Source organism: Pieris napi, chromosome 5 (genome assembly GCF_905475465.1).
Source record: "Pieris napi chromosome 5, ilPieNapi1.2, whole genome shotgun sequence".
NCBI classification, from domain to species: domain Eukaryota; kingdom Metazoa; phylum Arthropoda; class Insecta; order Lepidoptera; family Pieridae; genus Pieris; species Pieris napi.
The window spans coordinates 5300574-5423358 of NC_062238.1; the positions used below are offsets into that span (position 1 = coordinate 5300574).

The 122785-nt window shown below is 32.6% G+C and overlaps 6 protein-coding genes across 16 annotated transcripts; 2 read left to right on the plus strand and 4 right to left on the minus strand.

Annotated features, from left to right (window-relative positions):
• Positions 1-54132: 54132 nt before the first annotated feature.
• LOC125049435 (serine/threonine-protein kinase ATR-like) lies at positions 54133-85129 on the minus strand. The gene is made up of 26 exons (XM_047648730.1): positions 84798-85129; positions 84595-84720; positions 83124-84519; positions 82477-83019; positions 80613-82074; positions 80017-80219; positions 78998-79534; positions 78607-78710; positions 78347-78537; positions 77487-77626; positions 76913-77071; positions 76216-76442; positions 75224-75377; positions 74337-74447; positions 73982-74148; positions 66690-66819; positions 65620-65783; positions 65161-65317; positions 59468-59707; positions 58449-58686; positions 57844-58089; positions 57069-57225; positions 56557-56621; positions 55589-55772; positions 54742-54925; positions 54133-54303 (listed from the first exon to the last, which is right to left on the minus strand). The coding sequence occupies exons 1-26, from the start codon at positions 84932-84934 to the stop codon at positions 54175-54177; spliced, it is 7551 nt and encodes a 2516-aa protein (XP_047504686.1). The 5' UTR covers positions 84935-85129; the 3' UTR covers positions 54133-54174.
• Positions 85130-87932: 2803 nt separating this feature from the next.
• Positions 87933-101313, minus strand: LOC125049927 (hepatocyte growth factor-regulated tyrosine kinase substrate-like). 4 transcript variants are annotated; one of them, XM_047649459.1, is made up of 14 exons: positions 101153-101313; positions 100853-100937; positions 100667-100770; positions 100297-100457; positions 99642-99757; positions 99002-99122; positions 98639-98746; positions 94127-94283; positions 93376-93536; positions 92159-92289; positions 91351-91477; positions 90467-90664; positions 88683-89967; positions 87933-88604 (listed from the first exon to the last, which is right to left on the minus strand). In XM_047649459.1, exons 1-14 carry the CDS (start codon positions 101184-101186, stop codon positions 88258-88260), a joined length of 3135 nt encoding a protein of 1044 aa, XP_047505415.1. In that variant the 5' UTR covers positions 101187-101313; the 3' UTR covers positions 87933-88257. The 4 variants fall into 4 exon arrangements, with proteins under 4 accessions (XP_047505415.1, XP_047505414.1, XP_047505413.1 ...); XM_047649458.1 differs by having other exon boundaries at positions 87933-88576; positions 88634-89967; XM_047649457.1 differs by having other exon boundaries at positions 87933-88567; positions 88604-89967.
• Positions 95846-97480, minus strand: LOC125049929 (targeting protein for Xklp2 homolog). The gene has a single exon (XM_047649469.1). The coding sequence runs from the start codon at positions 97404-97406 to the stop codon at positions 95976-95978; it is 1431 nt and encodes a 476-aa protein (XP_047505425.1). The 5' UTR covers positions 97407-97480; the 3' UTR covers positions 95846-95975.
• On the plus strand, positions 97732-98208 carry LOC125049931 (U6 snRNA-associated Sm-like protein LSm5). The gene has a single exon (XM_047649471.1). It carries the CDS (start codon positions 97855-97857, stop codon positions 98140-98142), a length of 288 nt encoding a protein of 95 aa, XP_047505427.1. The 5' UTR covers positions 97732-97854; the 3' UTR covers positions 98143-98208.
• Positions 101314-104365: 3052 nt separating the features above from the next.
• On the minus strand, positions 104366-106050 carry LOC125049930 (inward rectifier potassium channel 2-like). Its single transcript, XM_047649470.1, has 2 exons — positions 105900-106050; positions 104366-105612 (listed from the first exon to the last, which is right to left on the minus strand). Exons 1-2 carry the CDS (start codon positions 105965-105967, stop codon positions 104565-104567), a joined length of 1116 nt encoding a protein of 371 aa, XP_047505426.1. The 5' UTR covers positions 105968-106050; the 3' UTR covers positions 104366-104564.
• Positions 106051-107299: 1249 nt separating this feature from the next.
• On the plus strand, positions 107300-121381 carry LOC125049928 (G protein-activated inward rectifier potassium channel 3-like). 8 transcript variants are annotated; one of them, XM_047649460.1, is made up of 4 exons: positions 107300-107576; positions 110578-110963; positions 115448-116505; positions 120821-121381. In XM_047649460.1, the coding sequence occupies exons 2-4, from the start codon at positions 110671-110673 to the stop codon at positions 121039-121041; spliced, it is 1572 nt and encodes a 523-aa protein (XP_047505416.1). In that variant the 5' UTR covers positions 107300-107576; positions 110578-110670; the 3' UTR covers positions 121042-121381. The 8 variants fall into 8 exon arrangements, with proteins under 8 accessions (XP_047505416.1, XP_047505421.1, XP_047505417.1 ...); XM_047649465.1 differs by lacking the exon at positions 120821-121381 and adding an exon at positions 118923-120056 and having other exon boundaries at positions 107305-107576; XM_047649461.1 differs by lacking the exon at positions 107300-107576 and adding an exon at positions 109603-109621.
• The last annotated feature ends 1404 nt before the right edge of the window (positions 121382-122785 follow it).

Here is a 122785-nt window from a genome sequence, read left to right on the forward strand (position 1 = left end):
TATAACACATTTTACATATCAATAAATAAATAAAAAACATGTGTTTGCAAGGCCTCGACGTATATATTACTTATTTCTGCCGAGGAGTTTCTAAGAGTGCTATGCCACTTAATACCTATCTAATACAACTTGAAATACTACTTCACAGTAATAAATGATAATTGGCTCGTTCTGACATTCATACTAATATATACAGACGATGTAACACATTTGCAAAGATAATAACCAGAATAACGATTTATTGAAGGGAGTAAAGCAATCGACGCTGTTACCCACGACAAATTCGATTTAAACATTGAGTTATTCTAATTGCTTTAGCGATTTAATTATTATTTACTGATGAAACGTTATGGTAAATTTAATTAAATGTTTACAATACATTATAACATCTTCAAATACTTTATTATTTTTATTTTTATTAGGTATACTACATTTATACATCTATATAAAATTTACAAATTTTGTCCCAGGTTAATATTGTTCTAATGTAAAACGGTGATCTAAAGAACTTAAAATAAAGGTTTTTAGGCTATTAAATGATCACTAAGCTAGATTTATAGAAATAGAATGATTAGATAAGCTGTAAGTACTTATACATATTTTGTTGCTTCTAGACTCATTCTATAAAATATGATGAATCCTATAGAACAAACTGTTATTTTTCTTGTAATATTTTGCTCTTAAGATGTATGCTTTAAGCTGTTATTAATTTTTGTGCCTTAAGTGAGGAAAATAAAGAAAGACTAAGAAAAGCGAGCCTGAGAGGTTATCTTGTCGTTAATCGTGAAATTGTTTTCCTCGCTTCGCCTTTGAGATTCTTCAGCCACATTGTAAGCTTAATGGGCGATTCAAGACTTTTAACATTACACTCTGCTTTTTATAATTATAATATTTCCCGTAAAGTAGGATCTGGAAATTCTACTTTTTTCTACGATGGAAGCTACTATGTCTAAATTGGTCGAAAAGTAGACTAATACTTTCTTTACTTAGCCTTAATTAAACCTTTAACTTAACAAGTAGTTTAGTTAAATAATATTTTAAAAATTTTTGATACCGTGTCTAGGTTATACTCCCCAATCCGAAGAACTGCCCTGCGATTCTGTAACTCACTTCACGAACTCGGTCGCTCTCAAATCAGTCGTGAAGCAGTCATTTTATGATTTGGCATTCTGATAAACAATAAACTACAAGCTCCCACCTTTTCAGAATGCCAAATCATAAAATGACTGCTTCACGACTGATTTGAGAGCGACCGCCGATGCGAAAACCGCTGTGTGAGTTCGTGAAGTGAGTTACAGAATCGCGGGGCAGGACTATAATAAAGATAAAAAAGGCGCTCCACGTCACAATAATTATAATTATGCACTTTCAAGGTAAGATCATCAAAACAAGACAATTAGATCTGAAAAATCAGGGGAAAAAAGAAAGAGAACTGACTACTAGACCGCTAAAAAAACTAACTTAATTTTTTACAACTTATACTAACACAACTAATACTCATATTAAGAAATGTTAACTAACTAATTTTTGTAAGAAGTCAATATAAATAAATCAGGTCTAGGAGGCTGCACCTTCTTTCAATAATAGATCTTTCTTCTTCCTTTAAGTGCGTATAAAACCAGAAACTGAGATCTGAGGTCAAGAACATAGGTTCTAGTGCTACTTGTTTATTATTAAAGTTTGATTTTTAGAAAGAATCTGTTCTGTTTGAAAGAATTTTATAGTTAAATTTCAAACATTATAGGAGTTCTTGATAAATCCAGGCTTGCACAGCAGTAATCATTATGCACTTTGCCACCTATCGCATGACTATCGTGCGCTGTGCTGATGAAAACATGGAGGTCTGACGTAATTGAACACTGTAAATGAATTTCGTGAAATGTTTGCGATTCGATTACCCTTTGATCGGTGAATGGCCTACACTATAAAGGATGTTAAAAATACGCTGCCTAGGGCTGAAAAGGGTTAAAAGCTTTTTAAGCTTTTTATCTCAACAGAAATATTCGTATGATAGCAACCATATATATACTAATGTGTATCAGATACCATGGAACTGGAAGTTATCTAGATTCAATTCGATAGATTCAAAAATATGTTTTCTTAAGTTTTGGAGAGCAGCCATATGTTTCTAAGAATATAGTTATATATTCCCACGAGAATGTGAGTGCTCCGATTTCACTATGTCTGCTGCTGATACAAGACAAGTCTTTGTTTTTAATTTATGTTATTATTATTACTACTTAAGATGTCATGTGGAACATGGTGTAATGGTTGCAGCTCCTTACAAACGTTGTTTAAAAAAAAACATGGCAATTAAAAAGAGTGGCGGAGTGTTTACTGCCAGTTCTTCTCTTCCGTTCTACGCCCTTGATTTGAGAACTGGCACTAAATGTTAAGTTAGAAACATTTCATATACATTTCTTTTTTTGACGTTTATAAGTGTACATTGTGTTATCTATATGATTAAATGATTTTTGACTTTTGATATATATGCCTATCGTCTAACTATAACTTTCTGAACTATACATATTCATGTTACGTAATGTAGTTTGAAGCCGCAAATAAATTTGCCGCTTTTAACTGAATTTATTGATCACTCTTACATCACGATCGAAATAATTAGGCGATTATAAATCTTATAGTTTAAAAATATGATGTTTGTATATATATTTAGGTAAAATCAGCAAATAGATTATCGATTAAGATAGCGTCGATTCTTCGCATTTTAAAAACTCTGTCGGCGCAAAACAGTTACTTTAATTGTGATAAATGAACATGAGCAATAAAATCTGTTTATTGTAACAAAATATTGTGGTCAGACAAATAAATAAATTTTATTTAAAGTTTATATTTAATTCGAAGTCGTTATTTCAACCTCAATGCGTTTGTAAACGATCAATTCCCGTTCCTGATCAATTTTAATTACAAATGAAATAGTAATATCTCACTCGATTTTCATGCAATATAATTTGAATGTAATATATTAAACCACAATTATTTTATTGGAAAACTGTAATTAAGCAATTTAAATTTTTAAGGTAATTTATGTTACATGAAACAATGCCTTCGTGTGATAGGGACGCTGCAGTGTATATGTAATATATATTTAGAAAAAGAGAAGAGGGAATTAACCCCGGAAAAAAGTGTTAGGTTAGGACGCTCAGAAGGCCTTATTGCTTATTTTAAAAAATATCATCAGTAAAACAGTAATAAATAAATAAATGTAAAGGCCTTTTGGAGGAAGACATGAGATCTCATAAACTCCATGACTAATTATTCTTTGCTAGTGTTATGTTACGACTAATTCGTATTAGAATACATAAAATATAAATGCAATCTTTCAACCTTAACATAAATCAGGTAATCTTACCAAAGCTGCCGCGGATGCTAAAACAATCCCATCTGAAAGCGCCTTCCATCTAAGAATTTATGTCTAGAAAATAAATACAGCAAGGTAGAACGTGCACTCGGAACAAATTGCTGAGCAGACGCGAAGATCTCTGGCGGAGTGATAAAGGACCACAGCAGAGTGCTTATGTATTCCTCAAATGGTCTACAATCCAGCTCGAGATATAACAGAAATAATTTTCAGTGAATAGTGTCTAAATAACATGTTATTCTTAGTGTTTCGTGCAGAAGAGAGCGGAATTCAAGGAATGTTGGAAGGACACGAAAAGTTTATTCAATTGTTTAAAAAATAGGCAATTATTAACAGGCGTAGCTGTAACTTATGGCTGCATATTACTTTTCACTGCAAGTAATACCAAGCTTTTGTATGGGGTAAGAAGTTATAATTTTTTTTCAATTAGTTATTAATGGTTGCAGGCTTACAAACAGTTTGTAAAACGACCGTGGAAATTTATAAAAGTTTTACGCCCTTGATTAAGGAACTGGCAGTAAATGTAAATTTGGAACCATATTTCTGACATTCATAAACATATCTAGATAAATGATATTTTGATTTTGAATTTAATATATTCTTTCTTCTACATTTGTATTTTTCTTTCTCCACGGAATAACGAGTTTAGTTCTTCACCATTATTTCGAATAATGAATAAAAATCTCCTAGAGAATATTGAAATAAAGTTTTTATAACGATAACAGTGGGAGCACAAAACATGTACCAATTATTTTACCCCACATTATATTCAACAAAAGGTGCGCTGGATTATTATCGCGATACAACGTGCTTTCTCGATCTATAGAAAACATCGCTTTCATAATGCGATTGAAACCCACGTACGTGTTCGGGTCTTAGAGTCGTACCAACTTAGTAGCCAAAAAATTAAATGTATTTTCAGATAAATATACTTACAAATACAGCCTCCAAAGCTAAGCTTTGGTCGCAATTTATTAAGTTCATTCGTCTGGAACGTGAATGATTCTCAATAACAATTAAAACTAATTCGGACCTAATGCGTTGGCTACGTAACGCGTAATCTTTATGTATATAATTCTTCTGTGAGTGTGTATGTCACTGAACTTCTCTCAAACGACTGGACCGATTTTGATGAAATTTTTTGTGTGTGTTCAAGGGGATCTGGTAGTAGTTTAGATTCACAAATCAGCCCGGTAGGTGGCGCTGCAGTCGGTACTTTCATACTTTAATATCCTAATAGCTTGAAATATCATGTAGGACAACGTATGTGGGGTCCACTAGTTAGTGTATATTATGGTGGCATACCGGGTGACTGTATTCAATATAACCGAGGCGTTGAAGCTTGCTGAAGACAGGGGAAAATGAAAGAAATCATACGGTGACACTAACACGACCTTTTAGAAATGAGTGTACGTAAATAAGAATGTGAAATACTGCTTATTCCCCGAGGGAACTAATCGGACCCATGCTAAGGTCAACAGGAATCTTTATAGAAAACAAACTACAAGTAATATATATTTCCAACTGGATGCCAGTTCCTCTCAAGAATTAATAAAGTTCGTATCGTGTTCAACGAACTAGTAAATAGGTCATTGACGAGTTTATAATAATTTATAAATTGCTTTTCCAAGATGTCTTAGGAACATTCGAGCGTGAATAATTATTATTCAAGGAGTTATCCGTGTTTAACATATTTTAAAATTAGAATTGGGAATCATTGTGTAGTCCATTGAAATGTTACAATTTGAGGGCCAAATTGAACATTTGTTAGAGAGACTTTTTTACTTATAACTTTTAGAATTTTGAATTTATGATAAAAAGTTACATAGACATAATTGTAGGCACAGCGATTTGCTACAAAACGTGTGTTTACAAATTTTATGTATGATGGATAGTTTAGGAGATATAGCCAAAAACGTGTTTTTTGCACCCCTTTATCCAAGATGGAGGCCAGGGGACAAACACGCCAACCCCACAAACTTGAGGTTAAGCTTGTATTGACCCCCCCCCCCCCCCCCACATGTTCCATAAATAAAATTGCGTCCTGTAACAAATGTTCAGCAAATGTAACATTTCAATGGACTAGTAAGATTATAATAGAAAATTATTTTAAAAGTGTTTTGATGAGTTTTCAAAATTCGAAGAATCATTACAAAATATAATTATGGTACAAAGTCATGTACGATTTATGTATTATTAGTATGTGAATCGATCTCATCATATTATTACATTGCTCTGATGTAAAATTTTCTATACCGCCATAGCGAACCGACATCCCAAAATCAGTTTTTAATCAAATCGACACGTTTTGTATTTTATTAAGGCATTCATATTAGAAGTATTCAAATGAAAAATGTATATTTCCCTTTTGAACTATTTCAAAATTTGATAGTCATTTATTAATTTGTTAACTAGTAACTGTGGCACTCGCAATTTTTTCTTTGATTTCTAATTGATTTGAAGTATTTTGTGACGTTTGTTTTATTGCGATGTCTATTTGAGACTAGTATCGCAAATCAAGTACAGAAAATCAAATGTAAATTATATCATAAACCTAATAATATCCGACAATTTATGCAAACTCAAGGAAAATTCTTTCAGTGAAAACCGGAAAAGTACTAGTAGTAGTACTATAGTACTATAAAACCGTAATGGCGCTGGCGTCCTTTCGTTGTACGTTGTCCGGCAGTAATCACCGAGGAAAGAAATTTCACATTACTACCAACGTTCCGTAAATAGCTAAAAGAAAATGTAAAACTCTGCAACGTTTTGGACATTCTGTTTTATTTCAGCAAAATCTCCAAAAGAAAAATATTGTATACTATTTTTACGTCTGGACCTTTTAAAACAAATTCGCTTCAAGCCAGTGTGCATTCAAAAAATTTCTGTTGGAATTACGTTTAAAAATCTATGTAATCATTCGAAAAATATAGCATATAAAAATTTGATAACAATTGTCCCTTCTATATTTACTATTTAAGCCCACAGCAATAAGTGTAAAATTGCATAATGTTTAGCGATAATTAACATCAAAACTCAAACATCTTACTTATATAAAACGTGTCCATACATTTTAATAATAATATATAATTGTAAATAATAGTTAAATTCCTTGCTTCACAGTTATACTGTTTTCTTACCTAACTTAATCTACATTACTTATTTATGACACCTACTTAATAGTTTGTGAAATAAACTGTTTATAGTTTCGTCATCACCAAATCATTGTTGAGAAACGCAGCTAAGTGATCGCCAACTTTCGAAAGGACGGCAACATAAGTAATGTACATATTAGAAGTCCTTAAAGGTTTCAAGAAAAATTACTGGTCCAATCAACAACTTAGTAGATTGTATCAGTACACTTAGCTCCCGTGGGAAACAGCTGTAGATTAGCTGAGCTAGCAAGATTGTCTACGACAAGCGCTCGGTAACGCTACGTGTAATGCGATAAACTCAATTTTGCCTTTGTAGCACCTTTATTAAATCCATGTCCTCGTGACATGCAAAGCGATGCAAGAGCGCCCGTAAAACTGAGACACGCAACGTCTGATATTCCAGGAAGACGAATTTCATAATATACCTTATCAATTTATTTTCTATATACAAAAAAGGTAAAAAGATTGCCACCTGTTGTATAGAAAAAAGGAAAAAGAAAAATTATTTAAAATGACAACAGCGACACCAAGCTACACAGAGGATTAGGATACTGACAGGGAGTGCTTATATAGGACAGTTTTGAAGGACGCATAAAAACAACGAGTATACTTTAATGTGATGAAAGTTTAATATGTTTAAGGATTAAACGGGAGGTTAACCCCATGAAAATAAAAATTAATTAATTAAAATCAATAATTTATGTCCACCTGGCTCCTTTATTGCTCGTTGGTTATATTTTTTTTGGAAGAACAGTGTTGGCCTAGTGGCTTCAGTGTAGTCTCATCCGTAAGATCGTATATTCGATCCCCGGTTGTGCACCATTGGACTTTGTGCGCTTTTAATACTTCATACGGCGAAGAAAAGCATCGTGAAAAAGCCACCATACCTTAGATCCAAAAAAATGGCGGCGAGAGAAAAACCAAATAATCACCTCAAAGATAGGTTTTTTAGCCTTCTATTTTATTTAGAAATATAGTAAAATAATACCGTATTTTAGAAATAGACAAAACTTTATCCTATAAATAAAACAGACCAGAATCAAATGTCGTATCTCAAATGTTTATGTATGAAGTTGTCCTCCATAAAGTACCAGCAGCGAGTTACCATACAACGTCGCATCCGGATTCCTTCGGGAAATCTCACTCTTGAATCTGCAACGACCTTTATCCTATGGAGAGCGGATGAAAATTTCCCTTTCACTTTATTTTAATTAGAGAGACTGAAAGATTTAGAATGCTCGGGAGTGTTAATTTTAAAAATTTATGAAATTAAAACGTTTTTGTAATTGGTACAACCATCGTTTATTATTATCCAAATATGGATTATGATTAATTGACAGCGGCAAACAGAAGCTTATGATATTCTATATTTCTTGGCCGATATGTCACTTAATATGTAATATTAGTATAAACCTTTATGTGCACATAAGAGCTCGAGAGCGCGAATAGCGTGACTGTCATCCCTAAGGTCGTATATTCGATCCTCGGCTGTGAACGGACTTACTTTCTGTCCATGAGCGCATTTATAACTCTCTGGTACGGTAAAGGAAAACATCGTGAGGGATCCGGCATGCTTTAGAGCCAAAAAGACGCCGACTTATGTCAGATACAGAAACCTGATTACCTCCTGACCTATTAGAAAAAACAAATGATCACGACACAGGGACAGTTGTAGCTCCACTGGTTTTTATAGCAAATTAAGAAATAAACTATAAACATAACAACTTTATTGACAATCTAAAAGATCAATAACATACAATACAATGTATAAAATTGTCCGCTATCATACGAAAAATAACCAATTTAATGGTTTTTTTTTTTTTTTTTTTTTTTTTTTTATAAAACAGGGGGCAAACGGGCAGGAGGCTCACCTGATGTTAAGTGATACCGCCGCCCATGGACACTCTCAATGCCAGAGGGCTCGCGAGTGCGTTGCCGGCCTTTCAGGAATCGGTACGCTCTTTTCTTGAAGGACCCTAAGTCGAATTGGTTCGGAAATACCTCAGTGGGCAGCTGGTTCCACATAGTGGTGGTGCGCGGCAAAAACTGCCTTGAAAAACGCTCAGTTGTGGAACGGCGGACGTCGAGGTGATACGGGTGGAATTTCGTATTCTGTCTCGACGTCCGATGATGAAATTCAGCTGCAGGTATTAATCCGAACAACTCCTCTGAACACTCTCCATGGTAAATGCGGTAGAAGATGCAGAGTGACCCCACATCTCTACGCAACGCCAAAGGATCAAGCCGCTCGGAGAGGGATTGGTCGTCGACGATTCGAACCGCTCTGCGTTGTATACGGTCAAGTGGAAGGAGCTGGTACTGGGGAGCCCCCGCCCAGAGGTGAGAGCAGTACTCCATGTGGGGCCGAATTTGCGCTTTATATAGTTGCATGCGGTGGCCCGGAGTGAAGTACCGCCTCGCCTTGCTGAGCACACCAAGCTTTTTGGAGGCTAATTTAGCCTTTCCCTCCAAGTGACCGCGAAACTGAACGTCGTTCGATATGTCAACGCCAAGTATTCCAATGCTGGCTGTGGCTTTAAGAAGAGTGTTTTCGAAAAGAGGAGTGGCGACAAAGGGTGTTTTTTTAGCGGAAAACGCGCAAACTTGTGTCTTCTTGGGGTTAAATTGGACTAGGTTTAGTCTGCCCCAGTCTGAGACTCCACGTAGTAGAGTTTCGACTTCAGACACAAGTTTGTTCCGGTACTCATCGACAACTGCCCGAGAAATACCTGCCCGGCCAGTGTAAAAAGTATCCCCAGTGCTGTCATCCGCATAGCAATGAATGTTGCTAAGTTGCAACATATCATTGATATGCAGAAGAAACAGGGTCGGGGATAGAACACAGCCTTGTGGGACCCCAGCGTTCACGGGTTTAAGGTCGGAACATGCTCCGTCGATGACGACCTTGATGCTCCGATCGGCCAGAAAGCTGGAGATCCAATCGCATAATTTCTCGGGTAGCCCATAGGCTGGAAGCTTCGAGAGCAGTGCTCTGTGCCACACCCGATCGAAGGCTTTCGCTATGTCCAAACTTACCGCCAGCGCCTCCCCCTTGGACTCAATTGCCTCTGCCCACCTATGTGTAAGGTATACAAGGAGGTCACCAGCTGAGCGACCACGACGAAAGCCGTACTGAGAATCGCTAATCAACTTTTCTTTTTACATCTCTTCAAAAAGGTTCCTGAACTAAATGCCCTGCAGGCATTGGGATCGCAACAGATATCATATATATATTTTTCTTACTGACTTAATTTGATTGTACAATCAAGATAGTGTACACAAAATTAAGTGTGTTAGTATTAAATTAATAACATAGCTCAAGTAAAATTTACAATATAATAGTAACAATGAAAAAGAAAATTGCAGTTTTTCGTTGCATTGGCACCTAAGAACAGCCAATTTCTCTCAAATGCTTGGCATTCTGCCGAAGCGAGAACATAGTTTGCATATCGATGAACAAAAGCGAAAAATATAGGTATTCGTTTAATAATCGCTTTTCTTTTATAGTCTGTATAACTTTGTAGACTATAGGTTTGTACCAGTGTACCTTTAAGTTGACCGTAAAAGTTTAGACCATATAGTAAGTAAACTATTAAATAAAATATTATTATAAAGTATAATTACTGCGTAAAACTATAATTTTAACTCAACTTAATTACCTATCTACGGGTAATGTAAGATCTCTAACGCCTTTGATACCACTTACAAAAAAAAATATTTTCAAAATATAATTATAAAATTGTGCAGATTTTTATCATTTAATAGTAACAACTGACAGACAATAATACCTTCAAAATATTACTTTTAACAGACTGAATATGAATACATTACGACAGACCAGAAATCCCGTATTGAATTAAAGTCTGAATACATTTTTCATCGCAAATAACACATACATCACAATGAAATTCTTGTCGATCGAACAGTCGCTTTGTCTTCCTTATTTTCTTTCATTTTTCCAGCTTGATTTGTGTTCTACGAGTGTTCTGCTGCACTTGTTCCCCGTCGCGACATGAACGCTCCCTTCAGAATATTTAATACGAGCATACAGAAATTTCGTTTTGGATGTATTATTAAAATAACTCTCAATAACAAAGAGTTAAAAAAGCTTTTCGGTTATTTATATCATGCATATATCATGCATATTGTTTTAATTCTTTCAATTGTTAAGGGAATTAAAAATGTGTTAAAACAAAAACTGAAGTTAGAATTAGAAAAACACCTTTTTAACGGATTAGAAGTTATGTTTTATTATAAATTTACAATTATTTTACATAATTTTAAATTTAGTCGATACCTAGTCTATAGGGAAATAAATACAGATAATACAACTTTTTCTACAGCTGTGATACTTTTTGAAATTGAACACCTTTTGTCTTCAGTCACACGCAAGCTGTAAAGCACGCGAAACGTCGGTTAAATTTAAAATTATGTGAAATAATTGTAAATTTATAATAAAACATAACTTCAAATCCGTTAAAAAGGTGTTTTTCTATGTCTAAAAGTTATGTTAATAAAAGACAATACTATGAAGTTAGAATTGTCTGTTGTAAATGTGATAGTTATGATTGTCTTAAAATAACAGAAATAAATTACGATAAATTTCTCCAAGTTTATTCCTAAGGTATGTTGTTATACTAAACAAAGTTGGGATACAACTTGCTTCACAGAAATTCCCCGTACGGTTCAATAATATTTGTTGGGGAATAATATTTGTGTGAGCAAGCGGGTAAATCTAATTAGTCGACAATGCCGAACAGTGTGCACTTCGTAGCTTTCAGTTTGCTCTCTAATTGTCCCCTCACTTCACTGCCCCGTGAACATACGTTCGCATTGCTTTATGGTCAGTACTCTAGAGAGTAGACACAATCAAATAATTCAGGAAATCACAATATGTAATTTTATAAAGAAATACGTGTTTTTATAAGATATATCACACTAATGGTTTAATAACGTTAATAACCTTTACGTAAGTCAGTAATAAAATTGGTAAAACTCGAAATATTTTGTTTGGTTTATGAGTGCGTTGCCGGCTTATTAAAAAGAGTACAGTACGCTCTTTACTTGATTATCTTAAATATTTAAGATGAATAGTCACAAAGTGGTGGTGTGCTGTAAAAAATCCCCAAACGATTGGTTGATATACCAAATTTAATGAATGAAAACCTTAACTCATATTTTCTTTTTACAAAGCATTTTAACAGTCATTAGGTAATGCTAAATTAAGTGCTTTGTGAGCGCCGTGGTCCACACCGCTACAGAGACCGCCTTGCGTTACACTTTTTGCTTTTTATTTCCTCTTAAAGCTTTTATACTTTGAGTTCAACTATAATTTCGTCGTCATTTCCGCTGATTTTCATTAAAAAGGGTAAACTCGTGGAGAGTTTTAATATTAAAATTGTTGACTTTCCTTTATCTCGATTGCAACTACTGACGAAAGGACCCTTGTCATAATTTTTTTTTAAATTAATCTGTCTTAAAAGGAATAATAACTTTATAAATAAACTTTCAATACATTTACAGACTTTAAAATACAATACAACAAGACTTAAAAATAATTTTTTGTCTGTTCTGTGTCATAACACTTTGTTTCATACAGCCTTCTGTCCCTTCAAACCCGGACAGTTATTGTTTCACTGAAGCTTTTGTATTCGACTGTTTGAATTCAACAATTGACCACGGATGCAGTACTAAACTATATAATTACAATACACGCGGAAGTTAATCCATATGAAATATGAATAAAACTACTGTTTACATAACTAGAATCTAGTTATTTAACTACCAGAATGTTTTAAAATAAATTTGAATGAAGCTTACAATACAAGCAAATACAATACAATAAAATAGCAAATAAAAAATATATATTAAACACAATTATATAACAATGCTTATGTAGTAAATATTATGTGAATCACAAATTCTTTAATAAGAAAAAGGACGAGTTTATCTCTGACCCCAAACAAAAAAATTCATATGACTTTCGCCTGAATTCCTTGGGAGCACAAACTTCCCCAATATTTGCTTTGTACTCAATTACGCCGAGGTCAACTGAAGGTTTTAGCGGAAAACCATTATCTTAAGGAGCGGCTTTAGAAAGTCTCATATTATTAAGATTCTAAATCAAGTGGGTCTTGGAACATTACCAAGCTATTGGTCAAATAAAGTGAGAGTGAAGTACTCGATATTCGGGTAGATACATTTTACGAGTAGCCCTCTTTCATAGACTAATAGATTCATAGACCAACAATGGTTTCCTTGGATACAAAACAGACTATTTAGCATATGTAATAATATTAATGATGCAGTAGCGTAATTACCCTTTGTTTTAAGTCGCAGATCCGCTTCTTTAATTATTGTTATTTATAGACATCTAGAAGAACAGCCTTTTGTGCCTGACATAATATGTCGTCGAGTTTTAGTTAAAAAGAAATGCCGGTTTCCTCATCATGTTTTCCTTCACCGTAAGAAAGTGTTAATTGCGCACATATATAAAAATCCAATGATACGCAGGCTCAATACTTAAATTTAGAAATTCATCCATTCATTTCATAAATTTTAACATTTAGAAATATAAAAACTTGTACTTTATAAAAAATGTTTCTTACCGAGAGTTGGAATTTAGTTTTTCTGTAAAATTCAAAGTTAAGTTTATGCGAAAATCGTAAGACTACTACTACTCGTACATGTTAAGCCATTGAAACTAAACGAAGCTGTCTGATAGCTAAAATATATGGAAGATACAAAACGACTATAATTGCTTTACTAATGAACCGTATCGTAGGAAAATTCTTTTTGGCTATGCTAACACTCCGCAATAAGTGCACTTTTATTGACCTTAGTCATTACTTTAATCGAAAAATACAAAGTAACGTAATTAATAATAACTCGCAAGTATATAATAATTGCCACGCTTGGAAATATACAGAAAAGAAAAAAAAATCAGAACTGGTCAAAGGGGTCTAGAACGGAGCATACTTAACATTAGAAAAATGAATAAAATAAGACACTCAAGATAAGAAGCGTTACTAAAGCTACTGATGCCCTAAACTATGCTCTAAAGCTTAAATGGAGATGGGCAGGGCATGTAGCAAGACTAACTGACGACAGATGGACCATACGTGTGATCCGGGAGGCCCTATTGGGAAACGAAACAGAGGAAGACCGCTCACGAGATGGGCGGATGACATTGCTAAAACGGCTGTCACCAGCTGGATGCAACTCAACCAAACCCGAGATACCTGGAGATGCTTGGCCCTGCGGAAGGTTTCTTGCAAAATAATTGGGAAATAGAAAAAAGAAGTTATTGTAATTTATTTTCTTACAAACATGTATATACATAGTATTAAGTTTACTTTGTTCTTTAGCAAGAAATAAAAAGTCTTTTCATTTCATTTTATTTATTTATTATGTATAATAACAATTTTATTGTATTATCAAACAAGCTAGCTAACAAATCAATTACTTTAGATTTTATTTATTAACCGACAATAAAACATAAAAAACAAAGGCGTTTGCTTAATCGTGTCCTTAGATCTTGTAGCTATTTTCTGAATAAATCACCCTCATAAACCTGACGAACACCATAAATATTTGGTTCCTTCATGTGCTGGTTTGCTCACGATGTTTTCCGTAATTGGATGAGCAAATATTAATTACACAAAACATTTAATTGCGTGCAGTCTGGGTTCCAACTGTTTTTCTGCAACAAATACACTTCATTTAATTTGGGGCGTATCTTATAAGTTCACATTCAGATTCCTTAAAAACGTTTTATTTAAATCTACTCTCACTAACTCACTAACTACCAAATGTAGTTTAAGTTATTTGTTTCATATTATAAATATATTTTTATGATTACGATTTATTATATAATGCTATATAAAGTATAATTTACTAACAAAGAATTGTTCGTTTGCACTAAAAAATCATTTAAAACAACTCACCGTTTAGTGGAATTCTTAACACTGCATGTGTGAAATTCCGAAAGTTCTTGGCATATATGATGCACAACCTGCAGCGTGTGAGCTCAGAATACCAACGAAGCTCAACTATAAAGAAACACGAGAGAATTTAAATGAGAAAACCAATACAGATAATATTTTAAAACATTTTTTTACCATGCAAGCGTTAAGCATAGACGAACAGTGCTTTGACTTAGGAGTATAATTCAGTTTTTGGAGGGATGTTCATATAAACGAAACACTATTTATTGAAGCTAAGTGTCAAATGTCTTTTATAGTTCAGGACATGAGCTTATAACTAAATTGAAATACGGGGTAGTGGGGTTGCTGAAATAACATAAATCTGTAACTGAGATATTTTTATTAAACATTTTAATTCCTGATAATGGGAATGTTATCTTATAATTTATGGAAGTATTAAAGACTATATACTTATTTATTACATCCAAAACTGACATTTTAGAATTAATTGGATACAAGTGAAAGTTAAGCTAATCGTTAATATTTGGTATGACTAGCTTTTCGAAGTCGGTTACATAACTCAGGTAAAGACGTTTTTATTGTTGAGACGGAAATGCCCGGACCAATTACAATAGCTCACTACTGTCTAGTGACGTTTGACATTCTGACGCGTTTAATTTAATCCGTCATTTGCAATATTGACAATTAACATTTTAAAATAAGGAAATCGAGCAACGACTAGAATACGTTTTCTTTGTTGATTACCAATTAAAAAGGTATATATTATAATTACCACCTGTCAAATATTGAGTAAGCACAATGCGCGCCCACAATGAGAGAACTATTGCAAGATCTTTGCTGATTTTCGCTTAACCCTAAAAAGCATAAATTTTTTATTCTATAAAGTGAAATTACTTTTAGCAAAAGGGGACTTTAGAAAAAATATCTTCTTGGCTCCTAACTTTATGCAAAGTCGTGAACTAGCAATATTACGTGTAAAAATGTTACAAGATCTTAAAAATTCATAAACATCGTTGTAGGGCCGTAACAAAGTTTTATAATAAAAACTTTAACCCGTTGAGCTATTATTTCGAAGTTTATTTTCACGAGCAAGATTTACTAGGCCAAACTTAAAGAACATATTTTTGCTAAATAAATATTTTTAACTGTTTTATTACTCGCTGCAAATAAAGTTACATACTTTATTAACGAAGTTTTATATTCAAAAAAATACTGAAAATATGAGCATAAAGAATTGAGGCGATGGAACATAAATAATGGAGCAAATTGTTATGATGGCCATCACAACTTCCACAATGCTTTCACAAAGAGCACTTGCCACATACGCTATGCGACATTAAGCCCACTCACGCCGAATAAAGAATAAAAAACATTCATATCAAAAGTAAGAGCATTATAAAGGCTTATACACAAGAGCCAGTTTCATTGAGCGCTATTACTGCAGTTTACGCAAGCACATATTTCGCTCTATCAAAAGTCGTAGTAGTTATTCGTAGCGTAGAACTATAAAAAGCACGCGTTATACGAATGACTTTAATTATTACTCTTTGAGTTCCAATGGTGTTTACGTTTATTTTATACATGGAAGCTGGTACCACAAGCACTATGGGTTTGATTTACTCATATGCTATCGTGTATATTTTGTGCACACATTGAATACTTCGTTAATCTTTAAGTAAAAGTTTTAAACATCACTATTATTTTTACTGATAGTTAATAGTGACGAATAACCGCAGACGTCATGATAATAATCAATCATTAAAAGTAATACGTTACCACTAACAAAGATGCTGGGTGCATTACATGTTTTTTTCTAAGATTATTTCGATATACTTATAGTAGGACATAAACATCCCTCAGTCCATATTGTCACTGCCAACATAAGCATGTTGTGCTATAAAGATATTGGGATAACAATATATAACTCGTTCCGCCTGTAACAAGCATATGCCCGGGAAAAAACAATGTGACACACGATGTTTATTAATTTTCAATTTCAATGCCTTGTATGTTTACACCCTTAAGAGTTAAAAAGTTGTAGAGAACTTCGCAATATACTTACGAACGAGACTAATACAACTTCTCAATGTTTGACCTCCCTTACCCCCGTCGAATGACGCGGTGTGTGACAAACCATTTCCCCTCATACTAAAGTTTCTACGTAGCTTTAAAGTTAATTAACGGTTGCGTTACTTTGTTTGTATTTTGTATGTTTAGCTAAACTAATAAGAAGGTATTTTCCAAGATTCCATTATTTTATTTGCTTGTTAACACATAAGAATTACATATGAAATATAGGCCTGTACTCTAGAACGCCAATCAAACTTAGATCTAGGTTCAAGAGTTGTCAAAATATTTTTTCAGGGTAATGTTTGACATATTTGACAACACCCCAGACGAGATTGTAACTAATGATACGAATTAGAGGACCATAGAAATGTACATCATTTATACTATTAAGTAAAAATATTTAGTTAACATACACTGATTACTACTGAACACAAAAACCAGCACACAAACATACCATTGGAAATAAAGATGATGATTCAGGAGAAACGCAGATTGCGCAGAGTTTGGCAACTGAGTCGTCATCCACAAGACAAGACAGCCCTTAATAAAGCCATTGTAGAATTGAAGGAAGCTATAAAGAATGTTAATGACTTAACAATGCAAGCAAAGTTGGAGTCTCTAACCGCTACTAAGGCCAGCAACTATTCGCTCTGGAAAATCACCCGTTCTTGTAGCCAACCTAACAAATCAAAAGCCCCAATTAAAAAGGAAAACGGCTGGGCCAGAACGAGCCAGGACAAAGCGGACTTGTTTGCGAACTATCTAACAAGCTCCTTTAAACCTAATGTAACACTGGACAACTCATCAGATGAATATGTTGACCAAGTTCTAAATCAAGACCTTCAAATGGATCATCCCCCTAGACCTGTGTCGCCTGCAGAAGTCATAAAAACTATCAAATGCCTGGACAGTAAAAAGGCACCAGGTTACGACCTGATAACTAAAGAAGTATTGATGGAACTACCGAGAAAGGCTATGATCTTCATCACTATACTCTTCAATGCTATGTTACGAATAGGCTACTTCCCAGTTGCGTGGAAAATCTCAGAAATCATCATGATTTATAAGGCTGGCAAACTGATGACCGAAAAAACATCCTACCGACCAATCAGTCTGTTGCCTACTCTTTCCAAGGTATTGGAAAAGACAATACTTCGTAGAATTGTGCCAAGCCTTGTGGAGCGCAAAGTAATACCAGATCATCAATTCGGCTTCAGACAATACCATGGCACAGTGGAACAAGCTCACAGAGTATGTGACGCCATAAGAAAGTCCTTAGAACAAAGGGAGTACTGCTCATCAGCATTTCTGGATATCCAATAAGCATTTCACAAGGTCTGGCACAAAGGCCTGCTATGTAAGATCAAGCAGAATATTTCCCACTCTTACTTTCCAATATTCAAATCTTACCTAGAGGATCGCATATTTTATGTAAAAGAAGGTGACGCCACTTCGGAATTTCAAAACATTGATGCCGGGGTACCACAAGGATCTGTTCTCGGCCCCATGCTCTACACGTTGTACACTGCTGACCTGCCGCTATTGCCAGGAATAACCACAGCAACATTTGCAGACGACACCGCTATATTAGCAAGCAATAAAGACCCAGGACTTGCATCAGAGGACTTGCAGAAAGGCCTTGACAAAGTTAACGAATAGCTGCAAAAATGGAAAATAAAAGCTAGTGCCGAGAAGTCAGTACACGTGACCTTCACCCTTAGAAGAGGTGACTGCCCACCTGTAAAGTTGGACCAATGTATTCTGCCCCACAGCGACCATGTAAGATATCTTGGCTTACACATTGATCGTGGATTAACGTGGAGGCACCACATCAATTGTAAAAAGCAGGAGCTACAGCTAAAGTACAACAGCCTTTACTGGATGCTAGGTAGAAACTCAAGAATTTCTCTAGATAACAAACTTCTTATATATAAAGTCATCCTTAAGCCCATTTGGACATATGGCCTCCAACTATGGGGCAGCGCAAGTGATACCAACATAAACATACTCCAGCGACAACAGAACAAGATCCTAAGAGCAGTTGCAAAAGTACCCTGGTACATTACAAACAACGAAGTTCACGAGCACCTCAACATAAGAACAATCAAAGAAGAAATCCGGAGACTGGCAGCTAAGTACAAAGAGCGGCTAAGCTGTCACCCGAATACACTTGCTCGCCAACTCACCATTAGAGCTACTACGCACTGTCGACTTGTCGCCGGCGACTCGGTCGCTGGCGACTGTGAGTTTCTACAGTTTAAATAGATGTCTACGCACTTGGTCGTCGGTCGCCCAAGCGACTGGGCGACTCGCCGCGTCGTGGCGACACACAAGCGACTGTCGGTATCTGGCGACCAATAGGAGCACGGCTTCAAATGGAAGCATTCGCACTGCGAGCAACTGTCGTAACGACTGGACGTATATATACGAATGTACTTGGAATACTGTCGCTCAGCTTGGTCTCCTGCCTAGTTGCCTATGTTTTGGTCGCCGAGGCGACCGAGTCGACGGCGACAAGTCGACAGTGCGTAATAGCTCTTAGACAGTATGTTAGTCGACTAAAACGTCACCATATTCTAGAGCTAGAAGACCGGCAGTAGCTCTAGACAGAAGATGAGTAGATGCTTCCAATGGGAAGTCACTCCACATGACAGCACCACAGAAAAAATTTGCTCATAGCCTTGGGGCTGATTGCAAATAACCGCAGAAAAAAAAAAAAGTTAACATACACGATATCTAAAGTCATAATATAGAAAAAATTAAATTTAAATTAATTTAAAAAGCAGTTTGGATATAGACAATAGAATAATAAAAATAATACTCAAATAGTACTAGAATAAATAAAACCTACACGGAATGTTAGTTTTAGGTAGAAGGCGTTGCAAAAGTCTTTACATTAAAATTAATTTTAAAATAAATCATTTTATACATAATTAAAATACGTATCTTGTATTATGTTATTCAGATATCAGTTCATACCCTTTTTTCTCACCCCGAATCAACATCGCATTACATCGAGGAAAAAATGCCAGCAGAAACTATTTACTTATTCGTGTGTAAGGCAATTTTTATTGAAAATACCAAATCATTTTATGAGGAAAATGAGATTTGGGCTTCTGTAACTGGTTTAAGTCGTCAACAAAAATAAATAATATCTAATACTACAATCTTTATTTTCTAATGCATATATAAACGAATACGTTTTGTAGGGCCATTAAGGTTTACCAAAAGAATTTAAGGATCTTCCGACTAGAGTCGTGTATTACTTTTGAAAAAAAATGATTATTTGCGTGAGATACTGTAGTTGATATAAATTTAATAACGTATGACGTATTATATGTACGATACAAATAATATAAGAACTAACAAATTTATATGACTAATAATGTAAAATGTAAAATTCCTTTAAATTTGCGCGCCATTGTGTGTAGCAGAATATGCGAACTTACGATTGTTGTGTTACGACCACCTTACACATTTTTGTACCATATTCTTGCGATAAATTATTATTATTATTACGACGTTATTCAATACCTCTAACAACAAATCAACCATATAAAACTTTTACATACCGAAGTGATTGTTAATTTCTTCTGGGCTGTAAACACTATCTGCGAAAACCGAGTCAGGGATTTATGCGGCAATAACTGGAGTCGGCGTTGCCAGACACCAAATCTATTTGCTAACATAAAGAGAACTAGCCTAGACTCGACGATTGGTAGCTAAACTTTCATATTCTGTCTTAGAAAACCAATTTAGTCCTCTATTTACAAAAAGTATATTTTTTAAATAAAGGAAATTAGCATTATTCCAATTTCGTAAAAGTTTTTAGTTCAATACATATTATAATACAATTTACCGAGCTGCCTTGCGATTCTGTAACTCACTTTTCGAATTCACACAGCGTTTTTCACAGCGGCGGTCGCGCTCAAATCAGTCGTAAAGCAGTCTTTTTACGATTTGGAAAAGTGAGTTACAGAATCGCAAGGCTGTTGAGTAAAGTAAAACACAGAAATATGTCTGCGTTATATTTATACTGTTATTTACATAACATAGTGAACATTTCAAAACTTAAGCTTAGGTTTCCTAGAAAAGCGGACGTTGTCTATAAATAACATCGGAGTAGGTTTCCTAGAGAACGTTGAGTGTCACCGTAACGTCAAATAGCGATGCTCTCATTTGCATGACGGCAGTCATAGCGGTGATAAACATTAGTTCAACGTTTTTCGAAAATGTTGTTTTTTTGTATTATGATAAAAAGTAAAAACGGCCGTTAGTTAACGGCACCTCTTTTCTAGGAAACCTAAGCTTTACGCCCGGGGGATACGCCCAGCAGGGATAATGCATACTCCTTTATCGCAGATTAAATAAAAAATCTAAGTGCTAAATTGGAAAACACTTATTATATTATTTATATTAATATAAAAGCACAAACAACTTATTTTGTGAATAACAAATATTGTTAGTTTCATTGGGTAGAGACATATTAATAGATAAATATTTGTAACGAAAATAACGGCTATCAAATAGGTATGCTCTCACAAAAAACAAGGACTTTTAACACTTAAACAATGAACGTAAGAACAAAGATATTAAAAACCTCATTTCTTAATGACTATTCATAATGTACCTATACCGTTTTCATCATTTAATATTTAACGGAAACATTATTCCGTAATTTTAAGAGCCATTAATAAGTTCAATGTAATATTTAAATGTAAAATGGTTGTTTAGATGAGGCAATGTTGAAACGATCTTCCATAATTCTTGTTCACGACTGCAGGTAATGGAGACAACGATTAAGCTAACGACCCACTGTTCTGAAGTTTATTTATTCAAATATTCATACCATAGCATTATAATGCTTATAAATAACAACGGGCCTAATAATTGTACATACTTGTACCAAGTCACAGATATTAAAATCATAGATGCGACCTGCGCTTACGCAAACTCATTGAGGCAGGGGCTAATTAATCCATTGGTATAATAAGCCAAAAATGGGGTAAGATATGTCGAGTCGAAGTCGAGATGTAGCGTTAAGTATAACTCCCGTATCTCCCTAGAGCTATAGTTCGCGCTCAGTCTCGACTCCGAATTATATACTCCTTTTATTACTACGTAATCCTCTAATACCCTAAATATTTTATACCCTGGTACATAATTATAAAAAATCATAATACAATAATGATTCCTGTTTCAATATTAAGTTTTCGTTTACTTCGACTACAAGTTTGCGACATCAGCGTGTCGGAATCACAGAATCAGCGACAAAATGCCTGGTTATAAGTTTATTTTTTGTTTAGTTTTATAGATAATATTCGTTATTAGGATACTTGAAACCATATGTTCCTATTAATGATCCTATAACCTGTGGTACATAAGCTCTTTGTTCTCTCATTAATCAATGTATTCACACAATATTTTTATACATATTAATACACTTATTGACATTCGTTAGATTGTTTAATAAATATTAATAATACGATATAAAATGCTGTATGGAATGTTGAAATATTGGCTCAATTAAGGGTACATGTTTTATCCATTTACCGTTAAAAAATGTGAACGCATGAAACCGTGAAAATGAAATTCATGACAGGAACAAAAGTGAAATAATTTTGAATAAATATGATGCATTGCTTTTGTAACAAAGTGACTTTATAATTTGAATAAACACAGCTTTTGAGGGACTGGTTGTTCAAACGGAGTTGGTTAAAAGGAACCACGAAATAGCTTAAACTTGAATAAGTAACATGCGATTGTGTAAGAAGCATTTATCTCAGAGGTTCGATTCCACGCGAAATAAACGTTGTTTTGGATTCGATGACATAAAATTTTCCATTCATTCCGATAAAGAACTCTCACGCAGAAATGTTTTTCCACAACTGAACGTTATTTAAGGCACTTTTTGCCGTTCACCACCAATACGTGAACCAGCTGCCTACTCAAGTATTTCCGGACCAATTCAACTTAGAGTCCTTCAAGAAACGTGTGTACCAATTCTTAAAAGGCCTACACTCGCGAGTTCTCTGGCATTGAGAGTGACCATGGATGGCCGCGGCGGTACTTAACGGCTCTCCTGAGTTTCCAAAAGGTCCTTTTTTAATTACGCAACTAGTAAAAGTATGAACAAAGGACATACCAAAATACATGATAAATATAACATAAACTAAAACCACGTCATAATTGAATATTAAGCCTAGTTCAAAGTAAAGGAAATCTTAAATAGGTGATTAACAACATTACAAAATTCCGCGGCGCACGCTACGGCATTGTCGTATACCGGTGTTGCCTGTAATTCAGTTTAAGTGTCACATTATCGTTAGCATAATAAGGGAACAGCTGTCTTACTTTTATGAATTCTTTAAACTTTTCTATGTATTTTACACTTTTGCCCTCGTTTGCGTGAAAATATACAAAATTAACTATATCCTATATACGTGTGTATATGTAATACGTGCAACAGGATTAAGATATAGACTTCAGTATTACATGGCCAAAGAAAAGCACAGTTTATAAAGTGATAAAACACGTTACTTTACATAATTAATTACGAATATATTCAATTATTTAAATTTTATCTGCTCCTTATATGGTATATGTAAAATAATTATTTAATCTATGATTTTATACTTCAATTATTAACGCAAAACTTGTTTATTTTAAGTTGATAAGCGCGGTATTTTTTAATCTGTATTCTAATATGTCAATCACGATAACAAAATCTTTACATTACATATATTATTATTTATACATATTACATATTCTATTTTATTATATTTAACTTATGGAATCAAAACAAAAAGTGAAAAGTAATTCCGTTGAATTAGAAAATATAAGTTAGAAAGTTAAAAGAAAAAGTTGTTTCTAGTTGATCAAGAAACCGCTAATTTAACTGAAAGAGAACGAAGAGCATCTCAATTAAGCTTGTAAAGACTGCGAGATTGAAGCGTTATTAACTGAATTTAAATTGGTATGGAAGAAATTATTTACCACAACGAGAAGTAATTATATTATTTTAAAATTTATCATAATAATAGGGTTGTATTCTTAAACTTTATTTCCATATTTTTGGGTTAGGGCTAGCGATTTTTAACAATTACTTATTTTACAGAACAATAGAAGTCATAAAATATTACATTTGAAAACCACTGTAGTTTGTAGTAATATAACAATAGCAGCCATCTTGTCAAAGAATATGGCGTATAAATAGGAGGTTATTAGTTCGAATCCGGAGAAAAATAATTGCTTCGGGTAGATAGATTGGAAGAAGGCCTAAAAGAAGTAAGAGACGTGTCGATTATATTTTTTCAAAAGGCCTATTCTTAATATTCCTTCTAAGCTAAAATATGCCTATGGATTTTGGATGATAGGAATTCACACTGCATATAGTAACTTAAAACAAAAGAATGCACGATTCTTGCCAATTGTGTTTTCAGCACTCAATCACACGTCACTTGTCTAACCAATTTCAGCTTGCAGCGGATTTTATGCAGCCAAGTCCAATTTTCGAGCACAGAAAATTCAGAACTATTTTTGTGCAATCAATACCGATCAGTTTCTGCGCGAAAACTAGCTGTTTACAAGCTATTTGCTGACGAGGAACAAAGGCATATTTCAGTATATTTTTTACTTAATATTTTTCTGGAAATGTGATTTTTAAATATGAGTTTCTTTTGAGAAATCTGTTGTACAGCTGTAGTTATGATATATGGCCAAGACTCCAAATTAAGGATTTTTATGAATATATTATTGCGTAGTATTCCTGGACATATGCGCTATCGAATGTAAACTATGATTTTTGGGGCGCATGCATAGTTTTTCTTTAATATTTTTTGCTAATTTTCTAAATTTTTTCCGACTACACATAAATAACTTTAAAACTTTAAGTTCTAGTGGAATGGAAATTACGGAATGTTAGATGCACTGTCTATCCTATTTTTGTGTACTCGTACATATTGGGGAAAGTCACCACGAGATCCGTAGTACGGTCCGATCCAATTGTAAAAAGGTAACTTATACTGGTTTATATATAATAATTTAAGAAATAAGCAGTCATCATATCAATGAAGTATAAAAATGCATGGTTAATCAGTATTCAGGTAGCCTTCATTGCCAAAAACTAGGGAGTGGCTGGACTCCGTCATAGAAGTGGCGTTATAGGCCAATATTTATGTTTCGTTTTAAAATTATTCAAAAAAGGTAGATAGACAGAAATCAGGTTTTAAAGTAGAATTATTATTAGCCTGCGCAACTGTCTAAACCTACGATCTCCTGTGACATAGAGTAAAGAGTTTTATGTACTCTTTGGTTAGCATCAACTTACAGTATTTTATAAGTTATATAATAACAAGAAATGGCCAATCTATAGTTTATTCACAGTTACTTCAAAAATGTAGTTTTATTTCGTTAGTACATGTCAATCCTAACCAATTCACCATCAAAATAAAATTCAGTGTAACAATAAAAAATATTTATGTATAATGGCTCTCCTGTTAGTATATAGTGGTTTAATCGCATTTTTTAACAAAGCATCCACATTATAAAATAATGCCGTAACGACAAAGAACTAAAGCAGATAGAATTTTCCGGCTCGACCAAAACTAGCTATTGTCTATAAAATGTTATTTGTGAAACGTTTTGTAAACATGAAACAAAGAGATTTCCTCAATAGCGAGGAAATTTGACGTTAAATTATTTTCTTTGAAATGAAAATATTATTAAACGTTTATTACTTAAGGTTAACCGATAGTTTGTCAAGAACATCTTATTAATATAAAATATGCATTAATTGCTTGTTATCAACCTTTGCAAGATAACAATGACACTTTTTTATTAAGATATTTGTTTGATGATTTGATATTTTAAAAGAGTACCGAGAGTTTTTTACGCCGGCTTTTTCTCTCGGCCTACACCCTCTGTCTTCTTTGCCGATGAGTAGGGATGCCTACAAATTCAAATTTAATGACGTGGAATAAGTGATACATGTATCTTATGTTCCATAATAAACATATTTCAATGTATCTTGAGTGGTCTTGAGACCCCGAAGAAAAAAGGTACCAATGTCCCTATCCTTTTTAAGCTATTGCATAGATTTTATCGCGGGTTTTGAGCTCGGTGACCAAATCAAGAAATTCCGTAACGAATATAACCTAACATACAATGACGTAATATTGGTGCGGCCAATACGCGTTAGAGCGGGGCAGAAAGCATACTGCGTATTCACATCTCTCTGACGAGATCGATATCGTAGCGGAAAGAAAAAAAATACTGCATAAATAAATAATTATAATTGCATAAGTTGATAAAAATGCTATACAATAGCTTTTTTGTTTAATACTTTGTAGTAGTCATAATACTTATTATTTCATTCTCTTATAAATATATTTATTTTTATATGAAGTGAGCAGTGTATAAAGTTGAGCAGAGTCGGCCTAGTAGCTTCAGCGTGCGACTCTCATCCCTGAGTTCGAAGATTCGATCCCCGGCTGTGCACCAATGAACTTTCTTTTTATGTGCGAATTTAACATTCGCTCGAACGGTGAACCGGCTTGCCTTACACCCAAAAAGTCGGCGTCGTGCGTCAGGCACAGGAGGCTGATCACTTAATTGCCTATTAGATTAACAAATGATCATGACTATTTCATTACAGAAATATGAGGCCCAGACCTAAAAAGGTTGTAGCGCCACAGATTTATTTGTTTATTATATGAAGTTAAAACTATTTTAGTTTTAGGATTCTCTTGTAATGAGTTCCAAAAACCTTTCATCAATGTTTCATTTCTACAGGTTTTGTTTGTACATGTTTTTGTTAGAATGAACTGAACTAAACTACAGCCTACAAAAATTTCAGATTGGTTACAATAGTTTTGGAATAAGCATCCTTGTCAAACAGTTTCAATAGTTCGAACGACATGTACGTAAATGCAGCCGCATCTCGTCCCGATCAAACTCACGTACTTACTGCACTGCTGGAATTAGTCATAAAGTACGTGGACGGAAATCTCAGAATAAAAAATACTTCGGCAGCTACTTTACCACCAACATTACCAAAATAATATTTCTTTTTTACAATTTTGAATACAAATTATATGCCATGACAGACTTCATCATTTTTTATAGAACTATTAGACCATTAAAAATTGAATAGCAGTGATACATTAAAAAAAACCCCCCATTTAAACGTACCTTCTTCAAATGTCCCTCCATTTTACCCTTCTGAAGAGACATAAAAATAACAAAGGCATTCCCACTACGTCGAATCCGCGAAAATCGCTGCACAAATTGAATTACATAATCTGAACTTCAGCCTTGTTTCACTAAAATGAAACAACAGAGCGAATAAACGTTTCTCTTGTCTTGTAAAACCGACCAATAAAATAAACAAAATTACTTGGCCAGTTGGCTACGAAAGCGGATAGTGTTGAGGAAATTATATCTATTGTCTGATACACGACTGCGCTTCACAAAAAGAATTTGCACAGTATTTTGTACATCGTAAAACTAGCATTTCCACGAATTTAACTTTAAAGAAATTTATTCTCATTTAAAACTGTTTTATTTTTTATTTGGACTACAAAATTAGGACAAACCCATGATTCAATTTGACGTACATACGAAAATATGAAAAGCGGTGGTGTCCCTATTACATGCGGACAAGACCAGCGAAATCAAGTAGATAAGAGAGAGAAACAAAAATTATATTAAAAAAGTAAAATATATCACACCACCATCGTACGCAGTTATTGCATTAGAGTCCATCTATAAATAGAATATAGTATAAATAGTTAAATTCGCATAGGATAAAGAGAAAAGATTGCCCTACGTTGTAATCAGTTATTACCGTTAGTTGCTTAATGGCTTTTAATGCATATGGCTGACCCGGACATTATATGCCGGCAAAACAATAATTGCTTTGCATTGGTAGGTATAGAACGTACGTACATAGACACGTACTTGCTTTAAATTAATGAAGAAGACTCATATATGTTAGTTACATATCATGTTTGCTCAATGTTGTCATTAAAAATTGTAGGTTTATTAATATCCGGAATTCTATTTCGAAGAAATTTGGAGATTGAAGAAATTGTATTAAAATTTTCGTGATTGATGTACAATTGGTTTTATGGTCTAACCTAAAGTGCAGTGTTGTTAGCTTGTGCGTGCGCCTCTCAAATCAGAGATCATCCGTTCTAATCACGACAATGCCAATGGAGTTTTCTTTCTTAATGCGCAATCAACACTCGATCGTCCGGTGCAGGAAAATATAGTGAGGTAATAGTCATGCCTTAGGGCTTATTAGAGCTACCTATATGTACGCTTAAAAAAATTATTTTAACGAAACATACAGAAATCTGAAGCCCTTGCTTGTATACTGTTTTTTTTGTCTTTAATCTTTCCTTAAAAATATAGATAATGTCATGTCGTCTTTTAAAGTGCATTGTACTTCAATCCAAATAAATGACAACTATATTTAGGTACCCTTATTAATTAATATCTGGAAGTTTGCTTATAACCGCAAAACAACGTTAATAAGTTTAAAGGTTTACAACGAGAAAAGGTAAATAACACAGAAATTTTCATCTTATAAATTTAAAGTAATAACAAGAAAACTGCAAATTTATGCAGATTTCATTGCGAATCTGCATGTTCTCAGCATTTTTAAGCGCCTGTTCTCCGATAACTGAGGCGTTAACTATCTGCTCTTTTCTTTAAGTGGTATAATAACTACACAAAGGCACGTGCGCTGTGTTGTTACTGATAATGAAATCAATTTATAACTGAAGAGGGGTTATGATGCACAGCGTCGGCCCGTTTTGTAAAATTACTAAAATTTCGTTAGAGAATATATAAAATTACAAAATGTTCTTTATAGGCTGTCTAACTTTTAAATGGTATGGATAAATAAGGTTTTAAGAGCCTTTGATAACATTCCTTACCGTTTCGACTTCCAATTAATAAATTTTAGATAAAACTAATTAGTTATTTTACATAAAATTCATTAAATACTATAATAATCATTCGTGGCGCTTGCGCTTCCTACATCATAATTTTTTGTGCGATAAACATTCGTTGTTAACCGTCACTCAGGAGCTGAATTTATTATGTTCTAAACGCTCTGCTAACTGAGCTGAATTCCATTTATTTCCTTACAAATTCATAACGTTTTTGGCATACTGGAGTCACTGAAGAGTGAACACACTCGGTCTTCGATCAGCGCATCAGCGTTCAACGAGTAAACGACCTTTTGTGATTTACAAGTAATTTATTACTGTGGGTTTCTCCGAAAACGGAACCTAAGATATCTGTATACATTTATATTAATAATTTGTTAATGCGTAACTAACTTACCTACATGTGCAATTAGGAATATTACAGGCAACTTTATACTTTATTACAGTTCATGATTTACTATTTTAAATAACTTAATTTCTAGCCTCTTTATATAGCATTAAAACTTAAACTATCTCATGAATTACACCATCTTGCTTTTCAGGAAAATGTTATACATTTTACAAGCTTTTGCAGGAGCTTATAAATAAACTGCTAGTCGTTGATGTATTAAAAATCAAATGTTTAAAAATATTTACTTTAGTCTTGGAATTCTCACAATTTCTCTCAAAAACTTACAATCCGTGTCATGAATGAAATTCGTTGTGTTCTCATAAGCCTAATATAGATTCTCTTTGTACGAGGTGGATGAAAACTCCACGGATCATATTGTAGTGAGACACAATCTACGGCTACAATCTACGGCTGCAATCACTGCGATGACGTCATATCCTGAATAGAAGTTATCTCGAATGCTAAACTTATACATATTTCCATGGCCACTGGGGCCTTCAGACCAGTTATAGTTAGATTAATCTACTAAACTAGGTTAGCAAAATCCTCCCTTCAGGTTGGAGAAAGCAGCACCTTCTTCCACAATATTTTAATATATTTAAATAATACCTTTGCATTTATGTTGCGTGTGTATATAACTTGTATGAATTACATAAATTTTATTTTACCTACTCCGCTGGCGTGTGTGAAAATGAGCGTTGGCATCCGAAAGAAAGAAAATGAAACAAAAGAAGAACCTAAGCGAGCTCCAAGTACTCAATTGGAAAGGTAGCGCGCGATCGGCAAAAGTGGCGTTTTCTAGTTTCGAAAATTTTATTTTAGTGTGAATTTTTGTATAAGTTTACAAATAAAACACACATGCACACAAGTACAGTAGACACATTCGTAAGAAGCATCTACGTATCTGGCTAACTAATAAAAATATCTCTGACAGCACGTTTAACCAATTTCTGGTATCAGCAAACTGCCTATGAAAATACTAACGAATTAAATACTGTTTAAACGGTGAAGATGACAATGACAATCCTCGTTCAAATTTGCATAACATTGTAAAGCAGATGTTCTACAACAATATTATTCAGGGAAACTCTGAAGCGGATATAAATTTAAAAGGAATTATACGAGTAATATCTGATAGTGAGTCAAATATGAGAAATGGTCGGATGTGCCGCCAAAAGCAAGATTGTAGAACACATTGCTGAATCATTGCAATGCTTAGTTTGCGGTTTTAACGTCCGACTTAGCGCTAGTTTAGATTGTGAATATGGCTATTTAAATAGCTCGATTTAACCTTTTCGTGTAATAATAGAGTTTATTTCGTAACATTATTAATACAAACCAACAACGCAATATTAAATTATCATAGTCCGATAAGAAATTGACGCTGGTGGGATGAATGCAAAAATAATCATATTTCAGTGTCAACGAACCGTTTGTCATTGGCGAGAAACTAAATTAAGTCTGTTATAAAGTTTTACCCCGATTTAGATCTAATAATGGTATCCATTGAATACATAAGGGCAAACATAACACAATGTATGGAAATAATGAATGAACAGTATAGATTAAAAGACGATTTTAATTGTCCGTTGGGTGAACTTACAAAAGGTAGTTTTTGTAAATATTTTTCTATGACTTGTTTATTTATTGTTTTGTATGTGATTTAAATGAAAATAGTTGCCGTATTGGAGTAATCTGTAATGGTAGCTTATTTTGTAAAAAAAAAAATATTGTTTTGGAAAATTCACCTTTAAGAGCGTACCAAAGTCGTAATACGCGCGGATCTACCCCAATTTGGACGAACGTGATCTATGTTGCGCCATATATGTATTGTAATTTGAAAATATTTACTTTTAAAATTTACTTAGCAACAGATCCCTTCTCATTATTTATTGAAATTAAGCCGTACCTATTATTATTTCTTTCTCGAAAAATTCATGCTATTTTGAATTGTATAACTTCTATCAAAACATTCAATATATTGAATTATTCACAACACCCTTTTAAATAACTTTTCTTATATTTAAACGTGTAGAAGTTAACAAAGTAGGTCATAGTCATGATTTAATGCATTACGAGATAAAAAATAATAAATTATACAATTATGACTTATTTATTAATAAGTCAACTTTATTGAATGCAACTAAATTAAATGAACATTTCGCTAGTTTCTAATAAACATATGTATTTGATTTTTTTAAATCGATGAATATATTATATCTAGGAGATTTTAAGGCATAGGCTAGTTAGAAATGGGCTATTTACTATTTTGACGTCTATCTCGATAATTTAAAGGGTTATTAAAATATTAATTGTGTTCGTTACATTTACAATTATATATAAAGTAATAATATAGTTAATTTATAATTATAAATATATTAGAAAGTTATAATACTTTCTACAAAACGCGGTAAAAAATTAAAAAAATTCTATAATAATTTCCATCAATAGGTGAGAATTTTTCAGAGCGACTGAAGCGTTGCTCTTCATGGATATTGCAGCATTGCAGTTCAATTTCAGCATTGCTTGTGATTTTGACGTAGGCTATTGCAGTGGTAGGAAATATTTTTTGCAATTAATATTTTACCTCAAAAAAATTAAAAGTACTTTCTTTCATATACTTTTTGTATGTTTATCTTCAAATTATAGCGAATGCTTTATTTATATATCATCCTCATGGTCCGTAGAGCGTCAAACAACGTTTCGAGAACTGTGCTGACATCCTCTAGAAACCTAATTCAAAAAACAAACAAAACATCCTCAACAACATCCTCGAGAAATATCTAATTAAGTGTTATTATTAGACGATATTTGTGCCGTATTTAATAATAATAAGTCTCGAATCAGCCTCTGCGTGTTCGAACCGTATGTGTTAGTCTTCTAAAAGGAACTGTCAGATCACGAGAATTATTATACATAGTAATAATAAACATGGGTAACAAAAATTGTTCGTTAAGCTTAGGTTTCGCGTCGTCGAAGTCACGTTTCCACTCATTGTATTTATGAAATATGGGCACCGCTACACGCGAAAAACGTTGAACTAATGTTTATCGCCGCTATGACGGTCGCCATGCAAATGACAGCACCGCTATTTGACGTTACGGTGACACTCGACGTTCTCTAGAAAACCTACTCTGATGTTATTTATAGACAACGTATGGGTGACGTCACCCAACGTTACATTACGGCCGTTAGTTAACGTCACCGCTTTTCTAGGAAACCTAAGCTTTAGGTGTTGTTATCAATCTGATCTTCATTAAAATTTACACAATTTAGTTACTTGTTCAAAGTAAACAATTGTTGGTATTCGCTATAAGCTATATTTTTACTTAATCAAGGTTCTAGTGGAAAACAAGGAAAAAACCTGTTCGTCTCGTTAGCACTCGTGTTTAACTTTAGCGGACGCCTGTGTTTATATTCACTCTGTTAGCGGTATAAAAATTAGCTTCTGAAACGAGAAAGGTATTCGAAAAACATGCTTTAGAAATATTAAAACCTGAATTTAAAATATGAAATATATAGATGTTGCGTTTTCGTTAAAACTTTGTCGCGATTTTGGGCAGGTTTTACATAAAAAATTACGTCAGAAGTCTCTATTCAAATATTTTGATTCCCAGGTGAAAATTCTGACCTTCTTCGTCCTCTGAAAATCGTGAAAATAAACAGTTTTAATGTTTAAAATAAAATCGTTCCGTCGGATAATCCTCCTTAATGTAATACTGAGTATTTTTAGACAGGACTTAACACACAATGTCTGTTGTACCATCTAAGCTAATCCTAAGAGCTACCATCTAAGATCTATCTGTACTTTTGTAAAAATATTGTACATATTCTTATTTTGGTTTCTCTACTTTAGCGAATCTCTTTTACACGAAATTACATATTTTTTATTTTAATATTTACAGAGCAATTAATATTGTATATATAATTTAAAAAAAAATATTTCAAATAATTAACAAAATGTACACTTATGAATATATATTATTAATATTATAGCCTCTATTCGGACATGCCAGTATTTTTCTTTATTTTTCGTATATTGTACTTTTCTTCCACTTTTGCTTGTCCGTTTGCCAGATGGCAAAGGCCTCCTCCAACCTTCTCCATTCTGGCCTTTCTATGGCCACTCTACCCCATGTTGTTCCCGCGACTTGTATTATGTCGTCGTCCCACCTTTTTTGTGGTCTACCTCTCTTTCTCTTACCATCTCTTGGGTACCATTGTGTGATTATTTTACTCCATTTGTCCTTTCCCCTGATCATGTGGCCTGCCCATTTCCACTTTTGTCTTCTTATTTTCAAAGTTATGTCCTGTACCTTAGTCTTTCCTCTGATGTTGCTACTCCTTACTTTGTCTTTTCTTTTGATCCCAGTCATGCTCCTTTCCATGGCATGTTGACATACGGAGAGGTTATTTGTTACGTTTTTTGTTAAAGCCCATGTTTCGCTCCCGTAAGCCAGCACTGGCAGGATGCATGTGTTAAATAATTTGCTAGTGTGAGTGTTAACACACTTATGAACAGTTCTCAAATCAAGGGTGTAGAACGGAAATGAAAAACTGACAATAAATTTAATATAATTCTTTGAGTAATAAAGTACGTTTGAACCGAATTGTTTTTTTTTCAAATTTGATGGGTATTATTTTTATTGTATAGTATGTAATATGTAAACATATTGTGAAAATTAAAGCGGCGAAAAATTTGGTACTGTGGTTTATCAGTAGTGATTCATATATCACAATATTATGGTCAGCTGTGTCAATGAATGACGCTTATCGCAACTTCCATAAAACCAGATGCAAATAAGTAGAACGAGTGACTCATATAGACAATAGACTCCACAGCAGCTCCATTGTCACGGTAGATTTACTGTAATTTTTATTGGGATAACACGTTCTTTTATATTAGATTATACAAATCAAAGACAATAAAACTTGAAAACCTACTGAATTACAGTGTAATCTACTGTAATTATTAGCTGCCAACGTTGTATAGTATTTTTACGGTCACTACTCAGTCAAAACAGTTGCGTGATGCGTCATTTCACATTTGTGCTTAGTGGCTAGTGCTAGTCGAGACAACGATGGCGAGTGGAGCGGCCGCTAAACCACATTACAACTTGGAAGATGCTCCGGCACTCTTTGAAAAGTTTATAAAGGACCACGATAAAGTGTACAAAGATGACGAGGACAGGGCTGTCCATTATGAGGCATTTAAGAGGAGATTGGAACAAATAAACAAGGCCAATGCGCAGAATGCCTCAGCGACGTATGACATAAACAAGTTCGCAGATTACACGGCACAAGATAGTAAACATCTCACTGGTGTCCTTCGTCCAAGTTAGTTTCTTTTATTTATTAACCATATTTATATACACGTTTTTTTACAAGAATTAAATAATAATATTAACTTAATAATAAGAGATTAAAACATGATTATTTAGAGTGTATTATAATTATTGCCCAATTATTTCTATAACTATACAATCCTTTAAATATCGTAGGTCTCTTCTAGCTCTCTCCACTAATTTCAAATCTAGTCTACAAAGAAAGGCTTTAATAATTCCCATTTCAAATTTATAATATTAAATCAAAATGTTATTTTAAGCTGATGATGCAATATATATATTACTTATGTATGTAAATAAGTGAATTTAAAATTTTTTAATACAATATAAAATATGTACGTTGGTATAAACACTGTGATATTTTTCATATTTTAAAGGCAAGTCGAATGATTCACTAAAAATCAAGGGATAAACTTAGTCGCGTTGTTCTTTGTTTTTATCGCATTATATTTAAAGGTTGCATTGCTTACGAATGTCATATTTCATTTTTAAATGGTTTTATGTACTTTCAGATAATTAACATTGAAGATTCGAGTATGGGCTTACAAATTACGAAGATGCTGTTTAGAAGTTTTTAAGAACCGTTTTTCAATTGTTTATATATCTCTCTTAGTCTATGAAAAATCTTCAATCTTAAATCCATGGCGGGAACTTGAGTGAGCGCAATGCGCGACGCAGAAATCAGTGAAGAAGTTAAGAAGAAGAAATTTAAATTGAATTTTGAAGAAATTATAAATTTAAATTGCCAATGTTTCGTTAAAAAAAATATTTGTGACCGTACCTAATTAGTTGCGAATAAACAATGATATTATATTTTTTTTTACAATAGCAACATTTTACAGTCATTGAAATCCTATCGCAGTCGCCTTATATTCTTATTTATACAGGATAATGATATCACCGTTGTGATTACTAAGCAATGTAATTTTTTAATGAGTATTTAATTACGCCCATCATACCATATAAGTCAACAATGTTTCTCATCTAAAAACGTTGATTTTTTTCTCTTATTGTCCGCATACTTTTAATACACAGATAAAGGAAACGATAAATCATTTATGCTTAGAATAAATAATGTGTTATTAAATTTATAGCGTATAAAATTATAATATTGAATAATTAAACCGTGTTATAATTTAGTATTGAACAGAATCTTGGAACAATGGACCTTGGAACCTCATACCTTATAAATTACAAGCACACATTGTTATTCATACGAGATAATAGCAAAACTGACGTAGGAAAATAATCAAGCTATTATACGCTAGTAGAGTTTCTTTTCTATTTTAAACAATTCACGGAAGTGTGATCGTTTAATATCGCCATTTTAGTTACCGAAGTTGGTTTCTCGTTGTTCTTGGGGAAAAACATATATGTTTTGATATTGCGCCATATACCTGCCATAACCAAAGACATTTATAGTAAACTAAATGCAATACTGAAAATCTGTGTCAAATATTCGTATAAAAATCACCAACCAATGGAACAGCATTTTAGATCTGGGCCTCAGATTTCTGTATCTGTTTCGTGATAATTTGTTGTTTCTGATAAGCAAGTAGGTGATCAGCTTCCTCCAGCTTCCAACCTGACACACGCCGTCGACTTTTTGGGTATAAGGCATACACGGTTTCCTCACGATATTTTCCTTCACCCTATAGCCGAGTTTAAAAATGCGCATATAGAAAGTTCATTGGTGCATAGCCGGGGTTTGAACCTACGACCTCAGGTATGAGAATTGCACGCTGCAGTTACTACTGCTCCGTCGCCCGAGTTGGTTGCGTGCTAAACTAGGTTTTTTGATACGCAAACGATGTACAACTTTGTTTAACTGGTAAAGCTAATCTAAGGAAAAAATATTAAAATAAACATATATAACTGTTCACATATTAATATATGCCCACATACCCTGTAATCAGGGTATGTGGGAAATAACATGTTTGTTATGTCTTGTAAATGATATGTGACTCATTGTAAATCTGAATACCCAAAAAAATCACTAAAAAAGTCTACTTCGCAGAAACAAACAAAATGCTGCTTAATTTATGCTTGTATTTTTATACGTGACGAATACACTGAACGTGACCATCCCAAAACGTAGTCGGATTTTATTGGCTTAGCTCTATCCAGAAAATACTCCTTTCATACGATTTTACGATAAGTAGAATTTAGATACAGTCTTGTTATATTCTTCTATATAATGCAGTACGTGTTGTACTGAATTTATTATTTACAATTTAGTAAAATAAAAAGAAATCAGTGGCGCTACTACCTTTCTAGATCTGGGGATCAAATTTCTATGAATGTTTCATGATTAGTTGTCAATCTAACCGCGAAGTAGGTGATCAGCCTTCTGTGCCTTTTTAAGTCTAAGGCTATCCGGTTTCCTCACGATGTTTTCCTTCACCGTTCGAGCGATTGTTAAATGCGCACATAGGCTGAAAATTCATTGGTCTACAGCCGGGGATCGAACCTACAACCTGAGAGATGAGAGTCGCACGCTGAAGCCACAGCCCACAATGCTCAAATTTAATACTTTTGGTAAATTTGACAGGGATTACAAATGACTAGCAGCGCAGGGTTTTGTGGGCGGAAAAATTTTGCGACCTCATTCATAATTTTTCTTATGGTCAAGCTTTTCAGCTGAGAATATATCCTTACTTCGCCGTAGTAACAAGAGTAACTTGCGTATATAGTAAGAACAATTGCTTGGACATCTGGGTTCACACGCTCTTACGTAGTGTTGAGAATAGCACGGTTATATTTTATCTTAATCGAATAACACTGCTGCTAGCATAAATACCAGTATCATAGTCTTAAAGTTCAATATGAAATCCTCGCATTCTTCCACCTAAATGCAAATATTGTAAGCGTAAGCTTTGGTCCAGAATGTTCTCGAATCGTGCGGTGAATGAGATAGACCAACCAGATCAAGGACGTGTCAAACGAAGCACTACGTGAATGCCACCCTTGTGGTGTCTACGATTATCGCAACAAGGATATCAAGCATAATCTATACTCGAAGGTCCTCTCAACCACAAGATATGATAAAAAGATAAGAAAACATTTATTTTATTACTTCTTATTTTATGTTGAGTTCCTTGCGATTTTGCGACATCAGGTCTTCGGATATAAGGTCAGAATGTTTATCTCTATTGGAGGTGTAATTTTGCGTTAAGACATAGGAGTAAGTACTGTGTACCTGTTGTGACGGTGAGAAAGTGAGGTCAGTTTTCCGCACGTACCCAATTTATACGTAATGAATATTTTTTTTTATTATTATTAACAAACCTATCAGACAATACACAGGTGATATTCATTTATATTTGGTATAAAAACCTAATTTATTTCTCCTATAGCAAGTATTAAACAACGCAGAGAAGTCGCATATGAACAATGAAAGGATATATCTACGTATATATTTCCAAAAAATTATGTTTCAACATAAAAATAACGAATAAAAGAACATCATATTATAACCATACCTAAACAAGAGCAAACAAAAACAAGACATGCAGCAAGTGGCATTGACGGCAACAATTTTAATTGGTACCTAGAGGAAGCAGAATGTACCATAGACCAAGTTACTAATAAAAAGTCACAAACAAACTGGTAATCTAACAGGTATGAAAATGTATGAGAAGGTATGAAACTGTATGAATATTTCAGTTACCTTTTCGAGATTTACATAATATGTCCATTGCATTTACGACTTAAGTAAAGTATAGGACTTAAACAAAATAGTAAATTGAAAAGCGGGTGAGAGTTAGTTTAAAATAACCGTCACATACAATCTAACAGGTTTCATACCTGTATGTACTGTATGAGAAGGTATGAAACTGTATGAATATTTAAGTTTTTTTTCGAGATTTACATAAGCCCATTGCATATACGACTTAAGTAACGTATAGGACTTAGACAAAATAGTAAATTGAATAGCGGGTAAGGGTTAGTTTAAAATAACCGTCACTAACAAACTGATAATCTAACAGGTATGAAAATGTATGAGAAGGTATGAAACTGCATGAATATTTAAGTTTTATTTTCGAGATTTACATAAGCCCATTGCATATACGACTTAAGTGAAGTATAGGACTTAGACAAAATAGTGAATTGAAAAGCGGGTGAGGGTTAGTGAAGTCAAATCACCAAACGAAACCATTTAGAGGATTTGTCGGCCCCTCGTAAGTGCTCGTCAGGAATGGGATAACTTCCCAAAGGTTTATCTTATTTTCGGAATCCTCACAAACGAAGACGTCGCTTTTATGACAAGATCTTTTACTAATCTAAATCAAGTACAAGAAGCAAAAATTTAAAAATAACATGTATTTTTTTGTATAGGTCCATTAAACGAAAGAAAACATTTTTCGTGATTGAAGCACGTTGAACTCGCGTTTTACTGACTCTAGAACAAAAAAATACTTTTAGACCAATAGGCTACTATTATATAGAAATATATTATATTTATTTATAAGTTCTAAAAGAATATGCATGCTTATAAAATAAAAGTAATTATTGATGTGTATGTACGTTACAAACATAGATACACATCACTTATATTAGAACATAGAAATTACAAACAAGCAAGGAAATAAAATTATTATCAAACGGCAAAAATAAAAAACTCATTTTTTTTTTATATAATAGGGGGGCAAACGAGCTTGCGGGACGACCAAAAAGGGCAGTCTACGCAGCCCATAGACACCCACTTTTAGTGGGTGCGTTGCCGACTGGGCCTTTGAAAATATTTAAAGTAAAACTAAATAGAAACTTAAAAACGAAAAATAAATAAAGTTACGGTAAGTAGGAAGATTATAGTGAAATATATCAATAACATATTCATGTTAGTAATTACATTGTTCAGTGCGAGCCTAGGGGCCTCATAGCCTAGCGGTCTTATTAAGTGGCAGCTAGGTGAGGGGTACCGGGTTACATTCCCGGTTCGAGGGCAAGTTTTAATTTAATTTAAATTTGTTCTCGGCCTTTGGGAGGGTTGTGCGGTACCGGGCGAGTGCTTAAACCGTACATGGAGGACACGGTCGAATTTCTATAAGACAAGCACGAATTATAAAAAATCCTATACTTGACGCTGGCTTATGCACAAATCGTGCCAGAGCCATTAAAAAAAAAGTGCGAGCCTATTCACTTGATCATTAAAAGTAGCGTTGCGAGGCGTAGGTACATATTAGACTTTAATTATAGTAACTCGAAGATTACAAAGAAAGGAATATTTAGTAGGAAGGTCATTATGAGTATAAAAGTTAAGTATTTTATACAAAAAAACAAGGTCAATGAAGTCACGTCGGAGTAAAATAAAGGGTATCTTGTCGAAATAGTCTAAACGAGCGTTGTACGCATTGGACCACGTAAGTGTAGACGATTGCAAAGTTTTCTAAGAAAACATTTTTGAAATGTCTCAATGGTTTTTATGTGCTTTCAGTAATGTAGCGACCAGATTACAGTAGCTTATTAAATATTACGGACAAGGGTTTTGTATGGTGAGTATATATTATCATATGTTATTATTTTCTCTATGTAAAGACTATGACTCTATTGTCTCTATGTACATCTTTACCTTACCTTTCTGTACCTATAACCTTTAATATAGCATAGTATATTATTGCGATGCAGTAGATAATAGAATATTCGCGAGCCATATCGGTTTGCGTCAGGCTGTGATGACATTCTCGTTTAATTTACTGAAAATTATATCTCCAACCATTTACCGAGACACCGGTGCCTTGAATATGATATTATGATGCATTTAATTTAACTGGAAGGTTACGTTAATTAAACTCACAGAAATTTCTCTATCAAAATGTTTACTTCTAAACAGAGATTTTAATTACAGATATGCACTTTCCAATATGCACTATACTTAAGGGTGCACAAGTATCATAAGAATAGGCTCACTTTATACTTTTTAGGCTCGATTCGACCAAACAAGAGTAAATCTTAATCTTAGAATAAATCGTCAGTTAATCGAGAGTAAATCAATTTTACGTTTTACCAACTACAAATTCTAAGAATAGTGGGCTTATTCGGGAATTGCTACTATACCGCCGTTACGCACGGAATAACAGCTATTCCTAGAATAATTTAATGGCGTCAGTCAGTCCAATCAGCTGATTTCTGTCATTTCACAAATATGTATTCTGTGTTTTAATTTCAAGTCAACGCAACGCACTAAATTAATAGTCTAGCATTGTATAATGAAACGTTTAAACAATTTATTATTTATTTATTTGTTTTTAGATTTTTTATTGTCTATAATATTAGAATGAAATTCAACTGGGCTCAACAGAAGTTCCTTTTTAGACGAAAGCCTCAAACAAACAAGAAATAAAAACTTTTTGTTGTCGTTTGACACCTGTTAAAAGCTACTTTTTCACACTATAATACGGCAAAATCGAGTTGACATGATGTATGCTCTTACACTGTCCCATTGTAGAACAACATTTATTTGCCGAGTTTTATTTTCGTTCACCATTCTCTTGCTATTCGCGTATTGTTATTCCTAGCACAATTATACTATCGATTACGTGGACAAACGACTATGGATTTACTCGAGATTAAAATCATGGAATAGATTATTCTTGGTATAGTTACTCGAGTATAAATTGAAGTTTGGTCGAATCGACCCTTAGTGACATTTAGGGTGTCAAACGACAAAAAAAAGTTTTTATTTCTTGTTTGTTTGAGGCTTTCGTCTAAAAAGGAACTTCTGTTGAGCCCAGTTGAATTTCATTCTAATACTATAGAAAATAAAAAATCTAAAAACAAATAAATAAATAATAAATTGTTTAAGCGTTTCATTATACAATGCTAGACTATTAATTTAGTGCGTTGCGTTGACTTGAAATTAAAACACAGAATACATATTTGTGAAATGACAGAAATCAGCTGATTGGACTGACTGACGCCATTAAATTATTCTAGGAATAGCTGTTATTCCGTGCGAAACGGCGGTATAGTAGCAATTCCCGAATAAGCCCACTATTCTTAGAATTTGTAGTTGGTAAAACCTAAAATTGATTTACTCTCGATTAACTGACGATTTATTCTAAGATTAAGATTTACTCTTGTTTGGTCGAATCGACCCTTAAAAGCATTATATGTAATTTGAATTTGAAAAAACTGACATTTACTTACGAGTAGTGTTTAGTTTCACGTATTAAGTTTACTCAGTTATTTTGCAAGAAATAAAAAGCCTTTTTTTTTATTAACTACCAAAACGCCTAAATACATTGCCGGCCTGAATGTGAAATACTGATAAAAAAGTATTTCAGCCAAAATTAAAACATTTAAAACCCTGTTAACATTAGAATCTTCAAACACAATTTTCTCAACTAGACAACGTTCATACGAAGCTCTATAAATTAATTAGCACTAATTACCCTGCAACGAATATACATTAAATATTCATTAGATGACGTGTTTAGTATGTTCCAATAAGGATTAAGTTGTGAACAGGAATAGCTGCAGGCGAGTTGACTCCAACGTCAAACTTGGGAGCTGTCTTCGGCTGACACGAGGCAATAATAAAGTCACCAATGAGTGCCGTAATGAACTTTGAAATGAGTCTGTGGAAAGTTCGACAGTTTTCCTTGGTTAAATAGTAATGAGCCGGTGTAGTGCTAAGCTTTTCTACAACTAAATAGTTAAGAGTAAATACTCTGAATATGTCATTAATATTGCCAGTTTTGTAATATTAGATTTATTTTCATTAATTTAATTTATACCAAAAACAATTATACTTAAGATATAGCCAAAGATGGAATACATAATATACACAAACAGGTTCAAACAATTGAACGAACGAAAGGAAAAATCGATGAAAATTATTAAATACATTTAACCAAGTAATACCTAATTCGGCTGTGTTGTCTGATGGTGAGAACGTAGGGGCATGTACGTGAGGGTGTGTAAATGGGATGTGCTCATGATGCAGGTTATTAGCACTATTGACATTATTAATACTCATTTTAAGCATATTCCGCGATAGCTTAAACAAGTCTAACCTCAATATAACTGAAATACTTGTATAAATAACAGGTGATAGTATATTTTCATAAAGAACTAAGCAAATTTATATATTAAGTCACGATATAAATTCTAAGCCATATCACTTATCTTCTTCAACAGTAAAATTTGTATTATTATTTACTTATTGGGTAGTCAAAAATCATATTTTTTATTTCTAACTTCAAAGATCAGAGAGATCTACTAGTTTTTTTTATATAATTGATTATTATTTTTAAAATAATAATCTCACTTGCTATAGGTTTAATAATAGCCTCACAGTAAAATATTATTTAAGATGCAAAACATAGGGTTAATAATGGAATCTGAGTTCTATAGCTGTACAAACTTGAAGATAGAGAATTATATGGAAACTTATCAACAAACAATACAAGACTTAGCTGGAGGGCTGAGGTTCGTGTCGCTATGCATTTAAATCGAGCATCAGATAGATTTCACTTCAGTATGAAATAGTAAATTTAAGCGACTAGTATTGTGTGTTGTCATTATTTTTAGGTACACTTATTTGTTAAGACTTAGTTGGTAAGGTCAGGTATGGCTTAGTTGGTAAGACATTTCGATTTTCTGACTGAATTTGATATTACTTAATTTTAATTAATAAGTCATATACTGATACCTTAGTCCTTACCCGTGAAAGCAGTTTTCGCCTCGTGGCTTCAGCATGCGACTCTCGTCGTCGTAGTCAATCTCAGGCTGTGCACTAATGGACTTTCCTTCTATGCACGCATCTAACGCACGCTTATTGAAGCGAGACATCGTGAAGAAACCAGCATGTCTCATATCCGAAAATCGACGGCATGTCTAAAACAGAAGGCTGATCACCTACAAGACCCATTTAGAGTTATAGCGCCACTGGAGTATTATTATTATTATCATAACCGCATGTTTATATACTTCTGCGTTATGCCTAGACGATGTAGAAAAAAAATACCACTTTATTTATACTTAAGGTATTTTTGTAAATAGATAGCAAAGAGAAATTTAATTCAGTTAAAATATACCTAAGGGATATATGCGATATCACGCCCCGGCAGGATTACGTTCCCAGGACGGATAATCTAATGAGACGACAATTTGCATTGGATTTGTGAATATTGTGCTGATAGTGACATCTGTACTGTAATTAGGGATATATATTTTGTACGCAAATATACATATTGTATTAATTACGCGATGAAGGATGAATGTAAAGTAGTTAAATGTAATCGTTGTTGCAGAATCCGAGCCTCTTTAAAGGTTATACTAAAGGTCACTAAATAATGTCTATATTAGATATATGCATGGTTAACTAAATAGGAATCGGCTTATGTAATGAATTATAAAAAGCTTTAATAATTCATTATTAATATAAATATTTTTTTATTTATTTAAGTAGATGGTTACTTTTTTTCCTTCTGCGATTATTGCAGCCCTAAGTCAACGGGCGAATCTGTTCTGAGTTGCTGTCATTGGAAGCATCTACTCATCTGCTGCCTAGACTTACTGTCGGTCTTCTAGCTCTAGAATATGGTTACGTTTTAGTCGTCTTATATACTATTCTATGGTGAATTTGGCGAGCAAGTTCGTTTGGGTGACAGATTTCAGAAGTGGCGTCACCTTCTTTTACATAAAATATTCTGCTTGATTTTACATAGAAGACCTTTGTGCCAGTCCTTATCAAATGCCTGGATATGCAGAAATGCTGATGAGCAGTATTTGTTCTAAGGACTTTCTTATGGCGTCAGATACTCTGTGAGCTTGTTTCACTGTGCCATGACATGGTCTGAAGCCGATTCGATGATCTGGTATTACTTTGCGCACCATGAGGCTTGGCATATATCTGCGTTACTTAAGAATCTTTTGTTAAAAGAAATAGACGTTTGAACGGCGTTGACAAGGCATCTGTCTACAATCTCAATTTAGCCTTATTTAAACGAGATAAAACAGTAAGACAAGTCTTTAGTATAAAGCCTTGGCTTTCAGTAGGCTTTAATTAGAGCATTATATAAAAGCCTCTATAACAACGTCGGTAATTGGAGCCGAGTCAGTGGCAAAGTAAATATAAATTAAATGAGTGACCCGCTGCAAGTCAAAAGAACTTTTGAACGTTTGGTCGAGAACAAGTTTCTTAGGATTTCTCTTTACTCGTATAATGAGAATATTTTGGTTTCAAGTTAACGCTTTATGGGTTTTAATAATGTAGTTTTAGCGTACAATATTTGTTGAAACTCTTATGTTAATTAAGAAATTTATGTTTGTACATTTCGCGGGCTGTCTGTGGGGCTGATTTCTCCTATAGTTAAAGTTATACTTGAAACTTATTTACCATATCGACAAGTTAGGTCACCGATGGATGGTAAAGCGAAATTTAATAGATACTTACTAGATAATTTATTGAAGTTGGTTCATAATGACAATTACCGATTAAAGAAGTAAATAGCAAAATATTTAAACTACTTTACATTTAAATTGTAATTTGATTTTCAAAATTTAAAACTGCTACGATGTTTCACGTCCTCCAAAGCAAAATAAATTGTGTAATGGGCAATATTATTTAAATAAAATAATTTTTAGTCGCACATATAGTTCGCATGGAAAAACTAATATCAAACTTGGCTTCTTAGAATAACAATGCCGTGATTCAACTTAAACCGGGAGCAGTTGAAAAGAGTATTCGTGTATCAAAAATTCAAAAGGCATGCGACAGTAAACTATGTTGAAAACTTTTTGATTTATTTAACCCCTACGGCCTCGTTTCCGTATAGAACACTTATTTCGACATGAGTTATATTCCTGCCGACCCATTTAACTTTATTCCATTATGTTGACATTCATATGAAGGGGCATTAACTAATGTGTGCTAAAACTTCATGCTTTTAGTCTTGTTTTGTGAATAATATGCGGCAGCAGACGATACATCTTTAATATTTTTCAACCAAAAAAATCATTTATTCATGTAGGTAACACAATGTACACTTATGAACGTCAAAAAAAAATACATTAAATGCTTCTGATTTTACATTTACTGCCAGTTCTCAAATCAAGGGCGTGGAACGGAAGAGAAGAACTGGCAATAAACTCTCCGCCGCTCTTTTTAATCGCCAAGTTTTTGTTTCACACAACGTTTGTAAGGAGCTGCAACCATTACACCATGTTCCACATGACATCTTAAGTAATAAATAATAAAATAAATTAAAAACAAACCACCCTGAGGCCATAGACCTTCTTGGGTACATTATTTTAGGTGAAAACTGCATCCGTGTGAACCACAATGTAAATTTATTATTAAATGTACAGTATTTGCAATTTTCTTAACTCACATAGTATTAATAAAAATAGTTTGGTCCCAGTGGCAGTGTACATCTTTGGCAACATTTCCTCGCTGTATTGCGATACTTATTCGTTGAGCAAGGAAAGCACCAGCTCTGGGGTCACCGGTTGGTACTATCTTTAATTAGCCCAAAGGGAACAAAATCGAAGATGGAGGAAAGACTCCTGTATTTGAGCCATGTATTATTTTCCGCCTGCTCTGCATAAATAAGTTAATTTATATTTTTGGTTTATTAAAAAAATAAACTTCATTGGCAACATTTTTTTACAGATACTTGTATCAAATAAATGAAGCTTCGATGGATACGAAATTAAGAATATTTCGTATTAAAAAAACGAATTTCATTTCAGCGATGTACAATATAACAATATAGAAATGAGTACTTCAACTGAACAATATTACAAGTTTTTTTTTAATAAATCTGAAAATTTGCTGCAAAAATGCACATACATTTCCGAATTCTCATCATAATGAAAAATCTACCTTTCAGTTCACATTTCAGAGCTACTCTGCAATGCCATGGATATTGCAATAACAGTTTGTGGTATATGAGTTGAATAGTGAACGTATCTCGACACTGTTATGACGTAATGCAGTCCCAGATAGTGCATTATGGAAGCTGTCTTATTGCTACTATAATAGCCTGTACGTTAAGTCTGTTTACACTGACATGACAAAGGTACTCAGGAGGTTCTATCTAGTTATTGAATGTATAATGTTAAGAGACAAAGATTTACACATTTTCGTATAAGTATATATTGAGAGTACGAAATATGTAATTCCATTTAAAGGAATATACCATGAAAAGAATAGTTTTAAATTGAAATAGGTCATACATTCAATTGTCTATCTAGTTACGTTTGAAACTACCTGATTTAAAAAAAGTGCCGCTACGACCTTTTAGGTCTGGGCCTGTTTCCTGATGATTCCTGTATCAGTTTCGTGATGTTTCCTAAGAAAAGGTCATCAGTTGTCTGTCCTGACATGCCATGCTAAGGCATGCCAGTCTGCTTATGATGCTTTCCTTCAGCGCACGATCGATTGTTAAATGTGCACTTAGACAGAAAGTTCATTGGTTCACAATCGGGGAACTTACGACCTTAGGGATGAGAGACGCACACTGAAGAAAGCGAACACTTCTCACCAGCTATGAAACCACCTTAACTATGAAATATTAATAATACACACAGCACTTACTTTCATATGTACTTAATTGCTAATCACGAAAAATATAAAAAATAAAACAAATATATGAGTTATTGTAGGATCTCAGTTGCCTCTCTTAGAAGGCAAATATAATTCTAATAATATCTTATAAATAGAAAATGTCTTCAGAATTCAATAAAAGTATATACTTCAACATAATACAATTTAAATCCTCATATCAAACGTTTCCGAATTCAGTTCAATTTTTATTAAAGAATACTTAGCGCGAACACCTTTGATAAATATGTTACATTTATTTCAGCTAACATTTCAGGAAACGACAATTTCATTTGTGAAAGAACAAAGACCGAAATAGTTCCATTTTCTGCTTTCTATTGGATTCTTAGAGAAACCACTTTAAACATCGCCTCGAAACAATACAATATTCAAATAAAGGCTGAATAATAAACGGATATTTACGTTTATTGCGTCAAACTAAAGGTTTAAGCTAATGCGTAATATGTCATAAGCCTTTATATTATATTACACGTTAATATTAGAGGTTAAAAAATTAACTTAGCAATCATGGCTACTAAGTTCCAAAGTAAGAAGTCTATTGTCAGCTATGTGGTTTCATTTTCTTTTTGTTAAGGCGTATTTTATGAATAAGTATTAAAACGTATATAAGAAATACAATAAATAATCTACGTATGAATTGAAGCTTATGTTGTGCCAGCTTTAATGGTTGTCATGGTAACATAAAAATAAATACATTGTTTGTTCGCTTAAAGGATATAAATAAAGATATGTGATGATAGTGTAATAAGAATGTTGTCAACATTACAACATTATAGTATATACCAACATAATTTAAATAAATCTTTTTCACATTTTGTATGAAAGAAAACCGCACTTCTAGTTTAATCTCTCCTTTGAGAGATCCCTATAAATCGGGAGCTGTCGTAAAATGTATTTGATTTTACGTTCAACGTTGGATACACTTAAAATTCTGATCCCTATCAAATAACAACATTTCGGAATTATACAAAACCACTTTTACGACAGTTGAAATAAATAAGATAACGAGATTTTTTACTGGTCTTACTACTCAATATACACACGTACATGGACAAATTCAGTCGTGGTTTATACAAAGCATCAATACTATGTGTGCACACTAAATCGTGGATTATCAGAATTTGCTTTGCATAAGTTCGTTACTATTTCTTTTACCCCTGTTTATACGTGATTATTTTTCCGACCCAAATATCGGCCAATAGAATTGCACCATTCGACGTCACGTGGTACAACCTACATGGTATTATACTGATAATTTTTTGTGAAAATTTTCTCTGGTCGTTGCTTCAAGAAAAGTATTAAGTAGTTGTTTTATTCATTATGAAATTCTTATTTGTTAACTGTACATTTCGTCTCATGGTGCAATTCTATTGGCCGACATTTGGGTCGGAAAAATAATCCCCCGAATACCACACGAGCTTCAAAATTATCGGGCATTTCTCGATAGGTTCGTTGCAAACAATTAATATAGTCGTCATGACGACTATAAGTCGTCATGACGACTATATTTGTTTGCAGGGAACCTATCGGTGAATTATTATAAGTGAATAACTTCTTTATACAGTCATTGGCAAAAAGCAACAGACGTTGTCAAAGCCTAGCTCGCGCGACTGGCGTAGGCGCATAACGAGCGAAGCTCCTACATGGTGTTTCTGTTATCTCTTGCTATTCTCCTCTCTTCAGGCTACTTATGGAAATAACTCAAAAGTCAAAAATCATTTAATCTATAGGTAACACAATGTAGGTACACTTATGAACGTCAAAATAGAAATGTACATGAAATGCTTCTAACTTTACATTTAGTGCTAGTTCTCAAATCAAGGGCGTAGAACGGAAGAGAAGAACTGGCAAGAAGAACAACGTTTGTAAGGAGCTGCAACGTTGTGTAAAAAAAATCACTTGTAAAATAAAAATAAAACAAAAGTAATAGTGACTTATAAATGTGAAGTAAATTCCTGTTCGTGTATAAAAATCACTAGATCTACCGAAATTCAAATAAGGAAACAATTATTGTTATTAGCTGATCTCTCTACTTTAATATAAGACATAATAAATTGATAGAAAATGACAGACATTCCAGGACAAATAATTCATAATAAGGTTCATATAAAAAATATTTAGTTAACTACTGTGTAGTACATACCTAATAATAGTGAATATAAAAACCGTTTATATTCGATAAAATTGCCTTTTTTATAACCATTAAACTAAAAAAACTATACAATTTGGTAGCTAATTAAGTTGTAGTACCCACTGAAGTATTTCCGAACCAATTCGACTTAGGGTCCATAAAGAAAAGAGCGTACCAATTCTGGAAAGGCCGGCAACGCACTTGCGAGCCCTCTGGCAGTGTGAGTGTCCATGGGCGTCGGGGCGGTATCACTTAACATCTCGTGAGCCTCCTGCCCGTTTGTCTACTATTACAAAAAAAAACTATTCCTTGGGACTTAACAGCTCTTTGTTCCAAGTATTTTTCTAATTTCCTATATATTTTGTAAGAATTACAAAAGATTATTTTTGTTTATGGGCAATTATAATCCCATTCTAAAAGACATACATAATACATATCGTAAACTAAGTGAATAAAAATTGTGTATGAATTATTTATATTACACAGTTTTCAAATGCTACAAGGGTGTGTGCTTGTACACGCTTTTCGTGTCGCTAAGGCTTAGTAGGAGTTACACGAATGCAATTTAAATAAATCCACAAACTTTATTATATGCATTTGTATACTAGCAAAATAAATGAACTACAGAAGGTGAAAAGGTGAAAAAATCTCTAATAACAGAAATAAGATATTCATTGCTCATTATCAGTTTAAATCTTACCTCAGAACATGATAATTAAATAGGGGTGCAGGATAGCGCATTGTCCTTTGAAGTATCTTTGAAACAAACAATAGCAAACGTTATGAAATTATCATATGTTATTATCTTAGAAAATTGATATTTCTTTTCTCAAAGTGGTAGAAGCTGTTAATATCTCATATTTATTTTTAAATTAAAAATTTCGGTGATGTCTCTTACTAAATGTTCTCCATTATATTGTAGGTCATCAACAGGCCTTTACTCGTATAAATATAAATATGTACACGATTGCTTTAATGTGGATAATATTAGTTAAAGTAAGCTTATATAGTGCGAGCAGTGTTGGCCTAGTGGCTTCAGCGTGCGACTCTCATACCTAAGGTCGTAGGTTCGATCCCCGGCTGTGCACCAATGGACTTTCTTTCTATGTGCGCATTTAACATTTGCTCGAATGGTGAAGGAAAACATCGTGAGGAAACCGCAATGTCTTAGACCCAAAAAGTCGACGGCGTGTTTCAGGCACTGGAGGCTGATCACCTACTTGTCTATTAAATTTAAAAATGATCATGAAATAGATCCAGAAATCTGAGGCCAAGACCTAAAGAGGTTGTAGCGCCGCTGATTTATTATTTATTTAAGCTTATATACAACTTATAAGCCGTTCGAAAAGTAACTAAAAATACGATTTAGAGTAGAGGGTAGCGTCTAAATTACATGATTTTTTTTCTTATTTTGCGCTAGATGGTAATGTAAAATGTTTTATATCTAGAACTCATATAGTAAGAAAAGTTTATTGTATCGTAATCTGTGACGAGCTTTCTTGAACACAATATGACAGAGGTAATTTTTGATATAGCAATGAGCGGTACTAGAACGAAATTGTCGGGCTTCAGTTATCAGTGATAACTTATCACTGACTCAGTAATAATTCACTTCTAATTAATAACTTGCCGCAAAAAAACTCCGTAGATCTTACCAATTTGATGTCTATAATATGTCGCTATAGATTGAGATAGTGCAACTTCTTTATTTTTATAAATAAGCACTCTTCTTTGAATAAGCAAGGAAGCGTACTGCGTGCGGTCTATTATCCGCAATGACCCGATCAATGGATCGCCCGGATATTCGCTGTCATGTGGTCGCCTTGTTTGATGTACCAGCCCAGACTGAAGATAAACCCATGTATATTACTGTTTACAATCTATCGTTTTAAAGTTAGATATTAGCAGTAATTGTTGCAAAATAAGATTTAAAAATAGAATTTAGGTAAATTAAGTCATTGAATACAATCACATACTGAATCAATACTTATTATTCAAGAAAAATAATTATTTATTTACACTTCGTTGAAGTAATACAGAAATACGTATATATAATATAATTAAAATAATTAAATAAAAAGAAGAAACGGGCTTATCCGTTTCGAGCGATCTCTTCCAGGCAACCGCGATACCTTCATATAAAATTCATGAGAAATAATTTATGTATATAATTGGAATCTTTGAAATGAGTGTTACAATATTTTTCATTGTTGTACTAATATTATTTAATCATTTTGGTTATAAATGCAAATAGCACCATTATTTTTTAATTGTAACTCCATAATTTTTTGGTAAAATATTTCTTAAAATGTAGTCTCATATCAATTCTGGCATATTCTACTTAAAAGTATTTCCAAATTACACTGTGTCAGGTAAAATAACATTTTTATTTTTCAGGTAAAATTTTCATCGTAGTTTAATTGCGCTTAGATAGCGTACTGTGCTGCAGAAGTACACGCCAGCTCTACATAGCTATTTAACGTAAATTTCATTATTATAATGAAGGTAATTTACTTATAATATGTATTGTGGATACAAATATTATAATTTAAATAAGAGTAAACTATTATAGTACATTATATACAAATATTTTTTTATAAACATCTAAAGTCAAGACCAAGATAAAGAAATTTTAATCTAATATTTGATTCGAATATTTTGTCAAAATGTAACATAAGCTTTAAAAAGCATGATCTGAATATTAAAACTCAATATGAGCGTCACAAGAGTCGTTACCCATTTTGCGGTTTGGAGCACGTTGTGTGGAGCGTAGGGAGCGCGAAAACTGCAATATTTCACGCTCTATGGAAATTAAATGTCGCACGTGTTCATTTAAAAAGGTTCTTTATTAAAATATTATTTCGAACTATGCCAGGAACTTTTCTCGTATGAAATTTAAAGTTATAAATAATATAGTTATCTTTGTTATGTAGGGAATTAGGTACATAAATAATATATTAAGTAGAATCATTTTTGTGTAGAACGATTTATGAGTAATGGATTATATACTTAGTTTAAATAAAAATTTCAGATAGATGGCACAAGCCATTACTTTTAAACACTGTATTACATACTTACTTAATGTTCTATTACCCCAAAATGGGGCAGAGGGCTTTCAAAGTGAGATCCCATCGCGTTGAACCTCGTATTTCACCTCGCTCCAAGTCTTTCCGACGGTCCTCATCTGCAACTGTACGACGCCTATTTTGCTTAGTATACAACGCTTTCGCTTTCCTTACGGGTTCCTATCAAGCGCCTTGCGTTCAGATCTTGCGGATCTGTTATCTAATCGGTGTTTCTGGGCAGCGCTCCCAACGTTGGTGGTTAGAGATTATCTCGGGCCAGATACCCATAATACGGCAAGACAGCGGTTGACTAAGACTTGGAGCCGGTACGAGATGTCGTTAGTGACCTTCCACGTTCCACCCATATACCCGAATATTTGAACCTTGAGTTGACGCGTCAACTTCCGTACTGCCAGGCCAGAAGTTGTACGAAGGTTGCTCAGGGCCAAGGGCAATGTTTTCTTCTGAACGTCCAGCTTCAGACACGACGCTTCCGAGGTAAACAAATTTATGAATGCGAATCCATTGTCTAAGATGATGGTTAATCCCCACTCAATGCCGCGGCGCTTGTTCTGATTTGTGCGATGCATAATCCTGTCGAGAACAACCAGGAATAGTTGTGACGACTGACGAGAGTCAACAGCCTTTTCGAACGCCCGTTTGCACTAGGTTGATCGTCTTCGGCGGGCTAATGTGTGTCGAAAGCTTTTTTGACGTCAACAAAGGTAATATAAATCTCCCTCTACCATTCCAATGCTTGTTCGAATATGATGTGAATTGTATTAATTTGGTCGGTACACGAGCTATTAGGGCGGAAGCCAGCAGAAAAGAAAAAAGCAGAAAAGCTTGGAAGGGACGGAAAGCAAGGTGATATAATTCCTTCTTAGACACAGTTATACGAAGCTCTCTGTTCCAGTGCTTTGGAAGCTTCTCGATGATCCAGATTTTCAGCCCAATCCGCTTTAAAAATTTCTGCAGCTAAGACCTGGTGTTTAAGGGCTCTTAAGACTAGTAAGTCTTAAGAGCCATAACTGCTCTTGCTACTTCATCACGTAACACTTACATTAATAAACAAAGTTATTCTTCTATATTTACTCATATTGCAACAGAATGAAAAACTAGCGAACTTTGTTAATGATTTTTTTACTTAGCCTATCTTTGTAGTAGCTACATACGGAAAAGACTTTCCGTTTTTCCGGAATAAAGACCTTTAAGTACATACAATATAAAAAAATGTTTTTTCAATTTTTCTACTCACTAAAACCTTCCTCAGAGTTCAAGGAATAAATTAAAAAAATATACTCGAATTGGTCCAGCCTACTTCCAGTCTTGCGCTTAGCAACATATTTTTCAATTCATTTGTCAATTCGTTGCTTTTTTAAATTATGTAAATTAAAATTTAATTATGCGATACATATTTATATAAAAACTATACTATTAAACAGGTTTTTGTGGTTTAAATTGATTTAAACCTTCCTTCTACGGGGATGATATAAGGAGTAAGGGGCCATCCATAAAGTACGTCACACGTTAATGGGGAGGGAGGGTATCACCGAAGTGTGACATCGTGTGACAAGGGGCATGGGGGGGTCAATACTTTTGTGACGTCACATGTTAAAATTTTAAATACTAAAACGCAAAGTTTGGATGTGAATTAAAAATTTACGAACTTGGATCTATATTTATTAATAATTTAGCATTCTCGCTATGCGATAATCTCTCATGCAACGTCATTTAACTTCTAGAGCGGCGTTGTAATGCAAGTGAGACACTCAAATTCACGAGAATTTTGAATGGTATCTAAGGATTTAAATAGGTTTAAGTCGTCGGCGAGTGTTCGTGAAATGTTGGACTTTATGTTGATTTTATTAGATTATTATTTAATAAAAATAAATAAAAAATGAAAATAGCTGTTTTCTCTCGATTATTTTTAAATACATACATAAATTTAAAAAATGTGTGACGTCACATCAGGAGGGGGGGTTATAAAAATGTGACAACCTGTGACAAGGACGGGAGGAGGGGTTCAAAAGTCCTAAAATTCGTGTGACGTACTTTATGGATGGCCCCTAAGGTATAATAAAAATAGCATATAAATTTTTTATTAATCACTTTGTACATTACTTAAATTATTGTACTACATATACCACTAGAGAAATGTTTACAAAAATGGTCCCCATCCGATATACATCTGACACAGGTTATGTACACTCGTAGCCTCAACTATGAGATGTTCCACTTGACCTTCTGCAGACAGGGAAAGAGATAGCTGCTTATTCTTCGTTTTAACCTGAAATTTCATGAGGATTGATTGAAAACTAGCAACGAAATGTAAATTTTTGAAGCTTTTTTTTATTGTACATAATAATTGTTGAAAACGAAAGAGATAATTCACTAACAGTTTCATTTTAATTTTCCAATAAAAACTGTTTCGAGCTGAGAAATATTAAGTCTTTTGTCTTTTTAAAAATAAAAAAAATGTCTCTTGTCATATATCTATAGAAATTTGCCTTTAGAAAATTGTTTTATAACTGTAGTTTCGATCTCTTTGGACAGCTTTAAAAATTATTAAGTTGTGACACAAATATAATATGTAGATGATACGACGTTCACCGGTTCATTTAGTTGTTTATAAAAGTAATAAATAAATTATTATGTCATGAATAAACTTTATTAACTTTATAATGAATGCCTATGTTTTGAGAGAAGAATATTTTTCGTTACTTACCATGCCATTGAGTCTTTGTTTTATATGTCTTAAATGATGTAAGGCTTGTTCGTTCGTCCTTTCAGCGCAGTCAAGGCGTGCTCGACCCCACGACACCAAGGGATCGTACACGAACGGACCAATCACTGACATCAACGCTGCTGTTTGTTCTCGTAACGCACGCATTACCGCTTCGCAGCTTTTTCTGAAAAATATTTAAATTTATTAATTTTCGATTAAAAACAAAGTTTAGTAGATTTTATTCTCGTGGTTTTAAGTACACTAACTTTAAAGTAATTTTGTCAACACATGTATAGTTATGAAAATTGTAGTATCCATTTCTTGGTGGAAATGTACTTTTTTGATAGAGGCCTAGAGGATGAGGCCTTAGAACAAAGTAGGTATGGTTTCGTCATGTATACGGACGAATCGATAGGATCATGTAATTTTTTTAACCCGAAACCAGCTAATTTCAATTTGAATAAACAAATTACACGAATTTTATTCGAACTGTGTTTGTTCGTGTTTTCGGTTAGTTCTAAGTGCACAAGTGATTTATATATTTATGTAAAGATTAATTGAGAGTGTTCGTTTCCGCTACCTATTCGATTATTGTTCGAACCTAACACTAGGTCCTTCAAGAAAAAATATATCAAGCACTTAAAAAATTTGAAAAGAATAAAAAGAAGGATAATTATTTCGATATTAAAACATAATTTAAAGTGGAAATTTTATCCATACATTTTATACGGCCTACTAAAAATTTACGCGACATGGACGTCATCAACTTTCAAAAATCTCACCCTGTATGAAACCTCTATTTTTCTTACTAAACGATTGTTCCAGACTTCTATTAATCAAAACTTACCTAAACATCCCCTCGTGCTTTAATGGTCCCATAGCAGCCTCCATATTATGCGTGAGACGAAAAGGCACTCTCTCAGGCCATTCAAAAGCCTCGCCCTTATTAAAGAGACAATTAAAGTCTACATGAACTGTATCACCGTTGGTCGAGTCGAAGGATATATTCTCGCCGTGTCTGTCGCCAAGTCCTGAATTTTTAACAAATTACGTAGATATTACATGTATTTTTAGTACATGGTATTTTTAATAATTTAATTATTTGCAGTAGTCCTAAAGCTTAACAATTTGCAAACAATTACATAAAACACAAAAGCACAAAAATAAAGTACAGTTAACAATTTTTACCTAATTATACAAAATAAAACATATTATGTCTATTTATAATAAATTCCAAGATGCATTGATATTATAGATATTATATGTAATTAATCAAAAGGAAGAATAACAACACCATTATTAATAAAAGATACCAGAGTTATTTATATTATTTTTTAAGTATTTTTAGTTACATTAAATATATCTATTTGCTGGTAATTTGTGTTATAATGTGAAGGTATACGATACATGGCTGAGTTATAATATAAATTTAATTTTTTAAGCAATTAAAACTTTTTTTTTTGACTTAGCTTAGCTCAGTTCAAGGAACGTATTAGGTTACGGTATATAAATGCGAGTGTAAAGAATAAACAATTCTTGTCCTAGTGTCGTTTTAGTAGTCGTCAATGATGTCATATAGTAGTGCATTTTAAACTAGTGCAATGATGGGACTGATTATAAGTTTAGGCTTACTTAAGTTACTTTGCACACAATAAACAATGGAAAAAAAATATTTTATACATAGCTCTTAATCTCGGGTGAACAATTATACCAAAATCTATAGTATTATTATAGATTATTTAGAAGACAGTTCTGTCCACAATTTGAAAATCGTGACGAAGTTGGATAAACTAAATTAGACAATAAGTGACTTACCCAAAATATATCCCACCATGGACATTACTGCTGTAGTTCTGATGTACGCCGATCGCGCTTGATACCTAATAAGTTAAAGAAAATGTTTTGGGTCATAATTTTAAAAATACTGAATCCTTCTACAGGCAGACTTTATTGGAATGTCGAGACATAAATCACTAAAGTATAAAGAATTCAGAAACTTAAACACTCAACAAATTCTAAACATATTGAGTTTATTTTTTTTTTAATAAATAAAAATAAATTAAATAAAGCCTCAAATAGGTTAATTGCAAATTAAAAGTCTTAAACCATTTTAGCTAATTCACGCGTTTTTAAACAAGACCGTAACAATTTCACAGCAATAAATTAACTTTTAAAAGAAAACTGATGTAAGGAATATATATCAATAACCTTTTATTGTTATCTATTAAAATTAGGAAAATTATTCTGAGAGAATACGAGTCAAAATCCTATAGGTTTTTACCATAAGCCACAAATGAACTATAAAAAAAACATTCCAAAAGACTCACCATCCATATGGATCGGCGAAGACCCTCCTAAACCACTCCTGGAAGAGTGGTGGATGTCTGAGAAGCAGCTGCTGCTCGAATATACGCCGTTTCTTATCTACTGGATCTTTGTTGAGGCACATCATTTCTTTAAGCTCTCGGTTGCTTGTATGAATACCTAAAGCAGAAAATAATAAGACAATATTAAAAAGAGGGAACATTTGTATATATATGTTATAATACGTTTGTAACTAATCCCGGCATGAATATTAAATTATACCTGAATAGCGTCTATATTAATTTCAAAAATATATGAAGATTTTCCAACCGTACGAATTCAGCATTCAGCAATAATGCATATAAAAGGAAAATCGTCACATTAACGTCGTTAATAGTAAAATGATATCTAAGAAAAATTTATATGCTTGCCCGATTCTCTTTTCTTTCCAAAGTAAGTTCTTTTTTAAGTGACTTGAAAACCGAAGGAGGTTTTTCATTTAAACTTAAACTTGTATTTGTAAATTATATTTTTTTAATAAAAAAACTACTTATACCTAGTTAATAATATTTTAATCCACCTGTCATCTTGGGATGCTTTATTTTTTATAAACTACAACAAAAATTTGTCATCAAAAAGCCACGCCCGATAATAACGATAAGTAGCTATATAACTAGTATATTTGGACTTGATTATTCAGTTGAAGTGTATAATTTTAAGTCAAGTAAAGTCAAGTAAGACAAACAAATATCGTTATGGGACAAATGACAGTATTATAGATTTTATAGATTAACCAACCTTTTTGCTTATAAATATGTATAAGCACCGGCCTCAAGCCTACGAGGTTAGGGACCCACTCGATAAGGCCACATTCCTCATTCAGGGGTAAAACACTATAGGTTCGAATATAAAGCCGTCTACGTCTGGTTTCTGGCGCATCTTGAAGGAACCTGTTCACAACCGCATTGAATTCCATCAGGCGAAAGTCTTTTCGAAGATCGTCTCGAGGTTTCAACATTATTATGTACGATTTGCCATCTGAACCTGAAAATAATTAAAATACATGATAAAAATAATGTTATATAAAAAAATACACTCCGCGTGATATCTAATAATATATCGTTTAGATTTTTTGGTAAGGAATTAGGTAAAAGGAATTTAAAAGTTTTTTTTTTATACAGTGTAATCTTTTATAACGAATTTCAAGGGACGGAGCATTTTTATTCGTTATATGGAAGGAAGAATTAATATATGGGTATTGGGATAAACCAATCTGACAAGAGGAGGGGGGGGGGAATAAATAGCAGTAAATTTGCTTACGTAATACTTGAGCGACCCCTAAAGGCAATATAGGCCCTCATGATATTTAAGTTCAGCAAATGTCTAGAAATGACAATACAAACCTTTCAACGTGACTTTCCTCGGTTTTTGTAAAGACGGCAATATCTGTATTTGCTCCTCTATACCTGCGATATAGACAGGTGGCGCCGCGGGTATATTAAAATCTATGCGTTCCTGTCTAGCCGCTTTTGATGGCAGAACGATCTTACAAAACTCCTGGAACGGCATCATTATGTGGCTGAAGTTATCCTTTGCCAGGAGACGCGGAAGAGTTTGGACTAGAGATGACACTTTGGTTGTCTGAAAAATATTTTTGAAAGTATGTTAGCTATATGAATAAATCGTCATGATCGTAGAACAATGTCGCATCTGAAAAAAATCCAAAATCCACTTTTTAAATATTACAGCTACATTAAAAAAAATTCCATGTGTTTTAAATTATGAATTAATCAGTCAGTAAAGTGATTTGATAGAAACACGTGATTATTCTAGAAAACTGTGTAATTTAAAACTATTATTTTTATTTTGTTTCAAAACTGGCTTGTATGCCAATTTTCGTAATAACAGAATACGAATTAAAATAGTTATGACAAAAACTAACATGATTATATTATTTTGAAATGGCTGCCCTGTAAAGTTTACAATTTGTCAGATCCCTCACTATTCTACGACTATGATGAAATTTTTATTAAGAATAAATCCTAAAAATACAGATAGCAATGATTATTATGAATCCTTGGTTAAATGATGTGTAATAATATACTTTGGAATGGGTAAAAAATGTTAAACTCGCGTCAGGACACGTGACCTGATCGAAAATTCGTAAGACGGATGGAGAGTAGACAGCTGGCGTATTTAATGTAATATAAATTGTCATGTTTGTGTACGATAGCGCAATAAATAAATATTGTATTCTACCACATCAATGATAGTACTTTTATACTGATAATTAAAGCAATTCGTGCAAAATAATTCCCTAACCATTGCAAAATATCAAAAATGCACAACGTTGATATTTAAGTTTTTACTTCTGCCGGCAGCCCCGGAGTGCAACCCGTCGTTTTTTTAGATATATACTTACAGATCCACTTTCAGCAATAGGTTTATTGCAGAGTTCTATCAATTTCTCAGCCAAAAGTGTGAAATCAGACACAAGTTTCAACATATGCGGTTCTTTGAGTCTCGGGTCAGCAAACACGTCAGCACATCGCTTTTTTCGTTGAGGGTAACTGGACTTCACTACACAGAGCATCATCCATAATGTATGTTGAGGGTAGGCCATTATCAGTTTCACTATTATTGCTTTAAGTTGAAGGTACACCTAAAAGAAAATTCTTTTAAAAAGGGAATCATTAAATTTAATTTTGTTGAATATCGTGTGCAATATTAAAATTAAAATAGTGTGGCCGCTGACTGCTCCAATTAGATTCAGTAGAAAAAGAAATTTTAATTTTAGAAAATAAAACTGTTTTGTTAACAGCAATGAGAGAGAGAGACGGAGGGTAAAGGGTCACTCTGTTTGCTTCAGATAATTTTAAAAGGATTAAGTCTCTGCGGATAGAGAACCGTAGGATTTGAGGTTACAGCACTAAATTACCCATTTTTTTGTTAAGTATATAACTTTTTAGTTTTTGGTTAATAGTTTATTAATATTTTTATTTGTCATTTTAGATTAAGGTTCTATAATTTTTTTATAAGATTTGGTTATGCACTTCTTGCACTTTACCCCTCCTATCTATCTTTTTACTTTTTTCCCTTCCAAGGGTTGCCTAGCAGAGATCGCATGTTAGCGATAAGGCCGCCCGTTGCATTCCTTATAATTTGTATGTATTATGTTATTTGTTTTTGTATAAATGTAACGAAGTGTGAATAAATGAATAAATAACATCATTATAGTTCGACAGTATTTAATTTTTGTAAATGAAATGACGCTAAGTAAAAATTATTATGTGTTCCGTTTGACGTCCGAGGTCCATTATGAGAGAGTACATCGTTTCCTTTTCCGCCCAAATCGCTAGTATCCGACCTTTTCCCACCACGTGACACCGCCGCCAGCGCCCAGCGTTTGAAACTGGAACTAACTTTTTATCGCGCTAAAGCAAGCCGCCAGAGTTCTTGTTCATTGTTGCGTCGTTTTTCGTCTTGCACAGTCGCTAGTGCACACTTAAAAACGAATCAGTATATTCAAAGTTATATCGACCTAAAATTTATTTTCAAAGTGGAAATAATTATTTCGTAAAATGGTTAACTCGGTTTTCACGTTAAAAATATAAAATGGCTAATGAAAGTGCTAAAATCGGTGTAAATGTGTTGGCTACGCGGTCAAACGTGCCTCACCCGCGCTTTACAAGGCCGTCTCATATCACGGGAGATATTGTCTCTGCAAGTTCTGACAAGCCGAGTTCTTCGCAAAGTTCGAGTACGAGTGAAGAGGATGAAGAACCGCCGCCACAGCAGTAATTCACGTGATTATTCTCAGGTTTGAGCAATTGTCGCAGTAATTGGTGAGTCACCTTAATAATACTTTTTTACAATTATGCTGCGTCGTCTAGCATGTTACATAAAGTGACCGAATCTAATAATGCAAACCTACACGACCCTTTTTTGAACCATGCGGCTGTAGTTAATGATATTGCTCATTTAGACGTGTCGGTTCAAGAACCTCCGAGTTATAAATTATAATATTAATTTCAATGCAGAGGTTTTTACATTTCTGATTTGAACTGTGTATATTGATATACAAAAGAAATACGTTGCTTTTCCTGCTTTTACCGATTTAAAAATGAATTTATCAATAAAGCGTTACGTAGCGTTTTAGTGGTCTTCAGTCGAACGCGGTTCTTAATTTAAATTCTATACATAATAAATTGCAAGAATGTTTTGGTCAAACTTTAAAAACATGTTATAGAAGATTTAGATAAAATTCCCACCCCTCTTCGGAGTACATGTTTAATCCTGAAAAATTATCTAAATATTTACAAAATGTTGGTAGTATTGTCAAAATTGACAGAATTCGCGGGTACCAATCTAAAACAATACGCGTTAAATCACGCATACGTTTTTAATCGCCTGTAGCTTCAACGTCTCAGGTTAGTCAAAAGCCCTTTCTTGGTAACCGATACAAAAACAAGGACAACAGAGTCACAACTTCGATGATCACGAAAATAAAAAATGTGAGCCGTCACGGGACGCCTGGCAGATGTGAAACATCGACATTATTTTGTTAAAATAACGATGACTATTTATTGAATAAACATTTATTTTCATTTAAATACAAAAAATTTACGAATTTATTTCAAAACGTGACTACTTAATTCGTTAAATCAGTGACTTCGAAATACACCGTACACACTACTGCATATAGACTGTATATATACCATCATATAGCGTGGCATCGCCACGGCATTTGTCGCCACACCAGCTATCGGTTTTATGTGCGGTTATAGATGTTTCACATCAAAAAGGGGGACGCAAATATAACAATCCAAATAAATACCGACATAAGTGACTCGATGGGCTTTTCGTGCGGATGTTTAAGGAACTATCACAAAAATTGGGTGAAATTAAAACCTCCTTTTTCCATTCTAAAATTAATAACCTCCGCTCGAATAACTTTCAATCGAAAACCGCTATTAGTACTGTCCTAAATCCTAAAAAAGTTGCCAACACCTGTTTCAACTTCGATTTCCTTGGAAATACATACCATGATTCGAGACCATATACTGGAGCCAGCACCGCTGACTCCGTCGTTCATATCTATCATATCATATTTCATAATAACGAAGAACGGAAAAATCGAGTCATTTTCAGCCTAAAATCTTTAAATCGGTTCATGAAACCAGAACCTTTTCATCTGTTTCATCACCACCAAATGCCAAATTTCCTACAAAAAGGCGATTGGATGGTGAAGCTGGATCACAGGCAATCCTACTATGTACCGATTTCCCTCGAACATCGTTGCTTTCTGCGTATCAGTTACGAGGGAAGGCTCCTTCAAATGACTTGTCTACCTATTGGGTTGGCCATAGCTCCGAAAATGTTTGCTTCGGTGACAAATTGGACAGCCGAGCTATAACGCCGTCAGGGCTTAAGAGTGATCGTTTTCTTGAACGATTACTTACTGGTCCACCAGGACAGAACAATTCTTAACTCCCAGGTTCTCGTAGCCATGACCTTTTTGAAGAACCTGGGCTGGACCATAAATCGAGAGAAGTCGATATGCACTCCAACGAGGTCGATCGATTTTCTGGGTATCACGTGGGACACACTATCGAATGCAAAGTCCTTACCCGTAAAAAGTTATCAAAATTCGTCAGTGCCTGATAACACGCTTGTCAGCCGGCAAATTGGACCCTCAAGCAGGCCCAACGCCTCTTAGGGTATCTCAATTTTGCGACCTTCATCACCCACCGGGGAAGGTTGCGTTGCCGAACGCTGCAGCGACACAGCAATGCATTTAGGAGAGCTCCTCTTTGCCCGAGTTCTCTTGCAGAGGTGAATCAGGACGTGGTATGGTGTTTGCACAACCTCAGTCACAAAACACCGATTCACTTCAAAACAAGGCATGTGAATTACATTGTCACCGATGCCTCGGATCTACAATGGGGAGCGCTAATCAACAACAAACCCCTGAATGGTTCTTGGACTCAAAGTCAGATTGGGTGGCATTGCAATTTAAAGGAGATGCACGCTGTGGTAGCAGCAATCTCTTTGACATCCGAAGTCCTAAAAAACTCGATGGTAATCCTGCAAAGCGACAGCAAAACTGTTGTATCGTACATAAAAAACGAAGGAGGAACAAGGTCCCAAATGCTGTTAAAATTGACAAAAGATCTTCTGGCACTGACGGACAGTTTGAATATTGTACTTATCCCTCACTTCCTTGCCGGGAATGTACAACGTGGAAGCCGATTACCTCTCGCGCAATCGCAGGGGCACCGAATGGCATCTCTTGAAAGAGGCAACCACGGACATATTCAGACGATGGGGAACCCCCGAAATAGATCTTTTCGCGTCACGAGAGGCTCTTGTCGTGGCAAGTTATGTGTCGCTAGACTTATTAGACTCCGACACTTGCTTCACCACGCCTTCAGTAAATGCTGGCGATACGATCTAGCGTGGATATTTCCACCGCCACTTGGTATAAATAGGTAAATTGGTGTCAACATAGTAATATAAACTGTCGATTCCCGGCTCCTCCTGATGTAGCTAGATTCTTAGCAAACCTATTTATAAAGGATCATCTGGCATAGATACCTATATATCTAAATCTATTATCTAAATAGATCTATATCTATTTTAGTTCACAAATCTGACATAGCATCAATTTGTGAGGCTCTAAGCGATGTTAAAATTTTATCTAATAAATTAGTAAAACATATCCTTAAAGCGCTAGCTCAATCCTATCTATAGCTAGACCAATCGCGCAGTAATTGCCAGTATGGGAAGCGGGAAAAGTTATAAATTATTTGAAAAGCCTAAAACTAGATGAGCAAAATTTATTTCATAGCTCGAAACACACAGCCACAATAATTTTATTGGCTTCTGGGCATAGAGTTCATGATTTGACTCTCTTGCTTTTTCGAGCCTCAGCATTTTATTGATAACGGTGATTCCATCACTTTGCATCCGGGTTTCGGTTTTAAAACAGATACAGGAACGTATAGACAGTCAAGTTGGACGTTTTTATCGTGCCCGGAGAAGCATCTAAATCCCTTATTTTGGCTTAGGACACTCATAACTGTCTCTAATAGTAGATGAGGCTCCTTGACAAATTTGTTTATTACAACCAGATATCCTGTAAGACCAGCTACGCCCACAATTTTTGGGGGCTGGGTCAAGAAACCCCTTTTGGAATCAGGTATCGAAGCATCTCGTGGTACTTGATCAGCTGTTGCTTCGCTAAATTGTTTTAGAAACATAAATGATATTCTTGGTTAGGCAAATTGGCGTCATGAAAGTACATTAAAGATATATTATTGTCGAAATCTAGATAATAATAGTCAGAATGCTGAGACTCAATCAGAAGTCTCTTTCTCAGTACTTTCGGCCGCTTAATGATTAGCCAAGTATTCTACTTCATTATAAACAATAAAATTTTTGTTATTATGTTTATTAAATGATGCTAAAGCTTAGGCTTTAATTAGCTTGTATTGTTTATTTCATCATGATTCTATCGGATATAAATAATTCAAATCACATTGTTGCGTTTTTTAGTTATTAATATATAACTTTACAAGCCACCAGGAGATAACAAACACGTCTCTCATAATGGACCTCGGACGTCAAACGGAACACATAATATAGAAATTTTACCTAAAAATAAAATTTGTATTATGTTTCCTAAGACGTCCGAGGTCCAAACAAGCTCTTCCTGGTTCTCTTATTATGAGACAAACAATGAACAAGAACTCTGGCGGCTTGCTTTAGCGCGATAAAAAGTTAGTTCCAGTTTCAAACGCTGGGCGCTGGCGGCGGTGTCACGTGGTGGGAAAAGGTCGGATACTAGCGATTTGGGCGGAAAAGGAAACGATGTACTCTCTCATAATGGACCTCGGACGTCTTAGGAAACATAATACAAATTTTATTTTTAGGTAAAATTTCTATATTTTATTTCGCATAACCGCCACCCGGTTCACTTTGCGCAGACTATGTTCTAAATTATTAACAAAAAAGATAATCACGACAAATATCTCTATGGCTCACATAGATAATAAATATTGAGATAGATAATCTAGAGTACTAAATTTTTATTGAATAGTAAAAATTTGTTACCTCTTTAACTGGATGGCATATCCTGGACACAATTTGCGAGAAGGCAGTCAAGTAAAGGTATATTGGTAGTCTTTCAGAATAAGTTTTGATGATTTCTGTCATTTGCGCAAGCACCGAGTGGATACTTGTATCTGATGACGTCACTTCCACATCCAACCTAAAAGTTTAAGCTTTTTACTTTCATTTGAATTTTAATATTTCAAGAAACGTGCGGTAAAAAAGTTAATGCGGAATAATCCAAGATTATTTTTTTTGAACTAGTGTTGTAAATAACTAAAACTCATGCGCATATAAAAGCGAATGGATGTGACCAAAATGTTAATAAGCTCCCCACGCTAGGGAGTGGTGTTCCGGATAGTTAAACTATGTTTAAAACAAAAGAAATATAAGAATAAATTTTAAAAAAAAATCTGTTTTGTAGTTCTCTGAATTCAATGGTAAAACATCAAGTTCTCATACCATATTGACAGCATCCTAGGCATGCTCTGGTACAAATATTTATGTCCATATTGTAAAGCTTTCCCATAACTGTTCAAAGCATAAATACGTCTAGTCCACATGGCACCATTATCGCTTGCTACTTCAGAACTACTCACTTTCTCGTAATAAGAACCCAAACATACCTGAAAACATTATTAATTAATTATTCAATATGTTTATGAAAATTTTACAGAGATCTGTCGTGAGATTTAAGACATGAAGTGAGATGTTTTCGCTGTGCAGTAGGAGAGTTGTAGATTGGAGGAATTCAAGAGGAAAAATAAGATGATAGGCAATACAGAAATAATTTGTAACAACGTAAACAATATTTCCTGCAAGAGATCTCTTCTAGAGTTTACGCAGGAGTAACAGCACCAAAAAGTAAATAACCGTAACTAAGGTTATATTACGAGTATAGAACAAGATATTTTTACTTTAACAATTTTTTTTTTTTACAATTCACACCAATTGACCTAGTCCCATCCTAAGCTGGTGAAGCTTGTGTTATGGGTACTAGGCAACGGATATACATACATATTATAGATAGATAGACATATAAATACATATTTAAACACCCAAGACCTAATCACAACACCAAATGCTCATCACATCGATGTTTGTCTCAGCCGGGGATCGAACCCGGGACCCATGGTTTCGCAGTCAGGGGTACTAACCACTAGACCAATGAGCCGTCTAATGAGAGCAATAAGGTCGCTGCAGCTCCTATTGTGTTGAAAACACTGTTACGTCAATATAGTTCAACTATCTTGATATATAAGAGAGAAAAAAAAATCTTAATAACAATTTCATCAGTTTGCATAACGGCCGGTAAATAAAATTAAATAGTACATTTTAGGAAACATGTATATTATCAGCATAAGTTAAAACTTATTTTAAAAAATATATAACTTTTTTTATATTTGATTTCGACGGCTTGCTAGTAATTTTCCTTCATATTTTCCAAAGTATAATATTGAGTATTAGTAAAATAATTTTATAATGGTTTTTGGCTTTAATAATATTTAAATATATATTAAAGTAAAACTCACGAGACTTTTCTCCCATTGCTTGAAAACATCAACTGCTTCCTTGTAGTACCCAATATTAACGTCAACGTCCACATTCGTTGTTTCATCGTTGTATTTCGCGATCAGTAACTTTGCTTTAGCACATATTTTTCTGAAAATCATTATATTCATAAAAAAAAGTGTGAATGAATTATAAGAATTGAATTAAAAGAATATATAAGAATGAATTTAATTGTCATTAAAATATATGGTGTCGAATAATAAATAATAAATGATAAATGATAAATGATAAATGATAAATGATAAATGATAAATGATAAATGATAAATGATAAATGATAAATGATAAATGATAAATGATAAATGATAAATGATAAATGATAAATGATAAATGATAAATGATAAATGATAAATGATAAATGATAAATGATAAATGATAAATGATAAATGATAAATGATAAATGATAAATGATAAATGATAAATGATAAATGATAAATGATAAATGATAAATGATAAATGATAAATGATAAATGATAAATGATAAATGATAAATGATAAATGATAAATGATAAATGATAAATGATAAATGATAAATGATAAATGATAAATGATAAATGATAAATAATAAAAAGTGTGTGTGTACAAAGTACACATCTCAGAAGTGAAACTTCAGTGGCAAACTAATCTTGAAGTGTTGTTCATATTTATACAAATCTAAAAGTTTAGATTTCCGATACTTAGAGGGACGGAAAAAGGAAGATATGTTAGGAATTTAATGAATTTAATTGTCATTAAAATATATGGTGTCGAATAATAAATAATAAATGATAAATGATAAATGATAAATGATAAATGATAAATGATAAATATAAATGATAAATGATAAATGATAAATATTAAAAAGTGTGTGTACAAAGTACACATGTCAGAAGTGAAACTTCAGTGGCAAACTAATCTTGAAGTGTTGTTCATATTTATACAAATCTAAAAGTTTAGATTTCCGATACTTAGAGGGACGGAAAAAGGAAGATATGTTAGGAATTTAATGAATTTAATTGTCATTAAAATATTAAGTATCGAATAATAAATAATAAATGATAAATGATAAATGATAAATGATAAATGATAAATGATAAATGATAAATGATAAATGATAAATGATAAATGATAAATGATAAATGATAAATGATAAATGATAAATGATAAATGATAAATGATAAATGATAAATGATAAATGATAAATGATAAATGATAAATGATAAATGATAAATGATAAATGATAAATGATAAATGATAAATGATAAATGATAAATGATAAATGATAAATGATAAATGATAAATGATAAATGATAAATGATAAATGATAAATGATAAATGATAAATGATAAATGATAAATGATAAATGATAAATGATAAATAAATGATAAATGATAAATGATAAATGATAAATGATAAATGATAAATGATAAATGATAAATGATAAATGATAAATGATAAATGATAAATGATAAATGATAAATGATAAATGATAAATGATAAATGATAAATGATAAATGATAAATGATAAATGATAAATGATAAATGATAAATGATAAATGATAAATGATAAATGATAAATGATAAATGATAAATGATAAATGATAAATGATAAATGATAAATGATAAATGATAAATGATAAATGATAAATGATAAAAAGTGTGTGTACAAAGTACACATGTCAGAAGTGAAACTTCAGTGGCAAACTAATCTTGAAGTGTTGTTCATATTTATACAAATCTAAAAGTTTAGATTTCCGATACTTAGAGGGACGGAAAAAGGAAGATATGTTAGGAATTTAATGAATTTAATTGTCATTAAAATATTAAGTGTCGAATAATAAATAATAAATGATAAATGATAAATGATAAATGATAAATGATAAATGATAAATGATAAATGATAAATGATAAATGATAAATGATAAATGATAAATGATAAATGATAAATGATAAATGATAAATGATAAATGATAAATGATAAATGATAAATGATAAATGATAAATGATAAATGATAAATGATAAATGATAAATGATAAATGATAAATGATAAATGATAAATGATAAATGATAAATGATAAATGATAAATGATAAATGATAAATGATAAATGATAAATGATAAATGATAAATGATAAATGATAAATGATAAATGATAAATGATAAATGATAAATGATAAATGATAAATGATAAATGATAAATGATAAATGATAAATGATAAATGATAAATGATAAATGATAAATGATAAATGATAAATGATAAATGATAAATATTAAAAAGTGTGTGTACAAAGTACACATGTCAGAAGTGAAACTTCAGTGGCAAACTAATCTTGAAGTGTTGTTCATATTTATACAAATCTAAAAGTTTAGATTTCCGATACTTAGAGGGACGGAAAAAGGAAGATATGTTAGGAATTTAATGAATTTAATTGTCATTAAAATATTAAGTGTCGAATAATAAATAATAAATGATAAATGATAAATGATAAATGATAAATGATAAATGATAAATGATAAATGATAAATGATAAATGATAAATGATAAATGATAAATGATAAATGATAAATGATAAATGATAAATGATAAATAATAAAAAGTGTGTGTGTACAAAGTACACATGTCAGAAGTGAAACTTCAGTGGCAAACTAATCTTGAAGTGTTGTTCATATTTATACAAATCTAAAAGTTTAGATTTCCGATACTTAGAGGGACGGAAAAAGGAAGATATGTTAGGAATTTAATGAATTTAATTGTCATTAAAATATATGGTGTCGAATAATAAATAATAAATGATAAATGATAAATGATAAATGATAAATGATAAATGATAAATGATAAATGATAAATGATAAATGATAAATGATAAATGATAAATGATAAATGATAAATGATAAATGATAAATGATAAATGATAAATGATAAATGATAAATGATAAATATAAATGATAAATGATAAATGATAAATGATAAATGATAAATGATAAATATAAATGATAAATGATAAATGATAAATATTAAAAAGTGTGTGTACAAAGTACACATGTCAGAAGTGAAACTTCAGTGGCAAACTAATCTTGAAGTGTTGTTCATATTTATACAAATCTAAAAGTTTAGATTTCCGATACTTAGAGGGACGGAAAAAGGAAGATATGTTAGGAATTTAATGAATTTAATTGTCATTAAAATATTAAGTGTCGAATAATAAATGATAAATGATAAATGATAAATGATAAATGATAAATGATAAATGATAAATGATAAATGATAAATGATAAATGATAAATGATAAATGATAAATGATAAATGATAAATGATAAATGATAAATGATAAATGATAAATGATAAATGATAAATGATAAATGATAAATGATAAATGATAAATGATAAATAATAAAAAGTGTGTGTGTACAAAGTACACATGTCAGAAGTGAAACTTCAGTGGCAAACTAATCTTGAAGTGTTGTTCATATTTATACAAATCTAAAAGTTTAGATTTCCGATACTTAGAGGGACGGAAAAAGGAAGATATGTTAGGAATTTAATGAATTTAATTGTCATTAAAATATATGGTGTCGAATAATAAATAATAAATGATAAATGATAAATGATAAATGATAAATGATAAATATTAAAAAGTGTGTGTACAAAGTACACATGTCAGAAGTGAAACTTCAGTGGCAAACTAATCTTGAAGTGTTGTTCATATTTATACAAATCTAAAAGTTTAGATTTCCGATACTTAGAGGGACGGAAAAAGGAAGATATGTTAGGAATTTAATGAATTTAATTGTCATTAAAATATTAAGTGTCGAATAATAAATAATAAATGATAAATGATAAATGATAAATGATAAATTATAAATGATAAATGATAAATGATAAATGATAAATGATAAATGATAAATGATAAATGATAAATGATAAATGATAAATGATAAATGATAAATGATAAATGATAAATGATAAATGATAAATGATAAATGATAAATGATAAATGATAAATGATAAATGATAAATGATAAATGATAAATGATAAATGATAAATGATAAATGATAAATGATAAATGATAAATGATAAATGATAAATGATAAATGATAAATGATAAATGATAAATGATAAATGATAAATGATAAATGATAAATGATAAATGATAAATGATAAATGAAAAATGAAAAATGATAAATGATAAATGATAAATGATAAATGATAAATGATAAATGATAAATGATAAATGATAAATAATAAAAAGTGTGTGTGTACAAAGTACACATGTCAGAAGTGAAACTTCAGTGGCAAACTAATCTTGAAGTGTTGTTCATATTTATACAAATCTAAAAGTTTAGATTTCCGATACTTAGAGGGACGGAGAAAGGAAGATATGTTAGGAATTTAAATGATAAATGATAAATGATAAATGATAAATGATAAATGATAAATGATAAATGATAAATGATAAATGATAAATGATAAATGATAAATGATAAATGATAAATGATAAATGATAAATGATAAATGATAAATGATAAATGATAAATGATAAATGATAAATGATAAATGATAAATGATAAATGATAAATGATAAATGATAAATGATAAATGATAAATTATAAATGATAAATGATAAATGATAAATGATAAATGATAAATGATAAATGATAAATGATAAATGATAAATGATAAATGATAAATGATAAATGATAAATAATAAAAAGTGTGTGTGTACAAAGTACACATGTCAGAAGTGAAACTTCAGTGGCAAACTAATCTTGAAGTGTTGTTCATATTTATACAAATCTAAAAGTTTAGATTTCCGATACTTAGAGGGACGGAAAAAGGAAGATATGTTAGGAATTTAATGAATTTAATTGTCATTAAAATATATGGTGTCGAATAATAAATAATAAATGATAAATGATAAATGATAAATGATAAATGATAAATGATAAATGATAAATGATAAATGATAAATGATAAATGATAAATGATAAATGATAAATGATAAATGATAAATGATAAATGATAAATGATAAATGATAAATGATAAATGATAAATGATAAATGATAAATGATAAATGATAAATGATAAATGATAAATGATAAATGATAAATGATAAATGATAAATGATAAATGATAAATGATAAATGATAAATGATAAATGATAAATGATAAATGATAAATGATAAATGATAAATGATAAATGATAAATGATAAATGATAAATGATAAATGATAAATGATAAATGATAAATGATAAATGATAAATGATAAATGATAAATGATAAATGATAAATGATAAATGATAAATGATAAATGATAAATGATAAATGATAAATGATAAAAGATAAACGATAAACGATAAACGATAAACGATAAACGATAAACGATAAACGATAAACGATAAACGATAAACGATAAACGATAAACGATAAACGATAAACGATAAACGATAAACGATAAACGATAAACGATAAACGATAAACGATAAACGATAAACGATAAACGATAAACGATAAACGATAAACGATAAACGATAAACGATAAACGATAAATGATAAATGATAAATGATAAATGATAAATGATAAATGATAAATGATAAATGATAAATGATAAATGATAAATGATAAATAATAAAAAGTGTGTGTGTACAAAGTACACATGTCAGAAGTGAAACTCCAGTGGCAAACTAATCTTGAAGTGTTGTTCATATTTATACAAATCTAAAAGTTTAGATTTCCGATACTTAGAGGGACGGAAAAAGGAAGATATGTTAGGAATTTAATGAATTTAATTGTCATTAAAATATATGGTGTCGAATAATAAATAATAAATGATAAATGATAAATGATAAATGATAAATGATAAATGATAAATGATAAATGATAAATGATAAATGATAAATATTAAAAAGTGTGTGTACAAAGTACACATGTCAGAAGTGAAACTTCAGTGGCAAACTAATCTTGAAGTGTTGTTCATATTTATACAAATCTAAAAGTTTAGATTTCCGATACTTAGAGGGACGGAAAAAGGAAGATATGTTAGGAATTTAATGAATTTAATTGTCATTAAAATATTAAGTGTCGAATAATAAATAATAAATGATAAATGATAAATGATAAATGATAAATGATAAATGATAAATGATAAATGATAAATGATAAATGATAAATGATAAATGATAAATGATAAATGATAAATGATAAATGATAAATGATAAATGATAAATGATAAATGATAAATGATAAATGATAAATGATAAATGATAAATGATAAATGATAAATGATAAATGATAAATGATAAATGATAAATGATAAATGATAAATGATAAATGATAAATGATAAATGATAAATGATAAATGATAAATGATAAATGATAAATGATAAATGATAAATGATAAATGATAAATGATAAATGATAAATGATAAATGATAAATGATAAATGATAAATGATAAATGATAAATGATAAATGATAAATGATAAATGATAAATGATAAATGATAAATGATAAATGATAAATGATAAATGATAAATGATGATAAATAATAAATAATGAGACGGTAAATTTTTTTCCAACGCCGTTAAAGAAGTTTGACTTCAAAAAGGAACATGGCGTGTAACCGAAAAACGTGACGCGTACGGCGTAACGAAAAAATGTTACACTACATTTTTTTCCAACCCCGATAAAGAAGTTTCACTTCAAAAATAAGGAAAGAGCCGTGTTGATTTTAGCGTGCGACTCGCAACATAGAGATAGGTTCCAACCCCGGGTGCGTCAATAGATTTTTTTTATATACGTTCGCATTTAACACTCGATCGTTCGGTAATGTAAAAACAGGCAGCGTCAGGCACATGACCTAATTGTCTATTAGAAAAAGAAAATGATCACGAAACAAATACAGATGTCTGGGGCCCAGACCTAAGGGCAAAATCAGTGCGCTACAACGTTTTATGTCTGGGCCTCAGATGTCAGCCCATCTCGGGTGATCAGCCTTGTATGCCTGACACACGCCGTCGGGTTTTTGGGTCTAAAGCATGTCGGTTTCCTCACAATGTTATCCTTTACCGTACGAGCGAGTATTAAATGCGCACATAGGCAGTCCATTAGTACATTGATACATTAGAGCACAGCCGGGGTTCGAACCTACGACCTGAGAGATTAGACTCACACGCTCAAGCCAACTAGGTCAACACAGCTAGTAACGAGCAACGTAACGTATAAAACAAAAGAACAAACAATAGATTTATAAATTAAAAAATAAACTCCTACCTTTGTTCCTGGCTAAGATTTTCGAGTTGCGGATAGGCATCGTCTAACCCTCGTCGTAAGGTCGTAAACGCCTGCTCCTGTTGTCCTCTAGCCCAGTACATTTTGGATTTTTCAATAAACAACTGTTCTGGTTGATATTCCTCTGCGTTTAATATGTACATGTATGCCTGAAAATTAATATAGAATTAAAACATTTATAATTAAAATGTATATTTATCGGATATTGATAGAGCGAATGAGAATACATTAAAGACGAACCGCTGAAATAAATTGTTAGAAAAATTTTGTTAACCGAAAATCGAACCTAGAACGGGTTTAACAAGAATAGACAAGAAATGAAAGCAGTTAATTTTACCTGTTGGAAAATTCCGGCTTTCCTTGCATGTTTTGCGCTTTGAAGCCACAAGTCCCCGATGCAAGATCGGAGTTTACTTGACGTCATCGGGTGAGTTGGTTCTAGTAATTCCTGCGAATAAAAAATATACAGTTATCTTAAGACAATCTCGTCTTGGGCGCTGGCAAATATGTCAAACTTCCGAAAAACAGCTTGGTTTTGTTTAACAGTTCCGGACACTAGATTTAAGTTTGATTGACGTTATAGATACATGTATTATTTGAAAATATTACGATTATTTAATAAAACAAATAAAAATATAATAATAGATCACACCAACGTTCTTTGATAAAGTTTTTAAAATGTTCTTTTTTTTATTATATTTGATGAACAGGCAAAAAATTTAATAGGTACTAAAGCTTTTTGATTTAGAAACCATAAAAAATGTTATTAAGAATTTGATTACTATTTTGGAAAGTATTGTTTATAATATAAACATAAACTTTATATAATATACGATATAAGTCAGTAGTAAAATATAAATTATTGAGTTTCCAAGTTTACCCTAGGATTACAATTTCAGTGAAGAATAAAAATCCATTTATAAGGTCCCACTTATATAAATGAAAAATTATTTATATTGAAATTATTTTTTATTAATTATTAATATATATCGCTATACGGCACATGTACCTAGCATGTCACAGGCTAATAATTCTCACTACAGTTCTCACTAAATCGCTAAACAGGGATACACGATTATAATGTAATTTAAGTGTAACATTGTTCTTATTAAACGCCAGATCATACGTCGATAACATGTTAGTTTTAAAGAAATGTATAAAATCGTTCGAATATATATTAAAAAACAATTTCATATGAATAATAATAAAATATTTCTTTAATACCTGTGTCTGTTGTAATAGTATTCTTCTTATACGCAATAAGGGCTCCACAGTTCTCACATCAGATTGTACTACAGACAATCTCTGCCTCCATTCGTCGAGTAAACTACTTATTAATTCATCACCATAATTTTCACCATCTTGGATATTTTTGAGCCTAAAATACAGTGTAAATTGTATAGCGTGTGTTAAAGGAAATGTGCAATTCCTGGTATTAGAGTGGTTATATAGAAATAAATGTTACAATATATGGAATGCGAACCAAAGTCAAGAATTTTCAATTTTTTTAAAGACTAATATTTTTACTTCGAGTGAAGTTGCATGGCGTCTACACCATATAAATTAAAACCTTTAATACAAGATTACAAGCATTTTAAAACAAAATCATTCTTTCGTTGATCTACTACTATAGTACTGACTCTACAAGTATTGTTTACCGGGCATCCAACCTAGGAAATCAGTTAAAATGGATTCAGCAAACAGAGTCAATGATAGAAGATAAGAAAATATCAAAAGTCTTGTTACAAAAATCGTTGACTATTGGGATTATTTAGTTCTTATCATCGAAACTAAGAAAGTGATGCGAACATCTTAGTGCAGCACTTTGTCAATGAAAATGGAATTAACGGAAACAGATAGCAAAAATAAGCGCGATTGAGGTGACGATTACACCATGAATTTTTTTCCAAATAAATTCAAATTTAAAGACTTCCTGTACTTCGACACTTGGTACAGGCGTCAATAACAGTTTCCTACTGTCGCGCTTTTGACCTATCACCTTAACATTGTAAACCAATTATTATACTTTGTTTAATTAATAGTTAATATAAAAAATAGTTAGTAAGTTAATTAATTATATTCTCTTCATCTTTGATTCTAAAGTTAATTATTTAGTGATTATTATATTATTGTGATGAATGTCGACGCTTGATGGACAGAGAAATTGTGAGCATTTTGTGTTTTACCGTTACATAAGAAATTTAAAATATTTTTACCCTTTCAGAGCTTCCTCGGCATGTCCGGCTTCTGATATGATATGTAGACCTAAAACACTTTGATAACCACTACGTAACGCACTTTCGCCGCGAGTCTCCGCATCCATTTGCAATAGAAGCCTGTTCCTTGCGTCTGCGCATGACACTTTGAAATAATCTTCTTCTTGCTTACGATACGACAGGAGAATTCGGCCCATTAACAGACCCCAGTTTTCACGTGAAGATGGCTGCAAAGATTTTTTTACCCATAATATCTCTTCAGAGAATTCGTGTCTCTGAAGACAATAAATAAGTCTCATAATTTCCACATAATTATTTTAAAAAATATGGATTATTTTTTTAGTTTTTCCTTATAAAATAAGCCTTAATCGTAATCTTGGCTTGATATTTTGATATACAGTTCAGTCGGTTTTCAAAATATGTATTCACAATTTTTAAAGATTCAAAAAAATTACATCCGTTGCGTCTGTTTATGGTGGCAAGACTCCAATCTGTTTTTTGGAAGGTATTTCTGTACACTATGATTTTTGGGGCGTATGCAAAGTTTTTATTTAAACCGAGATCTAATCAAATTGCATTTGCCTTTTTCTCCAAGTTAAACCGAACGTGGCAAAAGAAATACATAATTACGCCACAAACTGAATAGTTACCACTATAAAGTCATACAAAGGATGCTCTCACAAAATAATCTACTTACCACTGACTTAGAGACTAATTCATCCAGTTGTTCAAATCTTCCCAATCTCCATAAAGGTTCAGCAGATAATTCCATCATAGTGTCATCTACTTCTTGTTCACTTAATAGTCGATAAGCTGTAAATGGCTGGTCTAGACCTAAGTAACAGTCGATCATACCCTAAAATGGCAACATTCGAGTCAATCCAAGTTTATAGATAAAATGATTCTAGAAGACAATAAAAAAATTATAAAGGTATTTAAAAAATCATCCAAATAGTCAATGAAGGTTTGTATAAGAAATATCTAGGAATTGCAGATTTTTAGGCTATACGATCGATCATGGTTCGTTCACGTTCTGATTGTCTTCTGGTAAAATATTATTAAATGAAAAACAATGTGCATTCATACTATCCGTAACCTCTCGTCTTTGAATTGTTTTTAATTTAATAATATTTTAAACAGACCACAAACGGAACGCGAACGAACCGTGATCGACAGATATACACACAGAAAAATCTTCGAAAATAATGAGGAATTTGATTAAAAAAAATAGTACCACATGTGGATCATTTGAAATAAATATTCTTAAATACCTGAAGACTATGTCTGTCAAGCTGTCCCTCCTGCGCAAGGCGCTCGTAGCAAAGCGCCGCGTCTTGCAACCGCCCTGTCACTACCTGCGCTAGTATTAACTCCTTCAAGGATGGTTCTGATCGCTTTATTGTTAAAATTCCTGAAAATATTTGGTCCTTCGATACAGATTTCAAACTAGTCATCTAAATGTTACCTTGTTTGTTGCAATACACAAACATAAGAATTTCGATTGAAAAATTACTAAGACAAATTTTATCAGTTTAATATCATTGCACCATAGTGGTTACGGACTTAAGTTGATTTTGTACCTAGACCTCAATAACTAAAGTATTATCATAAATTTATATATACTCAGCGGCACGCTGATACAAATAAACAATGTTAAATAAATGATACATTACAAAATATGTTCTGAAATCATTTATTTATTTATTTAAAAAGTGTTTGCCAATGGGCACTACAGTAAAAGCTTAATTTATGAATACAGAAAAATAACAATCAATCTAACTGTACACCCTTTAATAGGCAAACACATCGTGCTTTATACTTAATAACTATTGGTAACTAATATAATTCTTAGAAACTACAAATGTGATTTTAAAAAGATACAAATGATAAGTGATTTTGAAAAATATTTAAAAGAAAGCAACATGTTGGAAAAGATAACTCTGGGAAACTGTTAGGAAGTGGACAATTTCAAGGGACAATTTATTAACTTACACATCCTAGGAATAGCAGTGTTAGAACTAGGTCGGTTCTGCGAAACGATCAAAACAAAAAAAAAATGATCAGGGAATCTACAACATACTTTACGAAGCTTTTTGAAGTTTAAATCAGATCGTTTATATAAATGCCTTACCAGCAACAGAGTCAGGTTCATCCAACAATGCATATATTTCAGCCAGAAATGGTAACTGATTCTGAATCCTCTGTTTATCACCATCCATGTATAACTCGAGGTACTGTAGCGCTCTTTCCAGCTCCCCACATGCGAAATTGCCCCTCGCTATTGCCAATTTATCAAATTTCTCCATAAACTTTTGTATTGCCCTATAAAAAAAGGATAATCAAAAAAATTAGTTTTTTAACTAGGCTTATAAAGAAGACAAAGGTACTTACTTATAATTTTCGTTCTCATGAGGACGCTGCTTAGTATGCATCCACTCTAGAAGCCATCTATTTAGGAAATCTAAAAGCGTGTAGACAGTCTTGCTATATTTTCCCTGAAATATACGTACACATTAAGTTCCCACTATAAAGTCTTATCGTTTATTTCAATTAGACCACCTAAAATGGCACTTTTGAACGTCAAACATAATACAAAGAAGATTCTAGTTGCCCCTTACGAAAGGTAGTTTCGTGTGGAGAAGAATGGACACTATATAACTAGGGAAACATCACTACTTAAATTGGCTTTCTGAATCCTGCAAACAAAACATTCAGGCTCGGCCGCATGGAGGCGAAAATTCTAGAAACAACAGAAACAAATGAGTGCTATAATTCTTATTACCTGGTTACCTTCCTCCGCCTGTATAGAATTAATATTAGGCGTCATTCGTATATGACGTATCATTTTATACTTCGATCGTTCAGATGTAATTGCGACGTCATTTTCGTAAATTTCAGCGCACGTATTTATGACCGCTAACATTTCCTCTTGGATATACTGAACGTTATTCTTCGACATCACTGCATGTAACAGTACGTAGGGTAGAAACAAAAACAGAGTTCTGACGTCACGCCGCATGCTTGGATGTACCGTTCGAAGTAATTCCCTTATATTATCCGATTCTATGAGAGGTATCAACTGTCCCGACCAATTATGCGACCATTCTAAAAAGGTAGTAGCGTACACGGACCCGAATAGTGGATGAGCCTTTTTTGGCTGAGACGGATAGGCCAATGTGTATCTAGAGCTGAGTAAAGGGAGCATTATTTGATGCATATTCTCGGGGAAACTATCCCACACGTCTTTTTTGGACCCTGTTGGTGAAATGTCGTAGATCTTCAGAATTTCTTGTATTGTTAGAGCGTAGCAGTCCATGTTCTGAAATTTTTGTGAAGCGTTCTCGAGTTTTGTTAAAATTTCTTGCTTCACTGGTTTAAATGTAATTTTATACATAGGTACATACTCAATTTATAGAAATAACAATCTCGGAAATTTTGGAAATAATTCCTTATGTGTTATTACTATTACTAACATAGCATGAAAACTCAAATTCAAAATAACTATATTCGTATAGGTAACCAAGTACACTTATGAACTTCAACAGAAAAGATGTTAAATTGATTCTAAATTTGATTTACTACCAGTTCGCAAGTCAAGGGCGTAGAGTGGAAAAAAGAACTGGCAAGAAACTCTCCGCCAGTCTTTTTAATCGCCAAGGTTTTGTGTCATACAAATTGTTTGTAAGCAATGATGTGTTTCATATATTTAGCGAGAAGAATTTAATACTAAAATACTGTTCGTACTATAAATACCTTTATGTCAAATAAGCATACCTAACTATAAAAATGAGCGATACATACCATAGTATCTTTCTCATACTGGAAAGCTCTAGTCAATTCAATCAGCGCGGTTGCAGCAAAACAATTATCATTAATAGAAAAAGCAAATGGTGAGCGATCTGGTTGTACGTATTGTCTCGGTAAATGGCCGGCCTCTATGGCTCCCAATTGACCCAAACATGACCCACTTGAAGCACTTACTTCGGTATTGGGGTCTTTGCAACCTGTAAAATATAAATTTCAATCTGATACAACAATCAAACATATATATGTGGGAAAGGCAAATTTTTTTCATTTAAAATTGCGAGGTTTTATTTATTAAAGGAACTTGGGTAATGGAATGACCCCCATTTTTATGCTTGTTTCACTGACTTTTTAACAGGCAAGTAAATAATAGAAATATCAATTATATAATAAACCCTCAATTAAAAATTTCCTACCCATAACCCTTTAATAAAAAGTTATAAGTAAAACCCTTGTTCTAAAACGCCATGAATTAATATATCAATGCAAGAACTCACCTATCTACTTGATACTACTTGCAATACAATGTAATTTCCTTAGTCGCGAACTTTAAGTAGTCATTAAAAATATCTTACATAAGAAAAAACACTCACCAACTAAGAGACAGTCGATAAGTTCTACGATAACAGGATCAATGTTTTTTCCACCAAATATAGCCTTGTGCAACTCTTTTCTATTACATTTCAACAGTTTATTCAAACGAGAAAATGAATATGCCTTTATGCTCGGAATATCTTGATTTAAATGCTGCAAATACCATTTTATTTTCTCCAAAAAACTGTCAGGCTGAGTTCTCCTTACGTGTCTTTTAATTACGCTCTTTACTCTCTCGGATATTTTCGCATCGTCGACAAAAAATAGTTCAGAAATATAGGAACTCAATAAGTTTTCATTGTTTAGAATTAGGTATTGAAAAATTTTGTTGATCTCTTGCGGCGCGTAGTGAATTTGTTGTAATAAAGAAACAGCAAGATTGGGCAGCAGAGGTCCTAACGAAATGGTATCAATGTTATGAATGAAAGCGCTCCATGCTTCCGCTAGAATCTTTGGGAACTCCTTTACGAGTGGCAAAGCAGATCTCAAAGTAGCCAGTACTTTATATCTCAGCGGTGTTAGGTATTTTACTCCCATTAACTGCATTATGTCTGGAAAACTTTTCAAAGCTTTTCTCTTCACTGACAATGCTACCTTTGCGTTCACTAATTTATGATCAAAGTACGCTAACACTCCAAGAAATTTAGGGTTTAAAAAATCTGCTATCTGAGTTGTACTCATAGATAAACTTCCTTGAGGAGTGGATACATCCGGATCGTGGCATGCTAAATATCTGCACGCATTTAACACTTTTTCTGGATCGCAACAATATTGTAAGAGGAACTCCGTTAGTATGATCCTAAAATGTCTTTTAATCAAATTTAAAACCGACATTTTGGTCAACTTCTCAATAACGCCGTAGCATTTTTTGGAAACATCTTTATTTTCTGTCAGATAGATATGTACATATATATGCGGAAATCTTTCTATGAGGAAATCTGATACTGAACATTGGACTAAAGACGCGATCTCTTCAATCATAAAGGGGACTTCCTTAATAGTAATGCAATACGGCATCAAATATGGCAGAAAGTGGTGAACATCCTTGGAGATAAAGTCTCTATAGCCTACAAATCCGAAGGCTCTGACGACCTTAAGCAGTGCTACTGCGAAATCTTTGCCATTATTGAGACTGCAATCGACGAAGAGTCTACAATAGTCCTTTTTATATCTTTGGTATGTTTGGTTAGGGGTGTACCCTTGGAATTCACAAACATCCCTGAGATAAACAACTGCTTTAGGGGCAAGAGAACACTGCGGCTGCATTATAAAGTAAACTAAAAGTTTAGTCACCGGCAAAATCACTTTACCATTCCGACATAAACCAAGTTCTTTAATACAATCTAAGGTTTCTGTCTGCATATTATAGTCATTTGCTTCCAAACTCTCTTGAGTGGATTTCAGTAGTAAGTTTATGCAAATATTAAATACAGTGTCTTTGGTTGGGGAATCTTCATTTTCCTAAAAAATAAAAGGTCAAATCTATGTAGGTTTTCTAGAGATTTTAAAATATTTTTTTTAACCACCTATTTAGTAAAGTTCACTATAAATCCAATTGGCATGTAAAAAAGATTTAAGTATTAAGACAAATATATGAATATACTAGTGGACCCGACAGACGTTGTCCTGCATGATATTTCAAGCAATTAGTAAAGCAAAGTATGAAAGTACCGACTGCAGCGCCATGTGGCGGGCTGATTTGTGAATCTAAACCATTCCCAGATCCCCTTGAACACACACAAAAAATTTCATCAAAATCGGTCCAGTCGTTTGACAAGTTCAGTGACATACACACTCACAGAAGAATTATATATATAAAGATAAAGACAAATATATGAATATATATTATACAAAATGACTTACATCAGTACACTGAAGGAATGGTTTCAAAGCTTTCAAAATATATTTGGTGTTTTGCTGATTAATAACAGCTGTAGAAACTCCATAATCAAATACATAATAATGTTTGCTGATTGCTCCAATTGTAGCCCAAAATTCAGATATATCTAAATCTGAATATTGTTGATAATTCAAAAACTTTCCAAACAAGTTCTTCAAAACATTTGTTGATGAAATATTAGTCGAAGCATTTGTTTCTAAGCAATACTGTCTATATGTCTTTTTGATTGTTTCTGAATAATTGTTTGTTGAATTTTTATCTTTATGGCATTCATGACATATAATAGAAACATCCCATTTTTCATCCAACACATACCCAATTGGATCATTTGTTTTAACAACACTATATGTACTGAGAGACATACATACTAGCATAGATAATTTACTGGCTATAGTATTTTGTAAATCTTTGTCTTCTTGAAGAAACGCAGGCAAAAAAATATCACTTATCGCTTTGCTAGTTGATATAATTTTGTTACTCAATAGTAAGGGTACTAGATGTATCACCTGAAAAATAAAAAAATTACCTATAAAATGTAAGACACAAAAAATTCAGATCAGAGTATTATTTATAACATGTATGGTCAATAATATTTTTTTTTTAAATTCACCTGTAATCTTGCAGATTTACTTCTCAACAGCGAGCTATAGAAGGTGACTATCAATTTGTTCCATGCGTCTGTAACTTTACCTAATACTAATTTATTGATCAACAAATATTTTAACACCACAGCCTTAACTTGGTCACTGAATAATAAATTCTGCTCGGAGAAGTGTTCATGACATTGTAGACATATTATTTGGAAAATTACAGCAACCTCCTCCTTTGTTACGCGCTCAGTTAATAAATTTATGCCAAGAATCACTTCCATTGTTAATTTAATAGTATCTAGATCCTCCAGCATAATACTTCTGTTTTTTATCTTTTTTATGAATGTTGTCCATACAGATCTTTTGATTTCTCTATTTAAAATTTCAAATTCTTTGAATGTTTGCTTTCTATATGCACTATGAACATATTGCAATAATTTTAATGCAATTCTACATCTTTGTAAATGATGTGTGGTTATAAATTCATCATGTGAATCTTCACACAACTTAACTGACTTTATAACTTCTATTATTTCATTATAAAACCAGTTTTCTTCTAGCACAGACTTATTTGTTTCATCAGATAAAGTGGCTAATATGCTTTTTGTATAATATTTATGTAAATTTTCAATTTCACACTCATCTCGGTTTTGAATTTCAAGTATATCTTTAGGAAATTCTACAATATTGCTGAGAGATAGGCAAAATAATTTCAAGTCTCTACTAAATAATTTGCTATTCGTCCTATTTAGAACTATTGTACAGATATTTAATATTATGTCTAGATTTCTCTTATCAGGGTGGTGGTGTATAATTTTCAATAACTTAAGAAGTAATAAATTTAAACTACTGAGGTGCCTATCAGTAATTTCTCCTTTTTCATATAAAACAGCAACAGATTGAACAAATGTTTCTATTAGATGCAAAAAATTTAATTGTACACTTTCATAATCTAAATGAAAATCTATTATAGATACACTTTTTATGTTGGATATAAGTTCAACAAAAAATCTAAAACATACTATTTTAATATCAATACTGAAATTTTCCAACATATTCAAAGCTAAATGAAATAAGTTTCTATTCACCCCTTTCTTTTCATATATCAGGGTGGGGGGGATGCTTTCTGATAGCAGTTGTAGAACTATATCTATTAAGTTTTTACATGTTTCAATATTTTTGATGCAGACATATATTGGCTCCAAGTTAAGGTTTACTTGTGGAATATTAACATTGTCAGGTGTAAAGTTCTTAAGGACAACTTCAGTGTTGTCTTTAGGAAATTCCTTATAGAACTGTGTTAGTTTTTGCAGTATCAAATAATATTCTTCATGTAACTTATGAAAAAATGATGCTTTATTCATACATAACACAGTTAATACTTTTAATTGGGCATCTTTACTTGCAGAGTGAATTCTGTAACAAATTATTTTTAGTTATCTATAGTAGTATTATAGAATATTGCTAGAATAATATCCAAATTTTTCTGACCTTTGAAGTTCAGGTACAGAACATACAAAGAATAGTCTTCCCAACAACCATGTATTGAAGGCAGAATAATAAACTTCTAGGCACTTTGAACAACCGGGACGGGGTACTAATACTTCCGATCGGTCTCTGGAATGAAAAAAATATGTGGGATAGAATAACAAATCAGATCAAATTAATAATAACTCAGTTACCTATAACCTTACCCAGAGAGTTTTAATATTGATGTTAACAATCGATCCAGACCATCTTCTGCATGATCTAAATTATTGAACAAGACCATTGTGGGCACATTAAACATTTGCCAAACTGCAAAAGTTCGATCTTGGTTTTCCTCTTCCATTGCAATTAGTTTTACGTTTTATCCAATTATTCATACAAACAGTATATACATATTTATTAGAGAACAAGGTAAGGCAAAACAATTCGAAATTTAACTTCTGTACTTTGTAAACATATAATATTAACATATAAATTATTAGTCGTCTGTTCTGTAGATTTCAGAATACACTGTTTGTGTTTATAAAATTCATCTCATCTTTTCGCGGGAATCTACTTTTTTTCGGCCAAAGGGCAGACTAAAGCTTTTCGACCATATCACTCGAATAGCCTACGTAATTATTAATTTTATTAATATAGTAAGTTATCGGATCTGCAGATTATGGACTTTCGTTTTTCGGATCGTCTTAAACTTGAAGTGAAACGTCTTTAGGCGCATGAGGGTAATTTTTTTACGGAACGTTACGAAGATGTGCAGCGTTTTTTTGGAAGAAATGGGAGAGAGCGATTGGGACCGATTGAGAGAGAGTGAGAAGGGTGAATACACATTAAAAACCTTATAGAAATTCTATTTTTAAAATTAAAATTTTGTAAAGAGATTATAACTTCTAAGATCCTTCCTTTACCCTATCATTATTAGTATCAATTAAAAGCTCAATTAATAAGCTTTCAAAAAAAATAAGCATTTGTTTACGGAAAATAAAAAAAAAACACTTTGATTAAATGTGGCGATGTACGCGTTTGGAGGCTCACTAATTGTACCACCCTGGACGCGTATAAAACGAGGGGTAAAAGTCAATTATGGGTTATTCGCTATCCAGACGTCACACCTGAAGAGCTTCGACAAGAAAAAACCCAATGAAAATGGATACCATGGCAAAGAAGCAGCTCAAGTGGTGGCCCTACTGCAAATCGGACTACGGCGGGTTGAAGTTGCTCGGCAACTGAAAATCAGCCGATTTCGAGTGCAACGGGTATACCAACGGTTCCAAGAGACTGGAGGTTACATCAGGAGACATGGATCCGGGAGACGTCGCTGCCCTACCGTCAGAGGTGATCGCTTCATTGTGTCGACGTCTTTGCGGAATCGCTTCTCCAACGCTGTGGAGCTGCAGCAGCGGCTTTGAGCTACTCGAAGGACAGCTGACAGCGTCTCCACTATCAGAAGAAGGCTGTGAGAGAAGAATTTGCTGCCCCGGAGAGCTGCTACAGGCCCCCAATTGACTGCCATCCACCGGACGAAAAGGAAGCGATTTTACGAAACGCACGTGCCGTGGACATTCGACCAGTGGAGGAATGTCCTATTCTCTGACGAAACACGAGTGTGCCTGTACACCAACAGCATGCGTAAGAGAGTCTACAGGCGACCAGGGGAGCGTTTCACACCAGCCTGCACCGTGGAAACCGTCGGGTATGGAGGAGGATCCTGCATGTTCTACGGCGGCATTTCTATCGACGGCAAGACAGACCTCCTGTGCGTCTCCAGAGCTGGAGATGGTCGCGGCCAGGGGTCTCTGACTGCCCACCGGTATATCACCGAGGTTTTGGAGGAGCATGTGGTCCCATGTGCAGGTTTTGTCGGCGCCAACTTCGAGTTCATGCACGACTACGCCCGGTGCCACACAGCCTTGATTGTCAAGGACTACCTACGTCGAGTTGGCATCAAGGTTATGGACTGGCCAGCAAGAAGCCCCGACCTCAATCCTATCGAGCACCTCTGGGTCGAGCTGAAACGGCGAGTTCGGGCCCGTAATCCAGCTCCTGCCACTCTCGATGAGCTTTGAGATGCCGTCATCGAGGAGTGGGACAACATTCCCCAGGAACACGTCGTGACGCTCATCAGTTCCATGACTGACCGCTTGGTAGCTGGTCGGAGGGCTAGAGAAGGCAACAGTAGGTTTTAAGACTAATTTTTAAGGATTGTCATTGTTTATTTTTAATTTTTGTATTGTTCCTTTTATTTGTAATTTTGATCAGAATACACATTGTTTCACATTTTCCCAGAAGTTTCTTTTTGAAGTGAAACTTCTTTAGAATCGTTGTGATTTCAAACCGGATGCAACGGAAAAAGCGACAGACACATAAATTAATAGGATTTGGCGTGGGAGAGAGTGAGAAATCGACAGTAAAAAGAGACAGACACATAAATTAATAGGATTTGGCGTGGGAGAGAGTGAGAAAGCGACAGTAAAAAGAGACAGACACATAAATTAATAGGATTTGGCGTGGGAGAGAGTGAGAAAGCGACAGGTAAGAGACACAAATACAAAAATGTGTAGGATGAAGCCAGGAAAGAATGTGTATACTATTTTTAAACTTTATCTAAGTTAACTTAACTTTATTTAATCAATTTCTGTAAAGCTGCATATAGTAAATCATTTTTCGTAAAACAAAGGTCATAAAGAAGTTTCACTTCTGACCTGTGTACACTAGTACACGCATACATTTTTTTTATAGGGGTGGTGGCCAATTTCCTACCGTTTTCAAATAAGGGATTTCATTAGCTTTCAAATGATACGAATAATGATAGGGTACAGGAAGGATCTTCGGAGTTATAATCGCTTGACACAAATTTTAGGAAAGGTGCGATTTTTTTGACGCCGAGTGTTGTATTAGTATTTTCTGCAAAATAATTTATTAAAATCTCATGAATTTTTTTTCTCATAGCAATATTAGTGGCATACAGATATACATTATGAAGTTATGTCAATCATTCGCTATCTCACATGCTGTATGCTGATGCCTGGTCTATAGTCTATACCATAGTCCGTCTATGCATAAAACGGTGAATCTAAAAAACATTGAAGGAGTTTTTACCAATAGAATTTTAGCAGCAACAAACTGTAGAAAGGAAGAGACAAATTTATATTTGACACAATGAACCCTAAATGCCTAACATAATATTTATTTTATGTTGACAACCGCTTTGTCAAGTACATTTTAAAACAGAAGCACATTGTTTTATTCCTTCAGTTTATAGATTTCCTATGAATAAACACAATTTATTTTGTTTAAGACTTTATTGTTTATATTCATATAAGAAATAATCATAACTTACAATAATATTAATACAAACCAATTATTTGCAAAGAAAATATAATAGTTTTTAAATGTTTTCAATATATTACTAAATCAATTTCTAAATTCACTACTCATAGTTATTTTTATACTTTATCACATTTACATACATTACAATAACATATCTATATCTAGTACGTAATTTTGCGTAATAAGTATTTAAAAAATGTCGAAACCTATAACAGCAACCAATGAAATTAAAACCTTGAAGCATCTCTACTAAAAATTCTACATAATATTTTAAATATTTTGTTGTGTATAATCTAAATCCCTACTATTTTATACATACAATAGCACTTTTTGATTGATTCAGTCAAAACTTATAAGTTCTGCAGTGTTATTATTACTTTCCGATTTGTTCATCAATGTTTGGACTTGTTGACTTTGATTTGCAACAGTTTGTGGATTTTGAGGATTGTTACCAAAGTTCTGTTGCATTTTCATAGGCTGCTGCATGTTTTGTTGAGGCATATTTGCATGCTGTTGCATACTTGGAGGTTGCTGCAAATTTTGATGAGGCATATTTGGAATCTGTTGCATATTTTGAGGTGGCACATTTGAAGGTTGTTGCTGCATATTTTGAGGTTGCTGCTGCATATTTTGAGGTTGCTGCTGCATACTTTGAGGTGCCATATTTGGAGGTTGTTGCTGCATATTTTGAGGTTGCTGCTGCATATTTTGTGGTTGCTGCTGCATACTTTGAGGTGCCATATTTGGAGGTTGTTGCTGCATATTTTGAGGTTGTTGTTGTATATTTTGAAGTGGCATGTTTGGAGGTTGCTGCTGCATATTTTGAGGTGGCATGTTTGGAGGTTGTTGCTGCATATGTTGAAGTGGCATGTTTGGTGGTGGTTGCATATTATGAGGCAAATTCGGAGGCTGCTGCATGTTTTGAGGCAATTGTTGATTCTGAGGGCCCATTGGTTGTCCTTGTTGCATACTTTGTGATGGATGCAAATGTTGTAGCACCGATGAAGGCACCATGTTATTGGGGTTAATTTGTTGCACACTTTGGTTGGGCATATTTTGTACAATTGGAGCACCGGGATTCATCTGAGGGTTTTGTTGAGACATATTCGGAGGTTGCATAAGATGTGGATTTTGGAAATGCGATTGACCCGGCATTGGTTGGGATTGTGATATTTGTGGTTGTTGAATTTGTCCTTGATTTGGAGGTAATTGGGGCATATTTTGGTTTAGAGGCATCTGATTCTGCATGGGAATATTTTGGCCCGGCATCATTGGTTGACCATGTCCTGGTAAAGATGACTGTCCCGGCATTTGCGCTCCCTGTGGCATATTAGGCATCGTAGTAGACACTTGTGGATTTTGAGCATTGACCGGATATCCAGAGACAGCTATTGACGGGTTGTTGTTAAGTTGATTGCCTTGGGTATGGGGCATTCTCATGTTCATTTGCATGCCGTACATGTTATTAGCATTGCTTTGATGCGGCATATTCGGTTGAGGCATCGTCATGGGAGGCATCATGGTATTGGGGGGTTGTGATTGGTTAGGAATATTTTTAGGCATTTGGTTAGGAAGGTTAGGTTGAGTTTGACCTGGAGGGACGTTGGGCATCATTTGATGCATACCAGGTTGTGGCCGCATCTGTTGCATTTGCTGCATCATCATCTGCTGTTGCATGGGATGCTGTTGTCCCATGGGGCGCATATTGGGTTGGGTCATGGGGACTTGGACAGGGGGAACCTGTGTCAAGGTAGCTGCCGAGTTCGACATTGTGAAGGTGTTGCTCATTTGGGGCATAGACTGAGAGATGGTTCCCATTTGACCGACATTCATGGGCATGTTTGGTTGGGACATTTGGGGTTGGCCAGGGAGATTTGAGTTGTCACTCTGAGCCATTTGAGGATGGAATTGAGGGTTGTACATCATTTGGTTAGGAAACCCTGGCTGAAACTGATGCATGGACATGCCGGGCATATAGAAACCACTGCTTGACATTCTGTATTGGTGCTTTTGCTGCTCTTGGCGCATTTGCATTTCACGCTCTTGTTCCTGAAAGTACGCAAGGCCAACGTTAAATATATTCTAAGGTTTTATATATTTAACCAGTTACTGTCTTCTTAAATCTAGAAATATCAAAATGGTAATTATGAAGCTGTTGCAGTGTTAATTAGAACTACACAATGATATTGATAACAAGTTATATAACATTTCATACATTATCTAATCTCATATATTTAAATAAATAAATATGATTGGACAATTCACACCAATTGCCCTAGTCCCATGCTAAGCTGGTGAAGCTTGTGTTATGGGTACTAGGCAACGGATATACATACATATTATAGAGAGATAGACATATAAATACATATTTAAACACCCAAGACCTAAGCACAACACCAAATGCTCATCACATCGATGTTCGTCTCAGCCGGGGATCGAACCCGGGACCCATGGATTTGCAGTTCACTAACCACTAGACCAATGAGCCGTCATAAAAATATTATTAAAGTAATAAATATATATGCACACAGACTACGTAAACGCTTACTTGCACTCGTTGCAAGGCGAGCTGTCGTTGATATTGCAGATACTCGTGTTTCTTCTTCCTCATAGCCTGCAATTTAGTCGCCATTTGCATTTGTCGCTGTCGCTCAGCCGCTTCAGCCGCTTGAGCGAGTCGCGCTGCGTGTTCCGCTCGTAACGTGTCCAATGCAGCGCGACTATCGCGCACTTGACTTATTTTATCCTAAAAGAGAAAGCCATCATACTTAGAGTAACGGTTTTATTGTTTCTTAGTAAATAAAAAATAAATGAGTTATCATCCTTCTGTGACTCCGACGATTAGGTCTACGGTATACCGGATTCAGTCATTTACATAGCGTCGCTGTAGAATGATAACCTCGTATGTCCAGAGAACCAAACATAACAGGAAACGAATAAAAAAATTCATTTCGTCAATGTTTGTTAAAAAATTATTATAATTTTTGTCCATAGTTTTGGCTGGTAAAAAGGTCTTATTATTAATAACATAAATAAGTCCTAGCTTCATTAGATTACACTAGTTAAATGACATAAGAGTCTAAGAATAAAAAATGTTTTTTTGACATACGAGGTTATCATTCTAGTGACGATAGTACGATTATTAAATGCGCACATAGAAAAGTCTATTTGGCTGAGAGTTACACGCTTTTGCCACTAGGGAAATTAATTAAAATATTCTCAGGCAAACTTCAATATTCCAGTTACAATGTTCCAGTATTTCACAAAATGTGCATCTGATATGACAAATATGATTTGTATAGTAGGTATATGCTATGTAATGTTAAAATATCCCAAAAACGAGACACCCAACCAACACGATAATTTTTTTTTAAATTATGGATTGAATTACGCCTGCAAACATTTTTATCATTCGAAATAAACATGACTTACTTGTAAGCTCTCCAAATAAACACGTTTATCGTCTTGCTGTTGAATATATTTCAAAAGCTTCGAATGCATCGTGGTTATATTCATGAAAAGAGTCTGTACTGACGAGTCGTTTGCAATAGATCGTCCTCTGATAAAAAATAAATTTAATTCACCTATTTATTTATTATACCATAAATACGCAAAAACAAAGAGCAAGCACGGTGAATGTCATGAGGGTGGATGAGAAGTTTGTCAGCTTCTCTCGCTTCATCCACCGTAGCAAATGGAGATCTGTGGTCTCTGCCTACCCATCCCTTCGGGAAAGAGGCGTGAGTGTATAGATAAATTAAACCGCGCCACTTTCATAGTGTAACATATAAATTTCATATAAAAATACACCGTATTGTACTGTTTAATAATGTTATAATTTTTAGATCCATTTTTCTATCTCAAATCTCAATGATAATAATTCAAGAATAAAACTATAAGAACATTCTTATTCGTTTTTAACGTGATATTAACGTTAATTAATGGTCAGCGTTAGTTATTATCGTTATTTAAAAATGTTAATAGGACTGAAACGTGAAATGTTAAAACATACGTGGAATTATGAAATAAAACTAGAAAGTTACCAAACTCACCAAACCAAACGAAATTAGCCTTACTTTAAGCAACCTTTGAAGACTAGAGAATTAGCAAGTTATTATTTTTTATTTCTTAAAAAACTTAAATTGATTCAAAATTTAGCTACCGCATAATTCTTCATGCAAAATCTCGTTTTATCACTTACATACCACAACGACAACCTCTATTAGAAAGGCATACAAACCGCGATGAATTGCTCTTCATACGATTGACAAATATCTCGACTTGCGACTTGAGATTCTCCACAAACTCATCTATTTCTTTATCTTCGGGTTCGTCATCTTGCGTCTTAACGGTGGGAGGCTTTACGAAATCCTAAAAGAATTATAAAACTTAGAACTTGCCTACACAATATACCTAGTAGTCCCAACCAATAATTGTTATATAGGTTTTCTAACATTGTCTGCAAATTATTTAATAAAATAATGTTTAACTATAGGCTACTTGACAGTATAAAAAATAAAGTGTTTTTGATATATTATATATGTTTAAAACAAGGCGTTTAAAAGCGTTATGCAGCAATGTCAAAGCAAGTCACATGACACAAAACGGTCAGAGTTAATCGAGTTGGAGTTTAATATGATCGGAGACTATATCTTGATCGAAATATATGTGTATTTCCGTAATTTGCGTATTAAATCTTAATTAGAGAATGATTACTGAATAAATTCAAAACTCTTTTTAAACGTAAATTAATCAATAAAGTTTTTTATAAGCGATTATTTAAATGATCCTAATCCTTGGCATTGATTTGCTACAATTCAAACAATTTGTATGACTCAAAACTTGGCTTCTTGCTCGCTCCACACCCTTGACTTGCTAACTGGTAGTAAATGTAAGTTAAGAATCAATTTAACATCTTTTCTGTTGACGTTCATAAGTGTACTTGTTTGCCTATATGAATAAAGTTGTTTTGAATTTGTCAAATAGCCGATTGCTTACATGTAGGTAAATTATGGTATAATTGCAACATTTTACTTCCTAAGAGGACTGGATCAACCTCATACCTTAGACTACAGCTGGCTTCACTGCACTTAAGTATACATAGTTCATCCAGGACTCATAAAATTTATCAGAATACAAAAAAGGAAGGAAATAATGTACGGCAAGTATAAAGCTTACCGCGTTCAAAAACAATTAACAAACGAATATTCCAACCTCATTAAAAGTAGCTATACTTAACAGTCTCATAGTTGCCGACAAGGTCTTAGTTTCAAATCTCCTGCTGGGCTAAAACTACGCATTACTAAGAAGAAATTCAATAGTGGCCCCAAGTAACATCCGTCCCATCATGGTATGAGATTTAAGGAAGATTACAATTATACCTGCGTTGCTGACTACTCCCATAGATATTAAACGCCCTAGACTAGAAAACATATATATCATAAATAGCATACTCACATCAATATTATCATTGGTGCCGTGAGACGAAGGTGCGGTTGGCGCGGAAGTGTTGGATAGGCGTTGCTCCCAATAGTTTCTATCCAGATAGCGGGACAACTCTGAATTCCCAGTTGTACTGTGTTCTGGAGATGGGCTTACCGAAGAAGGCGATGGTGATACTAAAATATATTAATAAGAATAAAATCCAAAATGAAATGGGTTCGGGGCTTCTAATCTATTGTTTTTGGTCCACGTGCAATGAATGAGTACATTCACAAAACTTTTTAAGTATCCACAGCTGTATATGAACGTTATGTCTAAAAAACATCTGCAAATAGTTTAAATCAAAAGAAGATAACGGATTTTTAAGCGTAGTTTAGTTCATTAATATGTAATAAAATAATAGGTACTACAAAACTTAAGTTGAATTGTTATTCAATTTCAACTCTACAAATCGAAAAATACTGTTAGATATTGCGCCTCTGAAAGTCGAAACTTCACCAGTTAAATCATAAGTACTAAGTTCTTGTTAAGTCGAAAACTCGTGAACTTGATTTTTTTGCATTGCCCTTGACATTCGAGTTATAGATTCCACTATACTTTTATAATATACTATAATCAAATCTTTGTTAATCTAAAGACATTGTTGTTTTAATATTTGTAAGGGCTTATGTTAGTCCACAGTGCATTAATTACATATAACATATGAATAAGATTTATATCTATTTAATAAATTATATCTAATAGGAAACTTCACAAATTATATTACATGTAGGATGTGAAGTCGGCTCTGGCGCTATAAAGGTACGCGATCGCCTCTCTTTCTCCTTCTCTTTCTGCTCCGCCTCAGACTGACTTAGAGCAAGAGCTAGCTGCAACTCCTCTTCCTCTTGTAGCTCCTCTGCACTTTTACCTGGCTTTTTCTGCTGTAAAATCAGTAAGATAATAAATAATTATTAAAGTAAATATTTGTAACTGGTGGCTATATAGGTTGGTAAAGAAAAATATACTATGCACAATTAAATATATTATGTGTAATAGTACATTTAAATAATGTGATGTGTGTTTGTCTGGTATTTATAACAAAAATTTAATCTGATTAATGAATATTGTTTCTGTAACAGAGTTATATCCAGGAGTTTTGGCAGACTATATTATCTTTAATTTCAAGTAGCACTTTGTAGTCAGAGTACATTCAATTTCTCAATACATTCCAAGTAAATTTCATCAATTCGGCACCAATGGTAGGAAATACAAAATATTCTTCATACACAAAACATCATTTTATGTGCAATATAATGAATCAAAATATTACAATTATGTTTCTAATAAATTAGATTATAAAGGTACATAATATTAAAAAAATATATGGAATGAGTGCCATATATAAGGATTTTTTAGATTTAAATGATACAGTAAGTATAATATCTCAAAATGTATAACTTGCTGTGCAGTGGTCAACTGTTAAGAAATAGTTTGTTAGATTTTAAAGAGCTAAATTCTAAGCCTATAACGTCTGCTATAAGGACAGTAAAACAGTATTACAATACCATATAACTTTATTATTATTGTGAAAGTTCTCTTAGTCCATTGAAATGTTACATTTTTTAGGCCTAACCTTGCGTTTTTTAGAGGACGCAATTTTATTTTTTTGATGTGTAGGGGGGGTCAGTGTAAAGCTAAAACCAAGTTTGTGGGGTCGCCACCCTTGTCCCACGGCCGCCATCTTGGAAAAAGGGGTCCAAAAACCACGTTTTTGGCTATATCTCCTAAACTATCCATCCTACATTTAACTTGTAAAGACACATTTTGTAGCAAATCGCTGTGCCTACAATTATGTTTATGTAACTTTTTATCATAAATCCAAAATTTAAAAAGTTATAAGTAAAAAAAGTGAAAATATTTTCTATTTCTAAAGTTGACTAGGTGCGTCAATGCTCATGACAAGCCGATCAAAACAGCAGTTTTACCTTACTTTTAAGATCTCTCGTTTATTTTAAACAAATTTTCCAAATATATTTTTTTTTATTTTTTTTTTATTCCTACAATTTTACTTATTGGTATTCCTAGTAGGCCTATTCCACAGACAACTTGCTGATATGGTAATCTTCGACATAATTATATTATCAATCAGTTATTAGAATGGTAGCTAGCTATCACTTTTTTATTTATAACTTTTTGAATTTTGGATTTATGATAAAAAGTTACATGGACACAGCGATTTGCTACAAAATGTGTCTTTGCAAGTTTTATGTACGATGGATAGTTCAGGAGATATAGCCAAAAACATGGTTTTTGGACCCCTTTATCCAAGATGGCGGCCGGGGGACAAGCACGCCAACCCCACAAACTTGGAGTTAAGCTTGTATTGACCCCCCCTACATGTTCCATAAATAAAATTGCGTCCTCTAAAAAATGCAACCCCAAATGTAACTTTTCAATGGACTATCTCCAAATTACAACTAAGGGTACCATATCAAAATTCCAGTAATTTCCATAATTATTTAGTTATATATTTTAATTATTACTAATACATAATCAGCGTTATAATAATTCCACAATAAAATGAAAAAGAAAAGAGCAAAGCTGAGAAAAACAAATGTGCTTTATTTCCCAGTCTAGCTTTGTTTTGCCTTCAATCTCCTAATGAATTTAGGTGTGTCAGGGATAGTTATCTGTCCAGAAGTTTTAGGAATAAATGGCTCGTATGTCGGAATGGGTATTGGGTGGTGTACCAACTTTGCTCTCATTTCTTGAATATTCCTCTCTTCCATCTCTTTTCTTTCTTTCTCTAGCTGTTGCTTTTGAAGTTCCATTTCCTTTTCTTTTTCTTTAAGCTGCTTTTCAAATTTTTCCCTTTCTGCTGCTCTTTTTTCTGTGTTTAGTTCAAAAGGTACTAGTTTTACAATATGGTTAGACTGAAGAACTGGTTTAAATGGCTCCTTATATAAGACAACAGGTGGTTTGGCTTCAAATTTGAAGTTTTCCTTATTATCAGATGAAGTTGAACTACAAGTAGCACCATGAGTAGCAACTTGCATCCTTTTTTTAACTGCCACAGGCAATGGCTGAGCTTTGAACTGAGATGCCAATCTTTTTTCTTCTTCAATTTGTTTTTTTATCCATTCTTCCTTTCGTCTCTTTATTTCTTCATCACGTTTCAAAAAAGAGAATGGTTCTGGTTTCAGGGGGCCCAACCGAGCTGTTTTGTCAATTTTATCATAAGTTTGAATTTTAGAAGATAAGATATGTGGCCTTACATGAAGATTCAGTGATTCTGTTGATTTTGCATGTTTAGAAATAAATTTTGGAGTAACAGGCTTAGTGGTCTTAGGGGGAAGTTTTACTGGAATATCTGGTTTAGCTAATATTTGTTTTGGTACAGGACGAGCTTTAAAACTGTGTATTTCTTCAGGAGTTGGATTGTTAATTTTATGTATTTCAGTTAATTTAAATGGCTCTGGAACTGTAGGTAGTTTTTTAGGCACCATAGGTAAATGAGGTCCAGAAAGAATTGATTGTGGAACGGGATTAGCTTTCAATTTAAATTTCCTAATTTCTTCCAATTCAAGATCTTCTTTTTCTTTTTGAGACATGATATGCCGAGGTCGAGAACGCTCCTTACACCGGAGGTGTGGAGATATAGCTAATGTCAATTTTGACTGACGAATAACATTTTGAAATTGTTTAGGTTTACTTGTATGAAATCTGGTTGGAGTATCCCTTTGATAATGGTATATAGCTTCAGCCATTGAAACAAATTTTGTTTTCTTGGAAACAGAAATATTTGAAGATCCTCCACTTAGCTGTTGTTGATATTGTTGGTGCATATATTCATCATTCTCGAAATTAAGATTTTCTAAATCTTGTTTTAGCTTGGTAATATCACTCATCGACATAGATTTCTTCAAAGAACAAAATTCGTTGTTGAACGGCATATCAAAATTATGCTCTCCAAAATACTCATCTGATGACAATGGCTCATCTTTAATACGTAAATCATTTGGCGTAAAATCTCCTCGGAAGTGACTTACGTAATTTCTAGACATTTTTGATATAATATATAATAACACAATAAAACACAAAACACAATAGTAATGGATAATTATGAAAGGTCCGTTATTTTAAAGTTCCTTTTGATAACAGTTGACAGTTGGTACAACTTTTGACGGCCGTTATGAAGACGGATTTTTTTTTTAATTTATTTATTAGCCGGATACAAAGTCCATTGGCACTATGAAGACGTAAAGTAAACCATGTTACCAGTAAAAAAAATATAGGCTATATTATATTATTATTTATTGTCTATTGTTATAACTGTCATGAGTAACGGCTATAGTTATTGTCACTCGCTGTCATGTGTCAAGTTTCATCATCTGAGTAGCATTTAGTATATTATACTGTTTTTTGGCTTAATTTGCCTATTTATAAAAGAATTGTTCTTATAGAAACAAAGATTTATTTCTCCATCTACTTTAAAAAAAACAATTTTTTATAATGTCGCAACCTCTACCGAATCCGAATACATTATTGCCTCTTGAACTTGTGGATAAATGTATAGGATCAAGAATTCATATTATTATGAAGAATGATAAAGAAATGGTTGGAACTCTTCAAGGTTTTGATGACTTTGTAAACATGTTATTAGATGACGTGACGGAATATGAATCTACACCTGAAGGCAGAAAAATAACCAAACTGGACCAAATACTTCTTAATGGAAATAATATAGCTATGTTGGTTCCTGGAGGAGAAATGCCTGGTGACTCATATGAAGGGCAATGAGAATTCATTAAAACCTCTTTTAATTAAGTTTCTTAATGTTAATAAACAAATGCTTTCTAATTTTTATTTTCAGTTTTATTTACCTAATCTTAGATCAATATCATAGTGATATATTAAAGCTAGATTTACAGGTTTTTGGCATTTCCTATAAAAGTAAAATAAAGAAACACAAAAGGTAATAAATAAATATAAATAGCAGACCTGACAGCCGTTGTAAGTACACATCTTAAATAAAAACATCTACTACTTATAAATCAAACCATTCTTGAACTCACAAAAAACGGTCCAGCTGTTTTGGAGAAGTTAAATTTCAATTATAATAATACTAATAATAAAAATATAGTTTGAAACAATAGATAAAATGTGTTATATTGTGGACATGTATATGTAATAATATAATCTTTTAGTTCATATTTTAGCCAACAAGATACCAATGAATGTGTAAATATAATAAAGTAAGCAAATGTGTGTTACTAAGAAAGTATATCATTCTTACCGGAGCTGGTGCTGGACCATAGTCACTTGAAGGGTCATTAATTTCAATCTTGGCAGTAGATGATGGTGGTCTGCTCACTTTATCAAAGCAAGCATCACACACTCGCACCTATTATAAAATACTGTTGTTAAAGAACAACTGTTAGAAAAAACAAAAATTGGGAAAAAATAGAGAATTTTTTTATTAACCAGCCTAAAAATTATTTAGTATTATTGTAATAGAACTATTTTAGGAATATCCAATAAAATTAACAATTTTCACTGTTACCTCAACACATAATAACTTAATTAACTGCTGCGACAACTGGTTGCATAGGATTAAAGTAAAGACTAACCATGGATGAGTAATAGAAGCTTTTAGTACCTCTTTTTCAATTCCAAATTTTGGCAGAGTCGATGTCTTAGAGCTGCACTGTTGGCAGAACACTTGACCGCAGGCACGGCAATGGTGACGACGGACAATCAATGAGAATGCTACACGACACCTATATTTAAAATCAATTATTTAAGTACTGCACAATAACCAGAATTGAACCAGCAGTAAAAGTTAAAGAAAAATTAATTTTCTTGACAATTGTATTGCTCTTTTACTATTCCTAAGACTTGAACAATAACACATTCTGAGTTTGGATTATCATTTATAAAGAGAAACTGTATTTACAGATTTGCTTGTATATTAATCAATGTCTCACCTATTATACACATATGTATGTAATTGTGTCAACAGTATACATAAAGTTTTGTTTGTCTTTCTTTATTTAAAACGCTAAATTTGTTTACCTACCCATATATGTATGTACTTTTTGTAACCAATCAATATGACTTTGCTGTGGAATGGAAGCCTGGTTATCCATATCACAGGTTCTTACCTAGTTTGGAAACCAGTCTCCCAATGCCTTCTAAACTGTAATCTTATTGTTTGTTGTAAATGTTATATGGGAGAAAATAAATTATTATTATTATTAAAAACCCAAAAAGTAACCAAATTTAGCCTAAGTACTAACCTATGACAGACTTCACCGTCTGCCCACTCAGGGGCTGTGTCAGCTGAGAACATTGCATCAGATTCTTTCAATGGTGGAAATTTATGACCTTCAGCCTTCAATATATTGACTGTATCCTGTTTATAAACAAAATTTATTTAAAAACACAACAGAATTTGGTGAAGACTTTCAAATGACTGGTGTATTTAAACAAAGCTATATGACATGAATGATGCATATAATATGACTCATCACATTTGATAAGGTGATAATCAAAATGTATCTGTTATTTTTTAAAGTAACATTTTACTATAAAATATAAACTCCTTGACTACTATTGTATAATTATAATTCATATAAATATTTTATACAAAAACACATTCATTAAGATAACTGTATTTACATATTAAAGATATAATAAGGACATTGACTCTAGTAAGTAGTCCTGTAGCAAAGTAAATATCTTATCACAGAATTATTAACTTCAATGCACCAAGCATAAAATGAAAATATAAGATACTAGACCTGCTCTTCTTACAACATATTGTAATGTATAGAGTTGACATTGACATAGATAATTCTGTAATTAGATTATGAAAATCAATATTACAAAAATGACTAGTACAAATTTATAAGTGTCGATGAGCAGACAAAACTAGTTAATATTGTCACTAACCTGTACAGCTCTATATTTAGGGTTGTTTCTAAAAGCAAATGCCCAAGCTTGTATCAGTTCAAGAATTTTGTTTTTTAAATTTTCATGTTGTGTTGTTTTAACTAAATCACGGAGCATTTCGCAGAACACTTTAGATGTCACCTCATCATGTACTCCAGACCCTGTATCAATTATAAAAAGTATCTGTCATAGTTGTTCATAATAAAAGGTAATTGATTTATTAATTATTATTTCACTTCTTTTCATAAAGGATACCAGGCTTAAAGGACTTCAAGATTTTAGAAGTTACTTAATGGCCATAGTGTAACTGAGATCCTTTATCACTATTATTTTTAAGAAACTTAAGTATCTCACTTAAATAAGAACTAACCACAATTTTTAACAATGCTCTCGAGAGTAAGAAGGGCAAACATTGCTTGGTGTGGGTTTTGTGAATAAAGCTTCTTTTTCACTGCTGGAACTGCATATTTAGGTCTAAAATAAAGTTATAAATATTATATGGGAAATAATTGACTGACATTGCACTCATCCAATAATAAATAAACACTTTACTCACGAACAATCATTCTGTCTTATTAAATCACAGATTTGTAAGATAGATGGCCAGTCAGGATCTAGGCGTAGATTACTCGTCGCTTTATCTAAAAACGTATTTTTGGACCCCAATTAATTGTTACACCTTATTTTACATAAACATCTCAAAACATTCCTTGAAAATAAAATCTGTAGTGGTAAGCTAGATATATAATTTCATAGAGGAAAAGAAAGTGATGCAAATAAATGTAAATTAGTGAATTGTAATAGTAAAAACATTGATCTAAACATATACTAAAATTATTTGTATATATTTACTCACCCAGCAATTTATCAAAAAGAGTAGCCCGAAACATTTTAAAAGATTCTACGTTTTTTTAATATAATAATTATGGCAAAAATGATAAAATAACTATCTTTATGTGGATAGAAAAATGACAGCTCACTTTATCAATTTTTATTTTTTCTCCCTGAACTATCAATATCGGGAACTAGCTGTCATTGTCAAATTGTCGCAGATAAAATTCGTTACAAAACACTTCATAAGGTATATATAGATTATACAAAATAAATATTGTAAAACCATTATCTGTGCCTTTACCATTCAACGATTATTCGTAGTTATGTGCGTTTTCCAATTACAGAGCATAATGCGACTCAGTGCCGCACAATGCCGCATAATGCTGAAGCTTAATTGGAACGTGAATTAGTTTTCAAATGCATCAGAAGAGTGCGCTAAGTCAGTGTTGAAAAAAAATGTTCTGAATAGAGTTAGCAACCTCATTAATGTATAAATAATGTGTTAAACAATAATAATTGGTTGAAAACTATTTACGCTTATTTTAAGTAATTTGGATTTTGATTATTTCAACATTTTTTTACTGAAATAAGAGAAAACCTTTAAAGAATATAAGGTTTTAATAAGCTAAATTAACAGTAAAATATTTAGTTTCATGTAAGAAGTTTACATCATTTACGTGTTGAGTAATTTTTTTAAATGATATCTAAAAATATATATACTTTTTCAAAACCATTGCAATGTTTACAAAAGTATAATCCTGTAAAATAAATTTGTTTACAAATCTGAATTTTAAAATGAAATTGTATTCATATTTTAAATGTGAAATATAAAAAAGTAACTATTTATACCTTCATCCATACTTATATTTATTTATTTTAGGAGTTTGTAATTTTTTTAAATGATATCTAAAAATATATATACTTTTTCAAAACCATTGCAATGTTTACAAAAGTATAATCCTGTAAAATAAATTTGTTTACAGATCCGAATTTTAAAATGAAATTGTATTCATATTTTAAATGTGGAATTTAAAAAAAGTAACTATTTATACCTTCATCCATACTTATATTTATTTATTTTAGCAGTTTGAAATTTAATTATAACTTTAATTATTTTCAAAATCTACGACGAAACGAAAGCCTTCAAATTTTTCAACATTAAATAATATTTACTAACGATAATTTCGATCAATGCCAACTTAAAGAAAAAACACTAGTCAATTTTCTGTCACTGTGTTTGTATTGATTGCGAGAAGCACGCGAGTGCATTCGTTTTGAGAGTGCTCAATTATGCGAAGCGTTGCTGTAGTTGGAACATTCAAAGTTGAGCATAATGCCGCATAATGCGCTCTAGTGCTGTAATTGGAAAACGCACTATATTAGCGAATGATGATGACGATATTAAATTATCCCTAATGGCAAAACTTAAAGTTAATTAATTAAAAGTCATCGACTGTTTAAATTGGTGAATAGCACTATTTTCATATAAACAACACTGATCAAGGACGACATTATTAAAATTTTAGAAACGTGTTTCTGTTTGCAGTAGGAGAGTTGTAGATTTGAGTTTTCAGGAGGAAAAAAAACCAGATCATAAGAAAAAATAAATCGTTAATAACGTAGCAAAAAATATTTCGTAATAGAAATATTATATTAAGAATTTTTACAAGAGTCAAACAGCATCAAATTATAAAACAAAAAAACCGTTACTTTCCGTTTATACTTACGATCGACGGGTTCTGCCACAACTTGTATACTGCTGCCGAGTACAGGGTATGCATGCTGTATAATAAATGCATATAGAAGAATTTATTATTATTTAAATTAATTTGTAACATACTTTATGTAATACGCTTTATTGAAGTAATATAAATAATCCGAATAATTACAAATATATGTTTGTTACTCTTATCATTTTAGCAGATGCGTTCATTTACCCTTTTTTTCTATTCGATATATATCATAATTATCGTTCGTAAGGAGTATACTCCAATCGTGTGTCGTAGCTGACACACACACACTTTTTTGACTATTTTTTTTCAAGGGACTACAAGAAAAACCTGAAGATTCCAAAAAAAAGAATTTGTGAAGTGAAAATCTCAAAATCGTTTTGCTGTTTCTTTTCTACCGCCTGATTCATTTACAAAAGTTCAGTGTTTGAATTAACGTAAATAGTTCTAGCTGAAAAGAGAGCTACTGCAAAAAAGCTTATTGTGCTGTATAAATATTAATTATCAATTAGGAAGAGATTCCAATGCAAAATTGACGCTTTTGTGTTATGATATCAACATTTTAACGAGATAGAGACTCTTAATGTGGTGCAATATTGACACTTTTGTGTTGCGATATTAACATTATTAAAAAAGTTATATTTCTCTACGTGAAATTATTCATACATTTTAAATTCTTGCGCCATAGGATAGCATCGATGGCATTAACTGGAGCGCTAGTGTAAGTATATTTTGACTATGAAGTTTTTGTTCTTCTTCGCAAGAAGTAATAGTGTTCTGTGCGGCTAACACCCCGCGGCCCGCACCCGTAAATCGTAATCCGTATTAGATGAGTGACATCATAATACAACACGCCAAATCTCAAAATTTTTATAAATTGCCTGAAACCTCGCAGTGAATGTATATGATGCATTTAGGCACCAATGTTTTAAACTTTTTTGTGGTTCTTTATCCGTTTTGTTGAGAGGCCCTTGGTTGGTGCAGAAGGAAGAATGATCATTGGTAACATCATTAAATATCATTATTTACTGTACATAATATACGTAGCATTGAAATAATAAAAAAAGTGGAAATTTTAAGTAATGGTTTAATGTTATGTTATATAAGTGTAATGTAATGGTCTTTTCGGTATTTAATTTGCTAGCTTTTTCTACTTTCCTAAAAAATACACATTTCTAGTAAAAAATGTTTGAATAAAAATTTAATGTAGACTAAACAACGAAAACTATACTACCTATATGCAAACAACTTATCGCACGATAAAATGTTGATGATGAATGATAAATAAATACAACATTCGTCACTATTATTATCGCACATATATACATAGTTTATCACTTATCGCAGAAAATATCATATTTTTTACAAATAAAAAGATAGATGTGACTGCATTGTGATATAAAATTTAATTGGTGAGAGACTTGTATGATGACAAATATTAATTTCATTCTTGAACAATATAATATTACCAAAACGAAACTTGCAAAGTTAAAAAAAGACGTTGATTCGTGTGAAAATTTATTAAGGAACATTAAAATAAGACTTGCTGCCTTGGAACTACAAATGGCTGCTCAGAGATATATGTACAAAGACTTAATGGAACTACGCAAGATTAACATGATTTTACATCCACACCTCGAAAAACATCCTGTTAACAGATAGTTCATTATTAAAGTTTACAGGTAGGAATATGTCTCTTTTATTTTAATGAAGTCTTCTCAACGACCTATTTTTATAATAAGTAAAAAGTTCCTTAGCGGTGCATAGCGGAGTATTGACGCGATATGTTTCATCAAATTTTGAAAAATCTATCACAAATCCCTGTTTACTTTTTTTGTAATAATAAGGCTCCATATACCGTCTTCCCCAAAGTATTTCATTGCTAATGTAACTTGATTTAGTTTGAACCGGTTGGCCCGTTGACTCAATTGTTCCTTCAAACACGACAAGTATTTCTACATTACATTTAAGTAATTCCTTAGCTGAAACGTTGAAGAATGGACTTCGTTGGTCAATTTTATGTACGGCAGTTAGGGGAAATATGAACAATACGTCATCGGATGCGTCGACTTTTAGGTCCAACTTTATCTGATGGTAATTTAGTAGGTCAATGCCATCAGCTACATATTTTATCAGATAAGCATTGATATTTGAAGCTATTATTCGCGATTTCCTAGTGTTACCTACTCTGAACATCATGCAGAGGTTCCCATCTCTTTGGTTAATGATAGCGTATTTTGAAAACATCAGAGTCTGCGCGCGATTTTTTGGTTTCGTTAACTTAGCAAATACTATGCCAATAATAAGTGACTGTATTATTTTTCCTGTTATGCTTTCAATACACATTGTGAACATTGCTTCGGGGCATTCCAGGGTGATTGCTCTGGAACCATAGCCTATGCTCGTTTGGACTTCTATGCTGAATAAGAATATGGACGTAAAGTTATAAATTTCTCTTACGCAAGGTCTCCATTCTGTTAAATTTGAGGCATGGGGCAAATGATCGCTCTCGAGATCACCATGAAGGTACAGAATCATCCACCAGATGGCAGCAAACACGAACCAAGTTAATACACAAGCTATAACGCAATATAGAATTGTCAATCTCCAGCGTGCCTCTATAAAAACTTTGACTATGTCATTGAACAGTCGAATTTTTTTTTCACCTGAATTATCAATGTTCAAGTCACCCGATTTAAATACAACACGTTCTTGCAACCTAGCTCGTTGTGACCGTCTTCTTTGGATGTGTCTGAAAATTGTGTTTCGTATCATATTAATTACTTAAGGATTATAATTAATAAGTAGATACTAATAGGTAAAAATAAGAATATACTTTGAAAGTAGAAAGAAGTGAAAGTATTTTTTATAAGTGATCGTAGGTAGGTAGAGCAGAATATCATACGAGAATGAATTTAAACCCTTAACAATTTTGACGGGCAAATAAACACTATATATAAAATAATACAATAGAAAAAATTGATATGGAGGAAAGGCTTGCAAAATATATTTTTTCATATAGTTAAATAGCTAACCTACCTGCAACAATTGCAAAGTGTGTGAGGCACATCTTCAATAGTGTCGCATTCTTTTGTGTACAGACCCATTTATTTCGAAATTCATACAAGTATCGTACGTACTATTCAAATACACTGATGTATAATGTCTACGATTAATACATAAGGTCTATGTGTTATATACATTTCAAAAGCGTCACACAGGTTTAATGATTTACTTCCGTCTGTTACTTCGTGTATATTCACGATCACTAATTAAATATTTATTTACTAAGAAAAGATAAAGAAGATACTTTGACAGGTTTTATAGCTATCTTGTTGCAGTCAATCTTAGACAAACATTATATCTAGGATCTTTATAACTTTACGGCGATCACATAGTTTTCTTAGTTTCGCTACTCTCCACTATAAAATATTTTAGTATTAAATATGCGGTAATAGCAACTAAATTAAAAAAAAAAATATTTATCACTTTCCTTAAAATCTACACTATTTTCTTAAGCCTATCGCGGCCATATAATTTTAACGTTTTCGTAAAAACATTCTATTAAATGGAATCTTAAGATTTGGTTACGATATAATACTTCTACTACCCATCAGATGGCGCTGTAATAAAAATGACTTATTATAAAGTGTGTAATGTCTTTCTTTATTAACTAAAGTTAAAAATAAAATATTTAAAGGATCATAACGAACGAAAGTCTATATCAGGTTTTATATATATCGCAAAATGTGCGATATATATAACCTTGTAACGGGCGGATGGAAGCGCTTTAGTACTTAACACCTAATCGCGAAGAGTTATTGGTATGACAAGAATACGTATGTTCATTTCCAGTGTCACATCCCGCGGGATGCACCTGAGGACGCCCGGAAAGAGCAACGGCCCTGACAAAAGAGCAACTGTGATAGGTCTAAGCTTGCTGTAATTATTACCTAATAGGAAAAAAATAACAATGTATACATGTTCGATATTACTTTATTATAAGGTTGCATTAGGGTATGCCATAGTAATGAAAAATAGTCAAAATCATAGCCATGTGTTTTAAAATACATTTAAATTGTTTTGAGTATGTTGAAATTAAATCAGGTATAGTAACCCTATTGTTGTTATAAAGTGTATTTTACACTTCTTGGTCTTATATATAGTATTGTTTACAAGATAAAGATAAATTATTATAACACGGTTTTTTATTCCATATCTATCCCTTCTAACAATAGTTTAACAGAATACAAAAATAGTTTCCAAATTTTTGTTGCAATACGTACATGATTGCTCTATCTTTACCATGTACCATCTTGACAAAAGTACTAGCCAATTACATTGTTTATAAACATATTCTATACCTTGACAGCTAAAAGGTCCGTGTAAATCTTATCTGCAGAGGCACTGGCAGTGAATGAGTGAACACCGTCAATTGTTTCCGAGCGCGTGGCTAGTTAACAAATAAAGTTGGATTACAATTGGCATAGGTACCAACAACAAGAGTCTGCATCATACGGTTGGCAGTCATCTGTATCCTGGCGATCAATCCACACGCTGGGATTAGACATTCCGATCCCTGTCGCTTTTGTTAAGATGAAATTCAAAATTGGAACGAACTAACGCGCTTTCCCGCTCTTTTTATATTGACAATATGTGTTCGTAAACTATGTGCGAATTCTCTTGTTTTCGAATAGCAAACATTATTTAAATATGGTAAGTTATTTGACTCTTTATTTGCTTGTTTAAACTTACAAATTTTTTAAAGTATATATTTAAGTAGTTAATATAGCTACAAATTGTTTTTTTCAAATTAGGTACGAGACGATAATTTTATTATCAATTATTTAACATAGATTATATTTCTAATAAACAATACACATTCAGTGTATTTTTTATTACAAAAATGTTATGAACAAAACCTAGTTCGCTTTTCAAGTCTTATGTACTTAATATGTAAAACACTTTTTATGTTAATATAGCATAGGTGACATGCATACATTTATTTACAATGGGATTCTACTACGTTTCTATTTTTTTTTAAAGATTTTATGGCCTAGTATCTAGACTACGTATCTATTGTTTAGACAATTACACTCAATTCAGTTATCCATAGACTAAATAAAAAAAGAACATATTAATAACGTTAAGGTCGCGAAATATCAATAGAGTAGGCAGAATAGGTGAAGTGTCGTTCTTATGTGCATGACATCTAATTTTACGTTGACTCACCCGCTCCTTATTACATTGTGGGCAGGTCACTGAGCTATTTTTTATCGTATTATCGGGATTCAAGTGTGTTTATATGTATGTGTAATAAGTCTTTAAATTATATAGAACAATATTGGTTTAGATTAAACATAAATATTAAAATACCATACCAGCTTTACTTCCTTTTGTTTTTTTAAGTATAGTTGATAAACGAAATTTAATCTTTTAGTGCAGTATATTTTTAGTTAAATTTTGTTATGATTTAAAAACTTCCAATTACTAGTCCGAAATAGTAACTTCCTGCTTCGATGGCCATACTTTAATCTACTGCAATAAATTTAGGCACATCCTAGTGCCACTTGTGAATTTTGACCCCTACGTCTCACGCAAATCATCTTAAATAAACTATATCCTGACCGTTGAATATTGCTAGAGAATAAAATATTATTCATAGAGATCTAAATCAGTGTAGTATTATTCAAATGTATTTATTTCGTATTTATCTTTCGATTCACATATCACAATCGACGCCAAAAAATAATCTATGGCATTTCTCTCATCTCGCTGATTTCTCTCTTTATGGGCATCGGTAATGATACCTCACTTAATATCATATGAGTCTTCTAACTGTTTAGCCCCTGTTATATAGATAAAAACTCTCATCGTAACACTAGTAATGAAACATTAAATACACTGAAAAAGTTCCTAATGTGCGGAACTTAAATGTAAATACTTCCTTTTTATTCAGAATAAATTTGTTTTATTATAATATTCTGTAACAGGCCTAGGATTTTGTATAAAATGGACTATAAAGACCTCATAAACAGATGTCTATTTAGATACAATTATATAGGTTTCTACTTTTAGATATTACATAGTTTTAAGATTTCATATAATAAGATATACAAAATGTGTTCTTTAGGTACCTACTTTACATCCAACACGGAATCCAAAAATACGCAGTAGCGTGCTTAATTAAAAATATGTCGTAATTCATAGATAAAGCATCGTACGTATGAATGAAAACCATAAACAATGGAAATATGTAGTATTATTATATTTTGAAACAACATTGCAAATAATAAAAACGAAGGAAATTTTCAATTATAATGTTATTACTATTCTATTCATACCTATGTATCTGTATTATCACAGATTACAGTCGCTATGGTCTATCTTACAGGAAAAAGGAGTGTAAAAACAAACAAAAGAACGTTAAAATTGAGATTACTATTTAAGTACACCTTTTGATCTGTGCGAATAGTTTTGTTAAGCCAATGGGTTTATATATTAATTTTTAAATCGATTTTAGTGTCGATATCCATAAAATAAAAGAATTCACCTATTTGAAAATCTTCTCTTATTGAAGTCGGTTAAAAGCAGAAATAAACAATTCGTTTGATAAGACACGTTCTTGAGATATTCTACTGTTCGATACCGAATGTCATTGTCAATATCGCAATTCACAGGTAATGTGCGGGTAGCAATAGGGCCCCGTGGCAAACTCATTAATTACTCAGAAGCGTAATTAAGATCGGCCTTCGGCTCAGGTAACATTGTGTTTCACGAATGTGACTATACGTCACAGTGTGACTTGTCTAATAACTTTACTATTTACATATTAGAAGCCAAATCATATTTTGTCTAGCAAAGTTTTAATGATGGTTAATCGACGCAATCATTGCCCTAATTTAAATTGTCAAGGCGATTTTTGTAAATTTTAAGCTCAATTGTCTTGATCTACTGTAATTTTCGCCATATTAAAGCACGGATTAGATTAACTATTTTACGAGGTTTTCCGCAATATGCGAGATTAATCTTAGTGGGAAGAAACGGGGAAATAAAGGCATCCGTTGCGTTGTCATGAAAAACGGTAATATCCTGTCTTTGTATTCACGACTTATTGAATGAAAATTATTCTTTCATAAAATGAAACATGTGGATTATCAGAATTTAATGATACGTAAAACTTATATATAAACCTGGATGCGCCCACTTCATAACCGCTGTCTTGTAATATTGATCACTTTAGTTGCGAAATTAACTTGAACCATTTTATTAAAACGACTGTTGGAACGTACTTTGATGTTTTAATTAGTTTCTCTACTCACCACGAGATGTCACTTAACAAAATTGTATGATTATAAACATAACTAAGAGAAGGATACTTTCTAAATTTCAATAATAACAAGCATGTATTTTGTGCATTTCCTTCATAATTTTCAAATATTAAAACTTTAATCAAGACAATCAATTACATTCAATCCGTATGTTGTCACTGAACTAGTTATTATGTCCTGTAACGAGATATGCAAAGAACTTGAACGCCTTCTATGTGCAATATGTGTTACGAATGGAAACAATGATATTAAAATATAATAGATATTATAAGCGGTTTGAATGCTTATTACGGTATCTGTATTTTACCGATGCACTTTGTGTTTTGTTTCGGTCATATATATTGTTCTAAACAAGTGAACATAGACAGAATAATTTATTTTTTCAGGAATCTAAAAACACTAATCTCCAAGACGATGGCCATCTTAACAATCAAGAAAGATAACTTTAGAATATCTACGCAGAATATACTAGAAAGAAAATGGAACCTTCTACATCAACCTATGAGATGGAAATAAAAAAAGATATCGAAAATGTTAAATCGAAGCCAGTACTCTCTGCTGGTAAAATATTTTACAAACCAGGTGTTATTGAGGAGGAAACGGATGAGACGAGCGTATTTGAGAGTTCTGTGGTAGAATCGCCGATGCTTGGGTTCAGTGCGAGTGGTCTACTACGACAGCATTCAATACACCCAGTAAGCAGTCTTCATAGAATACCAACATACAGCAGTTCTATAGGACAAAGCACGATTTACAGAGTGGACAGTTGTAGGTGAGTTTCTGTTTACCGTTATCTAGGTGTTACGTTGTCTCTGGTATTTAGGACCACAGAGTTGATATATATTTTTTTTTCTTTTTTTTTTAAGACACACCAATTGACCTAGTCCCATGCTAAGCTGGTGAAGCTTGTGTTATGGGTACTAGGCAACGGATATACATGCATATTATGGATAGATATACATATAAATACAAATTTAAACACCCAAGACCTAAGAACAACACCAAATGCTCATCACATCGATGTTCGCCTTAGCCGGGGATCGAACCCGGGACCCATGGATTCGCAGTCAGGGGTACTAACCACTAGACCAATGAGTCGTCATGATAATTAATATCTCGCATGGGTCGTTTAAATGCATGCATTGTCACCCCATTACAGGAAAGTAAACTATCATTACGGATTAACTTAATTAACGAAAAATGAGGCGCGTTTTCTTTTTCGATAATTTATTCTATTAATTGTTTTAAAGTTAATTACGAACTTTGCCAAAAACATAACTGCTTAGGTCCGCAAGTGATACCTTTATCCATACCGATTAAACAAGTGAGCATAATTACATTTATTAGTCACCACGATGGATAAATATTTGATAAAAGTAAAATTTTTTGATGATTTGAGTGATTAGATATGAACAACGTCTTTGCTAATTATTTATTTAGTAAAGCCGTTGATATTAAAGAATGGCTTAAATATAATATTTTAGCCCAATTAGCAATTCATATAATCATAACATTTAATTAATTAATGTTCACGATATTAAAATTTTACAAAATTTACGATTGAATAGATTAATTTTCAATCGTATATACAACCCATTTTTATTGGTTTTTTAGTTTAATAAGTAATATAAAAGATTAATACGAATTACTTAATTAATCTATCAGCTAGTATTTAGCTTTTATAGAATAGTTCAAAAGTTATAAGCCGTGTTAAATTTATTGGTTTTCCATCTATCATCTCATTGATCTGTTATATGATAAGTTATAATATTTTGATTATAAATCGCAACTGTTCTTATACAGAAACGTACCCCTTTTCAGTCTATTATCACATTCTCAAACCAATATCTAATCAGACGACCGATAACTTATATATTATCTTAGTTTCATGACTAAGTTGATGTAAGGAACATGTTTGTTAATTAAAATTTTAATTTCGATAATTTTTTTAAAATTGTTCTCTGAAAATGCGTCGTAGGCGCAAATAGTGATAAGAGTGACATTATCGTTGTTGACCAAGTCTGTTCTACTTTCGTTTACAAAAGGTATTGTGACTGAATCTTGAAGGGTAATGTATCTATAATTTTTTTGTAGTTTTTAAATTTTAAAACAGTTTGTTTAAAATTTTTTTACGGCAAATTATTTTTCTTTCTGATGTTACTTATTAAGATGACAAATATATTCCTAAAATGATGTACTACTATTTTTATACAAAAATGAGATTGAAAATTTCTAAACAACAATATACTTCATCTACAAAAAACCTTTTGACTTTCAAAATTCAAATCGCTTACTAAAAAACTCTTAGAGGAAATAATAAAATATTGCCCATACAACGTTTAAACACTTTCACGTGTTTAATCCACTTAACCTTAATATTCTGTAAAAGCATCAGTATCCAAGGTTAACTAATAACTCTCTTCAGGATCTCTTAATCTAGCAAATCCACGAAAATCTGTAAATATTGGTTCGCGTCTAGATAGTGAATGATTAATCGTGCCATAGAATATTTCCATCACAAGCACAGACTGTGAGAAATGAGTCCTATATAGACTGTGATACAGTCTCTAGAACTTGGTAGCGTTTCGGTTATAATGTAGGGTCCAAGTTAATATGAAAACCACACGGGCACGGACACAATTTTATTTATTTATTTTTATTGTACAATAAAGACACATAATAACGCAATTACGACGCCATTAAAACTGACAAGAATGTATTTTTTTATTATTTCGGGTTGGGTTAATACATTTCAGGGGCATGTGAGTCATTGATAATTTTTCTGTCAGTCAGGGCAGTCGACACGTCGTCATTTGTTGGAAAAAAGTCTGCGTCAGTTGACGTTTTCTTTAAGAGTAAGCGTAGCATATGCAATCAGAAAAATCTATTCATACACAGCTAGTGAATACGTAATGTCCAACGATTATCCAATAAGCACAATAACTTACACATATCATTTAAAAACTCTACTACAATAAAATAAAATTAAGATGTATTTTTTATCTTTATGCTAAAACAAATAGATTATAATAAGCATTTGTTTAACCATAAATTACGTATGTTTTTAGTAAAAATTGTCATTGTAATCTGTGATAAGTTAGATTATCTTTTTAATTGTACGCTATAAACTTAAGGATACCCACTAATTAATGCAATCTACGTAGATAAACCTAAACATACAGGTCGGTGTCTCCGAAACTAGAATAATATAGAATCTAAACAATAAGGAAAGTAATGACGTTTCTACGATCTAATATATTATAGGTGTTTCTATTAATAATATCATTACAAAGTAAGGAATAAAAACATTGGCTCAAATAGAATTATCGATATGTAGTATAGAAGTCTGAAATATAATCTATTTAAATAATCTATAAGTTATTTATTTACACAAATACAGTATTTACAATTTTCTTAACCTATAAAGTAATAATAAAAATAATTAAAAATAAATAAAATGAAAATTTAAACAAATTTAAAAAGTTTGGTCCCTGTGGCAAAAAAAAAACAAATAAATTAATATTATCTATTTAAATAAAGTGAAAAATAATGCGCAGTGTTAAATAGGTTTTTCACTTACTCGTAGCATTCAAATCAAAAATAAAATTAAAAAAAGATGGATTATTGATAAACACTATAAGTAGGTAATTAATAACAAAGGAGGAGACTGACTAGAACTGATTTTTAAGGAACTTAGGAGATAAAATAACACGTGAAGTTACACCTCCTCCTTCGAGTTTTCTGAAGTCAGGTCAAAAACAAACTACACAGGCAACGCCTACAATTCTTACATAAATTATGTATTTGCAAATAAATAACCGGAAAATTTTAATATAGCGATTATTTACTATGTGCTGATATCTACATCACGACTAAAGATGTCACATTATTTACTTTAAGGCTTTAATAATACGATCATGCATCTCTGCTTACGGAGGCGTGGTGATAATTATAAAATTAGCTAATACATTTTAACTCGTGTACCTTGTTATGAATTTACATTTGATTTTCATAGAATATTTTTCTTACTACTACCTACCACTTACTAGATAAAAAAGCCAATGAAAGTTATATTAAAAGAACTCCAGTCGACGTTGTAAATTGTAATAATATGTTGGGAGTACCTCCTTCTATTAAAGTTATGATGATTTTATAAAAATAACATTATTAAACACATTGCTTAAATACTTATATTTTGATATCATAATTATTGTTTTAGATCATATTTATTTATAACATGTCCTTCTGAGAGAGTCGAGCGATTCAAATTAGTGTCTGGGAAATTGCGCATTAGCAAATCAATTCACACTATGTCAAATTGAGAGTTAAATGAAGTGGGGTGGGACCGAATATACAGAATGTTAAAAAAAATTAACGTAATAAATATTAAAAAGTAAAGAAGGTTTTGTGATATGAAAAAACATATGTAACATTATCAATAAAGTATTTAAAAGTTTCAGGATCTACCTAACTTAGTTGCACTATAAATTATATCTAATGGTAGTTTGGGGGTAAAGCAGTTAAAACGTTATTGTAGTTGCATTGTGATTTAAATTTAAATTATGCCAACCCATGCCACACCCTATATGTAGAAACAGCAAAATTGATACTAACTGAAATTTGTTTTCCGACTGAACTGATAATTTCCATACAGAATCTCGCGATATAATTATAAAGCATTTAGCGCGTCATCTTTGTGTGGAGAACGATAGAGGCAGTCGTGACCGTGGCATTATCGCGTGCGCTGCTTCAGGAGCTGTGAGGGATGGTGCCGTCTACGCATACGCTCTCCTGCCAGTGAGCTGCGCGCACGCCGACCGCGCCATGCGAACCGACCCCGAGTCACCTGCCAGTCGCGAGGAGTCTCATCTCCTTCCTGACGAATGGCTTAAAGTCAAAACCGTCCCCGGGAACGGAAACCTTTCCCCGGGCGTCTACTACCCCACCGGCACCAAGAGGTTCGTCGATCAGCGAACACCTGTGCCGTCTCCGACGAATACCATCCCGTACTGTTTCGATTTTATACTTCTTGCATTATATCATTAATTTCCATTTCATTGTTTTGTTTTAGAAATAGCTTAACTGGCTATAACTTTAACTAGTGTCCATTATCGACATTAACATTGACGAAGGTCGTAGCGTCGTAGCATCGTTCACGCGTGATCTACGCGTTTGCTCTCTTATGATCTATAATTACCGTGCACCATTCGATTGGAACGACGAGGATTTGACGTATCGTTTTTTTTATTTTTTCAGGAATCGCTCGCACAGACATGGTCTTTCTAGAAGATCTAGACGACGAGCTATACTTAAAAATGGCGAGTGCAACATTCTCAAGTCGCGCCTCAGCCAGCGAAGATTGCGCTTCCTGCAAGATATGTTTACGACTTTTGTGGACGCCCAATGGAGATGGACATTACTACTGTTTACACTCTCTTTCATAGTATCCTGGTTAATATTTGCTCTAATATGGTGGCTGATTGCGTTTACACATGGAGATCTCGAGCCGGACCACCTACCAGAGATGCAAGAGTCATCGAACTGGAAGCCCTGTGTCTTGGGAATATATGGATTTACATCGTGTTTCCTATTCAGTATAGAAACTCAACATACGATTGGGTACGGTGCGCGTACAACTACAGAAGAGTGTCCGGAAGCGATTTTCATAATGTGTTTCCAAAGTATAGTGGGTGTGACAATTCAAGCTTTTACGGTCGGTATAGTGTTTGCTAAAATGACGAGACCGAAGCAGAGAACACAAACACTGCTATTTTCGAAACACGCTGTAATATGTCAGCGGGATGGTGAACTATGTCTTATGTTCCGCGTGGGAGACATGAGGAAGTCGCACATAATCGGAGCTAGCGTGAGAGCGCAACTTATTCGATCCAGAACTACCAAGGAAGGGGAAGTGCTATCCCATTATCAAACAGAGCTCGAATTGAACGCGGATGGATGTGACAGCAACCTATTTTTCATATGGCCTATCACTATGGTTCACAAAATAAACGCGGACAGCCCGTTCTATGGAGTCTCCGCTGCGGATATTCTTCAAGAAAAGTTTGAAATTGTGGTTGTTTTAGAAGGTACCATCGAGTCAACCGGGCAAACCACTCAGGCCCGGTCTAGTTATACGGCTAGTGAATTAATGTGGGGTCATAGATTTGTGCCTCTAGTGACATATAATCGTGAACGTCAGGGATATGAAGTAGATTATTCCAAATTCGAAGATACTATGCAAGTTGATACCCCATTGTGTTCGGCGAAAGAACTAGACGAATTTTATGGAAGTCAAGCGGACCACAGATCTATTGGTGAGTCTCTTTTCAAACGTAGACCCGGTGGTGGCTGGTTGTATGTGCGACATTAATGTTTGCTTTTATGTTGTCTAATGTATTTTCATTGAATTAACCTGACTGAAACAATATCTTATTTAATGTGTTAACAAAGGTAATTACGTAAGCATACCTAAGATGAATTAACTAGTGTAAAATACTGTGATAAATTATATGTTATGTTTATCTAAGTTCAACAAATTATTATGAGTTTTAGATAGTATTTGATTTATTATGTTTAGGTTACTGCAGGAAAGTGCACTTTAATGAGTAGCGCTCAATAATAATCAATATAGTTTAATGGTATATTTTTATTGATATTATAACACATTACTCTTATTTAATTAATATTTATTTATAATACATTAAACTACTGAAATCGTTTATATGCGTAGGAATAAAATCGTAGCAATGTGCTACGGTTTTTTGAGAGTTGCCAGCAGCTCCTGGGACAACTTAGTTTTATGACCATACAGGAACATTTACTGTAATAAAACCTATTGTAATATAGTTTGTGATTCAATTAATAATGTAAAAAATAATTTGTAAGGCTATAATATAAATACACTATATAAGCATTTCTATGTTAATAAAACAGTCAACCCAGTATCAACAAATATAGTTTCAAAATAAGATTCTCAACTATTTGTAAGGAAATTATCTTAATGAGCGCTGATTTAAATGAATATGTGTATTTTATGAGCAAACTTAGTGTTACTAATATTTTCTTTCAATTGATAATAACGCTTGCTTACACACAATTACTAACCATACAAAACAATACCTGTTCTTGTGGTTAAACTTCTCTTTGTTTTTAATATTGGCATCGTATTAAACTGAATAGATATACATAACATCTATAATTTAGATAGAATACATTTTTGCATTTAATATTACTATGTCATACAGAATGTATATATAGTATATCCCTTGCAAATCTAAATATAATATTCATTTTAGAACAGTGTTTTCCAACCTATTTTGTGCCATGCCCCCCCCTTAGCCATCTTAAAATTCTTATGATGAATGTAACATGCATAATTTTTAATTTCTAAAATTGAATTGCTCACTAAAGAAAGGTAAAGGTAGGTTTTAGGAAGAAATTACTTGGAAATTGTTAACGAAACACAGTTAGTTGATTTTAAAACATATAATGAACGACTGAAATTCCAAATAATTATTTAAAAAATAATAAATTTTCGTATGGAAATTAAAATTGTTTTTGTGGAATTAATCTATTTAATTTTAGAATAATTATTGACAACGTCTTTAAAATCGTTTTAGTCGGTTGACATGTTCAGAAACTTGTGTCACACCAAAACCTCACGAGCGCGATCGCAGGTATAACGAGAGAGAGACGGACCGATCTCCCGTCTCATCTCGAGCGCTGCCAGTCATTCCGTGAATGTATGAAGAAAAATGTATATCATAGTCGAATAAGTAAACTTGTCATTTTACACCCGAAATTTATCATCAAAAGTGTGAATAAAACGATAGATGTAATTTAAAATTTGAAAAAATTGTTATCTTCATTAATTCCTTACTTCCCAAAAACTTATATCACCAATAAGACGTTATCACGTAAACATCTCGATCGTAAACCTACTTTACAAACAACCAATATTTTTTTCTATTCGAAAATTTATTATTTTTCACAATCAAATTGCTCCCCTGTGAGGCGTGGACTCCACATAGGAAAACACTGGCTTAGAACGAAACTACAGTTATAAAAAGTAAAGTGTATTTGGATTTTTAATTTTCTGTAAGTAATATTTTTGGTGAGGATTATTTAAACAAAGCTTTTGTAATAGATTAAATGCGACATTATATTATTTAAGTATCGTTTCAAAAACTTAACGACAGTTCAGCGAGGCTCACGTAATATAATTTCGCTGTTATCATCCGTAAAAACGTTCTTTAAAAGTGCATTAAGGATATGCTTTAAGAATGCTGACTGAATATTTATGTAATTCATTCGAGAATGAATTTATAGCTGTTTAGTTATAACTTTATAGTTCATTTAAGATAATGATAAGTGTTATTAATTATGGTCATAATACGCACATGCATGTAAAATGTTTATTAGATTTAAAATTTGCACTGGACCCATGTAATAAATATTGTATATATCAAAGTAAGTATAAAAATTACCAGTCACCCATTTAATTTTTGTGATCACAGTTAAATGAGAAATTTTAAATGTAAAATATCTCAAACTTTGTTAAGACGCTAAATCTTATTCTCTGTGTAATATGTGAACATTTTCTTGTAAAACTTTTAATATTATGATTATGTGCTTTTAATTAAGCTAAAATTATATCCTAGAGAAACTAAATAAATTACCATTTGATTTCGTTAGTAATATTAATTGTAAATATTTTTGTGATGTATCGCAGAGAGCACAGAAGCCATGGTCCTTAAACTGCCCGAACGACCGAAGGAACCAAGAACCCCAGAGCCAAAAGCCGTTCAAAAGGATGGAGACTTCACCGTCACATTATAATCGAACAAATAGAATTTATTCCATATTTGGAAAAAACAAAAGAATCTCACTTTTCGAACTATCAAATAAAGATTATGCATACAGCAGAGCTGCATAGATGAGCTAGATTCATAATCCCTAATGAATAATAAATTTCAACTAGTCATGTTACATTTAACATATTATTAAAAGTTATAGTTCAAACTCATATGATTATTTGTGATGATTCTAAGCATTCCATGTTACGATCGAGTGTTATATCAAAGTTTATTAGGTTTAAGTATATTTAAGATGAGTGATATTTAAATTCCAGTATTTTCATTTCTATTTACAAAAAAGTGTTAACAAATATATTGTTATTTGTAAATATTAAGTGAATAATGCATGTTGTGATGTTTCTTTGTCTTTAATTTTTGTAACCTTATCCTGCTATTTGCCGTCTGTCTTAAAATAGTAATTCCCTGATAATATTTGTTTTAGCATACAATCATATTAAGTATTTTAGTAAATTACTCTGTTAGAATTTATAACCTGCTATGTTAAACAAATAAAAAACACCACATATTATACGTTAGTTTAACCATGTTGAATCACACATACGTCATAAGTTTATGTAAAACAAACATGTTTGTATATAGGCACTTCTTGAATATTCGTTAATAAAAAAAATGAATATATTCACTCCCATGTTAACAATATTAATGGAATATTTACCTTAGTCGCTAACCGGGGCAATCTGTCGATTAATAGATGTTAATTTATTGTAAAACTGAGCTTTAATAAAAATTTAAAACTTCTAACAATTTTAACATTCACATCGTAGACGTACTAATTCAGAAATAATAGACCTGCAAAAAAATCCTTTAACAATAATCATTTTATATCTTATGAATTCCGCAACAATTTAGGAAATTTAATGCTCGTTTGAAAAACTTATAAATGTGATCATACATCATATATTACTGATTAAAATTATAATACTTAAAAGCTTAAATTGTTAGTAGGCTAAGGCAATCGTTGACCTTTAATAAACGACTTTGAGTATGGTTTTTGGAAAAAAAATTATGTTAATAGTTTATAATTATTCATTTTAAAAGTACCTTATACTTTTTAATTAGTACTGAATAATTTCCATCAACTGGTGACGCTAAATAGATAACATAAATTTTAGGATAGTGAAATAAAACATGGGGATTTTAATTAAAATAAGGTTATGAGATTTGATTGCTTACGTGAAACGTTTTGTGTTGTCCATGGTGCTTTTTGTTATTGTTGAAATACATTCGTTGTGAATCTAGGTGTATGTAACAAGGTAAGTCATTATTTTGTTTAACCGAAACAATGTTAAAACCAACGTACATGATGATAGGAAAATAGCTTATCGCCGCGTTTAATAAAACGACTACTTTAAGCTTGTTTTGAAGATGCAATCCTTTAGAAATTACTTAATTCAAAATTTTGTAATTTATAAAAATTTGGGTTTGTTGGACAATGTGTAAGTTCGGTTTTTGTCTTCTATTATACACGACGCGATAAAATTTCTATAAACCGCACTTGTTTATATAAGTGATTTAATTAAAGACTTTTATTTTTAGCACTGATTAAAATAACTTATCACGATATAAAGATGAGCACTAGAAAATATAATACTTCATTTGTGTAGATTTTGTTCGTCAAATTTATTAATTTCTAGACATTGTTATATGCGTGATTGTCATCATAACCAATTAAGACTAATCCTTAATAAAGATCATTAAAAAGACAAGTCTTTTGCAGTTACCTCTTCAAACACACCCGTTTATTTACTTTCAGGTTATATGAATAGTTCCAGTACATCCCCTGGAACAGCACCTGATCCAATTACCAGAATGTCTGATAGACTAGTCGTGGATGCCTTAAACAGAGCAAGTCTTACCAATAGACCGTCTTCCGTCAAGTACCCACCAGATTTCTTTGACGCTCCACATCACACATCGTCTTCTAGTGAGGAAGAGACAATGCGTAAATCAGGGAAAAATTCTGCACGAAGTTGACAATATGGACTGGACTGATATTAATTTGTATGTTACATAGTTTAATCGGCACAGTTTAATTAATTTTGTGCCATACAATTATATGACCATTAGCGCTCTACTACGGCGGATAGCGGTATTAAAGCTAAACTATAACAGCGCCATCTCTTGACTGTTATTGAAGTAATTGCAAAATTAGTATAATTATTTTATATAGACGAATAAAAATTAGTATAATATTAATTGCTTAGGTATATTTTAATTGTACTGTAGACCTGATTTGGAATAAGTTACTTATTTACTTAGACTTACGGTTAGAGTTAGCAAAGTGTACCAAAAACAAAATAAAACTACCAAAACTTACGCTATGTTTTATTGTCAAAGCTATTAGTAAAATTTTACTACAATTATCGTATTTAAGGATGATTATCAAAATCTTTTCATTTCTATATTTCTGGCAACTAAACAATTTTAAAGCTAGATCTGAAAGTGTATCATTTCTAGAAGTGGTGCAGTTTTAATTAATACCGCTGATTGCGTTTGCAGCTTATTTATCTATTGATTATAATACTTCTTAACACTTTATTGCAGTAGGTATACTAATAATATTATGAGAATACACTTTATAGACATTATAGACATCAAGTCAGGCTCTTTTATATTCTGTATCCTTATAATGAGATCTTTTTCAATATCTTCTGACTTTTAAGTATAGATTATTTTTTGGTACGAGGCTCCTACTCCCTTTTATCAGACATAGAAATTTGTGTCCGTATCTCTTACAATACTTTGTAACTTAAGTATGCGACCCTGAGTTCGCACGGCGTTGCACCAATGGAACCTTCTTTCTATTCAATAACACTTGATCCTACAATGAAAGACAACATCGCGAGGACACCGGGATGTCTCAAACTGTAGAGATCTGACAGACGCAAAAGGTGACTGATCTACTTGACTATAAAAAATAAAATAAATAATCAAAGAAACGGAAGCGATCTGAGGCCAAGACCGATATAGCACCACTGCACTGGGTTGTTATTATTAAATCGTAAACGTAGGTCAATTATTTATTTAATAAAGTTCACCACATCATTATTATGAATATTTCAATAATATACTAATTAAACAATTAATAACAAAAAAAAACAATAACTAAACTTAAAATGTAAAAACTAAAATATATTATTAAAAGGAGTCCCTTTAGGCAACGTTCCCCCATTGAATAGCTAGACTAAATCTTTTTCTGAGGTAGCTGCCAGCTCTTTGGTCTCCTGTGATGTCGACTAACCTTTTTACTATTTCCTTAAAAAGCCTTATAGCGCTAGAACCCCACGGACCAAGCGTCTCGACATCGAAAGGGACAATATCATATTAGGTGGAGACTTACGACATTGGTAAAGTGGAGTAAATAAAACACTAGTAACTGATTTATTAAATGTATTTTGAAATCATTCTAAAACATTAAATCATAATTGATTTTAATAAAAGCATCACATTGGACTAAGCATTACTAAGCGGCGCCTGCACCGCGCAAAAATTGATTTTTGAATCCATAAATATTACAATTTTAGGAATTAAGTCGAAAATTTCACTAAATTAACGTTTGATAATATTAAGATATTTTGTTGTCCTTATTCCTTGGAAGACGAATATTGATAAGTACATTCATTAGATTTTTCTTTTAACATAGATAAATATATAGAGAAAATATGAATTTATTCTGTTTTAACCTAGCAACATGACATAAATATCATTTTTAGAATTG

Excerpts from the sequence above, each read along its gene's own strand:
- LOC125049435 (XM_047648730.1), bottom strand. The coding sequence starts at position 84,934 with ATGGAAGAGGAAAACCAAGATCGAACTTTTGCAGTTTGGCAAATGTTT. Across the intron at positions 84,520-84,594 it reads TCTGTACCTGAACTTCAAAG|AATTCACTCTGCAAGTAAAG; the intron begins GTCAGAAAAATT and ends AATTTGTTACAG. Across the intron at positions 77,627-78,346 it reads TGAACCTGACTCTGTTGCTG|GAATTTTAACAATAAAGCGA; the intron begins GTAAGGCATTTA and ends AAATATTTTCAG.
- LOC125049929 (XM_047649469.1), bottom strand. The coding sequence starts at position 97,406 with ATGTCTAGAAATTACGTAAGTCACTTCCGAGGAGATTTTACGCCAAAT.
- LOC125049931 (XM_047649471.1), top strand. The coding sequence starts at position 97,855 with ATGTCGCAACCTCTACCGAATCCGAATACATTATTGCCTCTTGAACTT.
- LOC125049927 (XM_047649456.1), bottom strand. The coding sequence starts at position 101,186 with ATGTTTCGGGCTACTCTTTTTGATAAATTGCTGG. Across the intron at positions 100,938-101,152 it reads TCTTTTTGATAAATTGCTGG|ATAAAGCGACGAGTAATCTA; the intron begins GTGAGTAAATAT and ends ATACGTTTTTAG. Across the intron at positions 91,478-92,158 it reads ATGAAGAGCAATTCATCGCG|AGGACGATCTATTGCAAACG; the intron begins GTTTGTATGCCT and ends ATTTTTTATCAG.
- LOC125049930 (XM_047649470.1), bottom strand. The coding sequence starts at position 105,967 with ATGGGTCTGTACACAAAAGAATGCGACACTATTGAAGATGTGCCTCAC. Across the intron at positions 105,613-105,899 it reads ACACTTTGCAATTGTTGCAG|ACACATCCAAAGAAGACGGT; the intron begins GTAGGTTAGCTA and ends CACAATTTTCAG.
- LOC125049928 (XM_047649460.1), top strand. The coding sequence starts at position 110,671 with ATGGAACCTTCTACATCAACCTATGAGATGGAAATAAAAAAAGATATC. Across the intron at positions 110,964-115,447 it reads TACAGAGTGGACAGTTGTAG|GAATCGCTCGCACAGACATG; the intron begins GTGAGTTTCTGT and ends TTATTTTTTCAG. Across the intron at positions 116,506-120,820 it reads AGCGGACCACAGATCTATTG|GTTATATGAATAGTTCCAGT; the intron begins GTGAGTCTCTTT and ends ATTTACTTTCAG.